The following is a 122303-nucleotide window of genomic DNA, read 5'->3' as shown; positions in this document are numbered from 1 at the left end:
GATCATACCTGTGTTTAGTCTAGAAAAAGGTAAATGTGTGCATTTTATTATAAAGTTGTGTATATTTACAGACCGTTGCAAAAACTAAGAAGCTTATAAACATCAGGTTTAAAACTAAAAGAGCTTTGAAACACAATGAAAGATGTTTGGAGTTTTATTTGAGTTATTCATTTAAACTTTTTGTCTAAGAGATGCTGATTTGAAACCGTTGTTACATACAGTTACGGTATTTCCTGTTTCTGCCGGAGAGAGGGGAGGCCGTCCCAAAGCTTGCGGCTGTATTTACTCCCTCCGTCTGACAGGAGGGAGCCTCGTTGAGCTGAGAGTGTGGCTACAGACGGAGTTCACTCCATCACGGAGGGGTAGGGTCGAGGGAGTGGTTTGGGATTGGGCCTAAAAGTATTTTATAGTCTTTGCGCTATTAGTGTAACTACTGAGTCCAAAATTATCAGTCTTCTTAAGAACTTAAAAGTATTTGTATTGCTCGTCACATATAGCAGCAAGACAGGCATTGTTGTTGACAGGAGAGTATCAAGAAGTAGGCTACACAGTAAAGGTATTTCATAGTATTTGGGATAGTTGTAACTACAACTGATTCCAACTTCATCAGTCTTATGAAAAACGTATGGCCAAAAATAATGTTATCGCTCATCAAAGATAGCAGAAGCTTGTAATTTTTACACTGGCCCTTTCTCACTACTCTTATTTTTCATTTCCTCGCTCCTCGGTCTCACCGGAAGTTGATTTGTCTGCGCCATCTTGAGTAGCGTCCCAATGGCCTTATTTTTGCCGGAGGAGCGATAATGGAGGAGCTATAATCGAGGAACCACCAGACCATCCTTCGATAAAATCCTCAGACACTCGCCCCGCCCCCTCACTGATTGGACTGGACTGATTGGATTGGACTGATTGGCCTCGCTCACTGATTGGTGCATGCCAGACCAAAAATCAAAAATGATGCGTGTGAAAGGGATTACACAAACGCATCACAACCTTTTTTGATTTTTGGTCTGGTAAGCATAACTTTTAGGGATCCCCCAGATAAACCCCTATGCGCAGTGGAGTCTCCCCCCTGTCTTGTCACATAGATTATACTATCTGTGTCGTAGTAGAAAACTCTGTGCTGTAATTTCTCCAATTCACTGTACAGTTTCAGCCAGTTTGTGATTTTGACGCTATTTCAGTGAAACAAGGCTGTTTTGAACATTTGGCAGATTTATGCTTAATTCTCTCAAAAAAGTTACCAAAAGATACACTTTTCTTTTTAAAAGCTGACCACTACCATGAAAGTACTCTGTTTTATTAGATTTCGTAAAGCATCTGACTCTTAATGGCAGTTTGTGTTTTTGAGGCTATTTCAGTAAAACAAGGCTGTTTTGAACATTTGACAGATTTATGTTTAATTCTCTCAGAAAGTTACTGAAATATACACTTTTGTGTTTAAAAGCTGACCACTACCATGAAGTACTTTGTTTTAGTAGATTTAATTAGGATTCTGACTCTTAATGGCAGTTTGTGATTTTGAGGCTATTTCAGTGAAACAAGGCTGTTTTGAACATTTGACAGATTTATGCTTAAATTCTCTGAGAAAGTTACTGAAAGATACACTTTTGTGTATAAAAAGCTGAAAAATAGATAATGAAGTACTTTGTTTTAGTATATTTCGTCAAGCATCTGACTCTTAATGGTCCTCTCTAAATTTGATTCAGGGTTTGTTTTAAATGATTTGTGCTTTGTGTGTACAGACACAGAAAACACTGAAAACACAAAAACCATACTAGTGTTTTCTGTGTGTCTGTGTTTCTGTGGGTGTATAATACGCATGTTTCAATACACATTTATCCTACATCTTCCCTGTTATCCTCCCCTTGTTATAATGAAGACAACAGTGCATGTGAAGGACTGTAATACACATGTATCAGACACGCTCCCCTTGCTATAATGAAGACAACAGTTTTTAAATGTAAAAAAACACTTTTTTTATTTTTTAAAAATGTCCTATTTACATTTTTTAAATAAATATTCATGTGTATGCTGTTTTCGACACAAAGATGCATTACATCTACAGAAAACACCGACTCAGGAAAGAGACTCGGTAGAGCAGGAGCTTACAATGAGCATACAATGAGAGCACATGATACACTTTTGATGTTTGTTTCATTTCTGCGGTAATGTTACAGAATGTTTCGGTAAATGAAGATTCCAGGACCACTTTAAATGTTTCGTTTACAATCGTTTCCCAATGACCCGGAATAGTACTGCCAGAACGAACGATATCCAGAATGTCTTCCAGTTTACAAACTTCAGCCATTCTTTTTACACAGGGGTCACTACTCGTTCTGTTTTCAATCGTTCTCATCACCACCCTTATTAAAAGGGTATTGACTACATTATGATCAATATATACAGAGCGTTTTGTATAGTAGTTTCCCATTTTTATTTTACTTTAAAGAAAAAAAAGTCAATGTATCGAACAAATCCCTGGCTTCAGTCAACTGCTGGTTATTAGTCTTCTTCTTCTCCATCCAACTCGGCATGGATCTTTTCAAGTCTCTCCTTGAGGCGTCTGCAATTTTTGAGATTGTGAAGAAAAGCCTCCGAAGCGCCTTGGATCCTCCAATCATCCGTGAAAATGTCTTTATCAATAAGAGTCTGGTCGATCTCAGTAATGAAGTCGGAGAGACAGAGTCTTTTCATTAACGTGTTGTAATTGTTTCTGAAGAAAAAATCGTGTTGCCTCTGGCCGTGGTGACTGACTCGGCACCCGTTGCAGATTTCTTCTCTGTACCGATGTATCACCCTCTCCACAATATCAACCAACACCGATTTCACTGTGTCCAGGGGCGGCGAGTGCTGTATCCATTTTTGGGTAGCTCTTTCCTGGAGCGTCAGCTTCAGCGTCAGACAGCCGAAGACTGACAAAGACATTGGAGTCCTGCGGGAGTAAGACTGACAAAGACATTGGAGTCCTGCGGGAGTCACGAGGGAGGCAAACTCTGATTGAGCTGGTGTCTTATTTATCTTTTCTTTAGTTTTCTAGCCCCTCATGCTATAATCATGTGTATTTTCTCCATTCCTGTTCATGTGTCTTCTCGCAATTATCACTGGCCCCGTGTATCTCCTAATCGATATAATCGGCCTGCTCTCGTCTATCCCACGTGCTCCACTGAGATCCAACATCTAGTTTCAGGTGGCCTGTGGAATTGCCAGTCAGCTGTTCCTAAGGCTGACTTCATCTCTGGCTACGCCTCCCTGCAGTCTCTGGATTTCCTTGCTCTCACTGAGACCTGGATTACTCCATCCAACACATCCACCCCAGCAGCTCTCTCCACTGCATATTCCTTCTCCCATACACCCAGACCCACTGGCAGAGGAGGTGGCACTGGTCTCCTGCTCTCTCCCAAATGGAGCTTTTCCCTCTTCAAGCTACCTAACTTCACTCCTTCCACCTTTGAATTCCATGCCGTCACAGTAACCCATCCTATACAGTTAACCATTGTTGTTCTCTACCGTCCACCAGGCGCCTTGGGGGACTTCTTGGAGGAATTAGATAATCTCCTATCACTCATCCCTGAAACTGGCCCTCCCGCTGTACTTCTCGGAGACTTCAACCTCCAGACGGGGAAGATAGACGAACTAACATCTCTGTTAACCGCCTTTGCTTTCTCACTGTCTCCGTCCCCACCGACTCATAAAGCTGGCAATGTCCTTGATCTCATATTCTCAAGGAACTGCGCTACTTCTAACCTCTCTGTAAACCCGCTCCACACATCCGATCACTTCTTCATTTCATTCTCTCTACCCCTTTCCAAACATAACAAACTAATCTCTTCCCATCCTGCACTTGTCCGCCGTAACCTTCGCTCCCTCTCTCCCTCTACCTTTGCCTCGTCGGTGCTCTCAGCCCTCCCTTCCTCTGATTCGTTCCATCTCCTGCCTCCAAACTCTGCTGCAGAAACTCTCCTCTCTACTCTCTCATCCACTCTGGACTCGCTCTGTCCTCTCACATCTCGGCAGGCTCGTCAGTCCCCTCCTGCTCCCTGGCTAAATGATGCACTGCGTGCTAATAGAACCGTCCTTAGGGCAGCAGAGCGGAAATGGTGGAAATCCAAACACCGTGACTGTTATGGAAATAATTATCATAGACGCCAATTTGTAGCATACAGGACAAACCTTGATGTCTGTTTACCTTCTTTAAGGACACAGGCTGCTTAGCCAATAATGTTATTGTTCCCATTCTGTGACCGGTCAATACTGGGTCACAGATGGTCTGTGTTGTGGGTACACTGGGACACTTCCTTCTCTGTATTTGTGGACTCCAAGGTGAAATCTTCGAGGTCATAAGTGTCCGACGCAAGTAACTCAGTGTTCCCACACTGTTTAGGCTATCTTCTCAAATATGTTGTTTACTCTCTGCGAAACCAGTTAGATGGGCTGGCAAGAGAGAGGCTCTCCAGAATTGACGTGGCAACTCTACCGTGAAGTCAGAACCTCTGACTCTTGGACTTGTGATGTGAATCCTCCGGCCGTTAACTCCAAATAAACCACCAGTGTTTGACATCAAAGCTACTGCTCCTACCGTGTCTCCTTCCTGAGTCGGTGACTCCCACTGCATAGCTACACAGAAGTTTCCTCTACAGTGACGACCTCCTAACCTATCAAGCCCTCCTCTCCTCTTTCTCTGCTTCGATCTCTCAGGCAAAAAGCACTTTCTTTCAAGATAAGATCCAATCTTCCTATTCCAATCCTAAAAAACTATTTTCCATCTTCTCCACCCTCTTGGACCCTCCAAAAGCTCCTCCCCCCTCCTCACTTCTGTCAAGCGACTTTGTTACCCATTTTGAAAAAAAGGTTGATGATATTCGCTCTTCTTTTTCTGACTCACCTTTACTCACCGCTGGGTCACCAGACCCTCCTTCCACCAACACACTTACCTCCTTTTCCCCTCTCTCCAAGTGAGGTTCTTACCCTCATTACCTCTGCCCGCCCTACCACCTGTCCTCTGGACCCTATCCCTTCAAACCTCCTTCAGACTATCGCTCCTGATATTCTACCGTTTCTCACCCATTTCATCAACACTTCTCTAACTTCTGGTCACTTTCCAAACAGTCTCAAGGAGGCAAGAGTAAACCCTCTCCTAAAGAAACCCACTCTCAACCCGTCTGATGTTATAAACTACAGGCCTGTCTCTCTCCTCCCGTTCCTGTCTAAATCACTTGAACGCGCTGTCTTTAAACAACTCTCCTGTTATCTCAATCAGAACAACCTTCTGGATCCGCACCAGTCTGGTTTCAAGGCAGGTCACTCCACAGAAACTGCTCTCATTGCTGTCACGGAGGAACTGCACACTGCCAAAACTGCATCCTTCTCCTCTGTCATCATCCTGTTGGACCTGTCTGCTGCATTTGACACGGTGAATCATCAGATCCTCCTTCGCACTCTCCAAAAACTTGGAGTTTCAGGCTTTGCACTTTCCCTCCTCACCTCATACCTGAAAGACCGTACCTACAGGGTGACTTGGAGAGGGTCTGAGTCCGACCCTTGTCAATTAACTACGGGGGTCCCTCAGGGCTCTGTTCTTGGTCCCCTCCTCTTCTCCCTGTACACAAACTCGCTCGGATCAGTCATTAGCCCGCATGGTTTTTCTTACCACTGCTACGCTGATGACACCCAATTAATTCTGTCCTTTCCCCGCTCAGAGACCCAGGTCGTTGCACGCATCTCTGCTTGTCTAGCTGACATCTCTCAGTGGATGTCTGCTCACCACCTCAAGCTCAACCTTGACAAGACTGAGCTGCTCTTCCTCCCGGGAAAATATTGTCCCACTCTTGACCTAACAATCAACATCGGCACCTCAGTTGTTTCCCCGACTCAGACTGCAAGGAATCTGGGTGTGACCCTAGATAACAACCTGTCCTTCACTGCAAACATCGCTGCTACAACCCGTTGCTGCAGATACACGCTTTACAACATCAGGAAGATACGTCCCCAGCTGACTCAGAAAGCGACTCAGGTTCTGGTCCAGGCTCTCGTCATCTCACGCCTAGACTACTGCAACTCCCTCCTGGCTGGTCTACCTGCATGTGCCATCCGACCTCTGCAGCTCATCCAGAATGCAGCGGCTCGTCTGGTCTTTAACCTTCCTTAATTTCTCCCACACCACTCCGCTCCTCCGCTCCCTTCACTGGCTTCCGGTAACTGCTAGAATCCACTTCAAGACACTGGTACTTGCTTACCATGCTGCGAATGGATCTGGCCCTTCCTACATCCAGGACATGGTTAAACCGTACACCCCAGCGCGTGCACTACGCTCTGCATCAGCCAAACGACTCGTTGCGCCCTCGCTGCGAGGGGGACCCAAGTTCCCATCGGCGAAAACACGTGGGTTTGCTGTCCTGGCTCCAAGATGGTGGAATGAGCTCCCCATTGACATCAGGACGGCAGATAGCTTGCACATCTTCCGGCGCAAACTGAAAACTCATCTCTTTCGACTCCACTTCGAGCGTTAGAACTATTAACGAAGCACTTGTATACTAATAAAGGACTGGCTTACCTAAAGCCAGTTGAGTAGCACTTGAAATGTTTGGCTCTATGAAACCTGATGTACTTATATGATTCTGTTTTCTTCAAGGTTGTGTCTTCCTGGTCGAATGTACTTATTGTAAGTCGCTTTGGATAAAAGCGTCAGCTAAATGCAATGTAATGTAATGTAATGTATGCTAGGGAAGGCTAAGCCTTCCCAAATATTTGTGTCACTGCATCCTGGTAAAATACAAATATAATGTATAATGTCTGTGTCTTTGACATTAGCACTGCTAGCCACCTGTGCCCTGTACCCTGTACTACGAAGCCAGTTCAACATACCCTGGATATGTTTGAGTAACAAACAAACTAACAACAAACTAACAAACGAGATCTCGCTAAGCGGTCCTACGACGCTGGTTATCAACTCGGTAAATCAAGCCATGGTTTCTCTCTCCAGCTGAGAACGAGTTCACGGGGGCGGGGTTAGCTACATTTGACCAATCACAAACAGGGACAAGTGTACTGACAGCGCAGCGTCATACTTAATTAATGAAAAGTAAACTAATATTAGACAAATATGAGCTTTAAACATCCATGACTTAAACATATAATCCAGGATACAAGCCACAAAGTTGCACCTGCAAGGTGAATACAGAACAACTGGTTAAAAAATAACTAGGCCTACCGAGTGTTTGAAAGCGTATAGTTTTATGATATCACTGCCCCATCTAAGACACGAGTGGATCTGACTTTAATTACATTTGACTCGAGTGTTTCGTCAACATAATGTGTTGCTTAAAATAATACTTCTGCATACAGTATGTGACACTAAGTGTTGCACGGCCAGATACGGCTGGAGAAGCTGACTCAGATAAGGAAATATATGATATATTATGATATTATATGATCGATGATGATCTGATTGATGATGTAATATGAATGATAAGTGCGACACGTCGGTGTCTTCTCTGCATACGGCAGTTTAAACTGTATTTCCTTTATCCTGTAATATGACTTGAGAGATTTAAACTCCGCACACTGAGTTGATCTCTTTTCTATAGGAGGCGGGCAGCGTCAGGTAAAACAAGTTATTTAGCCTTCCCAAACCTGAGCCTCACGCGCCGCCTATGACTGTGTCCATAAACAGAGACGTCTTGGCCCCAGGAGTAACATCAGCAGCAGTAGTACTGCAAGATTCGGGTGTCCAAAATGGTGGTCATGATGGTAGTCCAGGAGTCTGTTCCTGGCTGCAACTCGCGGGGGGAGTCTTGGTTTTTCTCAGATCCATGGCTAGTTTACAACGGTCGTCTTAGTGGGGTCCTTCGTTTTAGATGATTTGCTGAGTGGAGGGTGGGACTTATTGCGTTGAATGGGGGGAGTCATCTATGTAGAATTGAGAGTTTTAAAAAAAAGTTCTTTAAGCGTTGTAGCTTTTTCATCTATCATTTCCAACCAAGCAGCAATAGGTCAAATTTAAGAATAAGTAATAGTTTGTCGAGATTTTACGGAAAAAGTCAAAAAGTATAGTTTGTCAGAAATATGGAAAAGTCATTGTGTACAAATAGTATGTTGAAAATCAAAAGAAAGAAAACTCAATTCATTACAAATTAATGAATATTTTACCCAGTTCTAAAGTTTTGCACCCCTTAAAGAAACCCCCATTCCTTACCAAGTACTTCATATTATACCCTTTGTTAAGTGTTGCGTACATCAAGGTGTATCTTAAAGTATCTTCGTAGCAGAAAATAACTAAAATATGTAAGGTTATCAGAAAAGAAAAAACCTTGTTTAACTGAACAATAGTGCTGGGGGGAAACGATTATTTTGAAAACGATTAATCGGGCGATTATTTGATCGATTAGTCGACTAATCTAACGATTATTTTTCTGTTGTTCAATTCATAAAAAACGTAATGTAAAAAAAACGTAATGTAAAAAATAATTTTTTCACGATACTGTGTCTCAGGGGATCTTAATATTTAAGAACCTATTAATGTGTTATACCAGATTAACGGAAATAATCTCAGCTAACTGACGATACAAACCATGTTTACCAAAACAAAACACAAGTCTCATAAGAAGCATCTAAATGACCCCTGAGCGAAAAATGCTAACGGACATTGGCACAGAACTCAAGATAAAAGTACCCTTATTACTTATCGTAGCTGCACATACAATATATCCGATTAAAGCTGAGACTCCACAGATTATGTAGGTATATAGTATTATCACTGAGTGATCCGGACTCGCGACAGGGGAAGCAAATACAGTCATCACAACACGTACCTTCACAGAGCTTCTAGGGAGATCGTCTCACCACCGTAGCTGTCAATCTGATCAAAAGACGTGTTCAATGCTATGGTTCAATGGCATTCAAATGAGAAAAAACGCGGCTGAATCGGTTAATCCATAAATTTTTAACGTCTATGTATAAAAAAATGATTGAATTTATAATCCATAATTCCATTTGATGTAAAAATCAGAGAGCAAATGCTAGCTGCTAATGGTAGCCACCACAGCTAGCTGCTGCTTCTGCTAGGCTATGCAGCAGTCTCAGTGAGATATAAATATATAAATATCTTTGCGTTTTGGACTAACTTTAAAATATTCCCATGCTTTTGAAGACCTAGGGCGAGATGTTTTCGTTTGGGGGCTTCGTGCGCAATCCTGTGAGAAGGAGGTGGTAGCCGTTTCAGTCTCCATTGTGTTGGAAGCGCGATTGCGAACTGCTTGTTGCTTTGGGTGACCCACGTGTGTGTAGCGACGCGTCGACGCGGAAATATGTCGTCGACGATATTTTGAAGTCGACGCGTCGCTACAGCACTACTGAACAAGTGTTTTAAAAAAAACAAAACCCTGCCATTAAAAGAAACCAAATTCCTTACAAAGTACTTCATATTCTACCAGTTGTTAAGTGTTGCATACGCCAAAGTGTGTCTAAAAGTATCTTAGTAACACAAGAAAAGAGAAAAAAAGCATTGATGTTAACAAAAACTGGATTGTTCCACTGAAATAATAAATAAATAATTTCAAAAAGTGTGTTTAAAAGAAAATGTATTCAGATAAAGTATTTTGTTAGAATATTAAGTCCAAGATGGTTACATTTTACCCCCTAAACCATTTGTATTATATTTTTGTTTTCCTAATAAAGACAGTCACCTGAATTAATTTTGTCTCCAGACCTTTTTATTTTCTACATTTTGTAACAATCTTTAAACATTTGTAGAGAACAAACACTGTGGTTAAAATGAGTGTCTTTATGACGTCTCTCACACCGTTGGTATTTTTCACAAAATTCATTTTTAAACACATCATCTTGATACAGAGATAACACATTTTCATAAGACAACCCCGACGCTCTTTTACATAGGTAGAAAACACAATGCTTTTCTTTGAGGGGTCCTTAGTTTTAAATGATCTGGTGAGGAGGGTGTGACTTGTTATGTTGAATGGGAGGCGGAGTCCTCTGCAAAAGTGAGAGTCTTTTTCACCAGTATAATGTCCATCGATGTCTGACTCTGTTTAAAAAGTTCTTTAAGCTTTGTAGCTTTTCCATCAATCATTTTCAGCCAAGAAGTCAGAGGCACCCGCAAGGATGTCTGAAAAACCCTGCATGTAGAGTTGAAATACTCCAAAACAAAATCGTCAGAGGGGTCCTTCCCCAGCGTCACCAAACGGCTTGCGCGGTAATACCATCACCCTGATGGTCCGCTTTTAGTTTCCCAGACGGTGCTTGTCAGGACTCTTCTCACTTCTGGCGGCGGGGGAATATCTCCTTCTTCTTCCTCCACATTGAGGGGCAGCGGTGAAAACTCTTCTTTGATCTCGCATGCTGTCTGCGTTTCTTTGCTTTTCTTTGCAAATATCTTGTACACCGCTGGTTCCACTATGGTTTCTTGATGCACTACTTCTTCCGATACAGTGGTTGCGTGGAGATCTCTGGAAGACATTAGAGTTAACACAGCCCAATCTGTTGAGGTCAGTGTCGCTTTAACACTACGGGGTCCATACATTTCTCCATTCTTCAGATTGTAGAAATGCAGTTCATTCGCCATATAGTTGAATACATAACCCCAAACATCGCCATTTTTCAGAGTCGATTCTTCATGAAGTTCTTCGGCTGGAGGCGTCTGAACCCGGCACAGATACTGCATTCGTTTCTTGATTGGCGCTCCGGACGGATGGCGGTAAGTTGTCACAGGCGTCTCGCTGATTAAACTCATATCGAGGCGTCTCTTGGCCATTTTTCTTTTTTGAAAGGTGACTTGGTGAGTGGAAATGACTGGCTTTTTAATTAGTCTGCATGGATTTCTATTTTCATCTATTTCCACCCCCCACTATCTGCTGGCCTCATATCGTGTGACAGGAAGGGGTGGAGATAGGGGGAGAGGCCTGGGCTGTGAGGGGGCGGGGGCTAGACAGTCTCACGCATAACTTCAAAGAGACACCTAGATTAACATCAGAGGCTTATAACACGCCGGTGTGAAATCACACCTGCCTGTTATAACACCTCAACCCTGACATCAAAGGGCAAACATCAAAGGCTAATTAGATTATACAACAAAGGGCTCTGAGGGGACAGGGGCCAGACAGTCTCACGCATAACTTCAAAGAGACTGCCTTAATCAACACCTAGATTAACATCAGAGGCTTATATCACACCTACCTGTTATAACACCTCAACCCCTCACATCAAAGGATTAGACTACAAAGGGGTGTGAGGGGACAGGGGCCAGACAGCATAACTTCAAAGAGACTGCCTTAATCAACACATCAAAGGATTAGACAACAAAGGCACTACACAGGGGGGCTTTTCACACCTACCTGTTATAACACCTCACCCCTCACATCAAAGGATCTCGAACAAAGGGAGGCGGGACTTAGCTCATTAACATAATTGTACCCCCCTCACATCAAAGGATCTCGAACAATGGGAGGCGGGACTTAGCTCATTTGCATAATTGGGGGCCCCCCTAACACTGACCTCTGACCCCCCTGTGGCCCCCCTAACAATGAAACGTTTTTTTTTTTTTTTTAAATGTAGTCGGTTTGCCAAAAAACGCAGGATTTTGTTGCTGTAATGTGAGATTGTGCAGACACCCTTATGTAAAGTAGAGATGTAACTGTTCATTGCCTTTATTTTTATATAAATATGGTGTGAGTGCAAACATTGCACTATAACTTAAGCTGAAGCTAACAGTAATAACTATAAGATCTATCTGAAATAAATAAGTGTACTGAAACAAATACCAATAACTGTATTGCATTGTTTTCTTATGCGCAATTACTTCATACTGTCTAGTTCTCTTTTTCGTCCTGCATTTATTGTGCCCCCCTCAGAAAATAACTGGCCCCCCAGTGGCCCCCCCAGTCAAATTGGTCTAGAACCGCCACTGAATATGTTACTTTGTTACATTTGTTTGTTATCACGAAAAATGTGTTCCGTGAAAGTAAAGCAAGTTCATAATTAGATAGACATCGTGAGGTATTTATTTTTGGTACAGTTTATGTTGAAACCGTTAGAGAGAGTGGCACACCTGTTCCATTCTTCTTCGTTTTCCGTAGCCGTGGCTTGAAAGTATACTTGCTTCGTTTCTGAAGGAAGTGACTTGGAAGTACGCGACTACCAAGCCAGTATCCTCGCGATTGAGAATCGGGCCGAGGCGCGGCGAGGCGGCGCAATTTCTCTCCACGGGCTGCGGTAGCGAAATGCTTAATGGGAAACGACTCGCTGGTATCTCGAGCTGAGCGCTCATTGGTGGTTTTTACCACGTGCTGGTGATGAAACTCTCCAATTGGCTCGGCAAAAGTTTGTTGTTGTTTTGTGTCAGTATTACGTCGCCACTTCCATTCACATTTTTCATCATTGTTCCACAATGTTTATCATCATGAAATTAATATCTATATATTTTACACTATACTTGCACTGCTTACCGTTTTCATACTTTATATATCTTAGCATATTCATACACACTGTTCATATCTAGTGTACCCCTCACTGTTTATTCATAATTCAATTAATTCTATATTTTATTCTGTAGATTGTGTACATTACTTTTCACTTTACTGCTTTTTGCACTCCTGGTTAGAAGCTAAACTGCATTTCGTTGACTCAGTACCTGTAATATGTGCAATAACAATAAAGTTGAATCTAATCTTGAGCAGGAACAAATGTATTTACTTAGTACATATCTGACATTAACGATTAAACACATGTGTGCATTCTTTATAAATGCAAACCGAGTCAAGCCGACTCCGGAGATGGCGGTATGCACCTTAAAGTTGTTTGCAATCCGCCAAAAAACCGAGAGAAGAAGAAGAAGACTCCGACTCCGAGCTGTCCGACTTCAGGCGAGCTTTTTGAGACCTCCCCCGGCTGCGATCGGCTATTCTAGTCTACTTTTGAGGCGAGCCGCAGCTCTTCTCAACCAAGCCTACTACCAGTAACATTTGTACGCATTGACGGTATCCACAATCGCTACCATGCACACCGCCCTCCTTTTTGGCCAATCAGAAACCTGTTTTTGTTCGTGGAAGCTGGAATGGAGAGAAACAAATAGGAGGTCTCACTCTGCGACTTTGTCTGGGTACCACAAAGAACCCCTTATTTCCTCGTTCGTTAACTTATGATACTGTTATAAAAGACAAACCTAAATATCAAACAACATAACAATATAAAACCTTCCGTATCAAAGCAACATTTGGAATACACTTCTTTTTTTTTTAAATGGGCGGGATTTTGGCTAGATACCAGGATATAATCCGGTCTCCTCCACATACTTGAATAGACGATCATCTCTCTTGGTTGATTTCACTTGCCCTTCCTGTTCAGTAACAACAACAGTCATGGCGGCTGCTGCACGGTTCTTCATCCGAGGGGCAAACTCCAAACTTTCCATCACTGGCATTGGCAACGGGTCTCAGAGTTCCTTTGGAGGCACTCTGGTAAAATTGTCTCCCTGCTCCAACTCTCGCACAAAAACCCAACGAAGACATGCGCACTTTACCTTCCAGCCTGACCCCGAACGGACACAATATGGTGAGTGCGGGCTAGCCGGCTGCTAACGATCGTTAAAAGGATATCATTGGGGAATTTTCCACAGTTAAGCAGTTGAAAATAAGTTGTTATGCAGCTTATATGAACACCTCCTGTGTTTAAGATATAAAGGTGGCTTTGTATTCAGTTGTCATTAAGGAATAGAGAGTTTACCCTTCAGCCGGTACACTTTTAACTGTTTTAGTTTAAAGTTGAAAAGGTGTCATCCAGACTTATTTCAAAATGACTGTTGATAAAGTGTATTATTTTGGAGGTTTCAGGTCTCCAAATCGATCTCGTGTAAATTGCATACAAGACTAGATGGTATATGTTTCTACACTGGGATGCTTTCATACATCCAGGTGTTAAAGGGATATTTAATTTGAAGTAGTGCACAGAGAGACTAACTTCAACATGCATGTGAAAACAGCCATCTCTTCACCTGGCTACACAAGTGAAGAATGTATCGCGCCAAACAAGTAGATTAACAAGGATGGCATTTTAGGAGGCGTGTGGTGCAGTGGATTGTGCGTTGGTGTTCGGATCAGGGGGTCACAGGCAGAGATGGGGTCGTTACTAAAACAAAAGTAATATATTACTTTAAAAAAAAGTAATATATTACACTACTTCGTTACTCTCTACATAAAGTAACCATAGCCGCGGGAAGTCATTTTGCTCAGGGGGTGCTGCCAAAAGTGAGGAGGGAGCGGCTTTAAAAAAAAAAAAGGCGGTGCGGAGCCGGGCCCAGCTGTCAGCGATACGAGCCGCATACATTGTATGTTAAAGGCGAGACACGGCAGGCAAAAACATCGTTTTTCATGCACTGGTCAATTTTGAGATGTTGTACTATTTTGATTCCATAACATGTTTTCTTTCAGGCTTTTGGAAGTAAAACGTACAAAATACACATTTAAGTGTTCATTTTACTATAGTTGGTCTATTTGCGTCTGTATATTTCTCCTAAATTCACCAAAAGTTAGCATTCTAATGTAACATAAAGTACCGCGACCGCTGTTTGCACAATGTCATCGTTGGAAAAGCTCCGTCTCTCCTGCACAATCTCATCGGATCCAAATATGGTAATTTCCTTTGTATCAGCAACCAATCGTGAAAGTACAAAAGGGTCTTAAACCAAGAAACGAAATCTCATTGGCTGGTGTCAACTTCTGACAACGTGATTCGTTCAGATGCGTCACGTGATGTGCTAAAACACTTCCTGGTTAGCTTTCCGCTAGAAATGTAAATCTCAAAATGGCAAAGGAACGGCGAAAAAAACGTTCACAGAGAAGACAACAACAATTGTCACTTGCACGAAGCAAGGTTATACAAAACACAAATGACCCCGAACATGAAATACCTTCACGGAGTGCGTCGAGGCGCAAGCTGTCATCCAAAGAACAGGAGGGTTTAGCTAGCGCCTCACTGCAATCTTTAAAGGTCCTTTTCTCAAAATGAGTTTTTTCTCCTACTCTGAGTCCGAAATTTCTATAAAGTTGTCACTGCAGTGTGTGTCGCGTCAATTATGTCACTCTCCCACGACCTATGACCTAGATGACTCGGATTTTATTTATTTGGAAAATAAATTCAAGCCACCTGATATATACTATGACTATTATATGCTACTGTATACAGCTAATTTTATTTTAAGTAAAATCATAACTATTTTATGTAGTTTAATCATTTTTATTTAGGTGGTCACTCAGTTTTTCAAATGTACACCACTCGCCAACAGGGGGTGCTGCAGCACCCCCAGCACCCCTACTTCCCGCGGCTATGAAAGTAACTCGTTACTTTACTCGCAGGGCCGGCCCGCCCCTCCCTACAGGCAGATCACGCAGACTGCTAAAGTTTCAAATGTTCTCTTTAGTTCAGTTTCCATTGTCGCATAAGACTGATCCAGATAGCTCCTGAATGTTTTCCTATCTGACCATGGCTGTCCTCTGTCTCCTGCTATCTATATTTTGCGCAGTCTATCTCTGCTCACGCTGTTGCGTCGGCGTGTTGGCAATGGCCATGTGTTGCACTCGGGTTGCACTGGAACCTTTATATATACAGTCTATGACTGGAACACACCGCCAAGACTTCAGCCGAGCACGTACGAACTGTGCATGCGTGAGTGGCAATAACTCTCCTTACCAGCAGGCGGCGGTAGTGTGTATTCGTCATTCAAAACAGGCAACAACCGGAAAACAGAGCAGAAGAACAGACTACGTGATATAAGGATATAAACAAACAACAAATAGCTGTGCGTTAGCTTCACCTTAGCATGTGTTCTTTGCAGGTGTTTGTTGAGGTTTGATTATGACTGATTTGAGTAAGTAACGAAGTAACGCGTGGCGGGGCAATGTTAGTAACTGCAGTGTGATTGCTGAATTATAAAAGTAGCGCGTTACACTACCCCGTCACCGACAAAAGTAATATTATTACAGTTACTTTGTTACTTTGTAACGCGTTACTCCCAACTCTGGTCACAGGTTCAAACCCCACTGCAGTCAGCACGTCGTTGTGTCCCTGAGACACTTCACCCCAAATTGCTCCTGTGGGGATTGTCCACAGTATTGAGTATGTAAGTCGCTTTGGATAAAAGCGTCTAACAAGTGACATGTAATTTTATTACAGAAAGCACTTATGGTGTATCTAATACTAGTACAAGCATCTTGTAGATGTGATTGTGTCACACAAGAGGATACTGTCTTCTATACATTCTTATAGTCAGTCCCTTTTAGAGGTATGAACCTATTGTCTATCATACAGTTCATTTAACCAGGATATTGGCACTTGATTCCATTTTGACAAAAAAGCAACTCAACTCATTTTCCAAATCCAGTTTGTTCAGTTTCCTTATTGTAGTTTATTTCCTGCAATAACCGGTATAATCTCTTAAAAATGTGTACCAAAGTACTGTGTGTCAAATCCAAATCCAATGCCAATGAAGAATATGTGCAGTTGTCAAGTCCTTTAAAAGATAATGTTTTGTTAATATTGTACAACCTTTTTAGGTCCTACCCAGAAGATGAACTTGTTCCAGTCCGTTACAAGTGCCTTGGACAACACTCTCGCCACTGATCCTACAGCAGGTAGGATGCTTACACAGGAAATGAAAATGTATAGCTGTCATCAGATGATATTACATTTACAAGTGTACCTGTATTTCCTCTTTTATCATACATTTTTGAAAAAACGCACAGGCATTTAAATAATAGACCTTGAATAAAGACGTGCAACATGTTTGCCTACTTTAGGATCCACAAAACATTGCACTTTTTTAAACATTAGATGGTTTTGCAAAAGTAATCTGATCTGTGTCACAATTGGAAGAATACGTGTCCAGGAACGTTGATTAGAAATGTTCTTTGTTTGTGTTTTACTGCCTTTCAACAGATATTTACCAACTAAAAACAGATTGTCTTACCATATAATGGAATTTAAAGGTGGGGTAGGTAAGTTTGAGAAACCGGCTGGAGATACACTTTTTGTTATATTCCATGGAATGCTCTTAACATCCCGATAGCAATAAATATCTTAAGTGCTTTGACAAAAAATCTGTAAAAAAATGTCATCTCTGGAAGCTGTTGTACTGTAAAAAGCACGACCAATCATCTGAGCCGGCCCGGCTAAAATAACTGGATGGCCTACCTGCCTGTCAGCCTTCCATCTGTGCACAAACTTATCTCGTGCCCTCATTGGTCATGTGCGCGTTCGTGTGTGTTGGAGGAGGGGAAGTGGCAGATTTCTTCCGGCCGTGTATTTTCAAATTCTAGCGCACTCGAGCTGGTTTCTCCGAAATTACCTACCCCACCTTTTAATGTGGCCAGTTGTGGGGTCATGTTATTTTAAGAAAAGTACAAATCTTTAATAGCACCTTCATAGTTTCAGCAGGTAAATGTGTGCCAATCCAAATGAAATGCCTTGAGACTGCAGGGCCATGTGCACATAAACACACTGACAAGAAACAAGTTGAGAGAATTAAGTAAAAAATGCTCATACAAAATATAAAACCTAATATGTAGAAGCATTAGTAGTGTGGCACAAAAAATATCCATTGGATGCTTTTGCCTGTGCATTTCTGAAGGTTAAGAGTTAATTTAAAAGACTATAATACCTTTTTATAATGCCTAAAAAAAGTTGATAAACCCATTTCAATTATGAAAATGGTATTGTAATTTAAATCATATGTTGTACAACTGTAGAATTGGCGGAAAAAAGGTGTATATAACCTATTCAGGGATGCAAACTTGTCACCTTTCGACAAATTCGCCGTTTTGAATCCAAAATAGGTCGTTTGTGTGATTCATGTAGATCTGCAATAAAAATATTTTTGGGGTATGGGGGGCGTCTGGGACCCGGAGTAATCTGCAGCCGCGAGCTGTTATGTACCATCATGACACGCATGGTGTTCTTTTTTATATATATTATAATGAAGCGCGAGCTGTGTGCTCGAGTCTTCCTGCCTGTCGGCTCTGCTCATGGATGTATAATAAGGCTCTGCTGCTCCGCGATGAGGGTCTAGCTTCAGCAGCTACATTACCTACGGGGGTGTTCGTTAATATTAACTGTGTGGTCCGGAGTCACTGTGGTACAGACTGGACCGCTGGTGAACAGCTGTTAGAACGGGCCGTTCAGGTGTTCAGAGCAGAGCTCCCTGTCGGAGCGCAGAGCGTGATGTGCACTGAAAAGTTTTTCTGTCGCAATATTATCGTTGAGCAAACTTAACTAGCAAACTAGCATCACTATCTGCTAACGTTAGCTTTAGCCTTCGTTTTCTATTAGTTTTTTTCATAGGCTATAAACGGAGGTTGTATAAGTATATATCTTGTACTTGAGTAAAAGTAGAAGTACCCAGGTCTTGTACTTGAGTTAAAGTAGAAGTACCAGAATACTAGGAACAATCCTGCATTCAAAATGTTCCTCAAATAAAAGTACAAATGTATTATCATCAAAATATAGTAAAATTAGCGACAGTAAAAGTAGTCATTGTGCAGATTGGTCCATTTCAGAATAATATATATGATATGTTTTATAATGATTGATCATGAAAGTGTTCTCAAAGCTGGTAAAGGTGCAGCTAGTTTGAATGACTTTGTATACTGCAGGGTAGCTTGTGAATTTACTCCAGGTGGAACTAAAGTGATTTAACACCTGATTATATTTCACATCATTCATCTGTAAAGTAACTAAAGGTATTAAATACATGTAGTGGAGTAAAAGTACACCATGTACCTCTGAACTGTAGTGGATTAGAAGTACAAAGTAGCAAAAGAAACATTGAAATACTTAAATAAAGTACAAGTATCTCAAAATTGTACCCAAGTAGTACTTAAGTTTATGAACTTAGTTACTTTACACCACTGGCTATAAAGATAGAAAGAATAAGCCTTGCACAGAGGCATGAAAATACATTCTCAAAATGCTCAACAGTGCTGCCAAAATTATAAACTGACTGCTACACAATTAAAATAAATGCTTTTATATATATTTATATTAGATGTGACTCTTTGGCGTTTCTGTTCTTAGTAACACTGCTGCTTTAGTTGTTCTGACTGCTAAAATCATCTGTTATTCTTATATTATTATTCCTTTATTTTAAAGCCGATATTCCGTGGGGTCGGGGTGCTCGGATCCTTGTCACCTTTTTCATACCTGATGAGTTTGCATCCCTGCTATTATTTGTGGTAAAAAAAAAAATCTTGCAAACAAACCAAATTCCAAATAAGAAAACATTGGTTAATGTCAGAATCTCTATTTAAAGTTGCGGTATTTAGAAGAAATGTCCTCCAATGAAAGGGTGGTGAATGTTGCTTGATGTTAGTTTACCCTCTTAAAGGGTAAATGATACTTGTGTCATTTGATCACTGACTGTTGTTTGTTTGCCCACAGTCATCTTCGGGGAAGACGTTGCCTTTGGTGGAGTATTCCGATGCACAGTGGGTCTGAGAGATAAATATGGTGAGTTGTTTCAATCCCTTTCCATTCTCACCATTCATTACATTACATTACATGTCATTTAGCTGATGCTTTTATTCAAAACAACCTACAAATATGTTTATTTTAAGACATGCACAGTTAATTTATGGACCAGTATCTTGGCAACACTGCAATGTTTTGCGGTTTTACAGGGCCTGGGGATCAAACCACCGACCCTCTGCCAATCACCTTAATCGCCCATTCCCCCCTGAGCCACAGCCACCGTATTCAGAACCTTCTACTACTAATTTTGCTTAATAAAACCCACCTGTCATCCACCTGTTCTTCCGCCTGCTGCATGTTTTTGCCACTAGATGGCAGCAGAGCACCGTGCAGAATCCTCTCTGGAAGGTCACATGAGTGTTCAGTGTTCACCCAGAGTACCAGAAGGATCCGTTTGCACTCATTTGTCCTTCAGTAGAGTAGTCTTACAACCTTGAAGGTGATATAGCAGGTCGATTCTACGGCTGTGAGTTTGTTGGGAATATACTCTTTTCTTTCTGTTGCTCAAATGTTATTATTTCATTTACATACTACGTTAAGAGTACTTACGTTTGATAGTAAAGCTACATGAACACCAGGTGGACATTATGACACATCAAAGCAGGAACAGGACTGTTTTAAACTATCACATGATGTAGACAAGCCACATATTAATTTCATCATAAGTAGCACGTAATAAGTAACACCTGTAGACCTAAAGAGTGGTGCAGCAATGACATTTTTTTGGAGGCCGGACCGGAAGTTGGTATCACAAGGTCTCTCTTTACTAAAAGGAATGGGATTTCTCCATTTGATTTTTGGAATATTGGATATTTGCAAAATACAAGTTTATGATACTTAAAGGGGACCTATCATGCAAAATGCACTTTTTGATGTCTTTTATACATAAACATGTGTCCCCGGTGTGTCGGGGAACTCACGCAGTGTCAGAAAATAAAACCCTCTCTCTTTTCCTCCGTACCCAAATCTCTAAAAACGGGGGTACAACGTAGCTGATCCAGATTTGCGTCTGATATGACGTAATATCAGAAATGTAGGCTGGCTTTACACCCACGGCCCTATCAGAAAGTTGCTATCAGAAACAATGCCCAACTGTTTTGGACGTAATATGGTCGGTGCATGTTTACATTAGCATCGCTAACACTCAGAGCTAACCTGTACTGGAGAGCATGTGTGTGAAGAAGCAGGAAATAAAAAGGAACTCACCTTGTGGTATAACCGGCAAGAGAGAAAGCCTTTGAGCTCCAGACTGTTTCAGAAATAACCCTTGATAATCCATGATATGGCGTTTCATCACGGCAGTATTTGCCGGTAGAACCTCCCGCATGAGCTCAGCGCCCTCCTTTTCTTTCTTTTTTTTAAAGCTTTATACCCCAAATCAGCACTTTTGAAACAGGAAGTGAAATAGAGGGATATGAGGCATGGCTAGAATGGGTGATCTGTTTAGTACTTTGAGCAAAACATTTCATAGACATGTTTTTTATATATATTTATATAAATGAGACCTATACTATTGCCTAAAAATAGCATGATAGGTGCCCTTTAAATATGCTGTGTTTAGTAGGATGATCTCCACTTAACACCACTTTTATACTAGTTGTAGGTAAAAGCTTGAGACCCTTACCAGTGGGGTATTTACTTATTTTTTGTCGCAAAACAAAACGGGAACATCTCTTTAGCTTTTATCAACCACAGATTTTATTTAAACAATCATAACAAAAACTAATTGACTTTAAGACAAAGGAGCCTAAGAGTGCTAAAAAACTCATAACAGAGTTTGACTCATTCCTGCACCATTCTATTCAGTGGTCAAAACAGGCTCTTCTTACTGGGACACTTTAATGTAGAAGAGCCATTGTCCATGTCATAAATGACACCTGTACGCCCTATTGCCCTATTTGTCATGTATTTTCTTCTGAGAGATTATCCTGTTGAGGGTTTCTTTTATTGTGCCTCAGATGTGTATATGATTGGATTCTTCTAAGAGGGAGTCAGCTCTGAATCACATCCAGCTGATGCTGCTCCGTTCTCTATTGATGAATTATTTCCATCGGGTGGCAGTTATTGGCTCATTACAGATGGTAAGGAGCTGGCACATGCTCGTTGACAAGTAGCATTACATTGCAGTGTAGAGATGCCAAAGGTATGTTTACTGATAGGCCTTTTCCACAGCAGACATTTTGACTTATTATATTACGAAAAGTATATGTCTGGTCACTAAAAAGTCCTAAAAGATAGACATTTGTTATAATGTAAATGGAATTGAAATGTTTTGAATCAATCTTTAAAAAGGCTTGAAAATGCTAAGACTAAAATTGTGCATACAAAGAGTCTTACATTTTATTCTTAATGGCATTATAAAAGTATTAAAAATGCATACATGTAATTGCTTTAAGCTGTTCTTGCCCTGAACCTAAACAATCCTTTCTATTTAAGTTTTCCAGTGAGCCAGCATGCACAATACCAGGAACCTTAAGCTAAAAACTAGCCGCTATAAGGAATCCAGCCATCACTGAGAAAAGGCTCATTGGGATTTAGCTCCTACTGCCACTAGCTTGTGAAGTTTGAACCCACAGAGTGCTCTGCATCTGCATCTCATTACATCAGTAATTTATGTGTCTTCCTGGTATTAGCCACTGAAGATTTTCCATTCGGTATCTACCGGCAGTTCCTCTTTGATTCTGTAGTTGACTTTCGGACAATGAACATAAATCTGTATGTGGACAGTCAGTGGCGTTTTTATATGTACAAAAGTGGTGGGGCACAAAAACTTAGATGTCTATAAGCTTCTGCAGTGAGGTTCATGGCTGGTGAGGCACTGGCACTGACTCTTCAGGTTTACAAATATTATATTTTGACCTAAATCAAAATATAATATTATTTTCAAAAGCTTTTTTTGTCTGATGCTTCAATTAATTTTAAACAGACAGTTCAACAGAAGGATACCCAATTTTTTTTAATTTTATCATTTAAATATTGAATTGTTCTCTCTTAGTAAGATCCCATCTTCAATAACATTGCAGTCTTACCTTGACTTGAAGATGAAGTCCATTTGCCTATCCTTCTGGACAAAAATCTCTATTACTTTTTTGTAAAAGTCCTCCTTATGTTCTTGTAGTTTCAAAAGTCTATCATAAATCTAATCGATAGATTTATGATTCGAAAATCATAAAAGTAGGATAGACATGTGGATATTATCCGGCTGAACAAAACGTGCATTTATCTAACAGGTTTGTTTCCCACAGATCTTATTTTGAGCTATTTTCTAAAATCCTATGGAGAAATCTCATTGCTTTTTTGTCGAGGGAAGCCATGCGCAGCTTACTTCCGGGTTTTAGGACGCCTCACTGCAGCTCGCTCCTCTCCTCTTCACACACCACACTTTTCGCGGCACACGTACTTACAGCCAATCAGCTCTGAATGATGTGAGATGACGTATGGTGGGGATGGCAGCTCTATGCCCCTATGGTCATTATTTTTTGCCACACACATTAAATAGGACAATACTCTGAGCATGCGCAGTGTAGTTTTTACAGTCACCATTGACTTAGACAGAGAGAGGGAGAGGCAGGATCGGGTTTTGTCCCACATGGCTCTAAACAGCTCAATAGGCACACACTGTAGACACTAATTAGAAGAACACAGACTAAAACAGCAATGTACAGACGAATCAGATGATTAAACATGATCTTAAAATATATTTAATATATTTTTTAATTTACTTTTTGCATTTTTTTGTAATAATTATTTTTAATACTTTCTGCTGACACTAGGTGGGGCCTGCCCCTAATGACCAGTCACCACTGTGGACAGTAGTAAAATGGGCAGGTCCAGGATTGATGTTGAGTAGAAGAAACTTTCGTGGTTGTAACTAATTTCCCCTCGATGCATTGAGACATCTATAACATTTCAATACAAAATTGTTTTTTTAATTCATGAAATCTGGTAACAATAAAGCAATCTGGCTTTTTTTTCTCCCTCCTGAAAGCATTTGGCAGCCATATGTGTCCTCAGCTAAATCAGTTCCTTAGAAATAAAATATGATGTTTCTTGTTTATTATGGTACAGAAGTGGTATAATAATTACATGTCAATAGGTTCTTGTTTTGAGCCCTAACCCTTGAGGGATGTTTTTTCATTAGTGTTGAATCCTCCCCACAGTAGCCGGCTTTGCCTTTTTGTTTTCATTGACGTCAGAAGTGTCGACCTTTCGGAGAGGGATCATTATTTTCCATCTCATCCTTGTGTACAGTGGTGAGCGTAAAGCTGTTTTTATCCCTCTCACGACTGAAAGGGACGCCGCGCACCTCTGCCACCCACTGTCGTTATACAGAGGAGAGGTTAATGCAGGGCGGACACTATATGAATGGCTTTTTACGAGGCGGATGCATTCAGCTTTCGCATTGCTGGATACCACTGAGGGCTGTTTCCCTGAAAACAACGGCAACGCATTGACCCCATTGTCCCTCCCCCTTATGTGTGTAGCCGTTTTTCACTGAGAGCAGGCGTTGGTGCCAGACTATTAAAGTTAACAAAACATGCCGTCTAGTTAAAAATGTATTCTAGACTTCTGTGAAAGGCGCAGATGTCAACTAAACGATATATTTGACCATCACACATTGTGTTATGGTTGCATCTATTTGTAGGAGTTTTTAGTAGCGGTGTCAATCAAAACAATAACCGTGATGAATCACAAAAGTAAAATAATAGTATAAACTTGTTTTTCGGGGAAAGATTAAACAAATACACAAGTGGTTTTGTAATCAAGAAATGCATGACAAACTGCTAGGAGAAATAAGTGATTTATTTACTAAATGATAACATTTAAGCTTAGTTTTAAGACGTTATTGGCATTAATTTCACCTAATAAGTAGGAACCAGAATAAGAAAAAGTTACAAGGTAGCAGAGGTGGGACCAAGTCATTGTTTTGCAAGTCCGAGTCAAGTCTCAAGTCTTTGCGCTCAAGTCCAAGTCGAGTCTCAAGTCAGGTTGGGCAAGTTCAAGTCAAGTCCGAGTCCTAAACTTTGACAAAACGAGTCATAAACAAGTCATTATGTGTTTTTCACCAAATGTAATGACATCGATCAACAGAATAATACTTAATAATCAAATTGCTCTTTATTAGTCACATTAATCATTTAATAATCCATTTTCTCTCTGCTGGTAAAGTAACGTGTGTTTTTCTAATTTAAGAGGGATCAGTAAGGTAAGGCTACCGTGACGGTTTGATTCAGAAGGAGTTTAATGTATAAGATCCCTGATATTGAGGTAACCACAATGTTTATTTCCACTGTGTACAACATGTTGTAAGGGACCCACAATCTATCTTTATGCAAGGGATAATGTGCAGCGAGGCGGTCTCTATGGGGAAAAGAACACCTGCATCTAGATCCCTCTGCAGGTGGTACTTTAAGTATATTTTGATGCTAATACTTTTGTACTTTTACTTGTAACATTTTGAATGCAGGACTTTTTATTGTACAGGGTTCCTGCAGGTTTCGCCAACTCAAATAACACCTTTTTAAGACCACTTTGAATAGAATTTAAGACCTATTTCACGGCAATAAAGTATGAAGGAAAATGTATATAAAGTGTTGTTGCGGGAGCTGTTGCACTAGCTAACGCTGCATTAGCTGCTGCTGCACTAGCTAACGCTACATTAGCTAACGCTGCACTAGCTAACGCTGCACTAGCTAACGCTACATTAGCTAACGCTGCACTAGCTAACGCTACATTAGCTAACGCTGCACTAGCTAACGCTACATTAGCTAACGCTGCACTAGCTAACGCTACATTAGCTAACGCTACATTAGCTAACGCTGCACTAGCTAACGCTACATTAGCTAACGCTGCACTAGCTAACGCTACATTAGCCAAACAAACGCTAATTTCTTTTGCAAAAGGTGCAGCGGGCTTCAAACACGTTCCCTCCACTGGTTTCAACCAAGCACTAAATTAGATGTTTTCCAACCAAATACGGGTGAACTTACACTTCCCCATATTTATTTGTAAGTAGATTCGAAGATAGGCTACATGAGCTGAAGCTTGGTTGCTAGGTTACTAGCTGGGTGTTCTCCAATAAGGGGCCGGGGAAAACAAAGTTAGTGATTACTGGTTCCATGTTGATTTAATTCAATACAAATTGTTGGGGGGAACTGAAAGGCTATTACCGTACTGGTTACTTTGCAGCCCGGACATTTCCCCCATAACACATTTAGACGCTATCGCAACATAGAAGTACCTTTCAAATCCGATAATTTTTAAGACCTTCTGAATCATATTTAAGACCTTTTTAAGGACTTAAATTCAGATTATCAAATTTAAGACTTTTTAAGACTTGTTAAGACCCCGCGGGAACCCTGATTGTAACTTTTTTAATTGTCTGAACTTCTCCCACCTCTGTCAATAAATCCTGAGTGGTTACCAAAAAAAAACCCTGCTCTGAAGGTTATTTTCATTTTACAAATCCTGCACTCAGCTTTGCTTTCTCCAATATCATTGAAAAGCAGCCAGATGCTGCTTCTTTTTTCGGTTTTCGCTCATTTCTTGACTTTTTCCGACGCGCTTGCATTTAAATCCGGCTCCCCGTCGCTCTGTGCAGCTGGCCTGTACCACTACACATGCTGTGCCCCCCACCCTTCTTTCACATAATGGTATTATCCTAGTGTGTCCTCGCATATGATTGGCCGCATGGTGGCCCAGCTAAATAAAGACCCGCCCCTGCCTGCAAGGATTCTCAACAAAATTAGGAGTGGCTGAATATTCTGCTTTCCCCGACGGGATTCTGCTTTTCCAACGGCAGCTCGCGATCGGCGTGTTGGAGACCTCTGAATTAAAGTATCAAGTCACCTCAAGCCAGAAGGCTCAAGTCCAAGTCAAGTCCCGAGTCATTGGTGTTCAAGTCCAAGTCGAGTCGCAAGTGTTTTGTGATGTTGTCAAGTCGAGTCTCAAGTCATCAAATTTGTGACTCGAGTCTGACTCGAGTCCAAGTCATGTGACTCGAGTCCACACCTCTGCAAGGTAGCATCTGCTACAAGCTGAATGTAAACAGCTGGACTGTTAAGGCACCTTTCTCCCAAATTACAACCCATGGAGATCCATTTAGCGATTGCAGTGGTTAACTTGGCTATTGTGTCATTGTTAATCTCTTTTGCTTAATGTAGTGACAAGCAATTGCATGGCCGCCTTGTTCACACCAGGGACCAGCTGGTTGCGATGAAGCTAGCTATCACGACTTGGTCAGAACCACGGCTATCCCCACAAAGATCTGGAGACAGAGGGGAGGTGGGTCCAGTGGTACTGCAAACTTGTCGTGCCTAGGTGGAACGACAGCTTATGACTACAATATGTGCACAAATTAATTTTATTTAAAGTTCCATCTGGAAGCTTTTTAAAACAGTATTTTCTGTTCTACACACCGGGGAATAAATCGTTTGCCATGTAATTACAAAAGTAAAAATCCCCACTGGAATTACGAGAGTACATTTGGGGTCAAACTTGATAGTATGATTAAGTTTCCAGATTGATTGTTAATGTTAACAGCCTTAGTTTTTGTCATTAATCTATTTGCTGTTGTCTGCTTTAATGACTCAGAGGCGCACACACATACATGTTACGTACTGTCACTTTCACACAAAGCTGGCTGGATATTTGAGGTTTTCTTCAGTCTGAGTGGCAAGGCCCAACATTTAGTTTGCTTAATTGTTCATTGCTCGAAGTGTTCGTGGTTCTGCGGTTGTTAATTGAGCTGCGAGCACTCAGTAGGACACATAAGGGTAGAAGGAGTCTTCCCTGCAAGACAGAAAAAAGACTGCTTTGGCAAATACACAAAGATAGATGACTTCAAAAAATAACAATCTGTACTCAAAGTTAGTCCTCCTGTGGCTCTTTTTCAGATTATTGGGTGGAGAATGGAATTTTTATCTGACTTTTTTTTCCAGTTTTTACTCCATGGTGTAGAGCTGAGGAGTCATCAGCTTGTCACTTCATTTATTTTAGGCCCGCATGGCATGTTAAGAGAGCGTTCTGCAATCTCAAGTGTGCGCTGCGCGCCTTCCTCTCTTATCAAGACAACCTTTTATTCCTTAAGCCTGAGTGGGAAAGGTTACTATCAGCATTCTTTACCAGGACAACTGAGAAGACACACTTTACTTTCACCCCTTTTCTGTTGTCATACACATTGAACAGGATATAGAAGAGGATGTATAACAAAAGATTCAACAGGGATTTATATTGAAAGAACTATTATATTGAAAGAAAAATACAAAACATATGATGCTTTCCTTAGAGCAGCCAGACTCGATTGGAAGAAACTGTAATATTATTGGCTGGTCATCGCCAAAACACTTCCCTCAAATTAGATAGAAACACAATAGACTCATTGAAACATCTTTGTTAGAATTCCAAATGTTCCAACAGTTATCAACTCTGGTTTGAGAGTTTGAAAAAGAGATTTAGGGGGCCCTATTATGCTCTTTGGGATTTCCCCTTTCCTGTAGTGTGTTTTATATAGGTCTTAGTGCATGTCAATGTTCTGCAAAGGCTAAAATCGGGACGGAGTGTGTAACACTCTCGCTTGTATAGAGTGGCGAAGTCACGCCCATCTACTTCCGGTCCATGGGACCTTATTTCGGAAAAATAATGTATTGAAGTCAATGGAGAGAGAAAACGTATCTTTCGATCCCGTTTGAATTGTGCCACAAATTACACATAATGTATGATGTTTGTCAATCTTACAAAATAATTTCCATGTCAAAAAAGTCACAGTTTGTCGTAAAACTGTTGAAATATAAGACTATGAAAAATACGCAACTAGAAAGACTTGTGATGTCACAATTGTTTTCCTCCACTAAGAGATAAATAAGATCAGCGCCATATAGATAGAATCTATCTATATGGCGCTGGCTAAGATAAGATAACTTTAACAAGATGCCTGTGTGCTTAGTACCAGGTTGTTATCATACCAGCAATGGGTCTTGCTCGTTCTTTCCCTTCCCGTCTGATGAAAGGACTAGGAGTGGCTGGATCAAGTTAGCTACCTAGCTAGTAGCTAGCACGTTAGTTAGCATTACAGCGTTGTCATTTTTATTAGCCTTAATATGAAGTAACATTAAGTAACCCAAAATGTTAAACAGTAAGTCATATTTCGTGAACCCTTTGTCACCGGTGTGATAATCCTATAATACACAATTTAAGCCCGGGGGAGAAATGCTAACGCTAGCATCGTCGATCGCCGATCTTTTCTACTTCATGCTATCTGCACAAATGGTTGACATTAAAAAGATCAGGCAGTTCAGAAAGAATCAAAGGAAGGCAGGCAGGCAGCTTTGCATGACATTCTTCTGGACGTGTTTCATTGTGGTGATAGTGAGGGTAGTCAATCGTTTTGTTGACAAGACAGTAGTGACGGCCATCTTGGTGACGTGTGTTGTTCTGCTAGACCAGAGATGTAGTTCATTGAGTGTTTCACACAAACAAATGTGTTACCTCACAGTTTTACGACACATTTTTTTTTTTTTGACTTGCAAAATTATCTTTTAAATTGACAAACATCATATGTGTAATTCGTGGCACAATTCAAACGGGATTGAAAGATAATCTTTCTCTCTCCATTGACTTCAATACATACTTTTTTCGAAATAAGGTCCCATGGAGGTCCACCGGAAGGGGAGGGAATTCGCTCCAACACATATGTGATAGGCTAAGGGGTGGGACATTTTCGACACATCTCTAAGCGGTTGACCAATCACAACAGAGCCAGACTGGGCTCTAGTTTAAGACAGAGGGTGAAAAGAGTTGCTGCGGCACAGGCAGTACTTTTTTTATAAAAAAAACAACAAAAAACAATTGGTTGTAAAAAGAGTATTTGGCGCACTTCACAATTGTGGTAGGTAGTTGTATGCTGGGTTGTGGCTGCCACACATTTCAACTCTTCGTGAACTTGTCTCTCGAATATTTCAGTTGGCTTCCTCACTCTGTTGCCAGAGGCTGCCTTCCTCTACCAGCACTTCACCTTCTGACTATTTTCCTCCTCTTTGCTGCCGTCTCCCCAGGTAAGGACCGAGTCTTCAACACTCCCCTCTGTGAGCAGGGGATTGTGGGATTTGGTATTGGCGCTGCTGTTGCTGGTGCCACAGCCATCGCTGAGATCCAGTTCGCCGACTACATCTATCCTGCTTTTGACCAGGTAAGAAGGGCCGCAAACTAATGATTACTGTGAATTAATCTGCCGATTCATATCAATCGATCTATTGTCTAACAGTCCAAAATCATTCATGTCACTGTCATGTATGAGTAAAAATTCTCAAGAAACTGCCCTTGGAGCTCAACCCCCTTACATTTTTTCTAAATCCTTTCACAAAATCCTAAATTGAATAAAGTCATGGATCAAATTATTTTTTATTTTTTGTATAAAATCAACTTAAAACATTTAAAAAAATATATAAGTTTTGCTCTATTCCTGCTAGACTGCCCTCTTAAAACAAGTGTGTATATCATTTATTCCACAAAAGAGTATAATAGTAATAATATCAGTGTAGCCTAATCTTTAACAACAACTGTGAAGTAACACTTATTTGTGTGTGAAACTGCTCAATGAACTACATCTCTGGTCTCGCACAATACACGTCACCAACACCAGAATGAGGTGAAAAGTATTAAATGAGGTGGAAATCATTACACGTCTGGGCATGTTGAGAGCAATGTCAGCTAGCTAACATTAGCTTGTCCTTGCCAACACTAATGTTATCCACAGGCAGCATACACAGCGATCACGCAGTTCTTAACGAGAACTAGTTGCTAAAACAAAACACGGGAGTGTACCTTGTTAGCTAATGTTGGCTAGAGATTAAAGTTACACATTACACTCGTTTAAGACTCACCGAAACCTTGTACAGCCGGTCCCGCATGCTGGCACTTACGGAACCGACTAACTCCCTTTTTGTGTAATAGCAGCTCTCAACATGCCCAGACGTGTAATGATTTTCACCTCGTTTAATACTTTTCACCTCATTCTGGTGTTGGTGACGTGTATTGTGCGAGACCAGAGATGTAGTTCATTGATCGGTTTCACACACAAATAAGTGTTACTTCACAAACTGTGACTTTTTTTTTACTTGGAAATGATTTTTTAAGATTGACAAACATCATATGTGTAATTCATGGCACAATTCAAATGGGATCGAAAGATAATTTCTCTCTCGCCATTGACTTCAATACATATTTTTTCCGAAATAAGGTCCCATGGTGGATCACCGGAAAGGGAGGGTCTTCGGCTCTTTATAGACATTATGGCAGACCTATCAAGGCAAGACAAGTGCTTTTGCTTGTTTTGATGTTGATGTGTTCCAGTGGATCACATTCACTGGCACTTAGTAGTTGTTTGGTCAAAGGGACGAGTTAGAATGAGGGGAAAGTACGCTGGCGTCACTCCTGAAACCTGCCTTTTGCATCAAAACCCTTCTTCTCCAAGTCACACTCAGGAGAAACAGGAGGTACAGACATCATACAGTTACTGGTGGAATCAACACACTCCTTCCAGTGATGGCTGTTTTTATGAAAGCTCGGGGAAAACTTTTAATATAAAGGAGCTTCTTTTGAATATACTTCACAATCATTAAATATAAAGCTTTTCTTCTCCCTGAATGTTGCACTGACTCCATTTTATATACATATATATTATATATATTAAGAGTCGCACACTTCATAATAGCATATCTGTTGAACAGCTAAATGTAGTAGGCCTATTGACCATAGGCCTACTGCTGATATGAATTTGTTTTCTTGTTTTGTTCTGATATAGCAGCTACTATAAGGCTCAGAAATTAACTTGATTATTAATTGTTCTGAAATGTCCGGCGTTACCTGCCAAATTCTTAATGTTGTCATTTTTTTTGTTAGAGATTACAGAGGTTATACAACGTAGATAATGGAGATTATTTGCATGAATCATTTATAAAATGATTAGGAAATAAATGATTGTAATTTTATTTACTGACATGTAATAGCTCTCTTCCGGACTATTTCAACACAGTTATCCTCATTGTAGCATTATCAGGGAGGGAACGTCTGTCCTCTCCATTCGTCAAATGTGAATAGAAAATCACAAAAAGTAAATCTATTGGTTTCTTATGCAGTATGGCCAATCTTCTTAGAGTTTATTTTTACTGAATATTGGGCGCTCAATTACTTGTGGCATTCCTGCTAAGTGCCCGAACGATTCCTTTAAATATAAATGTTTAGATAGACACACTGTATCACATCTTTCCATAGGGTTTTATTTATTTTGTTACAAAAAGGTTTGGCAGCTCTTTCCTTAAAACAGAAGCTTCAGATTGCTTATATTAAGGGGGAATAGGAAGGGGATATTTCAAACTTGTTATGCTGCATAGTTATTATGCTTTTTTTATAAACGAATATTTGTTATAAAATGTTTTTAACTTTAATTGGCTGAATTTATTTGAAAATTGGGCTTATTAACACATGGTTACTACTGTGCTATATATTATTACATACATATTTATGAAGTTTTATGTGTTGGCCATCTTCCATTATACTTTTAGAATTTGCTGCGGGCAAAATATTTTGTTTACCACGGCCCTAAGCATATCCAGTTTATTTGCATACTAGTATTTTGGCCTCCTAACAAAGTGGTTTGAAAGTGTTTCCAACGTTACTGGATTCAAAGGAAAAAGAGGATGGAAATTATAGTTTGCTAGCCTGGCAGACACTAATGTTACTGATTTTATTTATTCTTCTGACTTGTCTTCTGTCTGGTCTGTTTAACATATTCCTCGTTGAAACAGGTGCTTGATAAACAGACCTCCAATTGTTTATAGTCTCATATTCTAAAATCTAAAGCTGTTTAACAGAAGAAGGACTTCCTAGTATTTCAGTTTTTGTTGATTTGGGCATATTTCCTGGACAGGCTACTTTGTACAGACAAAGTTAATAATAATTGTAATATTCCAGTTATAAACAACATGAATCAAAGATGTGTTGCTGTATTTTAGTGAGAAAAATGCATTCATCATCATAATTATTGTATATATATATATATAATTATTCTATATATATCATTTACACAACCGGAGGAGAATGCTGGCATTTCTCCTCCTACTTGAAAGACTACGGAGGGATAGGGTCTGCAAAATTAGTTTATTTTGGGGATGGGCCGGATGCTCTGACCGGTCCATTTCCTGCCCGGCGCCTCTGCAACTCCTCACGTCGAAAAATAGACTTGAATCCTATTTTGAGCGGAGCCCAGTGCCGACACGCTTCTGGGACGCTTCTGAGCCGTAACGCGGCGCGTCTGGTGGAATAGCACCCGTTGACTAGAGTGGCCGCGATCTTTGCGAACGGCGCGGCCGTAACGCGACGCAGACGGACCCGGTGGAATCTAGGGGTTAGATATGTTGATGGCTGCATCGTTACCAAACCTGTTTTAGTTTTGGGCTGTTTGGAGCATTTTCACTGAAGTTATGAGAAAACCGTGTTTCATGGCGAGCATTGTGTTGCCATGGCAACGGCACTTGAAGAAATCTCAAAACTGTCCCGTAGATGTCTTCACGGCTGGACTGTTGGCACACATGTGAAGTTTTAGCACTTTTTGTCAATTTTCATAGGAGTTGGAGTAATATCATGTTTTATTGCAAGGGATGCGTTGCAATGGCAACAACTTTTGAGGAAAACTCACTAATGGCACATAGACATGTTGAGGGCTGGACCATTAACCATTATCTGAAGTCTGGTGCTGTTTTTACCCTTTTCATAGGTGTTACGACAACATCGTGTTTTTTGGCGAGGGATGCCTATGGTGAGATCTCAGATTTGGCATAGAGCTGTTGAGGCATGGACCGGTGATATGCAAGCGAAGTTTGGTGGACGGTCGGACCGTGTCAATTGGAGTTACAGCGACATCGTGTTTTATGGCGAGGGATGCATTTCCATGGAAACGGCATAGGATGACAACTAGTGTTGTCACGATACCAACATTTTGGTTTCGATACCGATACCAAGTCAAGAATTGCGATTCCGATTCTTTTTCGATACTTTTCTTAAAAAAAGGGAAACAGTCTTAAATATAATTATTGTGCTTTATTTCACACCAGAACCATAACCATAACACAAACTTTTAAACAATGAGAACAATAAACAAAATAAATGACAATAATTCGTATTAAATAAAATTAAGCATCATCTCAAACCACTTTTTTGTTTAATAAAATATAATTTTTTAAAACATTTTATTAACATGTAATAGTACAGTAATATAAATAATTATTGACACAATGTATATTGCAGATGTTAGCCACATTGGTAAGTTAGCTAAAAAGATAGCCATATTAGACAGTTATCATTGCCATTAATTGCCTCGTCAAACTACGAAAACGTTCGTTTGTCACAAAATAAATTACACTTGTTTGTCTTAGATCTGAGGGCATGGGCTTGAGCATGATGTAATTATGTTATCTATCACATTCGCTAACCTGTCTGTCTTTAAATTCTTTAAACAGCTCTGGATTCCGGTCGGCGGGGTGCTTAGCCAAGTTTGATGTGTTGGCTCCCTTGGTTTGCAGGGATCTAAAATATTTCTCACAGACAGGCCTCGTGGTGTCCGTAGGCTTGCCCTCACCGTCAGAGATATAGCTCAAATACTTCCAAATTTAGCTTCTGGCGTCTTTTTTGTCAACAAGCCGAGGCGCAGCGGCAGTTGCACTCCCACTCGCAGCCATGCTTCTCGCTTTCTCACATGCTCTGGCAGCTAGCGCATGGCCGAGTGCACGAGAGAGGGGAGGGACTTAGAACGTGCTTGAGAGGGGCGGGACTGCAGGCACGGCTGCAGTGCAGGGAGTGGAAGCAGAGCGCTGAACACACACGGCTCTTATTAAAACGGCACTTTCTCACCGGAGTACTTTTCCCCGTCATTCTTAAAGTACCGATAGGCCTACTAATGAAACGGAGGAATCGTACCGTTTTTAACGGCAGGGTATCGCGGTACCTCTCAAGTATCGGTACACCGTGCAACACTAATGACAACCCATAATTGACATGGAGCTGTTGAGGGCCGGACCATTAACTATTATCTGCAGTCTGGTGCTGTTTTAGACCATTTGCATAGGTATCACGACAACATCGATTTTTATGGCGAGGGATGCGTTTCCATTGAAACGGCATATAATGACATCCCATAATTGGCGTAGAGCTTTTAAGGTCAGGACCATTGACCATTATCTGAAGTCTGCTGCTGTTTTATGGCGAGGGATGCGTTGCCATAGTAACACCACATTACTTAACATCAGATTTGAAGTAGAGCTGTGTTAACCATTATCTGAAGTCTGCTGCTCTGAGCATGTCAGTTGGAGTTATGACGTCATCGTGTTCCATGACACAGGTGTTTATATTTGAGCTAACGAGGTGTCCAGAAATCAAAGGTTTCCATGGTAATCAGAGAGGAGAGCATTTTCATTGTTCTGAATGAGAGATAAACCTGTTACATGTGAACGTTTTGTTGAAGAACCGTAACAGATATCGGTGAAATTTCACCGCGTGAAGCATCTCAAGAACTCGGAGCATCTGAAGTGTGCTTTTTGTGTACTTTCGGGTTCATAACGTGGCCTTTTTTGCAGATTAACTAAAGGTGTGCGGCTGCTGCTGTGAGGAAAGAGCAGCCTGAATTTATAATGGGCTTTAATGGAGAAATGTTGAACGTTTTTGTCACTTCATGTCCTCAAGAGGCATTTTGTTTAATTTTTTTTGCTTAATTGTTTTACATTTTTCAAGCTACGAGATATTTTCCTACGTTTCTCATGAAAAATTTGGGAATTATGGCAGGTTTAAAAACAAATATTAAGGCGAATTTCAATCTACCCTCCACTCTAGCTGTGACATCACACACTCTAAATCTGAAGAAGGCCTCTTTACCAAGGTCTGAACAATGTTTAATATCTCTAAAAGTATGAATCCGATTTAAAATTGTCTAACACGAATAATGTCAGAAAGATGTGTAACATTTTAAAGTTGGAATGAGGTTTCTGAGTGAAAGTATGAAGCAGTGAAGATTGTTCAAGTCTGAAGAGTTTCTCCATTGACTTCCATGTTAATAATGTGATTAATTATGGCCATCGATTCCCGATCGAGCTGAACGTTTTGATGTTGAACGATGTTTCTGCGATGTGGAATGTGGGAGAAGAAGAGGCCCAAAATAACCCGGCGGAATAATAAAGAAATTCGTGCGTAGAAGAACAGATAGTTGGAATGCTGTGTCAGCATTCCCACTAAATGTATATGTGGCATTGAAAGGCAGTGCATGACAGTTGGTGGTATTAAGTGTTCTCGTCTGCCACAAGATGAATGCTAGTCCCTTCTTTCTCAAGGCGATATAAAACAGAGTGACACAGAGTCTCTTTCTCTCTCTTCTGCACTTTCACTTGACTGCAGTCTAAACTGACCTGAGAGATACATAAAAGCTGAATTGACTGCCCACTTGGGTATCAGGGAGGAAAACTTAGTTCTACTTTTTAGGAGGAAGCCTCAATCCAACGTCCAATCATTTGGTTTTATTTATTCATATCCTTTTTAAAAAGCATTTTGCCCATGTCTTAAACACGTTGTCTTTAGCGTCTGAACTTAGCTTCTTCTACTTTTGCAAGTACCCCGGTGTCCCAAAGGTTCATACAGTTTCATCGTCAGGTGTCAACTAATAATGTGTTGTTGTGTTAAACCTCAATTATGTTGGTCTCTTTCTAGATAGTCAACGAAGCAGCCAAGTACCGCTACCGATCTGGAAACCTGTTCGACTGCGGCAGCCTTACCATCCGGGCCCCGTGGGGGTGTGTAGGCCACGGCTCGCTGTACCACTCCCAGAGCCCTGAGGCCTTCTTCGCCCACTGCCCCGGCATTAAGGTCAGCCATGTTGTTCATGACAGATTCTGACATGTATTTGTTTCCTTCTTTATATTTCTTTGTATAATCAATTTGACAATGACGTGTCTCTCCCCAGAAAACATTATGCTTTTTGGGGTTTTCCTTTCCTGTACTGTGTCATATAGGTTTTTCTGCATGTAAAAGCTAAAATCCCAAAGTTCCCTTTGGGATCCCTCCAGAGGGAGTTTCTCTCCCACACACTTCCCCACACTTGCGCTTCTATTGGCTAGCACTCAAACACATTGTATGCGAGTGGCGGTACATTTCTGACACATCTCTAAGCAATTGACCAATCACAACTCAACCTGCCAGCTAACCAATCAGAGCAGACTGAGCTCTGGTTTCAGACAGAGGGTGAAAAGAGGTGCTGCAACACAGGCAGTATGAGAAAAATAAAGACGTTTTTGAACAATAAAGCATGGAAACATGTCACAGTAGAGACACAAAATACAAATATGATAGCTGAAAATAAGCATAATGCTCAGTGCCCCCAACACACCTGCATTCTTCAGGCTTTTAAAAAAGGCAGGAGGGAGCCTGCTACTTTGAGTTTCTATATGTGAATATAGCCTGAAGGGGAAAATAATTATTTCACCCACAGAGATCCTAACTTCCCATAGAGTTATGGCACACGATACAGTATTCTCCCAACACTGATGGCATCACTGAGATGGCCTTCAGAGCATGTGCATAAAGCAAATAAGTTAAATGTCAGGACATGAGATCCCTTACTGATTTTTATTTATTGCTAAGCATACATATAATATCGAAGTCTCTAATACGCCACAAAGGGGGAATGACTGTATGGTTTACAGCTACTGTTCATCCTCTGTGCGTAACCATCACTGAGAGCAATACACCGGTTGTCTCCCAGCAAAGGTCAGGCTGATAACTGTTGATCTGTGTGCATACTATCATCACTGCTGGCTCCATCTTAGACTCAGTCCCCCCACTCTGTCTGACAGGCTGGATTCAGCTCGGCCCAGTGCCCTGACCCCAATTCTGTCCTAAATACCATTACTAGATTTAATATCCGACAAAGTCACAATGCCAAAAAGATAAAGGAGGATTTGAAGAGTTTATAATCCTTTCTCTGTCAGCATTAGTCCATACTGTATATTAAACAGTTCTGTATCAAGTCATAATGCTATGTGATCACACCAGATGTGTGCTCAACAGATCAACGGATGCCGAAATAACTACATCATGATGCTGATTGTCATGCTATGTCATGTCTCCCGGCAAGATGACAAGAAAACCATTTTTAAATGCTTGATTTCTGAGAATTGACCAATCGGGCTATTCTCAGGAATCTATTGTTGATTCCATAGATATCTGCATAATCATACTCTCTAAACTCACTGGCATTTAGGATGTTTATCATGGATGAGAGATGCAAACAGACGGATACAATATTTATTTACTCAATTTCTGATGTATTTGCAACGCCGGGTCTGATTGGCATTTATTTATCCCTTTGCATTGACATTGTATGTCATCATGTCACATGAACAGTTAGCTTTGCATATATTGCGAACACGCTATTACTCACAATTAAGATTAAGACTTTTATTTATTCCTAAGGGGAAATTCACTTCTCACTCTGGTGTTATTTTTCCATTACAAACAAAGTCCCAGATATGCACACATCTATACATGCACTAATAGAGAGGTGGTAGAGCGATTGGGCTTCGGTGTCTTGCTGAAGGACACCTCGGCAGTTCCCAGAAAGGCAATCTGGCATTTTCCAGCTACCAGCCCACACTCAGGTCAAGTCCCTAAAGACTGAGCTGCTGCCGCCCCTCTTCAAGTTGGCTGGATTCAAGTCGATCGCATTTGGCCCATTCAAACCGTTTATCTATCTTTGGAAGCATTCTACATTACACTCTATGAAATGACATGGGAACCTATGTTATGAGATTGTCTTAACATCACTGCACCGTCTAATAAAGCTTGTCATGTGCTCTTCAGGTTGTAATCCCTCGCAGCCCAGTGCAGGCCAAGGGGCTGCTCCTCTCCTGCATCGCGGACCAGAACCCCTGCATATTCTTTGAGCCCAAGATCCTGTACAGAGCAGCTGGTAAGCAGCACTGCATGAGAATATAAATCTGACGTCGACATGCTGCCGGGCACTTGTTAGATTCGTAGCACCTCTGTGGCTCTCGATCTGTTTGCCTGGCACCTGATTGATAGCAAATGCTCTCTCTTATAGAGGTGTGAGGCAAGATAAACAAACATCAGTGTGAAGCAGAGCGTCTAAATGGGCTGTGAAGTGTTGACAGTGCCCAGATGAGTCCTCTCTCCCATCCCATCCCTATGTGGAGGGAACATCAATGCGAACGCCAGCTTGGCTTTTGGCAGGCTGCCGTGCTAAAAGGTGTCCAGCAAAGTTGTAATGAACTCTTAGCAGATGTTGGCAGCTGCTGCAAAACAGTGCTTTCTTGGCTACGCTACGAAATATTGATATTCACGATTAAGACAGCCTTATATGCTTAGAGGTGCTTTGAGCTCATTATAGTGATGAAAGACAGAACCAGAACAGATTGGTACCACCAGCCTCAAAGCCAAACCTTTTTGACAAGGTTTGTTAGTTTGATAAGAGCCATATGAGATTGGGAAATATTACACTCGACTGCTGAGATTGCTTTAATTATGGCATCAGTTTAGCTATCATGGTCCAAAACATTTCTTAAGATGTTACAGTACAGTCTGATGTTAAAACCATTCCCTGGCACAAAAGGATTGACCCCAATCTTCATAACTCCCTCATATACCTCATTCACACCAACGGTGTTTCAGGGCCGGTTCGGAGCTGGAGCTTGAAAAGCACCGGGTTTTCCTCTTCACACAGCAGCGGAGCAGCCTCTTAGCTCCGGAATCCGGTTCGTTTCAAGCACCAAAAAATTGTCCGGCCAGAGCAAAAGCACCACATACGTCACGCTTACGTCGAGGCGGGGGCAGAGACAGATCAACTCCTGAACAACAACAAAAAGCCCGCGTTTTATCCAGTTTGTACACAACGATGGAGAAACTTAACAAGAGTTTCAGAGTTTCAGTGTTTCTGCCATTGACTGTATATATAAAGGTTTCTGCTCATGGTGAAGCAACGTGTCTGCGTGTTAAGGTAGAACCTGAGCATTCACGTTGATCACCTCTCATTATAACTCATTATAAATCTATAAAACTATAAATATTAAACTTTACTTCACATGTTCATTTGAGAACAGCTGTTACATACCTGGGTGAAGGTTACAGTTCATTTAAATGAAAGATACAACGTTACTCCACACTCATGGTTCAGTCCACCTTAAGAAATAAGACCGACCTCGGAAGCAGTTCACGCGCTCGTGAACTGTCAACTGGAGGACGGGGGAGCCTCGCTGCGGGGAAGCTGTGGACCTCTGTCGCCTGTCAGCGCAACTTACATGAAGCAGTTCAAACAGTTAAATAAATAAAGCTCTCTCTTCTTGTGCTATTTACTATATGTTTGTATATGTTGTATGACTGCGTTCGCTCATGCGAACATACGCTACAATCGTCAGGAACTACTGGATATTGGTTTCCAACACAAGCTTCTCGTTCTTAGGGAATTTCAACGCGATCACAACATCCCAGACGAGGTAGCGAGATCGCCGGGATCCCCGTGGATTGTTGTCGGGCCAGGCAGGCGGCGTAGACGGCGGAGAGAGAGAGGAAGCAAAAGCGGGGCTGCCGGTCCGGTCTCCTGTTGAGGCTAAGGAATCAGCCACACAAGCCTCCCCTGCCGAGTATGTACCTCACCAACGCCAGGTCCATAGTGCACAAAACGGACGATCTGGAATTACAACTCGCCGGAAACACCTACGTTCGTGACTGTTGTTTACTTGTGATCACGGAGACCTGGCTTCATCCACAAATCCCCGATGCTAGCATGCAGCCAGCAGGCCGCACACTACTCCGCTCGGACAGAAACAAGGACTCTGGTAAGAGCCGAGGAAGGGGTCTCTGTATGTACGTACATAACAACTGGTGTAATAACGGCATCCTCATTGACCATCACTGCTCTCCTGACCTGGAGTTCATGTCGGTTAAATGCCACCCGTTCTTTCTACCTAGAGAGCTAACTGTAGTGATTGTCACGGCTGTGTATATACCACCACAAGCTAACGTCAACACTGCACTCTCCCTCCTGCTAAACACCATCAACCACCAACAGCAAGCTCACCCCAATGGCGTTCACATTGTTACAGAAGATTTCAATAAGGCCAACCTAAAATCTGTCCTGTCTAAATTCTACCAGCATGTCAAGTGTCCGACCAGAGGGAAAAACACTCTTGATCATGTGTACTCCAACATCAAGCACGCATACAGAGCCATACCTCTCCCCCACCTAGGCCTGTCAGATCATATCTCCCCGCTGCTGACCCCTGCATACACCCCCCTTATGGCGTGTTTCCACTGCAGTGGGTAGCTCGCTTTAAGCGTGCTTAGCCATGTGGGGCCCGTTTTTGGTTGCGGTTCCACTTGGCCTAGTACCGGCTAGCGGGTCCTAATTCACAGTTTTTCTGGCCCCATAAAATCGTGGTTCTAGGGCCAGGAACAACCAGGCTGAGTATGCTAAACTAGAGAGAGAATCGCTGGCAAGAGGGCTACAACTACAACTAGATGAACATATTTGACCGTGATTTAATTGTAATACACGTTTCAAAATGATGCCGAAGTAACAACATACTGATACCGGTTAGTAAAAACCATGAATTAATGCTTTGACAAGTCTGCAAACAGACGGCAGGCGAAAAACCCTTTTAAAATGCGTGTTTTCTAAATGGAGCTTGGCTAAGCTAACCTTATATATGCTCCGACCGTCCACACTCACAACAACGGCCTATATAGACATAAATAAACCAGCGACTATATTCGCCATGACACAGGCAGTCTGTGGTTTGTACTTGTTTAACTTTTGTCTAGTTTCTGAACAGATATGAAGAGCTGTGAGCTCTGAGTGCTAAGAGCTAACGGCTGTGTTGTTTTTCTGGGGCTTTCATTGAAGATGACGTCACGGCTCCGCCTACACTGCGTTACTATAGTAACTACCCCAGTTCCTAAACTGTAATGGAAGCGCAGCATTAAAGTGAGCCGGGCCTAATAAGGCCTAACCAAACTAAGCGAGGCCTGCAGTGGAAACGCGCCATTAGATGGAGACCATTAGATGGAGAACAAGTCCACCTAGAAAGTATGTTACAACCTGGCCTTAGGATGCACTTGCTCAGCTTCAGGACTGCTTTGAACACACCCAGTGGGATGTATTTGAACACCAACACCAGGACCTGGCAGCCTACACAGAGACAGTACTGTCCTACATTATATACTGTATCGACAACGTCACTGGTAAAAAGCATCAGGGTTTTCCCAAACCAGAAACCCTGGATGACTGGCCGGGTCCGCATGCTGCTCAAGGCCCGTGACTCAGCCTTCAGGTCAGGGGACAGAGCTCTCTACAGTGTTGCTCGACTCGACCTGAGGAGAGGAATTACAAAAGCCAATACAGACTACAAAACAAGGATTGAGGACCACCTAACAAGCAACAACCCTAGGCAGGTGTGGCAGGGCATTAAGAACATTACCAACTACAGGGGGTGTGACACAGCAACTGGGGACTCAAGCGTGTCGCTAGCAGAGGAACTGAACTGCTTCTTTGCTCGCTTCGAGACACCACAGCAGCAATCAGCAACTCCACCCCAGCCCCCAACCGCCTCCAGCACCCCCCCACTTACTGTGGAGGAGCATGATGTGAGACGGGTGCTCAAAGCAGTGAACCCCAGGAAGGCTGCTGGTCCAGATGGAGTACCTGGGATGGAGTACCTGGGAAGGAGTACCTGGGAAGGAGTACCTGGGAAGGAGTACCTGGGAAGGAGTACCTGGGAAGGAGTACCTGGGAAGGAGTACCTGGGAAGGAGTACCTGGGAAGGAGCACCTGGGAAGGAGCACCTGGGAAGGAGCACCTGGGAAGGAGCACCTGGGAAGGAGCACCTGGGAAGGAGCTCAGAGCGTGAGCCAACCAGCTCTCACAGGTCTTCACCAGCATTTTTAATCTCTCCCTGAAACTCGCTGTTATCCCACCTTGCCTTAAAACTGTCACTATCATTCCTTTTCCTAAGAAAGCAACCACAGACAGCCTTAATGACTACCGCCCCATTGCACTCACACCTGTGATCATGAAGTGTTTTGAGAGGCTGGTGTTACATCACATAAAGGCCTGCCTTCCCCCCACCCTCGACCCACACCAGTTTGCCTACAGAGCAAATAGATCCACTGAAGACGCCATAGCCATAGCTCTCCACTCTGCACTGAGCCACCTGGAGCATCGTGGGAGCTATGTCAGATTGCTCTTTATTGACTACAGCTCAGCGTTCAATACAATCATCCCGGACATTCTAGTTTGCAAACTGTCAAACCTAGGCTTTCCCCCACCCACCTGTTCCTGGATCAAAGATTTCCTCACTAACCACCCCCAGCGTGTGAGACTTGGCCCCCATCACTCCTCCACCCGCACTCTCAGCACCGGCTCTCCTCAGGGCTGTGTGCTGAGCCCTCTCCTGTACTCGCTCTACACCCACGACTGCAGTCCAGCCCACCCAGAGAACATCATCGTCAAGTTTGCTGACGACACCACTGTGGTGGGGCTCATCTCAGGAGGAGACGAGTCGGCCTACAGGAGTGAGGTACTGAAGCTCTCAGCGTGGTGTTCAGTGAACAACCTGGCACTGAACCCCACAAAAACCAAATAAATCATCGTAGACTTCAGGAGGAATACTACCGACCTCGCTCCCCTCGACATTAACGGCGAGTGTGTGGAGAGGGTCCACACCTTCAAGTTCCTCGGCGTCCTCATCACCAACAAGTTTTCCTGGAAGGACAACACCACAGCTGTCATCAAGAAGGCCCAGCAGCGTCTGCACTTCCTGAGGGTGCTCAGGAAGAACAACTTGGCCACTAAGCTGCTGGTGACCTTCTACCGCTCTACCATCGAGAGCCTATTGACATACTGCATCACAGTTTGGTACGCCAGCTGCACTGAGGCCGACAGGATGAGGCCGACAGGATGAGGCTTCAGAGAGTCGTAAAAGCAGCACAGAGGATCATCGGCTGCCTCGGTAGAGCCAAAAACATTGTTAAGGACAGTTCACACCCCGGCTTTCACCTGTTCAACCTGCTGCCCTCCGGCAGGCGCAATGGTGTATCAAATCCAAAACAAACATCGGTGCCATCATTGCTCTTAACACCTGACATGTGAATCAATGTGACTCTGTACATATATATATATCATTACTATTATTATTATTATTATTATTATTATAAATACACACTATTATTATTTATTACATTACAGATTTTATTTTTATACTCCTGGAAATAATTACTGCACTTTACTCTTTATTCCTTTATCCCTTATTCCTAAGTATGTATGCTGCGTGTATTTGTTGTGATGTTTTGTTTTTGTTTTGATGGCATCCTTGAAAGGGAGAAGCATTTATCTCATTGTACATGTATAATGACATTAAACTATTCTAAAGGGCGGTGTCGGCCGTCAGCAAACGAGTCTGGTCGTCAATGGCCCGCTGGCGACCGGCTCGGTTCGCTGACGACCGGACGTAGGCTACTGTGATTCTCCAGAACACACAGTTGGCCAGTCCGCCCTGTGTAGCATATTATTTTCGATGACAGATGAGCAGATCGCCACTGGTTTTTCAACTAAAGACACATCCACGCAAAAACTGCGGCATGTACAGCTCCTTATGGGTACTGCAATGTGAGAAGTGCGCTACACCCCTGGTCGTTTCACCATGGAGGAAAGCAGCAGAAAGTCGACTGGAGTTAAAGAGAGCGGGGCCTATAAGTTATCCTTCTGCGCTGCGTTGCGTGCATGGCTTCCTTCTGCAGGGGGAGACGCGCTCTGCCGGCGGTCTCGTTCAGGATCCGAAAATACAATTTAAATATTTTGCACACTTATTCCTAGTGTGCCACTGGTTACGGTCCCGCATGCCAATGGTGGCACGCATGCCAGGGGATGCCGACCCCTGATGTATGCATATATTTCATGTTTGATTATTTTTAACTTAAAGGGATACTTACTGAAACAGGTGTGTGACCTATCAACGATGCAACAAAAGTATTTATTTCTAAAAATATTTAATGTTTTCATGTCAAACAATAAATTGAAGTCCAACAGGGGTGTGCTGTGGAATGTCAGCATTTCAAAGATCTGTGTGAATCTATAATATTCACTGGGAGTAAATAGTTATATAGTAATTGATAACTTCTTGCCTTTTTCAACTGTTATGAAACAGAAAAGTGTTGCCATAAAATATATCAGAAAGCATAAGGGCAGATACTGGTGTATTTGTGGTTTCTTTAATACCGATCAGCTATGGAGGCTTCAACCATCCATCAAAGCCTTGTTAGAGTCAGTTGCTGTGAAATGAATGAAATTGGATTGGTCTTACTATGATCATGTGCGTTGGAACATGTTTAGCACTGTGTCAGAGCAAGTCACTGAGTATGATAATAATAAGAGAAGAATGTCTCAGATGGATGTGGTTCAAAAGGACAGCCAAGTGCTGGTGGAGTTCTTGGCAGCATTTGTGTTTGCACATCAATCTTACTTTATTAGCCCCTTGGGAAGTGATTTACATCACTGTAAAGAGAGGTATTGCTGGCAGCATTTCCAAATGGACCCATACCAACATATAATAGATGCATCAATACAATTCAAGCCTGTGCCAAGACTCGTCTTAGACTATATTAATAATACCCAACTGACAATACTGCTTTAACAAAACACCAATCTTTGAAATATTCATTCGAAGTTGTCGGAGGATTACTGTTGTAGATCCTTAAAAGGCTTCAAAATAAATCTTAAAATAAGGCCTTAATTGATCAGGATGGGAGAACTAACAACGCACATATTTAGTAAGTTGTTTGCAAATGCACTGTTTGCTTGCTAGCAACGAAATGTTCCATAACTGTAAGAAATGTATGCTGTCTTTTTCTTACAATTTTGGTTATTGCAGGCTGCAATTGTAACGATAAAGACAGCCTTATATGCTTAGAGCTGATTTTTAAACTCATTATAGTGATAAAAGGCAGAACCACAACAGATTGGTACTGCCACCCAAAGCCAAATCTTTTTGACAAGTTTTGTTAGTTTGATTAGAGCCATATGAGAAATGTTACAGCCGACTGCTGAGATTGTTTTAATCATGGCATCAGTTTAAAGATTATTGTCCAAAACATTTATTAGGATGTGACAGTACAGTCTGATATTAAAATCACTTCTTGGCACAAGAGGATTGACTCTAATCATCACAATTCTTCATAGTTTCTTGAATATGTCGAACTTGTAACGGTTGCTAACGTGCCACATGCACTGTTTTCTAGAGCTTTGAATTAATTAATTTTCATAGGCATATTGAGACAGACATGTTGTGACATAGGCATTTTGTGGGGCTATCGTATCTCATCATAATCATATCTTACAATATTATCCTCACTGAAAAATAAGAGGGGCCACATTTTTTCATTTTAAATATCGATAAGAACGTTTTATTTTCATTCTTTTAAATGTACACTTTACATCGTTAATTCATGTTAACTCAACAACGCTATCACTTAAGTGTATAGTGTCAGTTTGTCTAAAACTTCTTTCAGAATGGCATTAAAAAATCCAAAATTTCACTTGCCTTAACTTTTTAGTAACCATGCAACCAAGTTCACACTGGGGGTTTTAGTTCTGGTAGTCTTTCAGGAGTTATTTAAATGTCCTATGGGGCAAAGCGAACCTGCTCTCGTGCTCTCTCCGCATGCCTCTAATGGCCTCTGTATGGATATGAAGTCATGTTTTTAATTGCAGCGGCCTCTCTTTTGCAACACAGGACAAAAACCACACATTTATCTCATCAAGGCCATGCTGTTTTTGCAGAGGCCAATAAACCTTAACCTAGTTTTCATAATTCAATTTGAACTTTTTTCTAAATGCTATTATTCCCCTCTCAGGGCCTATTTTCAGTCTCTCCCTGGAAGCCTAAATCAGGAGTTGCGTGTGATTCACTCAACCCTTTTATGTTGTTTTAATACAGCGAGTGAGTCGTAAGATGGGCAATTTTTCTTTCCTTTATGGCTTTTTCAAAGGCTTGAAAGGATTATGGAAGTCATTCAAGGTTTCCAGAAAGGTCTCAAACCCAGCGTTTCCCCGGAGTGTAATTACTCTGCGTAATTGTAAAGTTGACTTGCATGTGCTGCGATGTCGGAATGCTTTTAGCAGTTTCGGTTCGATGTCCGCTCACACTTTAAGGCCCTGTGTTTTTGCAGCCAGAGCCATCTCGGTCAACAAGATTCAAAGGTATTCCAGATTTAGTGATAACTTGTTGTTTCTGGGCAATGTACACATTGCTATTAAGCCACATGTTTTAAAGTGATGGTAGTTCATGATAATCCTTTTTTCATTATAATGATTTCCATGACCATTCACTAGTTTTCCAAAACACTATTATTCCAAACATATACTTCCATGCACTTGGACTCCAGTTCAAAGAGAGGTTCGCTGCAGGGCCTCCTTTTTGGTGCAGAGGCCCCCCTTTTTCTGATAGATATTCCACCCTAGCAATGTTTTGTTGTTCAGATTAATCTTAGTTATGGGCTTGTATATGGCAACAGATATCATGAGGTCATGCATGAAATTATGCTGATAAAAGGAACATTGGGTCTCTGGTGAGAGATGAGGTCCTGGAAAAAGCATAAAAGAGCATTTGAATCGGGCCAGATAAAACGTTTTGGAGTCGGAATTTTTTTGTCATTTCAACAGTTTGTCATCTAGTCTATCATTTAGGGTCTGCTCGATTCAAGGTTTGACATGAAAACCACATGGTGTACAGTGTTCGCAATGGACCAAAGTTTAGGTGTGTGTGAGCCTGCATTTGATGTGTTTGCAATGTTGGGATATTAATCTGTCATTGAATCAGCTTTACTGTCGAGGAGGGTTACATGGAATTTGCCTTTGATGTACAATGGTGCATACATAAACAGGAATTAATTTAAATAAAAGGAGCTAATATAAAACATGTTTTACCCTTGAATGGGCATTCATATATTATTATTTTGGAAAACTAATTGATAGCCATTTTCTACATTACACCTCTAAAACACCCAAATTACACCCATGTTATTACGGTTTTACGCCCATGTTACATCTGTATCACACCTACGTTACACCCTTATTATACCCATCTTACACTGTTATTATACCCATAGAAGAATGTTATTAGACCCATATTATACCCATGTAACACCAATATTATATCCAAACTAGAGAATGCAATTCCTGAAGAAATTGCTAGTGGGAATGCTTTTATGCTGAAAAGCTGACGCTAAACTGCTATGCTGAAATGTAATGTGTAAGAAGAAAGTGAATAATTTAGATTGAAATGATACATGAACACTGGGGGCTTGAATGTGTGATGAGAAAATAAAGTAAAAAGGCTTGGAAAAGCAGCAGAATATTTGAACTGCAAACTTTTGAACTAACTTGATGGCGAATGATCTGTCGCCATGCCAACGGCATTTGATGACATCCCATAATGAATATATTTTCTCTGAAAAATAAAATAGGTTCAGTATCAGAATTTGAGAGTCTTTAAGGAAGTAGCACTGATTACATGTGCAAAATATACAGAAGAATGATCAAGGTTTTAGTGTATGAAAATAGATGTGATGTGCTCACATGAATGAGGCCTTGTTGATGAGGCCAGTAGCTGACGGTGAATGTGTGTGTCTGTGTTTCCCCAGTGGAGCAGGTTCCCGTGGAGCCCTACACCATCCCACTCTCGCAGGCCGATATCGTACAGGAAGGAAGTGACGTCACCCTTGTTGCCTGGGGGACACAGGTAGGCGTTTCTCTGTGCATCATTGACAGACTCTGTGGGTGAGGAGTTTAAGTAATCAGCTATCTTTGCATCATTTTCCATGGCCTCTGGAAAAAAAGGAGTCCACTCTCATCCCCGCTAAATGACGTTTAAAGCCACTGAGGCTAGCGACGGATTAACTTTAAGTCCATCAAAAGCCCCCATCCCACTCCGTCCCAGTGGGGTCTCCCAGCCGGCAGTCTGCGGCTGTATCTGCACAAACATCTACACATCATCAAGGCCGTTCTCGGCTCTCCATGTGTTCACGCCGCACGCTTTCCATTGTTGCCTCTCTTTTCATCCGAGGGATTTTATTTCCTGCCGATCCGTATCAAGCTGCCTGGAACTCCCCGGGAGTCATCCTCCGACTTTCATTGCGCCCGGTCCACTTAAACCGGCTTATCCAGGTCACAATGTACCTGGAGCACGGGAGGGGGCTTTCGAGGGCATTGAAGGAAAAGTAACCCATTAGAGTATTATTGTTGGAGTGGATAGAGAAGAACGAGGATCCAGTGAAGTAGTGGAAAGCAAAAGGCCACCCTTGTCCCTTCCAACTCATTACTCGCCTCGTCCATCAGAGAGTTAAGAAAACATCTTTCACTGAGTGCAGGGGAAGGATGAGTCCTTAGCTTCTGATCACCCAAACAGGACCTTTTTTCCCCTGGACTATCAGTCCCTCCATCTATTATTTCTCCCTCAGGAACAGTGGTGTAGTGGGCGTTGGACGCGGGGGTATGCCGTACCCCCACTTATTTGGAGCATGATCTTTTTTTTAATAATCTAATAAATATAAAATCATTGCCAGTTATCAGTTGCAAGTGTGTATTTGTTGTAATAATGACAAAAACATAATACATTTCACAGTAATTATAATACAAAATAAAAACGATTTCCTTAAAGAATTATGATTCGTCATCACGCTCGTGACCCCGCGGCGAGCTGGGGGTGTGTCAGTGACACACCCACGGCGAGCCAGCTCGCCGATTTTGCGGCAGCTCTTTCCCTCAAGAACGCTAACGAAAAAGCTCTATAATGGCAGGCAAACATTTTTTACTTGACTTATTTTCTAAAAAGAATATAATTCACAAGAAGAAAGAGGCTAGCAGCACCGAAGCTACAAGTGAAGCTGCTACTAGCACTACATCATGAGAAGAGCCGCCTAAAGACCTGGATAATGCTAGCACTAACGTTAACGTTAGCTGCGCTAGCAACATTCCCCTGGCTAGCTCTGTAAGGGAAACTTTTGCAGCAATGGAGAGTCAGGACTCAGAGAGACACGAGGAGAGTTGGAGCTTTGATGTCAAACACTGGTGGTATCGGCCGGAGAATTTCACATAGGGATGTCCCGATCACCTTTTTTTGCTCCTGATCCGATTCCGATCATTTGATTTTGACAATCTGCCGATACCGATTTTTCCCAATCCGATCTTTATGCAATGCATTAAGAGAAAAAAAAAAGGTAACAGATAACGGCTGGTCATCCAACGCGATGAATTCAGCTATCTTGTTGCCAGATTTGAAAGAAATAAGCAACCAGGTCTATGAAAACAAGCCCAAAAGAAGCAACACATACATGATGTTGTGTAATTTTAAACCAAAACTAAGGCCTCAGGATGACGTTAAGACGTGAACATGGTAATTTTTGTTTTGTAACATTAAATCAAATTATTAAAAAAATCCCAATCCCCGATTTTTTTCTCCCGATTACAATCTTTTGAAAATCACGTGATCGGATCGGGACATCTCTAATTTCACATCACAAGTCACAGCAGCCAGAGGTTCTGACTGCACGGGTGGGTTGCCACATCAATTCTGACCAGCCTCTCTCTCGATAGACCTTTTAACTAGTTTACAGAGAGTTAATCAACATGGAGCACTGGAGATAGCCCCAACATCTGGAGACACTGAATCACCTGTCAACTCTTAGGCTCTGTGACCGAGAGTTGACCGGTCATAAAATTGAGAATATCCACATATAAGTGCAGCAGCACATTCTTTAAAGGAGATAACAGAGTCAGGGTTGGTTATTAACGTCAACAGGCAATAAGGTCAAATATCTAGGAGTAAAGACAGAAATATTCCCTCACAAGCTCAAGCTCACCTTTCCCAGAAGTATGGACGGAGGAGATGTGGCGGAGGAAACAAGCCGTGGATAGACTGCAAAGCTGGGAAACTGGGCTGGAAAGTTTGTTCATCCACTACGGATTTATCAGTCTTCAAAATGCTGTGTGTGTGGGTGTGTGTGTGTTAGTGATGTGTCGGTCGCGAATGAGCCGGCTCAAAGAGCCGGCTCTTTTAAGTGAACGACGGGAGCCGGCTCTTGCCGGCTCTTGCTCCTTTTTTTGCGGAGGGATCTAGATCGGCTTGAAGGCACATTATGCACTGTGCACATTATCCCGCTTATTACATGGCCACATTCTCAACAAAGTAACGACATGACTCCCAATATTAATTTAAATGCTTTTATGGATTTAGAAAATTATTTTATTGATTTAAAAAATAATTTTATGTATTGATTTAAATTGACATGCATCCGCTAAGAAAAGTAGTCCGTTGTTACTGTTTGAACTAACGTAGCAACAGCAGGAACTGCTTCGATAGTGTTTTTGAGGAGCTTTTTGATTACAGATTTGAAAACATCGTTGCTTGCTTTAAAAGTAGCACAATTCATGATGTCAAACCTTGGAAAGTATCTAGATATCCCTGCCCTAATGCCAAAGTAACTGGCAACTGAATATGTGTCGCCGTTTGATGTCTATGTCTGGGCCGCTGCGTAAAAAGGAGGGTTTCTGCCCCATTACTTCTCTTCTTACTTCGATAAGAATAAAACACGGAGGACTGAGATCTCTTTTTCTCCCCCTCTTCTGACAGCCCAGCAGCTGATCTCAAAGCACGCTCCCCTCTCCTACAGGGGGGCGTGGTCAGCTGCAGCTCACAGAATCAGCCCCCTGCAAAAACAGCGCTAGAAAGAGCAAATAGAGCGAAATGAGGCATGGCTAAAATGCAGGATCTTTTATATAGGTCGATACAGTAGCCCCTTTTTTTAAATAGTTTTTATAGGTGTTGCTATCTGTTTTGTGTAGCGTGGTTCCAGAAGCAAGTCAATGCATTCATTGGGTGGTATCGGAGTGTTACACGGGTCTGTAAATGCAATGAAAACAATTGGCCACAGCAAATCGTTTATATTAAACATGTAATTTTTACTTTTGAATACTTCAGTACAAAGGTTGTATTGAATAATTTAAGTGATATATGTGTACACATATAATTAGTCAAAACAGGGCTACATTTGATTTAATTAAAAGGTATAATATGTGGTAAACTGAAGAGCCGTTTGGGAGCCGAAAGAGCCGGCTCTTCTTGGTGAGCAGAGCCAAATGATCCGGATCAACAAGAAGAGCAGGAATTCAAATAAATAGTGTGTGTGTGTGTGTGTGTGTGTGTGTGTGTGTGTGTGTGTGTGTGTGTGTGTGTGTGTGTGTGTGTGTGTGTGTGTGTGTGTGTGTGTGTGTGTGTGTGTGTGTGTGTGTGTGTGTGTGTGTGTGTGTGTGTGTGTGTGGGTGTGTGTGGTGTGTGTGTGTGTGTGTGTGTGTGTGTGTGTGTGTGTGTGTGTGTGTGTGTGTGTGTGTGTGTGTGTGTGTGTGTGTGTGTGTGTGTGTGTGTGTGTGTGTGTGTGTGTGTGTGTGTGTGTGTGTGTGTGTGTGTGTGTGTGTGTGTGTGTGTGTGTGTGTGTGTGTGTGTGTGTGTGTGTGTGTGTGTGTGTGTGTGTGTGTGTGTGTGTGTGTGTGTGTGTGTGTGTTGCAATGTAGGCTAGGCCTAATCAGAATAATTTCAAGTCCAGATTCAATGTTGTTTGCATAAGTAGGCTATATTGTTCGTTTCGTTTATTTAATAAATATATTTCAGGACAACTTTGGGAATTTTGTTTGTTTGTTATGAGTTTTAAATAGATTGAGAGAGAGAGAGGTCTGCTTAGTTGCAATACTGTAGCTTATGCAATTTAGGCCTATAAATTGTTTATGTAACTTATGTGCCAGTGTGTCCATGGTTTTGAGTCTGTGTGTGTGTTGATCGCAGCGCCGTCTGCATTTTGCAGTACAGTAACTAAAGTAGGACTAAGCATTCTTGTAGTTTCTGTGGACCTGTCTGCCCGTTTTGTGAGTGCACGCGTGCGCGGCATTGTTTGGGATTACCTAATTAAAATAGCGGTCCTCCAGTAAAAAAATCCCCACTACACCACTGCTCAGGAAGGTCCTCTTTAATCGTGTGGGAACAATGTAACTGCTCCATTTCTCTGTAATAAATGCCCCGAGTTATTACGGTTTTTTGTGAGGGTGAAGCCAGGGCTCGCGTCTTCCACGTTTGGACGTGTTGACAACTCTTTTAGTTAGGATGATTTAGATTTGTCACAGCGGTTCTGATGTCGCCAGGGAAAAGAAAGTTTGGGGCTCTCTGCTGGAACTGCTACCCCCGCGACCCGACCACGGATAAGCGGGAGAAGATGGATGGATGGATGGACAGCGGTTCTAATTTAAAAGCAGCCCCTAATGTCTGCCAATACACAGACTCCAGCAATTACACAATGATGATTTTACGGGAATAACTTGCTAATGTGAAAATGTCCATGTTTTTTCTCAATCATCTTTGTTAATTTTTTTATTCAAGCCTGCTAAATTGAAAACATAATACACAACACATACAGGACAAAAGTTGATGTAGCAGACGTTCCCATATGGCAAGCCGTTTAAGTATTTAATGCACATCCTTTATATCAGACAGCAGTTTCCTCCACTAGTGGAATTAGCCGCTTTCACACCAAGTACTTTGCCGTACTTAGTGCCGGCACTTATGGCGCATTTCCACTACAGGGCCTCGCTCGGCTTCGCTCGGTATGGCTAGGCCTCGTTAGGCCTTGTTAGGCCCGGCTCACTTTAATGCTGCGTTTCCATTACAGTTTAGTAGCTGGGGCAGTAACTATAGTAACGCAGTGTAGGCGGAGCCGTGACGTCATCTTCAATGAGAACCACAGAAAAACAACATCAGCCGTTAGCTGTTAGCACTCAAGCTCACAGCTCCTCATATCTGTTCAGAAACTAGACAAAAGTTAAACAAGTACAAACCACAGACTGTCTGTGTCATGACGAATACAGTCGCTGGTTTATTTATGTCTGTATAGGCCATTGTTGTGAGTGTGGACGATCGGAGCATATACTGCGTTAGCTTAGCCGATCTCCATTTAGAAAACACGCATTTTAAAAGGTTTCAGAGTTTTACGGGGCGTGGTTTGCAATTCGCTCAGCCAATAGAAATTGGTACTTTTTTGGTACCACCTCTCTAGCAGGCACTAAAAATGGGGGTAAAAGTTCCCGGCACTACGTACTCTTTTTGGTGTGAACGCAACATAAGGGGTACTAACGGAACTAATTGGGAAAAGTACGGGGAAAAGTACTTTGGTGTGAACGCGCCTATTGGCTCTCTGTCAGCACTGGCTGGTCACACTAGTTTGGCATTCTGTCTTACTGGATGAACAAGAATTCTTCAAAAATGTTGCCTTGACTACTAAACATGTGAGCCGCAACTTGCTTCCTCTAGAAGTAGAATTTCCTAACGCCAACAAAGGTAACTAGTCTAGTGTTCAACAAATAAAACAGGACGAAGACAAAAAAAAGAGTTGTGATAAGTTTTTTTTTTTTTTTTTAACTAGAGAGCTAATAGGAAGCCTCAATTCACACTTAGTCCCCTCGTGATCATTAGCATTTAATTCACCTAGTTCAAACTTTTAACTGCTTATAGCTCACTAGATTTAAAGGCTTTTTTCCTTTTCTCTTCCCTTTTTTTAGATCCATGTGATGAGGGAGGTTGCCAACATGGCCCAAGAGAAACTGGGGGTGTCCTGCGAGGTCATCGATCTGCAGACCATCCTGCCCTGGGACGTTGAGACTGTTTGCAAGGTAAGGGAAACACACATTCAAACACAATCACAGCCACTTTAGCAAAAATGCTTCTGAGGAACCATTCATAGTGGTGTTTCTGTCTGGTGCCTTTTTAACCGATATTCTAAAAATATTTTGTATCAAAGTCTGTGTATAGCTCTATTTTTATGCTTGGTCGCTGAGTGTGTAGCCATGTTGTGCATTCCCAAGTGATCACTCTACAATAGACAACCATTTGGCATAAATAATGTTTCTGTAGATGTGTTTATTGTGGCGCAGAGGCATTATTTCTCTAGACTGTGTGGTTCTCTTTGGTGCCTGATAAACAGGATTCCTTCCGCAGCCAGTAAGACTTCTACAAAGAAGTCCACGGCTCTCACCAAAACAAAATATTTCATTTCGGAAGGATTTTAGATGCTTTCCAGTGGGTATTCCATCTTTGTTTATTTTGAAATAAGGGAAGGAGCACAATGCAAGACAGTTTGGGGAACAGTGGCGTCTTTCCTGGTCACCGTTGGCGACTAGGTCTGGTCAGACGAGTCAGTAGACTAAACCATGTTATGAAATGCTCTCACAACAAACTCTTACTGATATGTGATGGGTCCAGGCTCAAGGGCGTATGGCACTCTCAACTCTTTCCAGGACATGTCGGGGCCCTGCCTGCCAGTAGCTTTGCCGATATCTGTGTTGATAGGTAATAGATTAAGAGCGGTGAATCATAGAAACAGGAAGCGCTCAAACGTTTGTGTGAGTGTATCTAATTTAACAGTGATTCCATGTCAGCCACAGCTTGTTACAAAAAACATGACTGATAGTGTGTTTAACAAACTTAAACTAGCTTTATTAAATGTCAGGTCTTTGGCAGGAAAAACATTTGTAATCAATGATTTTATCACTGAGCACAATCTCGATTTTATGTTTTTAACAGAAACTTGGATTGAACAAAATAACAATGCAGCTGTTCTTATCGAATCAACCCCTCCCAACTTTAGTTTTATGAGTCAGGAAAGAATGCATAAGAAAGGGGGTGGACTTGCTATTCTATTCAATGATTCCCTTCAATGCAGGAAGACATCGTAAGGAAACTTTGATTCTTTTGAATATGTGGCCCTTCGGCTGAAATGCTCCTCTCGAGCTCTGTTCCTAAATATCTATAGACCACCCAAATACTGTGCAAGCTTTTTTGATGACTTTACTGAACTGCTGTCTATAGTGTGTATTGACTTTGACCGTCTAGTCATTGTTGGTGATTTTAACATCCATGTTGACAACCCCCAGGACAGAGGGGCTAAAGAACTATTTTGTGTTCTTGATAGCTATGGACTGACTCAGCATGTGACGGAGCCCACGCACAATAAGGGGCACACTCTGGACTTAATTATCTCAAAGGGTGTGAATATCTCTAAGGTTGTGGTGACTGATGTTGCACTCTCTGACCATTCTTGTGTTTTCTTTGAGAGCTCTATTTCTGTTCACAAAAATGTTCAAAAAGAGGTAACCACAAAGCGATATTTAACTGAAAACACTAGGGAAATGTTTACTCAGAATTTCTCTTCCACACTTGCCCCTGCCAACATCTCAGTAAATGAGCTAGTAGATCATTTTAATTCAAAAATTAAAAATGTTATAGATGCCATTGCTCCAACTAGGTTAAAGGAAGTGTCTGGCAAGAAAATATCTCCATGGAGAAAGGCCATGACCGTGAAAACAGAAAAAAGAGAATGTCGAAAAGCTGAACGCAGGTGGCGAAAAACAAATCTCCAGGTTCACTTTGAAATCTATAAAGAGAGACTTGGCCTTTATAATTTGGAATTGAAAAACGCACGACAATCTTTCTTCTCTGACATCATTACCAAAAACAAAAACAACGCACGTGCCTTGTTAGCTACCTTCGACAGACTAACTAACCCCCCAGTGTCAGTAGCCTCTGAATTTCTATCCACCAGGGCGTGCAATGATTTTGCCTCCTTTTTCACTGACAAAATTCAGAAAATCAGACAAGCAGTCAGTGCCTCTGCATCAGGAACAGCAAATGTGTTGTCCCTATCTCCACTTAACATCAATTCAGACATCATGACACAATTCCATCAGATTAATGATAAAAACCTAGAGGACATTATTCAACTTCTGAAATCCTCCTCTTGCTGCCTTGATATTATTCCAACAGGATTTTTCAAAGATGTTTTGCCTTGCATGGCCTCAGATCTACTTCATATATTAAACAAATCTCTTCACTCAGGTATTTTTCCACAGGCCCTGAAAACTGCAGTCATTAAACCGCTCTTAAAAAAGAATAATCTAGATGCTTCAGTAATGAACAATTACAGGCCCATATCAAACCTCCCATTTCTAGGTAAAATCATTGAAAAAGTTGTTTTTCAACAGTTGAGTAATTTCTTGCATTTAAATAACTGTTTTGATGTGTTCCAGTCAGGCTTTCGTCCAAACCACAGCACTGAGACTGCTCTTGTAAAGGTCTTTAATGACATCCACTTAAACACAGACAGTGGCAGAACTTCAGTGTTAGTATTATTAGATCTCAGTGCTGCGTTTGACACTGTTGACCACAGCATATTACTAGACCGACTGGAAAACTGGGTGGGACTTTCGGAAACAGTTCTGAATTGGTTTGAATCCTACTTAAAGGACAGAAACAACTTTGTTTCTATAGGTAAATACACATCTGAGTTGACAAATATGACATGTGGGGTTCCTCAAGGCTCCATCTTGGGGCCTATTCTCTTTAACATCTACATGCTACCACTGGCTCAGATAATGAAGAACAACAAAATAAGTTACCATAGCTATGCAGATGACACACAAATTTACGTAACAATTTCACCAGAAGACTATGCTCCAATTCAAACACTGAGTAAGTGCATTGAACAAATCAATGACTGGATGTGTCAGAACTTTCTCCAATTAAACAAAGATAAAACTGAGGTAATGGTTTTTGGAGCCAAGTCAGAACGTATAAAAGTTAGCACTGAGCTTCAGTGTGCAATGTTCAAAACAACAGATAAAGCCAGAAATCTAGGTGTAGTCATGGACTCTGACCTGAGTTTCAACAGTCACATTAAAACAGTTACTAAATCAGCCTACTATCACCTAAAGAATATATCTAGGATTAAAAGACTAATGTCACAGCAGGATTTGGAAAAACTTGTCCATGCTTTTATCTTCAGTAGACTCGACTACTGCAATGGTGTCTTCACAGGTCTCACTAAAAAATCTATTAGGAAGCTGCAGCTAATTCAGAACGCTGCTGCTCGAGTCCTCACTAACACTAAGAAAGTGGATCACATCACTCCAGTTCTGAAGCCTTTACACTGGCTTCCTGTGTGTCAAAGAATAGATTTCAAAATACTGCTGCTGGTTTATAAAGCACTGAATGGTTTAGGCCCAACATACATTTCTGACCTCCTGCTAAATTATGAACCATCCAGATCTCTCAGGTCTTCAGAGACTGGTCAGCTTTCTGTCCCCAGAGTCAGAACTAAACATGGTAAAGCAGCGTTCAGTTATTATGCTCCAAATATCTGGAACAAACTCCCAGAAACCTGCAGGTCCGCTGCAACTCTGACTACTTTTAAATCCAGGCTGAAGACTTTTCTTTTTGTCGCTGCTTTTAATTGAACTATTCACATCTTAAACTGCACTGTAACTTTTATCCATGTATTTTTTCTTTTAATGTTTATTTTATTAGCTTTTCTTTTTAATGACTGATTTTAAATGCCATTTTCTTAATCTCTTTCATTTTTTGTAAAGCACTTTGAATTGCCTTGTGTTGAAAAGTGCTATATAAATAAACTTGTCTTGCCTTGCCTTTGGATATGAAAACCAAAAAGTGTCTTGAGAAAAACTTGAAAGAACGCTTCATGCTGCTTTCTCAATGGAGCTTGAATATGTCACCCACTGCATCTTGTGTCAAGACGGTTGGCTTTAGGCAGCTTAATCACCAGATACATTTTTAACGTTGCACGTTTGTCGTATTTTCATGCTCCTTGGCGAAACAAACGACTTTTGTCCGTGAGCATCATGCTGTCAAGCTAACCTTATAACCAGCAGTAAAAGCGCATGTTGAAGTCGCGGTGGAAGGGTAGCTAAGAGGGGACTCTAAGTGAATGTGTTTTTTTTCTTCTTTTTGGCACTCTGCCATTAAAACCACTGCCATGAAATTGGATAGTGTTTATGTGCTGCTTAGTGGGCCTAATGCCAGACCTGCCACCTCGGGCTTTTCACCAACATCTCTTCTTGTCATGCCCAACAGCCAATTTCCCAATAACCCTGCTACACACCCACACACATATCCTGATATCTGGCAATTAAAGGGGCCCTGTTATGCTATTTTTCAGGTTAATATTTGTATTATGTGCCTCTACATGTCTCCATGCTTTAATGTTCAAAAAGCTCTTTATTTTTCTCATACTGTCTGTGCTGCAGCACCTCTTTTCACCCTCTGTCTGAAACCAGAGCCCAGTCTGTCTGATTGGTTAGCTGTGCGGCTCTGTGATGAATGGTCAACCGCTTAAAGATGCCCCTCCCCTTAGCCATATAACTAAAGCGCGAGTGAAGTGACTATGTTAGGGAAGTAAAAAGGAGTCCAATTTAGGCTTTTCCAGGCAGGGGGGATTGTGTGGGATTAAAACTCCCTCTGGAGAGTCCTTTACGTGCACAAAAACCTATAGAACACACTACAGGAAAGGGAAAACCCAAAGAGCATAATAGGGCCCCTTAAATCACTGTCGATGCATTACATAATACACTGATATCCCTAAAGCCCTTTTTATCATGGCGTGTTCTGCTGGCTGTGCACAGAAAGAGCATTTTCCATCAAGCTATTATTAAATCTCAGAGAAGGCACATGATGAATTCAGGACTAAATCATGATTTTATCTCTCCCACTAATGCATAAGAATACACATTAACGGCCTGTATTTTAATCTTTTAATTAATCTGGAGCAGCAAATATCCAGATGTGCACTAGGCAGAATGAAAACGAAGCTTGCATCCGTCAATGCTAATAAAAGCTGGTGGAATCCACTCGGGTTCGATGCCACAAAGTAGCTAAACAGTATCTTATCCTGTCAATGCCAGAGCTTTAAGGTCTGCTGACCAGCTGCTGCTGATAGTGCCCAAGACCAGGCTCAAAACCCGAGGGCACCGAGCCTTCGCAGCAGCTGGCCCTAGGCTCTGGAACACTCTGCCCCTCCATGTGAGGTCGGCCCAGACCATAGGGGTTTTTAAATCTACGCTTAAAACACACTTCTTCTCCCTGGCCTTTTAGTCAGAGCGGAGCACGACTCATGACTTTTCCCTGTGTTTTCTATATATCTGTTGTAATTTATTGTCTTTTATTATGAATGTAGTAATGTGTTTTTAAGTGATTGTAGTATTTATTACATGTGCAGCACTTTGGCCCGACCAAAAATCGCTTTTAAATGTGCTTTATAAATAAACTTTGATTTGATTTGAATGCATACAATGTGCTTAAGACATAATGCTCAGATAACCACTGGGGTCCAAAGGTAGGCATGTCTGACATTTTTCTTTTGCAGCTCTTGGCATACATTTCGTTTGTGTTGCTACAACCTCTTGTAGAATTAATCTAAGTTGGTCACAAATGTTTTGGACCAGGATATGTAGGGTTTGTTTGATTGCTTTTAGTTTTCCTGTTAAGCATATGATGGAAGGAGTTGGATCTGAAACGATCAGTCCATTAATTGCCTTGCCAATTAACAGAAATGTAATCATATGGCAAGACTACACACACGTACCAGAATACGTTGTGTGTCGAAAAATAAATACTATTTAGGCCAACAAAAAAAAAAGTGTACTTAGTTCATCAGCACTCTTTAGTTTGGTTTGCAATCCGCCCAGCCAATCAGACATGGGAACCTCTTCCTCCCATGAAAGTACCTGCTCTCTAGCAGGGACTGAAAAGGGGGTGAAAAGGTTCTGGGAAAAGTACTCCGGTGTGAAAGCGCCTAATTTCCAGAATAAATATTGAATTTGGACAGTATTATTTTTAGGATTTCGTAATGCGGCAACATGATTTAAACCAGGAAAAAGCTGAAAAATGGGAAAGAAAACAAATATGTGTCTGATAACTAATCTGTTCTCCTACTTGGCCCTTTAACAGTGTTGATAATGCATTTGTTGTGTGGATTATTTTTATTACAACATTTCCAAAAGGGTTCCCAGATCCCTAAATGTGATGGGTTGCAGATTTTGAATAATTATTGTGTTTTGGACTCTTGGTTGTAACAAGCAGTAATGAGCTAACACTTTGGGGTTTAGGACATTGTAAGTGGATTTTTTTTAGGATTTTCGGAAAATTAATAGTTATTGATTTAATGGAGATGACGGTAAGTAATTGGCAAAGAAAGTTATTTTTAAGTGCAGCCCTCAAATGTTTTCAATCAGCTTTGTTCATACAGTGTAGGTTTGATTTATGCTGTGTACTTTACGTTAACTGTTTGTAGGCAGAAGTCACGTTTGCCTGGGTTATAGTCCTTTGCAGTCATGCTTTGCTAAATGTATAAAAAGAAAACCAGGCGTTTTGAACTCAATAACCCTGCACAGTGGTGCCCTAACTACTGGGCGCTGCACGGATGGTTCTGTGGCCGCAGCTCTGCTGATGCTCAGCTTTGTCACACAGCAACACACCCATGTAGAACTAGTTCAAGTGGAATATCTAGAAACAGCAACATTTTAGGGATATGGGTAACGATTATCTTTATTACAGATGCATCTGTATCTTGTTTTTAAGGACGAATCAAAAAGGTGCAACTCTCCATACATTTTCTAAGTAAATATATTGGTTGACCTGTTTTCCATTGATTGCATTTCCTCCGTAACATCAACACACACTACATTTTACCTTTAGCAAAGCTCTCTAGGTTAATGTGCTAACGAAATATTTGTAGAGCTGACTATCTTTTTTTAAATGGTATTATTACTGTACTTAACTGGGACAGTGCACATTATAAAAGTGAACAGAGTTAATTATATGGCCAAGAAGCTATTTTTCATCTGTAGTCCCTGAACAGATGTTGTACATTATTGTCTAGGAGTCAAATAGAATATGAAATAAGCAATATCCAGAAAAAATACTTGGATTCAAGCAAATCATTAATACAAAATATTTGATTTATTTGACTGTCATGGCCCTGCAGCACTACTTTAAAAATCATTGAGAGAAATAAACTGTGGATAGAAAAATAAAGTGTCTGATGATTGATAAATCTGTTACTCATACCCACCCCTTGTGAATATATGGAAAGCATTTTCTTAATACATAAGCGATTAATTGATTACTTAAATTGTCCAAAATTAATTTACTGTTGATTGCCTAATGAAGTAAATCCTACAGAGGCTGCTTATGTCAAGACATCAGTCATACATTTAAAAAAAATTCTACTTATAGTAGAAAAGGCATGACATAGTGTAAAAACCTCAAAAGTAAATCAATGTTGTGCAGCTTTTGAAAGGCCTTTATCCTCTGAGAAATATTTTTTGGGACTAGTTCTATTCTTAGCTTTAGATAGGGAGTAGCCATAACATTGAGTCCACTCTTTAATTCAAAAGATGGTTCACCTGGTGTCAGCTTTTCCGGCACTGCACACATCTCTGCTAAGCTGGCCTTTTGCACCGCTTATTAACTGGCCGTCAGATGCGGTGAGTGTGCCGCCGGTAAGATATGCCGCATCTGGCCGCTGGCAGACAATTAAAATGTCCTGTTACTCACATTCAACCGGCATATCTTTCAGTCAAGGATGTGTGTGTGATGTGTGCCGAGCTAATTTATATGAAGCAGGCCTGTTTTGAGCATGGATGTTCAGAATGAATGAAAAATATTGTGTCTTTCTTCGTGAGAGATCATTAGGCTAAGACATGCCATCTTTCTGTTATCTGTGGGATCCATTCTGGCAGCCACCATCTATACTTGGATCTAAATATATACAACCCCGCTCATTGAAAAGGAAATCATGGGTAGAAACGCTGTTAACGTAGAGAAAAAGTGAGTGTATATTGTTTTGACCTGCTGTCTAGAGCGGTCCAGAAATATAATAGTTGTTCTTTATGACAAGAGCAAAATGGCAGGTTTACCTTTGCCAGACCAATGGCTCAGATGATATGCTGTGGAAAGTCTCATGGACTGTGCGTGTAGAAATGTAGTTGTGTAAAGATGCTCCCATACCCACACCCTGCATAAGAGCTTCTTAATTCCTCTGTGACCTTTATTGCTGTTCATATTGCCACTTGGCCAACATTTTTGTCCGTTTTTTCCACGTTTGTATGACTTGGCTTCGAATTTGCTTGTCATAATTATAAAGACATTTCTGCTCTCATTATTGTATTAGTCAATTGCTGCTGATTCAGCCTCAGGTTTTCCAGATTACAGATCCGGCCAGTTAAGCATCAAGAGTGGCTCGCCAAGGCCAGTATGTTAGTTATTGGTTCTTTAAATATGATTGGAGGCGGCACTTCCCAATGCGCCACACAGTTCGTTTTGCGGCAGCTACTTGACCTCTTGAAAAAGGCCTCTTATTTTCCCCTCATTGGTTCTCCACTTACTGTAACTCATGACTGTGCGGCCATCAAGCGCATATGTCCTTTTAAAACAGCCCTGGCCAGGCCAATCCCATTGGCTGATGCGGCCTATAATGAAGTTGTAATACTAGGGAAATTCCCACAGAAGGGCTCCATGTGCGCTTGTCATGAATTAAAGTGGACCTATCATGCTATATTTGAACAATATATTGTAGGGCCATATATATTGTACCTATATCAAGTTTTTTTTTTCAAAATACCAAACATTTCGCTCTATTTGCTCTTTCCAGCCCTGTTTTTGCAAGGGCTGATTCTGTGACGTAGCTTTAGTGCAAATGAGCTGCAGCTGACCACGCCCCCCTGCAGGAGAGGGGAGCGTGCTTTGAGATCAGCTGCTGGGTTTTCAGAAGAGGGGGAGAAAAAGAGATCTCCGTCCTCCGTGTTTTATTCTTGTATGATTTATATAGAGTCATTATTCATTTGTTTTAAAGCTCAATAAATAACAAAGAAGACCTTTGACCGGCACTTTTCTAATTTTGTCCGGAAGATTTAAACTTTAACGGACATGTTGACCGGCGAAAGAAAATCTAACTGAAACTCTGCCGCACGGTCCCCTCGTCCCTTGGAAGAGGCGGAGAGGTGGGTGTTTGTCATCTGCTGGTGGACTAACCGGAGATAATTACAGTGCTTGCCTCGACGGGGAGGGATTGCATTGAATCAGCAGCAGGAGGCGCAAACGCTTGCCTCGGGGAGGGAGAAAAAGAGCCACAGCGGAGAATAAACAGAAGGGCAACCATGGCAACCATGCGCGGGAAGTCTTCTCCGCTGCTTTTGTGGCAGACTACAGCGCCACTTACAGGCCTGGCATATGTACTACAGCGTCTCCAGCGCTTTCGAGCGACAATGGCCGGCCGTGGCCCAACCTCTCATTCCCCTGATAGGTGGAGAGTTGGCCATACAGGCGGAGCTCCTCGTTCCTGACGTCAGAGAATTTTCAAATTTGCATCAGTCTGTATCAGATCCGTTGCAGCCCCGTTTTTAGATATTTGGGTATGGAGGAAAAGAGAGGGTTGTGTTTTCTGACACATATTCATGTATAAAAGACGTACAAAAGTGCATTTTGCATGATAGGTCCCCTTTAAAGTATATCACGTCAAACTAGGAGGGCATTCGGAAAGCTCAATCAAATAATTTGTGTTTCCGCTATGTGCTTTGGATCCGATCCAAAATTAAATGTGTTCAACTGTGTCTGAGTCTTTGGCCCAGGCGTAACCCTTCAACAAAGTTTCATGAAAGCAGTAATTTTATTTTAGGTAAAATAGGTTTGTTTTCCACTTTTTTTATAGCTCAAAGCTCATATTTTTCAAAGAGTCAAGTTTTAAAAAATTATGTTATATGGCAGATGAGAAGAGATTGTTCTGTTGACTCCACTGCCTCAAAGCTGGCAGCTAAGTCATCTGGTTTTATTTATTTGTAAAGTAAGATGGCTACATTTTTTTTTGTGTTAATTTTGCCATCTGTAATGTAGAACCTGATATAATTCCACACACTATAGGAAAAATAAAGTAGGTGGTAGAGAGTTTGAAGAACTGCCCTTTGTTGTGTAGTCTGTTGCGCTTGCGTGTAACTACTGTACATGTTGAATTGAAAAGTTAAATCGTCATTTTGAATAGAAAGTGACAGCCCTAATCCATCCTGATCAATGTTTTACAACGAGTTATAACTACTGCTTTTGTGGATTATAGTTCACCATGTTACAATAGAGAACTGAAAGCATACTTATCTTTATTTATTTGATGTATTTATTCAAATACTCAGCATTAATACTAATACTTTTACAGAACGGTAACTGCACTATAAACAGTGGGCCAAAAGGCTCTCACTGTAAGGAGTGGTAATATCTTCTTGGAAAAAGCTGTTTTCATAGCCTCTGTTGTGTTTTATCTCTTAGTTACTCACTGAGCACATAGCTGTAATTTTTCTTTTTGCCTCCCCATCATTCCTCCATTTCTTCACTCTCCTAGTATTATTGGACCCATCCCTCAGATTTGTGTTCATTTCAACAACAGTGAGTAAGTCAGTCGAGGCATGTCCTCTTAGCAAGTCGGCGCTAGCCTGCAAGTTTGCAAGTCCCATCTGCTCCCATAAAACACCTTAAGTCATAATCCATCTAAAATCTGTCTTTTGAGTTTCTAGCGCTCATCCCCTGAAGGCCTGTAAGGTAAACGTTTGTATCCCTCCACCGCAGCACAGCAATCACCATTTGGTCTCCAAACACAGTGGTCTGAAGACATTATCTCTACATTTCACTTCAGACCCTATTGCACCTGTGTTCTGTGTTCATAAAAGTTAATTATAGTTTATATAGCCAAGGTCTTTAAAGCCAAACTGGAATTCAGCAGAAATTGCCAAGCCTAATATTCAAATCAATGGCTGCTTTTCTTGTGATTTGCAGCTATTGTTCAAACCTGTCAGAATTCTGAATCAGAAGTCCTTTATTCGTCACAGCAGGGAAATGTATAACGTTGCAGCAGTCACGAAAGGCAGAAAGTAACAAATTATATAGAGGCAAGCACACAGTAATAAAGAAAAATCAAATAAGTACACATCCATTGAACAGAAGTAAGTAACAGCGTTCCAAAAGTAAGTGAACAAACATAAAGTAGCAGCAGGTGATGTAAATAATAGTGTGTATGAATTAAAAAGTGTATACTGCACGTAGAGTATTACACTACTGTTGAAAGGCTGAGTGAGTAGTAGTGTAGTGGCAGCCAGTAACAATACATCAAAATAAATTGTAAAACTGTATATACTTCACAGGCGTGCACCTTGGTAGTTTCTAAGGTTGGGTAAAATCATGCCAAAGTGCTCAACATTAAACGTTGAATGTTAGAACATCTTGATTTGATGAAACAATTCCTGTGTATATGTATTCGGGAGCCATGCCGAATTGGATGCTCTTCTATCAGGACTTAAGCTGACACTCCTGCTCAGTGTCCTCTTTAAAAGAGTGTAAAACGTTCTCCCTCATTAACTGTGTGTCCCTTGGCCCCCGCCTCAGCTGAAGCCTCTGTGACTGCAGGGCCTCCTGGATCCCAGACCTCCCACTGATGCAACCGATTTGGCTGAACCTGCTCAACCTTCAAAAAACATATGTAGGCAGAGTCGCTTAAGGACTGTATTTTAGCATATACATACATTTCTGACCAAGTCCATAACTAAAGCAGAATCCAATGAATGGTTAAAAGAGGAAGTGGGGCTGTTATAGGGGAGGGGCGCTTACGGAGAAGAGTGCAGCAGCATCTGTTCTGATTCTTGGAAGTGATGCTGGTTGCAATGTATGTGTGTTCTGAGTGCTTTGTGTTGACTCACCATAGAGATAAGACCTCCTTATCAAGGCTCCGCTTACCCCATCACTTTCTCTTAATGGTTACAAGCCGTACTGTGTGTCCTGAGCCAAAGGCGGCTGGTAAACACGGAGTGTAAAGACGCAAGTGGGAGTCAGGCAGGACACGGTATCTTCTGATGTGTTTGTTTGTCATGCGCTGAGGTGGAAAAAGAAATGAGAGCAAATGGAGCCACGAGTGTTTTCTTCTCAATGTCAAGTTCAACAAGTTGTTATAGGCTTGACGGCTGTGGTTATGATTGTTTGCAAAACAATTACTTACAGTTCGGGCAAACACAGATAATTAATTATACATCATGGTATCTTAAAAGTTACATCCAAACAAAGAGGAATGAGAGAATATTGAATCGGCAACACACAAATAAATAAAAAATAAACTAGACTTAGTTTTGTTCAAGTCCAACCTTATATCGTTATAGCACCTTTTCACAATTGTAGCCCAAAATGATCAATTACAGGAGTCCATCTATTTACAAACACATCCGACTTCATCTGGAGTCTTGCTGTTATTTTTTCCATTGAGAACACCATCAGTAGCCTGTCTCGCCACTGACGTAGGGTGGGTGGCAGTGGTTTAAGCCAAGATATCGTTATCATCTTTCTTGCAACCAAGAGAAGGATATGCAGCAAATAACCCTTTGTCTTATCCATAGCCCCTTCTGGGATTACTCCTAAAATGTAATATTGTGCGTCTAGTGGTAAATTAATATTCAAGATGGCCAATATTTCTGTACGAATCCCTTCCCAGAATGACTTCAACTTCGGGCAGTCCCAAAAAATGTGAGTGTGATCTCCAATCTGTTTACAGTCCCTCCAACACAAATTTGTTAACACTCCGTTATATTTTGAAACAATAAGAGGAGTCCTAAAATATCTCATTTTTATTTTCCAATTGAATTCTTTCCATGAAGGGCTATTTGTTATTTTATTTCCCCTTTCACACCCATCTTCCCACGAGTCGTCATCAATAATAACATTCATCTCCATCTCCCATTTTTCCTTAATATCCAAAGTATTCCCTGACATGTGTCCTTGCAGACATTTGTATATTTGTGATACCATTTTTTGTGACACTCTTTTCTTTCATAATCCTTATTAGTAACAATTCTATGGAAGTGGGTGTTCGCTTAAGTGTGTGCCATTCTCTATGTGACATTAAATAATTTCTCAATTGCAAGTATCTAAAGAAATCATGAGAAGCCAAATTGATCTTGTAATTGTTTAAATGAACAAAAAATGTCACACTCAAACATTTAGTCTATTATAATAAGTCCTTTCCGCGCCCAATTCCTAAATCATGTATCCAGTTTACTGGGCCTAAAGTCCCCATTCTTTGCAATCTCCATCTCCCTTGAAATTGTTAGCGGTGCTTCCACTTTTTTTCTCACTATTGACCACACTTTTTGGGTGCACTTCATCCATTCATTCTCTACCCCAAGTTTCCTCCAGCTCTTTTGTCCCAGAAATGGCAGCATCTCAAGAGGCATTAATGGGCATGATTCCTTCTCTAATTCCAACCAAGTCGTCTCCCCATTTTGTGTAAGCCATTCAACCATACCACACAGTTGTGCTGCCCAGTAGTACAACTTCAAATTGGGAAGATTGAGGCCTCCTTCATTCTTTGAATATGTTAACAGCTTCAATTTAATCCTAGGCTTCTTCTTTTGCCATATAAATGTGGAAATCAACTTGTCTATCATTTTAAAGACAGCGACTGGAACATAGAGGGGGAGAGACTGAAACAGATATAATATCTGGGAAGTATATTCATTCTTACAGTGTAAATTCTACCAAATAATGAATGTGGGAGAATCTCCCATCTAGCCATATCTAATTTTATTTCTGTTATTAATCTACCATAATTTGCCTTGTATAACTGAAGTTTTTGGAGTGATAATGATTCCCAGATACCTGAAGCTTTGTGCTGACCATTTAAATGAAACCACCTTGTCTAATTGAGATGGCCAATCACCCACTAACATCATAGCCTCCGATTTGGATTCATTAACTTTATACCCTGACACTTCACCAAACTCATCCAGGCAACTCCATAGAGTTGGAATTGAGGTTAGAGGATCACTAATATATAATATCACATCGTCCGCGTACAACGATAGTTTGTGTGTTCCTCCCCCCTCTGATATTCCATGGATTCTAGGGTTCTCCCTTATCATTTCTGCCAGTGGCTCTATACTAATCGCAAATAGCAGTGGGGAGAGAGGCGATCCTTGTCTGGTCCCTCTGTATAATTTAAATTGTTCAGATGTGTAACCATTAACGCGGACCCTTGACACCGGATCGGAATTCAGAACTCTAACCCAATTAATCAAATCTGAATGAAATCCCATCTTCTCTAGTGTACATTCCAAATATAGCCAGTCTATCCTATCAAATGCTTTCTCAGCATCTAAGCTGAGAAGCATTGAAGACCACTTACTTTTCCGTGCCATTGACATTATATTTAGGGTTCGTCGAATGTTATTTCTTCTTCAATTTCCTCTTTTGTGATTGGTTCCACCGTCGTTTTTTACTCTTGTTCACTTAATTTAGGTAAATTCAATCCACCAAGGAAGGTTCTAATTTGTCCTGCTTTATCCTCTACCACTGGCGAGTCATAGAGTGCTTTATAATAAATAGAAAAGGCTTCCGCTACTTCTTTAGAGTGAGTCACCATTTTTTTCTTGGAGGGACTCATAATCTTCGGAACTATCCTGGTTGCTTGTGTTTTACGTAACTGAAATGCTAATAGCCGACTCGCTCTGTTTCCTGATTCATAATATCTCTGATTAGCAAATCGTAAAGCACCTTCGGCTTTATATGTCAATAATTCACTCAAATCTTGCCTGCACCAGTCAAGAGCTTTCAGGGTGGATTATTTTTGTGTCCGTATGTGTTCTCGCTCCAACTCTCGTATGCAAGTTTCTAAATCTAATTGTTTCTTTTCACGTTCTTTTTTCAATCTTGAGGCGAGGGCAATTATTTTTCCTCTAAGAACTGCTTTAGCTGCCTCCCATACTGTTGATACCGAAACTTCTCCATTATCATTATGTTCCAGATAATTATTAAATTATTCTCTTATACTTTGTACCACCTCTGGGTTATTTAATAATGAAACATTCAACCTCCAGTATCTATAATACTTCTCCTCTTCCAACTTGATTGACATTACCACTGGTCCATGATCTGAGATGGTAGTGGGTTCAATGTGGCAATCTGTGACTTTATGGGCATCCTGTTTGGAGACACAGAAGAAGTCAATTCGGGAGTAACTCTTGTGCAGTTTTGAAAAAAATGTAAAGTCCCTATCTCTAGGATGTTGTAAGCGCCATATATCTGTGAGCCCAAGTTCCTCTATCATGTTACATAATGCTTTAGCTTTTCGTGTTTATGGTCCTAGTACAGGTGGTTGTTTGTCTATTCTTTGGTTCACAACACAATTAAAATCCCCCGACTATGATTATTCCCTTTGCGTTTTCTGCTAGAAGTGTTGTTTCTTTAAAGAAGCCGGGATCTTCTTCATTTGGAGCATATAAATTCAAAATAGTTATATTTACATTCCCAATTGTCCCCACCACCAAAACATGGCGTCCCTTTTTGTCTTCATGTACTTTCTCTGGAACAAAACATAACGACTTATGACACAAAATAGCTACTCCTCTTTTTTTTTTTCTCCTCCACATGAGGCACTGAAAACTTGCCCCACCCATTCCCTTCTCAGCTTTTTGTGTTCCTCTGCACTCAAATGGGTCTCCTGCAGTAGTGCTACTGAGCAATTCAATCTCTTCAATTGACTGATAATTCTTCCTCTTTATGGGGTGGTTGATTCCTTTTACATTATAACTAATGAAATTCAATGTATTCATATTATGACCAGTAATTTAAATGAACTAATAAACCTGCATTGTGTCTTGTTCTTTCTTTCAAACCCCACTTCAGTGTTTTGCCAACTGTAAATTGAAATCCAGGTGCTTATCCTCCTTATACATATGTTTGCCGAACAACATTGAACATTGAACAATAATAACCAATAAATAATAGAACAGTATTACACTTTGCAATAAACAATGATGAACTTCCAAGTGCCTGGTAGAATGCCTCCAGTAGAAAACAAAAAAGGCATCCCACCCCCCATATGAATTGGGCAGAGAGCTCCAGCTCTCTGGGAAAAACGCACAAAGTGCGCATGCAACGGTCCACCAGGTTGCCCTGGTTTGTAGTCCTCGTCGCCTTGACTGCAATACTCTAGCCAGAGTTTGCGGTATTTGCTCCCCCCCCCTCCCCGTTCAGACCCTATTCATATACACATATTATCCTTTCCATCTTCACTTCTTTTATCAAATTATCCATGTCCGACAAATTATTATCATGAGTCAATCAACCCCACAGTCTGTTATATCCGCTGTATTCGCAAATTATCACTTTACTCACGACCCTTAAGTCATTTATTCCGTTGTCTCCGCGGATGATAGCTCTCACGTCTGTGGGGTTCAATTGCATCTGGTTCCTCCTCCGATTCTCCTGGGTCGACCACTTGTCCTGCGTCAACTCCCTCTCCAGTATGTCTCGTTCCTCAATTCTTGCGTTGACTCAAGCTCTTTCAGAGTCGATTGTGCCTCTACCAGTGTGGGGAACACCCTCACTCCCGTGGCCAGGAAAAGCTTCAGCTGTGCAGGGTATGGTGACTGAGCCTTGATATTCTTCTCCTTCAGTTGCTTAATCACCTCAAGTACTCTCTTCCTTTTTCCTTGCAAGTCCGGGGAGTAATCCTGATCAAAGTACACCCTCTGGCCCTCGAATTCAATGTCTCGTTGTTTCCATGCCTGTTGCAGTATTATTTGTTTGACACTGAAATCCAGGAATCGCACAATGATGGATCTCGGCGGTGCTGATGACTCTTTTGGCTTAGGAGCAAGGGCTCTGTGCGCTCTTTCGAGTTTAATTTCTGTATCTCCCGGTACCTTTAGCTTCGTGTGTAAGAGTGCGGTTATCTTGTTCCGTACATCCTGATATTATTGCGCAGAAGTCGGTTTTCCATGTCATCGCATTTTGCTGCTAAACTAGCCTCTCTCCTGAGTAAGTAGCCCACAGTCCTTTCTTGACGTATGCTTCTGTCTTCCGTGGCGCTCACTCTATTCTCTGCCGTTGTTATTCTTTCATCCAGTTGCACTATTTGCTGTTTTATCTCAGTCATGGACGATTCCAGTCTGTTAAGTGACAGCTTAGTGTCCTTAAAGGACTCACTGTTTTCTTGTCTGAGTTTTCTCAACTCCGCTAGCATCTCTGATTCACCACCTGTTGGTTCTATTTCGTCCCTACTGACCGCCAGAGGCGGTGCTTTAAGCACTGGATATGTCCATCGCGCGCATGCGCAGCTCGAGTACCAATAACAACAAAGTCACCTGTGACCCACGTGATACCGGCTATATCAGCCGGTGTCGTCAGAGGATCTGTTCCTTTCATCTTCCCGCTGCGCGAGGGTACCATGGCTACAGCGTTCAGGTTTGAACGTTTGATCTGAGGGATTTCTCTGCAAGCAGCTGGCCGCGTGCAGCTTCGTGACTGACAGTCGGAGCTACGGGTCATTAACGCGTCCTCCAGGAGCTGTGGCCGGCTGTGCGCTGTGCAGAGCCTCGACAGACAGGTTGGTGTCAGCTTGTTGCTGGTGATGGCTGTGTCCCCGCACCCTCTCCCAGCCAAGTTGTCCTGATTGCTGTCTTATTTTTTGTTTGGCTTAGACTTTCTGGTGACGACAGTGTTCCCGCTTCCTCTCCCATAAAGTTGCCCTTATGCTCTTTTGAAAATTCTGCTTGTGGCGTTGTGCCCGAGCTATCATTAGCATTTGAGTCCCAGCTTTGGCTGTGTCCCTCATTCAATTTAGTATGGAAAGCCCAGAGTGTCATATTTTAAACCCATTTTTCGTTTAGATGCAGAGAGTAAGGTAAGTACTTTCTATTTCTTAGAAGCTATTATCTGGTCTTAACATTTGTGTTCTGACTTGGTCGCTTGATTGTTAGCAGCAGCCGCTTGGCTAACACCTTGCTGTTAAGCTTAACTATTAACTCAGCCGGTGAGGGCAGTGCTCCCGCTCCCGGTAACATAGGGTTTGATTGCAGTAGCGCTAGATCGTTGTATTACTGCTCCTAGTACTAGACTCCTAGCACTAGGATGATATGCAGAGAACATCTTCACTGCGTGTGCTGTGTACTCCGCATGTGCGGTTACTACTGTAACCATGGCCTACGGTTCTATGCGGGCTGTTCTCTTTCTTAGAAGCTAATTATCTGGTCTTAACATTGTGTTCTGACTTGGTTGCTTGATTGTTAGCAGCAGCCGCTTGGCTAACACCTTGCATGTACTGTTAAGCTTCATTATTTAACTCAGCCGGTGAGGGCAGTGCTCTCGCTCCCGCTCCCGGTAAACGCATGGTATGGTTGCAGTAGCGCTATATCGTTGTATCCTAGCACTAGACTCCTAGCACTAGACTCCTAGCTCGAGGATGATATGCAGAGAACAATCTTCACTGTGTGCTGTGTGCTCTGCATGTGTGGCCATTAAGGAGGATTTCATCCTCCCAATATTATATTATCCAGTGGGCAGCCGTTTGGCTGACACTTTTAGGCACCGGCCACAGTTACTACTGTAACTAAGGTTCTAAGCCGTAAGTACTGGCCATAATTACTACTGTAACTACGGTTCCAAGCCGTGTAAGTACTGGCCATAGTCAATACCATAACTACGGCTCTATGCTCTGTAAGTACTGGCCATAGTTACTACTGTAACTACGGTTTTAAGCCGTAAGTACTAGCCATAGTTACTACTGTAACTACGGTTCCAAGCCGTCCATTCGTCTCTAACTCAGCCGGCAGTGTTCTCGCCCCCGCTCCTGGTAGACGCTGAACTGCCGTGTTTATTAATCCAGCCAGGTGAAGGCAGTGCTCTCGCTCCCGCTCCCTCTGCCGGTAACGTGGGTGTAATTACATCCCTCTTTCTGTTTGGCGAGTAGCAGCAACGCTCTACTCTTTCCATTAAGCAGGTAGCTGGTGAAGGCTGTGTTCCCGCACCCGCTCCCGGCTACGCTGCATCTGGCTACCTACAGAATGGCTCATTCATGTATGGCTTCTTTTGAGCCCGAGGACGGCCACGACCGCTGCCCCTCCTGCCTCGGCCGCCTCTGGCGGTCAGTGGGGACGAAATGTGAGCATCTGAGGGAGGTTCTCACGGTAAACGCCTGCATGAGCTGTAGCTGCATGCCTCGGGCGCTCAGAGTGGCTAGAATCACTGAGGTGGAACGTCTGGCAGCAGCCAACAGACACCTCTCCTTGTCACATCCTCCTCCAGATCAATTTGGCCGTTCCCGGCGACTTGAGGGAGCGATGGCTATGTGTGTTCCCCCCAATAGAAGGACTAGAAACAGGCTGTCCTCTAAAGTGGATCGGCTAGCTCCTGCCGATAGGGGCATGATGAAGTCGCCTCTTGGCCCTTCAGCCTGGGCCCGGTGTAGGGGCTAGCGGCCCCCCCCCCCCTTCGGTTGACGCCCCTCCTTCGGTTGGCGCACCTCCTTCGGCTGACGCACCTCCTTCGGTTGACGCACCTTTGTATAAGGACGCCTTGTCGCTGACTCGTCGCCAGGTTTCGCTGGCCCAGTCACCACTAACGGAGGCATGTAGGAGAGTCCTCCGTAGCATACCAGTCGAGGCAGGGGAGCTGTTTAGGTCAGCTGCCTGGAGGCACTGAAGCGTGCCGCCCAAGCTAGGCAGACCAGGCAGCAGCTCTCGGGTCTTCGCAGACCTGTGCCCACTCCCAGCAGGCCCAGGGGCCGCTCTAGCAGCCGCACTCAGCCGCCGGATTACAGGGGTGGTCTGCAGAGGTCTTAGCGGCGCGACCCAATGACTTTCGTGCCCCAGGTCGCCCGCCTTCCAGGCGGCCTCGTGCCCCAGAGCCTTACCGGCGCCCCCCAAGAGGCTCCAGGGGCCGGGGGGCTGGGCCCTGAAATCCCGGGGGCGGTCGTCGGCTGCTTTCCCAGCAGCAGCTCAGTTACTGGGCGGTCTGTACTTCCGTCCCTTGGGTGGTTTTCACCTTAACCCAGGGGTACGGACCGCAGCTCCGGCCCCTAGCCTTCGGCTGGGTCTAATTGACAGTCGTCAGCGATCCGGCAGGGGCCCTAGCTCTGGCCCAAGAGTTGTCCGTCCTTCTGTCCAAGCACGCAATCAAGCCAGTAAGACCCTCTGCTTAGCCCAGGGGGTTCTACTCGGCGTACTTTCTCGTGAGCAAGAAAGTCGGCGGATTTCGCCCGATCTTGGACCTCAGAGGAATCAACAGATTCTCGAAGGTGCTGCCATTCTATATGCTGACCACTGCATATGCACAGGTGGAGTGGTTCTCAACCGTGGACTTGAGGGATGCCTACTTCCACGAGGGCCGGGCAATAGGGCTGTGCATCTTCACTGGTCTCACGATTCGATTCGATTACGATTATCCTGTCAACGATTCGATTCAATTCGATATCCCGATGCATCCCGATTCATACCAATGCGTTGCATCCTCAATTTTCTATATTACTGCACATGGCTTATTTTTCATCAATGCATACATGCAGTAAATACATATGAACTCTCTTTTTATTATTTAGAAAGTGCTACAGAAATCAATAACATAAATGTCTTGACATTAATTTATAAACCAAAATAAATGAATTGTATAGGTCTAGCCTCCCTATATCTGTGTGTGAATTTGTTCCATCCTCAAAAACAAAAAAATAATGCTTCTGCAGTGTAGCTGCAGCTTCTAGCAACGGTCTGCTGTTAAAAAAAGGACACTGAATGTCCTGAATGTGGCATCACACACAGGACTTGAGTCTGAACACAGCAGACAACAGGAGTATTTACAACAGCATTATAAAAACAAAAATACTGCATTGATTGATTGAAAAGTTTATTAACAGCTTGTATATTGGGTACAGTACAGTACAGCTCAAAACATACAATTGTTAAGGGGATGCAGACCAGAGACATGTGGGTGCACACTTACATTCTCTGTCTTACTGTTACATAAATCCCATGAATGTATGAGATTAAGTTAGCTTCATCATCTCAATCAGTGATTAAGTGAATAATAACGTTTCTATCGGGTCACTATCAGCCTGTCACTCATTATTTGCAGGGAGGGGGCGGGGCTTGGAGGAACGGAGAGGAGACGTTGATCGCGGAAGCTTTTTTCCTCCTGCCTTCACAAACTTTACACACGTATATCGTCTGAAAATTGCTAGAGGACATTCATACTCTGCAATCCAAGACTTAATTAAATCCACCAAAAACCTGACATGATTGTAACGCGATTATTTTTGAAAAGCATAAATCCCTGTGTCTCTGAGCCGCAGCGACACGGAGTGATTCAGAGCGGGTCCTTCTGCTGTTGGTTCTGGACTGGTGTTCTTGTGTTGGTGGATAAAGCAGACTGCTCCGTGTTTGGTGTTGCTGTGCCGCTGTCACGTATGTTCCCTGATCTCTGCGTCACCGACCGATTTGATATTAAAGTGACAGAAAAAAAAAACGTTATAGTAAAGCCGAGGCCGGAAAATCAGGAAGCAACGTTACTACGCTATAACCGATTATCTTCCATCACTGCATCGAGACCGAATCGTCCACGTCCGCATCGCAATGCATTGTAGAAACGATTATTTTCAACACCCCTACCGGGCAAGATGGTGCCTTATATTCAGTTCCTCCGGCCCTTGGGCAGACTGGCAGCTGCCTCGGCCGCTGGGCCCTTAGGCCCGCTGTCGTTGCGCCCCATGCAGATGTGGCTGAACAGCCTTCACTTGGACGCCAAGTGGCACAGGGAAGTCAGGGTGTCGCAGCATTGCCTCCACTCTCTGTCACGCTGGAGGGGCAGGGCCTATCTCCTGGTGGGCGTGCCCATGGGCGCCATCCCATCCCGCCAGGAGACCATCACCATAGGTGCATGTCTCTCAGGGTGGGGTGCAGTGCGGCAGGGCAGGACCGTTCAGGGTCAGCGGTCTGCCCAGGAGAGTGCGCGCCAGGTCAACGTGCTAGAGCTTCGGGCTGTGCAGCTTGCACTCACGCACTTTCTACCCCAACTGGGGGGCAAGAATGTGCGTGTTCCTTGGGGACAGCATGTACGTTGTTGCTTAGACAACAGTCCCTTCTAGATAGTGGACGTTCTCACTCCACTCTGAATTTATGTGGCTGCGATTTCTGCCCGACATGTTCGGGTCGACGGCGCCATGGCGGGGTGCCACAGGTCGGTGTCACTCTTTATGAGAGGGGCTTTACGGCAGCGTCCCCTGCTGCCGGATGCCCTATCATCTCCTCCCTTCGAGCCCCTGGCCCAGGTGGGGCTTAGGTGGCTGCCCACGAAGGCAGCATTTCTGCTTGCCATAGCCTCAGGGAAGCGAGTCGGGGAGTTGCATGTCCTCTCCATAAACAATACATGCCCGAGGTGGGACTCTCAGGCGTTGCCCTTTGAGCAAATGTGGCATTCCGGCCCGGGGTCCTTCCACAAACCCACTTCAATCAGCCTGCCCAGCTGGCACGCTTTGACATTCAGGAGTACGGCACGTCGAAGTTGCTGTGCCCTGGGGGTGCCCAAAGGGCGTATATCAAGGCTACTGCCTGTATACGGCAGTAGGAGCAACTCTTGATTTTGCCCTGGCGGCACTAAAGGAGGTTATGCCCTCTAACCAGTGGCTGCCCCACTGGGTTGTCGATACCATCTCACAGGCTTACGGGGCCAGTGGCCGCCCCCTGCCACCAGGCTGAGATGCCACTCTACAAGGAGCATCTCAACATCTTGGGCTGCCCTGAGGGTGGTGCCCCTGGAGACCATCTACGCCGCGGCGTCGTGGGCGTCTTCTGGCACATTCTCCAGTTGTCATCAGGTCAATGTTGCCACTCCCCATTCTTTGGGCGTGGTCCTTTTGCCGAGCTCCGCTGTTTCCAGTGGTGAGCAAGGGCTTGGATTCTTCATGACATTGTTGGTATAAGTCATCCAGTGCTTAAAGCACCGCCTCTGGCGGTCAGTAGGGACGAAATAGAACGATAGTTACGGCTGTAACTACGGTTCTATGAGTCCCGAATGACCGCCAGAGTTCCCTGTCACTCAGAATTCTTGTGTGCTCGCGAGAAGATTCTGGGAACAGATCCTCTGACGACACTGGCTGATATAGCCGGTGTCACGTGGGTCACAGGTGACTTTGTTGTTATTGGTACTCGAGCTGCGCATGCGCGCGATGGACATATCCAGTGCTTAAAGCACCGGTCATCCGGGACTCATAGAACCGTAGTTACAGCCGTAACTATCGTTCCATGGATGGTTGGTTCGCTGCTCATGCTACGCATGCTGTCCGTTAGCATTAGCTGCTTTTGGCTAGCTTTAATTTCCTCCTGTTTTCCTGTTTTAGCGTTCTTCTTGGTTTCTATCTTGCCCTGGTTCATTGAGTTGGGGATTATATCATTCAGTCTAGTGTTCATTTTGTCGGATATCTCTTGGGTTTTGGCTATTTTAATCACGGGTCTGACGGAGCTGGGAAATCAAGCGTCTGCTCTTGGCATTACGTAACCGGAAGTCCGTTATGGTTTTTAATACCTCCTACCATAATTATATGGGGTGAATAATTTGTGATTTTCAACTTGAGCAGAGCAGTGCACCATGGACTGAAGGAAAATATTCCAAAAATGACTACTGCATGTTAATATGGAACATAATCATTTAAAAATGGAACTTTAAAAAAAATAAAATGTGATTGCCTGTATTTATGCAAAACTGACATGGCTTTGTCTGATGGAAACAATCTTTTGATAATGAATAAAAACGGACTTTCTTTGCTTTTAACATTTTAACCATATTTAAATATTTATGACCAATAAAGTAGCATGGCTGTTGCTTTCAGTGGGAATATGAAGCATTTTAATGACTCAAAATGACATTCTCAACCTCTGCTGAACATGGAACATTTAAGATAATATCAAAAAGTTCAAATGGAAGAATTATTTCAGTTAGCTTTTTAAGAAGATCAGTTTTCCTCGTAAAAAATTGATCTGGCAGAGGTTTTGCTGTTTACCCGATTTGAATCAGGATTCTTCCGTCACATCTGGCAACTCAATAGTAGACATCAAGAGAGACCCTGCCCTCTGTTACAGAGTCACTGATGATGATGTCAGCCTGTTTCACAACATTAAGCATTACATTTCTTGTCAAGTGAAAAGCTGTTCTGATTGTTAAGAAGCCAGAGAAAAATGACAAACTTCAAGTGCTCGCCACTTTCCCTATCCCACCACTTAAGAAGTCAGCTTTGAATTCCACCAACCATAGGGGCCTCATTATCCTTGTGTATCAGATTCAATCAAGTTTAATTCTAAAATGTTGCGGAACTCCTCCAATGAAGTCAGGTTGCTCAACAGCCACATGGAAATGTATTTTAAAGTTTGCTGGCAAATGCTTGTTGAGAACTAGCTTTCTTCATCTCGTTTTGCATGTTGCTTTTGAACATGGCACAGCAGGTTGTATTTATCACAGAGATGATGCTGAAACCCACTCATTAAATGTGTACTCAACCTGCAGAGATCCATCTTTCCTCTTCAGTTGAGATATGGCAGCGTCTGGTGAACTAAACTGAACCAGGCGACATCTCTTTCTTCAGCCTCTGCTTCCTATGACCTTTGCATTTCTATGAAGGCCTACCATAGAACTGGAAAGCCAATCTGATGAGCAAGATAGTCATTAATGATGATGATTTAGTACAGAAAACCATGGCAACTGACACATGGCCTCCAGATGATGTCCCTGGACATTTTTGTTTCTGCTGCGAAGACGTTCCTGTTTCCATACACCAGTGCTATCTAAATAAGAGCAAGGCTACATGAAAAATGATCTGTGAAACAATCTGGACAGCAGTAATGGCAGGGTAAAAGAGTGTCTCTGAAATTGTAACCATATGAGGGTTTTTTCTTGCTATAGTAATACCATACTATCACTACCGAGAACAACAAGGAGAATTTAAGTTCCAGCGATAAAAACTGAATTATGAATTGCATTTTATAAATCTATTTTTAAAAAGATATGAGGAACACATTTGAATGTTCCATAATATTAAAGGTTTTTCATCATGTTAGCTGTCTCTTTATTTTACATCTGAATAAATATGAAAAAGGCCAAGGACATTATAATTTATTATTTTTCCCTTTGCTTTTTATTTTTGTGGAAATAGCCACTCGCTGGCAGATTTTCCTTTTACATCCAATATCCGTCTCCTCTGTCCTTGTGATACTCATCCTAAAACGATACTAAAATAAGCCATCGTGGTCAGTTATATTAAAGCATCAATTAAAAATGATTACATCTACTTCTATCAGTTCAATACATTCAAATAATGAATTATATGTGTAGGTTTGAGGGAAGCCTTTCAAAGGCACACACATGTGGAAGGACAAAAGGATGTAAAAGTGGTGCCATAAAGTTAAGAACTAGCCATTGGCAAAATGGATTTCATGGCACCATTGGTCAGTGGCCATGATGTATCACCATCTAACAACTTAGTTAGCTGATGACACTTCAAATGTTTTTGAATTCAACAAACTAGCCATACGTTCAAAACAAGTGGGTATTTAGTCCGTGGTGGATGATCTGTAGACTTTGTGCTGTCAATCGGGAGCTTGTTCCACCATTTTTTGAGCCAGGATAACATAGAGGTGTTTTTTGTTTAGGAGTCTTGGATCCCACTCACAGTGAGGAAGTAGCGAGTCGATTTGCTGAGGAGAAGATGTTCACTGCTGGAGTGTATGGTTAAATCGTGTCCTGGATCATGTAAGAAGGGCCTGATCCCTTCGCAACAGTTTGCCAACATCTAGAAACAGATGGAAAATCTTATTGGTGTGAGGGCTGCAGGCAAACTATTTTTTCAAGATGAAGTGAAATTATGAAAAACCTTGATTTGTGTCTGAAGATTGTTCCCAGTAAAAATAAACCAGATAATGGGTGTTAAGAACAGCAGATGTAAAACTGTTGAATTACTAGCTCTACATTTAATGAGTTGTGTTTAATCTGTTGGTGAGGGAATTTGAGATGGATTACTTTTTTGGACCCTATATATATTTTAGATACCTTAACCTTGGTGATACCTTGCCTGATTTGACACTCGGTGGGCATAGAGTTTTTTTAATGTGTCTGTGGTCTGGGCCAGGGATGGGGCAGTTAGCCCACTATCAACTAGCACGCAGATGGAACGGGCTAATGCCTGTGTTTCCCTTTCAGCTACTCTGCCAGTATCTGCTCCCTGGCCCACCAAAACACTCCTAATATCTTTGGCCCGCTGTCACTCACACGCACGCTGGAAACAATCAAGTAGAATAAAATGGCACAGGAAGAGAGTAGCCAGAGGTTTGGACACCACTCCGTGCATTCTTCTTATTATAGCCCACGTCTGTCATTTCAATGTTAATATTGGGTGGAAAGAAAACATGTGGGGTAAAATAAAGAGCCGTATCAAGACTTGAGTCGGGAAGCGGGGGTGATGGCCGCCATACGTGACTTTTGGCCGATGTGCGTATCTGTCATAACTGTATCGTGTCGCAGCAGTGTTTCGCTGGTTATATCAGTGGAAAATGACTCGTGGTTGTTTTTCTGCGATGGGTCCAGCTCCTCTTTTCTCCCTCTCCTAATGTCGCTGGTGGAATGGCGTAATGCTAAACTGCAAAACGAATACAATCCTTGACCTGCTCTTCATGTTTCCAGCAATCGGGTAATTTATCGAGATTACATGTATACATCACAGAATGTCTGGTTGAAGAAACCCATTTGTGGTGTACCCCCAACCTTTTAAGAGTAATCTCCCCTTTGTGACTCATCCAATTTCCCCCAGCCCACAACTTGACTGTCTGCTACTGACTCCTTTTCCATTCTTCCTCCTGGCTTTAGTCAGTGCTTACATTCCACAGCTAGGCACTAGAGATTTCTCAAATTCTTCCAAGTGTCACTCATTGGAGAAATGTGGCCAAATCCACAATTAGACACATTGAAAAATCATGTAGTTCAATATCTCTGACAGACACTGAGAAATAGGAAACCTTGTTCATATTATCCATGGTAGTTCTAAAGGCACAGACTAGTTTGCGATTACCACAGATTAGCGCATTGTCAGTAACCCAAGGATGTCTCACATAGAGATAAGATTAATTACAGACTGTGTTGAAAATGGGCAGAATTGAGGCAGAGAAATCATATTTTTCTCTTATTTCTCCAATGCAGTGATTATTGGCTAATTACGACTTTGGTACCAAAAATATAATGTTACTGGTGGCAGTGACAATTTGTGTAACCAAACGAGTCCTTTAAAAGCGAAAGGCTCTTCAGATTGGACCAGTTGTTTCATTTTTTGCTGGCCAGGTCTTTAGTTTTCCACTGGAGAGGACGGTTTGGTTTAGGATCCTTGGCCAGAGGTGTGGGCAGATTGAGATCATCGAGGTCATAGTGGAAAAGACAGAATGTCTGAATTCACAAAGACAGAGACATCCAATAGATCGTATACGTACATTGTGTATTCTCCAAGTCTTTTAAAAGTCAGTTATAAATCACAAAGTCTATTATATAACCTCAGAAGGAAAAAGGAATAAAGATTTTCATCACTTAAACTGCGTTTTTTACCTTCTTTTTCTTTTCACATCAACTCTTAAGATTAATAGTACGCAAATGTATTATTGTGCTATGATGCTTTCTTCAACTTTGTTTTTCTTGCAGCATCTTGAAACTCAATATCAAATGTATATATTTTTAGAATTTGTTTTCATTTTATTTCCCTAACTCTCACCCTTTTTTCCATTTAGTGTTTCTGAGCTATCATTGGCTGTGTTCAGTTTTGAATCGTTTACTTATGTGGCTGTTCTCGACAGTTTCAAATCTTGCCAGCACTCTGGTATCTTTTTATACTGGAGAGAATGGGGGGGGGGTTAGAAAGCTCTTTTGGCTGTGAGTTGAAAAAGAAAAATGTGTCAGCACGAAGCACTTCGTGACTCTCAAGGTGCCGTCACATTCTAAAAAGAAAATGTGGTCTTTCGCCATCGAGTGGGTGTGCAACACCGGGGGTAGCGCAGCGCCTATTCTACGGACGATGTTAAATATTTAGATCTGTCAGTGTGTGTTCTGTGTTGAGATTTCTGCACTAGTCAGTTTGTAGGATTGTATCACACTTGTTGTGTTAACATCTGGGTGGGGTTGATGTTGGGTTTGAGAATAATATCATTCTGTTGCCAAAGCCAGGGCCATTTTCTTTATCCTAATCTCTTACTGGATCCAGCTGCAACGGCAAATAACCATTCAATACAATTGCAATTACAAAGAATATAAACTATTAAAAAAGCTATTATTGTGATTGTTGTGCAACTGTCTCAAACTCATGGGTTGGTCAAAATGTATACATTAAATAAACAGATTACCTTTGCACAGTATTGATGGGACACAACATATATGACTTTTCTACTTTTTATATGAAAATCATTTAAATGACAAAAGTACTTCATGATTGATTTTTTTACTATAAATAAAAGGATAGATCTCTTTTTAACATTCCCAAAAATAAAGTATGCACCAAACCACTTTAACACTTACAATAAGAAACTTTAATTTATAACTGACCGCCCTGGTCAAAAGTATGTTTATGTTATTGTGTCCTCCCCCCTTCTGGCCTTACCATAAAGGTTACTGTAGGCTACTGTCACTTACTGTCTGTGTTTAACATAGTATCTATCCTAAGTCTTGAGTTTTCCTTAAAGGACACCTATCATGCTATATTTGAACAATATATTGTAGGGCCATACCTATATAAAGTATATACATATAGTTTTTTTTTCAAAATACCAAACAGATCCTGCATTTTAGCCATGGCTCATTTCGCTCTATTTGCTCTTTCCAGCGCTGTTTTTGCAGGGGGCTGATTCTGTGAGCTGCAGCTGACCACGCCCCCCTGCAGGAGAGGGGAGCGTGCTCTGAGATCAGCTGCTAGGCTGCAGCGGGGAGAAGAGGGGGAGAAAAAGAGATCTCTGTCCACCGTGTTTTATTCTTATAGAAGTAAGAAGAGAAGTAATGGGGCAGAAACCCTCCTTTTTACGCAGCGGTCCAGACATAGACATCAAACGGCGACACATATTCAGTTGCCAGTTACTTTGCCATTAGGGCAGGGATATCTAGATACTTTCCAAGGTTTGACATAATGAGTTGTGCTACTTTTAAAGCAAGCAATGATGTTTTCAAATCTGTAATCAAAAAGCTCCTCAAAAACACTATCGAAGCAGTTCCTGCCGTTGCTACGTTAGTTCAAACCGTAACAATTGACTATATTTCTTAGCGGATGCATGTCAATTTAAATCAATACATACATACAACAATTTTTTTAAATCAATAAAATCATTTTCTAAATCCATAAAAGCATTTCAATTAATATTGGGAGTCATGTCGTTACTTTGTCGAATGTGGCCTTGTAATAAGCGGGATAATGTGCACATTGCATAATGTGCCTTCATGCCGATCTAGATCTCTCCGCTTCACGTCGGGCTCCTGATCAGCCTGTCGGTGTTCTTCTCCCCATAATGACCGCGTCGCTGCACATTATCCCTTACATATGATTATATAGAGTAATTATTCATTTGTTTTAAAGCAGGAGGCGCAAAAGCTTGCCTCGGGGAGGGAGAAAAAGAGCCACAGCGGAGAATAAACAGAAGGGCAACCATGGCAACCATGCAAGGGAAGTCTTCTTCGCTGCTTTTGTGGCAGACTACAGCGACACTTACAGGCCTGGCATATGTACTACAGTGTCTCCAGCGCTTTCGAGCAGCAATGGCCGGCCGTGGCCCAACCTCTCATTCCCGATAGGTGGAGAGTTGACCAATAGCCGTAGCGCCACTTTACTGACGTCAGTAAAGTGTTCAAATCTGGATCAGTCTGTATCAGATCCGTTGCAGTCCCCTTTTCTTAGAGATTTGGGTATGGAGGAAAAGAGAGAGGGGTGTGTTTTCTGACACACCGGGGACACATATTCATGTATAAAAGACGTACAAAAGTGCATTTTGCATGATAGGTCCCCTTTAAATACTATATATAGTTATCCCCCCTACAACAATGTTTTGGAATGTTGCAACACTTTGCTTTGGTATAAACCATTTTATAGAGTCATTGATTTGATTTTTACAACCTTAATGTCTATCAGGCCTACATGTGGCAGCCCTTTGGGATGTTTGCAAAGAGCTGTCGCCAAGTTAGGGTGTGTACAGAAGCAGTCGTGTGTCTGTGTGCACACAGTCAGTGCAGCAGTGTGGTTGCAGGGCATAAAGGTAGAGCGTGTGTGTCTGAGTAATTGAGATGAATTGGTTTTAATGGGACTTTATGGGATCTTTGGAGTTATTTCTGTCTGTGGTCTCCTCTGGCGTCCTGGCTCCTCTGGAGGATGGCTTGGCGCTCCGCCCAGCTCCGAGGCAGTCCTCCTTACCCTCTCGCTGGTTCTCACTTTCCCTCTCTGTCGTGAGAGATTGTATGGAACGGAGTGAGTGTTTGTGTTTCCTCCTGCCCTGCTTCAGCGCTGTGATTTTACAGGGCCCCCGGTTCGCCGAGCACTCACCCCTCTCCGCTAATCGCACAGTGCCACTTTAAAGGCAGCAGCAAGTAGTGGAGCCTCTTCCCGGCTCTCATTTGTCACAGAGATCACATGGTGCCACATGAGTTAATACCCTGCGGTGGCCGCATAATTACAGGCTTGGCGATATGAGAGCAAAGCCAGCGGATCCATCGGCAAGGAAAACTCTTCGGTGGCGGCACTGAGCTAAACCTCGTCTTCCTGTCGCACATTGATGGACAGCCTGAAGAAAGAGGAGGCAGAGTATATAGGGGAGGCGGGTTGTCAATTGCTCTGGTGTGTATGTGTGTGCATACCATATAACAACGCAGATTTATTTTTGTCATCACTTCTATTTTTAAACTGATAGAAAACCAACCAAAGGGTTGTTAAAAATACAGCTCCAACAAATAAGTGTTGGCAACTTCCTCTGGAAAGACTATTGCATGTGTTTTGCACATTTTGAAAGCACATTATGTGATTCGGCACCAGTCAAACCACAGCCCATTTTAGCTACAAATATTGACTGTTTTATTCACATCCCCTTTGTGTGTAGTGAAGAACACATTAGTGCTCTGTACAATATACTGTTGTTTTTTTACAGTCTCTTCTTTTGCAAAGCCCAAATACCATGATGACATCAGCACCAGGAAGCAACTTGTAAAAGTAACTTGCTATCACTAGCAGAAAATATAAATCAATCTATCCTGAATATTTAAAAAGCAGTGCGTCTGCACATGTGGTGTACTTGAACACACTCTATACTCATGAATGTGTGGTCTGTGCGCACATGCTTTTGCACAAACCAATCTGCTTATGTGTATTTGTTGAGTATATATGCCATGGGAGAGTGACAGCTCATTGGCCACCAGCCTCTGAGTGGTGAGGATGCATAATTTGGAGCGCTGGGACTTCATGGGAGCAGAGTAGGATAATGGATAGTTTGAGGGATGGATGGAATAAAGTAAAACTGGTGAAGAGAATAAGATGAACCACAGCAAGGATGAAAGAACAGGATGGGATTCTGATTGAGGAAGGCACAGGTTTAATTGAAGTACTGAGGACAGAGTAAAGGCAGGAGGACAAGCTCTATGTTCCTCATTAGGTTTGGTTGTGTATGGGAATGGCAGTAAACACAACATTTTCACTGCAGCCAGCGGAACGATTTTGGCATCTAATGACAGCCCTGCAACACAATGAGTAGTAAAGCTGCAGCCACCAGAGCTGTCGCCAAGCCCAACTACCACCATCTGCCAACAACCAGGAGCCCTCGTTCTGACTCGAAGCCCGGCGGAGGGCAGGGAGGAGGGCTTCTCCAGCCAGCAACTTACAGAACTGAACATACAGAACTGTATTTGACCTTTAAAATGTCACCAATTAGGATCGGATACAATCTAATGTCAGTGTGAACGCTTTCCATTTGCTTAGAAAGCAATGCCCCCCAAATTCACTTACTATAATACATCTCTAAGCTGACTTGCATTAAGATGGTTGTTTTTAGACGCTCTTTAGAGAAGAACAGCATGAAGCAAGTTTATCTACTCAGACTTCAAGTTGAAAGTATCTACCCTCCGTTGAAAATAAATTGGTGTCATTGAGGTGATGCCACAGTGATCTAGCTGGCACTTAAATCAAGAACGGCTCTGGGTGTGTATCCCTTGTTTCGACATGTAATTATTGTCTGAGAAAAGCTTTAGCAGTAAATGACAAGTTGACTAATTTATAGCCTGACTTCCTGGGAAATTGTTGGCTTTTCTCAGACGTTAGACATTCAAAATGTATGTTAACTAGGGTCACAAAAACTTTCGGCTAGTCGAGGTGAAAGCTTTCCATGGGAATTGACAGGATAGCATTGAAAAACGTAGGGGTTATCTGCTCACGCTGTCATATCCAGATAAAAACAAACATTTGTATTCATCTTATCTTTATAATCCATTACTGTGTCAAATATGTACAATTGAAAATGTGGAGTGAGTTAGCCATCGGGCATGTAAGCAAATGCTGAAAGGTACTGCTGCCTCTAACTTATCTACCTCAATGTGTGCTTCTGTAAATTGTAGTGATTTTTATTTTAAATACAATGTGCATGCCTTTTTATATATTAGTGTTCTATTTTCATCGTCTATACTTTTCTGTAGCCATGTACATTTCCCCTTTGTGGGACGAATAAAGGAATTCTGATACTTAAAAAATGCGGGATGTGTTATAACTTTGAGTTTAAAGTAAAAAACTCATTAAGAAAAGTATTACACTATTTAAAAGATTATTTAAAACTCCGCAATTAATATGTTCAGTCCCACCTAACAACTTGTTAATAGGTCTACTATTAAAGGATATTGCAATAGAAATTGTGCAAAAACAATTAACCAACACCGCTTTTATCATTTCCAGATTCCAGTGTGTTCTTGCCTATCAGTCATCACTCATTACCTAACAGTCAAAACTCCCTTTGACCTATGGTTAACTCACCTTCTCAGTTTTAGATCGTCTACACTTTTCCACTCTCACTATCTACTGTAATTTTGCTTCATTGTCTGTTATTTTTTCTTGTCAACCCAATTCTCACTGCGGTTTTGTTTTAGTGTGGGATCACTATCTGGTTCACACATCAGCAACTCGGTGATAAACTCATTGGCTGCAGTGTGAAACAATAACATAGAGATCGCCCTACCAGCAAATCTTCCTAGGGTTGTACTGGAAGATTTATGACATATTTAACTTTACACTCTCACAGTATATAATTTCTCCTCTTGGATGCATCTAACTGATCATCTTCTTACAGTGTCCAGTGTGCTTCCTGTGGCTCCACCACTGTCCTAAAAATAATGTCTTTGCCCCCGTTCTGAGTCCCAATTTTACTGACATGAAAGGTAGCTGTCAAGGGCAAATAACATGACTGGTTGACTTTTGAGAAAAGGGTCAAACCGTACAATAAGAGTGGATATTTGTGTCCTAAAAAAAACATCCAGCAGTCGGAAGCAACTGGGTTGACAGCTGCTGCCACAATTACTATGTAGGAGTTGGTCTCCTGTCAGAGATGCAATAACTACTGAAAGTATTTTTCTTTAACTCATAAAACTGTGTGAAATTAAACCTCAGGCGGTGAGGCGAGGTGAATGAGTTGGACAGTTGAGGTGAAAGGCCGACCATGAATATGTTGCAATCTTACAACAGAAGTATTACATTTGCCCTTGTATGTAGACTGTGAACACATTGAAGTGGGGAGACCAATATTTTCACAAAAAAGGACATTTGTAAAAACCTATATCAAGTTTGCCAAGAGAATGCATTGTAAGGACTTTGGTGGCCCCGTTATTTTTGCTCATGGGCCACATTGACGTTGCCATTGTGGTTTTAAAGGGGTCCTATTATCAGTGGCGGCTGGTGGAAATTATTTTAGGTGGGGCTATTGTAATGGTGAATAAACCACACGGGGAACATTTTGAGAAATTACCCCTTAAATTATGACTTCTGGTGATGTTAGAGATATGAGAAGACTGATCAATACCTCCATAATCTTCAGTGTGGTTAGATATGAATCTTCCAAAACTTCCAAATACCTTGTCCTGGACATAGTTTCTACAGTAAACTGTGCAACAGTACAGTAGGCCCACACAAACTAAAGAACACCGGTTCTTTGGGAACACTCAAATGATTTAATTCCCATTTAAAATCAGGAGACTAAATACGAACATTATATGCAGACACAGACGTGGTTCAGAAACACAGAAATATTAGATAACAGACCATTAAGGCAAACAAATCTATGTGTGTGTGTGTGTGTGTGTGTGTGTGTGTGTGTGTGTGTGTGTGTAAGTGTAAAAACACAAACATTCAGCGAACATTCAGCCACGTGACTCGCAAACTCTCGCGAGAGTTTTACACAAGACGGATCCTTTCTAGCCATAACCGGGCGCTGACATTAGCGCCCGGTGATCATCAGATTTGACGACGCTGATTGGCTGAAATTATGTTTCGGAGGCATAGTTTACAGATAGCAACAGTCAGCTGCTAGTGGCTGTTACTGCACTGGTTGAGGGCTCCTCTCTTAGCGCCCAGACGAGAGAGGGTAATGATACACGGGCAAGGCCAGGCAGGAAACATGTGACTTATCAGTAACTTTAGACATCGTAACACAATTTTAAACGAGATGTTATTGTAGATCATACATTTTACTGATACCAATTATATAATATTTACCTTGTTCATTAAAAATAAAAAATATTTTTTTAAATATATATCTTTTTTTAATTTTTAATGTGGGAAGAGGTGGGGCGGCGCCCCTATGGGCCGGCCGCCATTGCCTATTATGCTTTTGGGGTTTACCCTTTCCTGTAGTGTGTTTTTGTATAGGATTTGTGTGTATGTAAATGGTCTGCAAAGGCTAAAAAGTTCCCTCCATAGAGAGTTTCTGTCCCCAGAGGGAGTCTCTGGTTTCAGACAGAGGGTGAAAAGAGATGCTGCAGCACAGGCAGTATGAGAAAATAAAGAGCTTTTTGAACATTAAAGCATGTAAACATGTCACAATCGAAAAATCTAAATATGAACCTGAAAATGATTATCATTGGGCCCCTTTAAAGTGAAGATTTTAGAAAACCATTGGAGAGATTACCATTAGATATGGGCAAGTATATTTATGTTGTCTAGAAAATAAAACCTAATATGTTCATTTAGGCCCCGTAATTTCTTGTCACTTATGTCCAATACTTTCATTTGTGACGTAAATTAGGAAAAAATATTACATTTCCATTAGCCCCTATTCTCGACTAATGATATTTTACTCAGCCCCTTATCAGCCCTTCTTCTAAACACTTAATTAAGAGCAAAGATGTAGTAAAGAATACATCTAATAAACATCAGCATGTTAGCATTAACAATGTGCGCACACAGCATGTTGACCTAAGCATGCAATGTGTTGGCTACAGTTTACTACATCACTGAGAAAGAATTGAGAGGAATTGTGTTTTTTGTTACTGTTGATGTAAACTCCACATGCCTTACATTTGTTTTACATATTGAGATAAGCTCACATGCACCACCAGTTGGCCTACTGAATTAGTGCCACTTTGCAGGTTACTGTCACTTGTGTTTTTATGCAGCATGGTTTTGGGTCAGGTCTATCAACTGGGCAACACGTTTTCCCAAGGCCCCTGAGCCTGAAATGCTATCCCACGATATTGTAAAAACAGTGGCAGGTTTCTTTTGTGTCCAAAGCATCTGAAGAATGCACTCCTAATGCAGCTAGTAATATCATGGGCCTCCCCTTGGTTAGAAGAGCAACAGGGATATCAGGCTGATGCTTGTGTCAGTGTAAATGAGAAATGATGTCAACAGTATCTGTGCGTAGAGTGTGTGCGAGATGGGGACCGGGTTCAGCATCAGGGCTGATTGGGTAAAGGATTGGGCACTACCACACCTGTACGAGTCATCAGTGTGCAACTAGTTTTTGACAAGAAAGCTACTGGAGACTTCTAGAATTGTGTGAGTAACACTGTGTTTGTAGACTTCTCTGTTTCAGTGTGTGTACTCTGTATCAATGCTCTGTAGTTGATCTGACTGGAATTGTGTTTTAAAAAAACTCAAAACCGCTACAGCATCTGTCAGACAGAAACTTGGGAAAAGTCATTTGACTGAAACCTTAAAAGTGATCTAACTGACTACTAGGGTTAACTTTGATTTAAACATTTGTAGAATACTAAGAGCTTTATTGAGTAGGTGTAACTGTATTAAGGGTTAAACTCAGAACTTTATAACTTAGGGTTTAATGTAATTGACTTAAAAGACAATAACACATCAGGACGAAGCCAGTCTAGATTTCCTTTTGAGGGCCACCAGCTGCAGAGAGTTAACTAATTAAAAGGACATTGCCCCACAGCTGTGAGAACTCAGCAATCAGGTGTCCATTTTAGGTAGCACTTTCCTGGAGCGTCAGCTTCAGCGTCAGACAGGCTAAGACTGACAAAGACATTAGAGTCCTGTGGGAGTAAGACTGACAAAGACATTAGAGTCCTGTGGGAGTAAGACTGACAAAGACATTAGAGTCCTGTGGGAGTAAGACTGACAAAGACATTAGAGTCCTGTGGGAGTCACGAGGGAGGCAAAGAGGAGGCAAATCCTACTTTGATTGAGCTAAGTATCGCTGGTGTTTTTTCTTTTGTTTCATTTTATTTGGTTGTTTAGCCCCTCATGCTATAATCATGTGTATTTTCTCCATTCCTGTTCATGTGTCTTCTCGCAATTATCACTGGCCCCGTGTATCTCGTAATCGATATAACCGGCCTGCTCTCGTCTATCCCACATGCTCCACTGAGATCCAACATCTAATTTCAGGTGGCCTGTGGAACTGCCAGTCAGCTGTTCCTAAGGCTGACTTCATCTCTGGCTACGCCTCCCTGCAGTCTCTGGATTTCCTTGCTCTCACTGAGACCTGGATTACTCCATCCAACACATCCACCCCAGCAGCTCTCTCCACAGCATATTCCTTCTCCCATACACCCAGACCAACTGGCAGAGGAGGTGGCACTGGTCTCCTGCTCTCTCCCAAATGGAGCTTTTCCCTCTTCAAGCTACCTAACTTCACTCCTTCCACCTTTGAATTCCATGCCGTCACAGTAACCCATCCTATACAGCTAACCATTGTTGTTCTCTACCGTCCACCAGGCGCCTTGGGGGAATTCTTGGAGGAATTAGATAATCTCCTCTCACTCATCCCTGAAACTGGTCCTCCCGCTGTACTTCTCGGAGACTTCAACCTCCAGACGGGGAAGATAGACGAACTAACATCTCTGTTAACCGCCTTTGCTTTCTCACTGTCTCCGTCCCCACCGACTCATAAAGCTGGCAATGTCCTTGATCTCATATTCTCAAGGAACTGCGCTACTTCTAACCTCTCTGTAAACCCGCTCCACACATCCGATCACTTCTTCATTTCATTCTCTCTATCCCTTTCCAAACATAACAAACTAATCTCTTCTCATCCTGCACTTGTCCGCCGTAACCTTCGCTCCCTCTCCCCCTCTACCTTTGCCTCGTCGGTGCTCTCAGCCCTCCCTTCCTCTGACTCGTTCCAACTCCTGCCTCCAAACTCTGCTGCAGAAACTCTCCTCTCTACTCTCTCATCCACTCTGGACTCGCTCTGTCCTCTCACATCTCGGCAGGCTCGTCAGTCCCCTCCTGCTCCCTGGCTAAATGATGCACTGCGTGCTAATAGAACCGTCCTTAGGGCAGCAGAGCGGAAATGGTGGAAATCCAAACACCGTGACGACCTCCTAACCTATCAAGCTCTCCTCTCCTCTTTCTCTGCTTCGATCTCTCAGGCAAAAAGCACTTTCTTTCAAGATAAGATCCAATCTTCCTATTCCAATCCTAAAAAACTATTTTCCATCTTCTCCACCCTCTTGGACCCTCCAAAAGCTCCTCCCCCCTCCTCACTTCTGTCAAGCGACTTTGTTACCCATTTTGAAAAAAAGGTTGATGATATTCGCTCTTCTTTTTCTGACTCACCTTTACTCACCGCTGGGTCACCAGACCCTCCTTCCACCAACACACTTACCTCCTTTTCCCCTCTCTCTCCAAGTGAGGTTCTTACCCTCATTACCTCTGCCCGCCCTACCACCTGTCCTCTGGACCCTATCCCTTCAAACCTCCTTCAGACTATCGCTCCTGATATTCTACCGTTTCTCACCCATTTCATCAACACTTCTCTAACTTCTGGTCACTTTCCAAACAGTCTCAAGGAGGCAAGAGTAAACCCTCTCCTAAAGAAACCCACTCTCAACCCGTCTGATGTTATAAACTACAGGCCTGTCTCTCTCCTCCCGTTCCTGTCTAAATCACTTGAACGCGCTGTCTTTAAACAACTCTCCTGTTATCTCAATCAGAACAACCTTCTGGATCCGCACCAGTCTGGTTTCAAGGCAGGTCACTCCACAGAAAACTGCTCTCATTGCTGTCACGGAGGAACTGCACACTGCCAAAACTGCATCCCTCTCCTCTGTCATCATCCTGTTGGACCTGTCTGCTGCATTCAACACGGTGAATCATCAGATCCTCCTTCGCACTCTCCAAAAACTTGGAGTTTCAGGCTCTGCACTTTCCCTCCTCACCTCATACCTGAAAGACCGTACCTACAGGGTGACTTGGAGAGGGTCTGAGTCCGACCCTTGTCAATTAACTACCGGGGTCCCTCAGGGCTCTGTTCTTGGTCCCCTCCTCTTCTCCCTGTACACAAACTCGCTCGGATCAGTCATTAGCCCGCATGGTTTTTCTTACCACTGCTACGCTGATGACACCCAATTAATTCTGTCCTTTCCCCGCTCAGAGACCCAGGTCGTCGCACGCATCTCTGCTTGTCTAGCTGACATCTCTCAGTGGATGTCTGCTCATCACCTCAAACTCAACCTTGACAAGACTGAGCTGCTCTTCCTTCCGGGAAAAGATTGTCCCACTCTTGACCTAACAATCAACATCGGCACCTCAGTTGTTTCCCCGACTCAGACTGCAAGGAATCTGGGTGTGACCCTAGATAACAACCTGTCCTTCACTGCAAACATCGCTGCTACAACCCGTTGCTGCAGATACACGCTTTACAACATCAGGAAGATACGTCCCCAGCTGACACAGAAAGCGACTCAGGTTCTGGTCCAGGCTCTCGTCGTCTCACGCCTAGACTACTGCAACTCCCTCCTGGCTGGTCTACCTGTATGTGCCATCCGACCTCTGCAGCTCATCCAGAATGCAGCGGCTCGTCTGGTCTTCAACCTTCCTAAATTTTCCCACACTACTCCGCTCCTACGCTCGCTTCACTGGCTTCCGGTAACTGCTAGAATCCACTTCAAGACACTGGTACTTGCTTACCATGCTGCGAATGGATCTGGCCCTTCGTACATCCAGGACATGGTTAAACCGTACACCCCAGCGCGTGCACTACGCTCTGCATCAGCCAAACGACTCGCTGCGCCCTCGCTGCGAGGGGGACCCAAGTTCCCATCAGCAAAAACACGTGGGTTTGCTATCCTGGCTCCAAAATGGTGGAATGAGCTCCCCATTGACATCAGGACGGCAGATAGCTTGCACATCTTCCGGCGCAAACTGAAAACTCATCTCTTTCGACTCCACTTAGAGCGATAGAACTATTAACGAAGCACTTATATACTAATAAAGGACTGGCTTTTCTAAAGCCAGTTGAGTAGCACTTGAAATGTTTTTGCTCTATGAAACCTGATGTACTTATATGATTCTGTTTTCTTCAAGTTGTATTTTGTTGGACGAACGCACTTATTGTAAGTCGCTTTGGATAAAAGCGTCAGCTAAATGCAATGTAATGTAATGTAATCGCGCTAAGGCTGGTGTCACACTGCCCCGAAATTTACACCAGATGGACACACGAATATGGAATTGTGAATTTCGAATTTCGCACGAAGATGGCCCCGAACTTGGTCAACAGCCAAGCAACAGCTGAAGCAAGTACGATGCCTACAGAAGGCCACACGATGGCACCCGAACCATACACGAAGGCAACATGAAGATGTGAATTTTTATAGTAGTTTATACCCGCAGGACACACAAAGGCCACACGATGGCTACACGACATCGTATTGAGAGTACGATGCGTTCGAACTAGGTCACAAATGGCAAGAAATGACAAAGTGAAATAAGACAATCTTTACCTGTAAGAGGAGGTGCTGGGCCTGTGAGAGTTGCTCATCATGTTCTCTGAGGTGCATCAAAAGAAGCAATGCTGCTGCCTTCTCTTTCCTGGTTGTCTCATCATCAAAGTATGCCATTCTGCAGGAACTGAATTGTGATTAATTGTGATTGAAGCTTTGGGAGTTACACACGCCTCTGCTCTGGTTGCTCAGGACTGACTGTCCACGTTACCATGACACATGGGAAACGCTTGAGCTACTCAAATTCGGCTGTCTTCGCCGACACCGTGGTCCCATCTCGATGTCATTGTACTATAATACGATGGCTACACGACGGCATTGCGAGGGCTTCACGTAGTCATGTTGCCTTCCTAAGACAATCGGGCAGCTTCTTGTTTCCTTCGTATTGTCTTTGTGAGGCAAAAAATGCCAGATGGCACCGGTGATCACACTAAGTAAAGACGAAGATGACACGATTTGACAAGATGCCCTCACGATGGCCTTACGAAGGGCAACATGGACACACAAATTCAACACGAAAATGAACCTTCGCAAGGTCTTTCGGCAATTTGTTGGCATGCCAAAGATTTTTCCACCGCTCACGAAGTTGCTGCCATACGATGGCTTAAGGTGCCCTCACGAATGGCCCGATGTTGTTACGATCAGAGCCGAATTTGAACATTTCCTTTATCGTGTATCCATCTGGTGTCAATTTCGGGACAGTGTGACGCAGGCTTAAGCAAAGCTCACAGCAACATGTCATATTAAGACATCACCCTACTCTCAGATCCTCGCTTGATTCCTTCTCAATGTGCCGGCTGACAAGTGTTATTATTGTCTTCCAGTGTTATTAACTTCCACATTCCTGAAAGTAGTGTCATATAATCAGTGATTTTTACGCTCTGAACTCATTCGCCCCTTTTTAAACTGACATGAGCATTAAATGTAGCTCTGAGAATCCTCTTTATACAATGTCCCCCACCAGAAAGAGGCATATCAAGTATTGGTGCCCCAGAGTGTCACACTGCTGACTTATTCAGCCCCAGATACCAGTGTGTGACAGATAGCCACAGTTATTTAGTGCTTCACTGCCAAACTCAGGACCTCAGCAATGTAAACATTTGCCTGTTTAGCATCAGCACGAAGCCCCAGAATGCCCCTGTGTTTGATACTATGCGGTCTGGTTTAAGGGAAAAAATTTCAGGACCTATTTACAGTGCCATATTGATGTGCGGTGCACATTTTCAATGGCTTATTTAGCCACGGTGGCTATTTGGCATGGTTTGTGGCTTAGAGGAAAGAGAGGTGTGTGATATTTACCCCGCTGTGTTCAAATGAAGACTGTATTATTCAGAGGTGATATTTCAATGTAAAATCAACAATTATTCCTGAATGCAGACCAGGATAACAGTCACACTTTTTTAAATCCTATTGAAGGTTTTCAAAGACATGTCCTTTGACATTGGTAATGATTCTTAAGGTTTAGAGATATTTCCCAAATGTTTTTGAAAAATACAACAACTGGACAGAGGAGAGGAATGGTTTGCTGAAGTTGCATAGAACAGGCATAGCTTTGGTCTGGACCAGTGGCAAGTTATTGAGATTAAAGTACAGTTTTGGTTTTATGCTGTGGTAGATAACGGGTGGAGCAGAGGCATCCTTCTGCAGTAATGTCAGGTTGCTGAAAAGCCAAATGTAAATGCCTGGGAGACTGAGACCTCTAATGTCCATGATTGTCCCGTTGGCCCTGTATACCAGCCTAAATCAGCCCAGCAGCTCATACTCTTGTGTCGCATCCATTGTATACTTAAGCAATAGCTCACGACAGGCCGTGGTATATGCTCATTATATCACAGCTATGGGGCGTGGTTCGGCCCGACGCGAAACTGCTTTTATAAAACGGTTACCAAGTGTGGCAATATGAAATAAAAATACACTCTAATTTAAATAGTTTTTATTAGTAAATAATGATGTTCAAAATAAAATAGTCCCTCCGTTGCCTTCTGCACGAAACATAGTGTGAGGTGGTTGCTATGCAACAACACTAACAGCTAGCGAACATATTAGACAGAGAGCGTTGATCCATAATTTGGCTATTTATTTACATTAATGTGTATGTTGCCGTTTATTGTGCACCCACTGAAAAACTATCCAGCATCAGTAGAATGGCTTACGTGGTTACTTGTATAGGTTGAGGTTGTTCTAGGCTGTTGCTTGGCGTGGCGAGAATATTGCTCCACTTTCTCCGGTCCCCGAGATTCGGCTTCCAGTAGCTCTGGAGAGAGCTTTCACACCTGTGGCCACTAACGGTCATAATTTATCTGCTTGCAAGACCCGCATCAGAAAGCTTTTGAATGGGGGTACTTTTCCAGTTGGTCTACCTGCTCTTCACGTAGCTCTGCATGTCGTCATTTAGGTACTTTTTTTTCTGGAGATAGGCACTCCTCAATCCAGTCCTCCATTGTAAGACCCCCCCGGAGGTCGAAGTTAACCTTAAATGTTTCCATCTTAAGCTTTGTACGTTTGTTTCGTAACGGAAGAAATGTAAATATATTTATAAAACGGACAAGTCAAATCAAGCAAGGCGTGGTTCGGCCCGACGCGAAGCGGAGGGTCGACAACCCCCTTAGCTGTGATATAATGAGCATATATCACGGCCTGAAGTGAGCTATTGCTTAATTATAAAACGGACAAGTCAAATCAAGCAATCTGATTGGTTCATAGCTGTGATATACTGAGCGTATACCACGGGTAGAATTGTAGTTACTTCAAGCAGTTTGCTTTTCGAACTGGAACAAGAAAGCAGCGGAGAAGTAACGGGGCAGAAACCCTCCTTTTTACGCAGCGGTCCAGACATAGACATCAAACGGCAACACATATTCAGTGTGCAGTTCTTTTGGCATTAGGGCAGGGATATCTAGATACTTTCCAAGGTTTGACATAATGAATTGTGCTACTTTTAAAGCAAACAACGATGTTTTCAAATCTGTAAGCAAAAAGGTCCACAAAAATGCTATCGACCAATCAGATTGCTTGATTTGACTTGTCAGTTTATAAATATATTTAAATTTCTTCCGTTACGAAACAAACTTACAAAGCATAACATGGAAACATTTAAGATTAACTTCGACCTCCGGGGTGGTCTTACTATGGAGGAGTGGCTTGAGGAGGAGTGTCTATCTCCAGAAAAAAAGCCCCCTGCTAAACGACGACATGCAGAGATATGTGATAAGCAGGTAGACCAACTAGAAAAAAAAACGAAACGAACAGAACACTGTGAAGCAAACAAAATGGGCAGTTAAGTGCTTTGAAGACTGGTGTCAGTATAATTATGTGGTCATAGACTTTCAGACGTCGACAAAACCGCAGCTCAATAACATCTTGAGAGATTTTTATGCAACTGTCAGAAACGGTAAAGGCGAACTATACAGACTGAGCAGCTATATTGGTCTACGTGCTGGACTCAACCGGCACATAAATGACCCACCACTCAGTCTGTCCTGGTCCCTCCTCAAAGACACCGAGTTCACAACTTGCAACAATGTGTTCATCGGCGTTATGAAAATGTTGAGAAAGAAGGGACTCGACACTTAAGTCCATCACTCTTCCATAACAGAAGATGACTTCAAAGCTATCAAGCAAGTACTTGATCCAAAAACTCCGGAGGGGCTAGTAAACAAGGTGTGGTTTGACGTTCAACTGCACTTTGGACGCAGGGGAAATGAGGGTAATCAGCAGCTCAAACCCTCGTCTTTCACCACGAAAACAGACGAAAACGGGCTTAAGTATGCCACGCTGACCTTCAATGAGCACACAAAAAACCACAACGACCCGCAGGCGAGAAATAAAGAGAGCACAAGGGGATTTATGTGTGAACTGCATGGTGATCCTCTCTGCCCCGTTTCTTCATTAGAAAAATACATCTCCCTCCTACCCCCGGACGCACCTGCCTTTTATCTACACCCAAGAAGACAAGTGAACTGCGATGTCGACAATGTTTGGTAAATGATGTGTAGTGCATATTATTTGCTTAATAAAACGGACAAGTCAAATCAAGCAATCTAATTGGCCGATAGCTTTTTTGCTGCCCTTTTTGATTACAGATTTGAAAACATTGTTGCTTGCTTTAAAAGTAGCACAATTAATTATGTCAAACCTTGGAAAGTATCTAGATAACCCTGCCCTAATGCCAAAGGAACTGCACACCAAATATGTTTTGCCGTTTGATGTCTATGTCTGGACCGCTGCGTAAAAAGGAGGGTTTCTGCCCCGTTACTTCTCCGCTGTTTTCTTGTCCCAGTTTGAAAAGCAAACTGCTTGAAGTAACTACAATTCTACCCGTGGTATACGCTCAGTATATCACGGCTAAGAACCAATCAGATTGCTTGATTTGACTTGTCCGTTTTATAAATGCACACATAGCAACACAGCCAGGCCCACATGCAGATACATACCACAGCACACAGTCAGAACCACTGTTACATTTTAACAGCCATGTAGCAGAGACCAACTGATAAAAGGTACCTGTGTGAGTATTCCAAAACAAAGTTATGAGTTTTTAGAATCGTAATACTTCTTCATTGAGAAGGGGAATTGTGTTGCTTTATTTAGAATAACATTAATACAATATTTATATAAACATAAGAAATCAAAAAAAGTGAAATGGTGGAAAAAAAGATAACATAAAATAGTTATTTCGACAAGAGGTTACAGGGTTTCCCACACATAGACTATACTTGGGCGAGCCGCCCAGGTATATTAACGGCCGCCCAAGTATATTTTGCGACCCATTTAGTTTTTTTTTTATTCGTCCGCGACTACGACGCCATCTGCGATCGATTAACTTGTGGACAATGATCCCTCGCTCTACGCCTCCTGTACCCAGTCCTGGACTGGCCATCGGGAGGACCGGGGGGTTTCCCGATGGCCTGGCCTGTTATGTGGTCTGCCTCACACAGGGTGACTGGCTGTCTACATGATGTGGCCTGCCGACATGGCCACTGTCATACAGATCATAAATCAAAGCCCTTGATTGGTCTCTGTGTGTCATTCAAGCTCGGGATAACCTCAGCTCAGGTGAGGTAAAGGACTTTCTGAGTGTTTAGATAGTTAACTTAGTCTAAGTTCTTAGTGGGTCTCAAACGGTTTGGTCACCATTTATGTAAACACATATTTCCATTTGAGAGGGTAGTGATTAGTAAAATATGCATGAATAAATAAATAAAAAGTTAACTAGGTGAAAAAAGGTAAGATACACTTTTAAAACTTGTTGAGAGCTAAAACTAGTCATTGCTGCTGCCTCAAAGAGGAGAAGGGAGGAGAGGATGGAGACAGGAGAGAATGATTCAGGAGCACTGACACACTCAAAACTATAAATGAACCAAAAAATAAATAAACAAGTTTCAGTGTTTTTTCATATTGGATATGGTATGTTATTGGTTATGGCTATGATTTGATGATCATTGAAATGTATACAGTTCTGTTTCATACTGTATGGGTGTTTCCATAGATCTAGTCACTTTATTTCCCCCTCAAAATGCACCAGATTGATGCATTTAACTCCAAAATAAAAATCTTAGCGGGGGAGCATGCCCCCGGACCCCCCTAGAGGATTTGAGGTCCACCCCCACTTAAAATCACATTGATAGGTTCCTAAATACATTTACCATGTTTATTTGTGGGTAGTAGACTTAAACTATAGGGCTATCACTATGGGCCCTGCCTGTACCTGTTCGCTCTGCCATCGCGTGAAGCGTCTGCTAACAAGCGACCAACAGAAAGGTTGGTCGCCCCCCCCCCGCTACCACCACCCCCCCCCCCAAGTATATTTCAGATCTGTGGGAAACACTGGGTTAAAGTAAAAATTATATAAACATAAGGAAAATGTGCACATTGTACAATTTATATGAACAGTATATATTTAAAAATGTTTGTGCAACATATGCAGTGGTGTATCAGTATTAACTAGAGAATGCAATTCCTGAAGAAATTGCTAGTGGGAATGCTTTATGCTGAAAAGCTGACGCTAAACAGCTATGCTGAAATGTAATGTGTAAGAAGAAAGTGAATAATTTAGATTAAATGAAATATGTAAGAAGAAAGTGAATAATTTAGATTGAAATGAAATGTGTAAGAAGAAAGTAAAGAATTTAGATTGAAATGATACATGAACACTGGGGGCTTGAATGTGTGATGAGAGAAGAAAAGAAAGTAAAAAGGCTTGGAAAAGCAGCAGAATATTTGAACCGCAAACTTCTGAACTAAGTTGATGGCGAATGATCTGTCGCCATGGCAACGGCATTTGATGACACCCCATAATACGCTTAGATGCGTTGATGGCTGCATCGTTACCAAACCTGTGAAGTCTTGGGCTGTTTGGAGTATTTTCACTTAAGTTATGAGAAAACCGTGTTTCCAGGCGAGCATTTTTTTTTCCATGGTAACGGCATTTGAAGAAATCTCAAAACTGTCCCGTAGATGTCTTCAAGGCTGGATTGTTAGCACACTTGAGCACTTTTTGAACATTTTCATAGGAGTTATAGCGACATCATGTTTTATGGCGAGGGATGCGTTTCCATGGAAACGGCATACGAGATCTCAAATTTGGCGTAGAGCTCTTGAGGCATGGACCGGTGATATACAAGTGAAGATTGGGAGACGATTAGACCGTGTCCATTGGACTTACAGCGACATCCTGTTTCATGGCGAGTGGTCTGTCGCCATGGCAACGGCATTTGATGACACATCATAATACGCTTAGATGCGTTGATGGCTACATCGTTACCAGACCTGGGAAGTTTTGGGCTGTTTGGAGTATTTTCACTGAAGTTATGAGAAAACCGTGTTTCATGTAGATGTCTTCACGGCTGGACTGTTGGCACACATGTGAAGTTTGAGCACTCTTTGAATATTTGCATAGGAGTTATAGTGACATCATATTTTATGGCGAGGGATGCGTTTCCATGGAAACGGCATATGGTGAGATCTCAGATTTGGCGTAGAGCTGTTGAGGCATGGACCGGTGATATACAAGTAAAGATTGGGGGACGATTGGGCCGTGTCGATTGGACTTACAGCCTCATCGTGTTTCATGGCGTGCGTGCGTGCGTGCCGCGAACAAGCCGGTTCTTTTAAGTGAACGACGGGAGCCGGCTCGCACCCGCGAACGAGCCATCTTTTCTTTATTTTTTGTTAAGTAATACAAGACAGAATGATGATCTCCGCGCTACAGCTGCATGCATGCAGTGACATGTAATATCCAAGGATTAGAGACTGTTGGATGCTGCTGTTTTGAGCATTGCAATATATTTATTTTCACGATGTTATTTATTTATGATTATCCTTAGGCTCAGCAAATATTTGATGTCAGCTGCTGCTGTCTTTTTTTCTATAGTTCATAGTTATTAATCAACAGAGCCCTGCTGTTTTGTCAGGGCCTTTTCTTTAAATATAATTTTAAAATGTCGATACAGTAGCCCCTTTTTTTTAAATGTCTATGCTTAAGTTTTTATAGGTGTTGCCATCTGCTTTGTGTAGCGTGGTTCTACAAGAAAGTCAGTGCATTCATTGGGTGGTATCAGAGAGTTACACGGGTCTGTAAATGCAATGAAAACATTTGGCCACAGCAAATCATTTATATTAAACATGTAATTTTTACTTTTGAATACTTCAGTCCAAAGGATGTATTGAATAATTTAAGTGATATATGTGTACACATATACATCATTAATTAGTCAAAACAGGGCTACATTTGATTGAATTAAAAAGGTATAATATGTGGTAAACTGAAGAGCCGTTTGGGAGCCAAAAGAGCCGGCTCTTCTTGGTGAGCCGAGCCAAATGATCCGGCTCACCAAGAAGAGCCGGAATTCCCATCACTAATGCATGTAGCAGCTGCGTGTGTGTAGCAGGCGGGGGAGAGAGATCGAAAATACAAAAAATAATCATAGAAGCATTTTGCCGTCCTTTTGCATATTATAAACGGAGTTGGCGACACTAAAACTGCAATATAATGTTTGTGTAGCAATAATACATGACATATATTACAGATAAAAAGACCGCTAACATCAGAGCTTAACGGTACCATCGTCTTTAATAATTCAGCCCCGGGGCCCGTTTAATACCGGGGCTCGGTACCCTCCCTACATACAGGAATTACTTTCTTTTGAATGATTTTCTATTTTGCTCACTTTTGAGATAAAATGGTAAATATGAACTGAAATGTGCCTAAATCTCTCGGTTTTATTTTTACAGATACATTTTAAACCATGAAAGTAGGGAACATTTTGTAATAATCTGTGTCTGTCTTTTGTTTTTCAGTCGGTGGTGAAAACTGGACGCCTGCTCATCAGTCATGAAGCACCAATAACCGGAGGCTTTGCTGCTGAAATCAGCTCTTCAGTACAGGTTAGTGTGTGCCGTCTTTGTATCAGAACACACTGTTTCATGACACTTTATTGGGGTCTGTAGCTCCCAGGGCAGGGGTGGCCAACCCGCGGCTCTCGAGCCGCATGCGGCTCTTTGCCTAGTTTCATGCGGCTCTTCAGTTCATATCGAATTGTATATGTGTGAGTTTGGGGGAGAGACACTGACTCCTGACTAGTGTTGCACGGTGTACCGATACTTGAAAGGTATACCGCGATACCCTGTCGTTAAAAACGTTACGATTCCTCCGTTTCATTAGTATCGGTACTTTAAGAATGACGGGGGAAAGTACTCCGGTGAGAAAGCGCTGTTTTAATAAGAGCCGTGTGTGTTCAGCGCTCTGCTTCCACTCCCTGCACTGCAGCCGTGCCTGCAGTCCCGCCCCTCTCAAGCACGCTCTAAGTCCCTCCCCTCTCTCGTGCACGCGCTAGCTGCCAGAGCATGTGAGAAAGCGAGAAGCATGGCTGCAAGTGGGAGTGCAGCTGCCGCTGCGCCTCGGCTTGTTGACAAAAAAGACGCCAGAAGCGAAATTTGGAAGTATTTGAGCGATATCTCTGACAGTGAGGGCAAGCCTACGGACACCACGAGGCCTGTCTGTAAGAAATGTATTAATTGTATTTAATAGGAAATCTTGTCATTTATTTAATTTATTGTTCTCATTGTTTAAAAGTTTGTGTTATGGTTATGGTTCTGGTGTGAAATAAAGCACAATAATTACATTTAAGACTGTTTTTTAAGAAAAGTATCGAAAAATAATCGGAATCGCAATTCTTGACTTGGTATCGAAACCAAAATGTTGGTATCGTGACAACACTAGCTACTCCTGACAGTTAAACCTGATATTTAGTAGGTCTGTTAAGTATTAACGTAATTTGGCCGGTCAAAGTTGTTTGGGCTCGGATAAAATCGCTCCGTTACTTTCGTCCCGGCTCTCCCTACGTGTGTATGTGTGGTGTCAGGTGTCAGTATGAGAGGATGACAGCAAGTCTAATTTTGATGTGGCCCAAGAGCCAATCACAATAATACCTGCGATGCAGTGAACCAATCACCTTTGAGGGGGGGAAACCTATCGTTGATTAAACACTATCCAGTGTTTCCCCTACCATTGTCTTGGAGGGGCGCTGCGCCCCGCCAACGGAGCCCCGCCCCCCCCTGAAATTCAAGGTGTTTAAAAAATATATATAATTTTTTTTTTTAAATATATATATCGCACCAAATTGCAAATAATCTATAACTACTGTCACTTTTCACATTGAACATGTGCTCTTTTATTAAATAAACTAAACGCTTTCATTTTAAGTTGTGAATTTAGTGTTTTTGACCCTAAGAAACACTGATGCATTAATCAATAACAATAATCCACAGCTCCTCTCTCTGCTCCAGAGGATTTAAAAAATATATATCCCAATGCCACAAAATTGCATCAGTGACGTGGTTGAAATCTTGTCTCCAGAAAACAAAAAAACGGAAACAAGCGGTATCAGTGCCTGTGTGTTTGATGTGGCTCTTTGCAGTAACATAGAAAAAATGTGGCTCTTAACCTCTGACTGGTTGGCCACCCCTGTCCCAGGGGCTTGAGGTGATCTTCAAAGCTATTGGTCTTAATAGGGAGCAATTAAAGTCCCACTTTGTAATAAAGCTATATGGCCTTTCACAAATTGCCCGAAAGCAACGGTGTAAAACTTTGAGGTGTGCCAAACCAGCATGAGACTTAAGGGAAGACATCAAGACAAATATGCAGTGTGAGGTGAAAGTGAAATGTACATGCTGGTGTTAGCATATAGAGGCGCTTTAAAACCTTCTGTACTTCAAATTGATTGATTTAGTTGTTTAGAAATGACAGAAACGGCATTCTCTGTATTACAGGACACCATAGTTCCCTCCGGAGGGATTTCTCTCCCCCCCGCCTTAAATGCCTACATTTGACAACTTTGTTTTCTTCTGTATTGTAGTGACATTAATATGTAATGCTTGCACTTCTATTGGCTAGTGCTCCAGCACATTGTACGTGATGGGCAAAGGGCCACTTCTCTAAGCGGTTGACCATTCGCAACAGAGCTGGCCAGCTAATCACCTAGCAGGTTGGGCTCTGGTTTTAGGTGAAAAGAGCTACTGCCACACAAACAGTAAGAGAAAAATAAAGCACTTTATGAAGATTAAAGTTCAGGTATTTAAGCATTTAAGAAATACATTTGTTGTTTTCTTTAAATTGTGAGAACATTGCAAACAGGAATAACTGGTAGCAACTTTTAGCAAGTATGGTTGGGCTGATAAAAGATAGAAACGCACCAAAAACAGTAAAAACCTCAGAGGCAAAGAAGATGTCTTTAAATATCTTCTGTCGGTCCATAACAAAAACATTTGCTGAAATAGCAGGATATCATCATATTTGAAAGGCAGAAAACGGCAATTTTATTTTACATGAAAAATGAATTCAACAATTCATTATTATTAAAATTGTTGTCTATTATTTGTCTTTCAAATCACTTGTTGATTAGTTGTGGAGTCTCTTAACAAAATGGAGGGAAAAATGATTCTAAATATAAGTAAACACTATTAGTAATTAGATTCTACAGAGTAGCACCTCCATTAGTTCTCTACAGTGTTTTGTAAGCTTGTACTACTCATCTGAGAGTGTTGATACAGTGGGTCTAACTATCCATATAAGGTGCCTGAAATATTGTGTGTTGCTGCCAATACAAAAGGCCTTGACACTGTAACAAAGACGTGCCAGAGACAGCCGATGACCAATTCTGAGCTAAGTGCGATGCATGACTAAATTAAAAGCCTTCCCCTTCTCATCATCCTAATTATATCTATCTGTGTGTGGTGAGATAATTCTCTTCAGTATGTGGGGTGTTTTCTCCATGTGAGCAGTGAATACAACTCCCCTCTGAATACCTGCCACTTTACAATTCATGGGACTAAGTGTATGCACAACACTGCATTTGTTACCTGGAGCCTTTTACTTGTTAATGTGTATGAATTCAGTTGGAGCAGGACAAGACAATCGATCCTCTCCTCGTTTACTGCCAGTCAGACGTTGCTCTCTCCTCTGTCAGAGAGGGCTTGAATGGCCGATGACTCATCGTCCTCATTTCCATGTTTCCACGTTTTCACATTGTGTACGGGTGATGTAAGTTGTTGGTGTATTCACTGATTGCCTTCTATCTGCAGTATTCACATAGCCTCAGATACACTGCTGTACTGTTTTTAAAGGATGCATCTTCACCTCAGTCACGCTGTTAAACACTACATTATATAATGTATATTACTTCTTCAAAGACAAAGAGATATGCTTATTTTGGCTTCCTAACAAATAAAATGTATGATAACCCTCAGTACCCTTTAATACCCAAAAAGTAATTCCTTTCTAAGTGAAGCGTTTAGTGTTTTTTGCGTTGAGCCAGTTTCAAGCACTTGGGACTAAAGCAGGTCTTTTCTGCTTTAGTTTGTGGATATCAAGATGTGCCTTGCTCCATAACTGGAAGGATGAAAGTGCCTGATAATCTCAGAGCTTCTTTCTCAATTGAATTTTGTTGGAAAAATATCACTCGTCACCGGCTTGATCTTCAATATCAGGATACATGTATTTATTATCCTTGCAAGAATGGAAGTAGTCATCACATACAGAGCTTATGGGACAACTAGTTCCAGAACAGTGTCCTTCAGATGCTTTACATACAAGAGAGGGTGTATCACAGTCACAAGATACATGTATACCGGTTCAAAGCAGTATTCTATGCTTAGTTCAGATTAGCTAAGACCCACGTCAGAAATGATCATGCTTGTCATATGTTTATCTCCATAGACTGAATCATCATGTTAATCAGATAGCTATCATATGCCTAAAACAGTCCTGATGCTCTTCTAGGTAATCATACATCCTGTCATGTACACAGCTATGTAGGGCCTTTTGTTATCATGTGCTACTCTGATATTGGAAGAGTACATTCAGTATTTTTCCAAACAATTTGACAGTTCAACCCAAAACAAATCTTTAACATATCACACAGAAGACGGTTATGAGCCACAACATTCTTCAAAGGACCACGTTTAATAAAGCAAGGATACTCAAGGAAATACGAATCTGGGTAGTTCAACCGCTTTCAAGATAGCGGTTGAACTGGAATGATGCGTTGTCTGCATTTACGGATGCTTCCTTTGTGTTGGAATGTATTTGTCATAATAGCCTGCAAATTTAAAAAAGCTCAACTTCTATATCATTTTTTTAGAGCATGTTTGTGGCCGACAAGCAAGATCGTTCAATAATTTATTTTTTATTCAGTTATGTTCGTTACCATTAAGTGCCCTATGATAGGTAAACAGAGACATACAAACTAAGCAAAAAAGAATTTTGAGGCATTTTAATTGGAAGTAAGCCTCTTGATTCGGAGAAAAATAACCTACAGGTCTGCTTCCACTGATGGGCTCTCGTCTTTTTAATGGAACCTTGAGAAAGTCAACATCAGTTTATAATTTAAAGAACATGCAACACTACAGATAATGTACTAGTATTTGATATTGGTCAAGCAGCCAAAAATCAAGCTGTAAGCCAAGCAGTGTTTCATTTTTGTTTTGTTTACTTGGCTTACAATTAGTCTGTGTTGACAGGTTGAGTCTGACTGCTGAGCCCCTGAAAAATGTAGAAATTAAGTTATTAAAGTAGTAGCCTTGGAGACTAATGGAATGGTGGTGTTAAAGGTCCTGGTTGACATGACATTGTCTTGTTTACCAGTGTGGTCTGGTAACCTTCAAGGGACAAAAAGATAAACTGGTTATCAGTAAAGCCTGTATAGTCTAGGGAGCACTTTAGTCTATTATTTGTGAAAAAAGGAAAGGCTTCAGCTACCACCTATCCAGCTGAAGCCTTGAAAGGTCTTCGAAGATCCATTTATGAACGTTCCCCTTTTGTGTAAAGAACAAAGGGGCTTAATAAGGGCTTGTGAAGTTTCCTTTATCAAGCTTTGGCTTTAAGCCCTGGTGATGTAATGATGTGATATTGGCTGGCCCTGTCCTGACTGTTTGGCTGATGACTGGACAGGTTATGGTTGAATTAGATGTCGCTTGAGACAATGCTTGCCTGGACCTCAAGGATATACAGATAGGAATGGTGATTCACTGCCCCTCCCTGAATCTCCAAACCACAACATAATTGACTAGTTCAGATTCCAAAAAGGAATGCAGATTCTTTGATATTGAAGAAAACATAATGTTTTCTATTTATTGTCAAATAAACAATTAAAATGTGTAAATGTGACCAGTTTGAATAACAAGAACTCTTGTCTGCGTAGAACAGTTAACAAAGTGCAATTGACATACCAAGTAAAGAAAAGCTTTTACTGGATGCAACATTTATCCTATCATAAGTTTATTCTCCACATGGCCATATTTGACACTGCATTTAATATCGCACGGCCACTCAGGGGGGTCTCAGAGTTCTCTGTAGGGCCCTTGGATTGCATGATATTAAAACCAATGCTTCCCTATAGCATGTAATTTAAACTGGCAGAGTCCAACATCCACCCCAGCATGCCCCACTGAGATGTGGTACAGTTCTGGGTCATGCTTGAAACAGCTCTGACTCCTCTGTAGCCTAGTTGGAGTCCCCTAAATATGCTTACATGTGTTGTGCCACAAATGCCTTCTCAGACGTCTAGTTGCCTGTCAGGCTTGTCTGAATGAGAAGCAGTCCCGCTGCGTCAATCTTTAAAAGTTATGGCAGTCCATTCCTAAATATTTCTCCATCCGAAGATACACTAAACTGTCTTCAAAGGGCTGTGTTTATACATTACATGTTACTTTTTAGACGCTTTTATCCAAAGCGACTTACATACTCAATACTGTGGGCAATCCCCACAGGAGCAATTTGGGGTGAAGTGTCTTGTCCAGGGACACAACGACATGCTGACTGCAGTGGGGTTTGAACCTGTGCTCCCTTGATCCGAACACCACGCTCTATCCACTGCGCCACACACCTCCTATATACAAGGAGGTTTTTATTAAAAGACTTGAGTATTGGATACAGGAACCACCATGTTGGGTAAGGAGAATGTATAACAGTGGTCTTCTTCTGGTCAATCCCGTCAGTTGCCCAATAGCCAAAAGCTTGATCCACTCAATAGTCTTTTCCTACCTTCATACAACTGCAAGGTGTTTAGCAAACATCTGAAGTAAAATAACCGCTGCAAGCAAATTCGATTTTCTCTGTTGAGTTCAATGTTTCTCTTACAAAGTCTTCTGTCATAGAGGGGTGCAGTAATGAGTCCTAAAACACAGGAAAGAATTGGCATTATACCACTTCTATTTATTAAATAGTGAAAAGAAACCTCACAAATAATTGTATTTTTGGGACATTGCGTGAGTTTGTTGGATCTCTCCTTACTGGCTGTGTTACTTTAGTTATGTAGCCAATATGCTGGTTGTCAAGTGAGAGAAGTGTCCAGCGTACCACACAATTAGTTGACCGTTATGATTGCACCACTCATAGTGTACTGCATTTAGCCATAGTTGGCATTAGCACTTGTGTTATCAAAATAGCATGTAATTGTATAGATTTAAATTAATACAGTAGTTTTAAGGGCAGACCCTGCTTGTAGGCGTACACTCCTCATAGTTGGACTCAACTTTATGTTGTCATTGTCAGACTTTGCTATACTAATATCAAAGATCAGCCATCTAAGCTGCACTTGGTAAGACTCAGCTGTACCGACTTGCATAGACATATTGAGCTTTTAGTACCGTGTCGGTGTAGTGTTTATGAAAAAACAAGATGTATTGGCTGACTATTCCAGTTGGCTCTACAAGAATGGCTCTATGGTGTTGTTTGATCTTCACCTAATTTGAGAGCTTTTGAAACATGTTGAAGAATTAAAACTACTGGGAACAAGTAATATCAACACTGAGCAAACGCAGCTAAATTCCTCACAATCCTCACAATGGAGGGATACATAAAACACACATGTTCAGGGGTGCACATAACTGGTATGCAGGTACGCATGCGCTGCAAAAATCCGATTTGAGTAATGTCACTTGTGTCACTACGCGCCTTTGCGTACCTCAAAACATCTAAACAAAACACTTATTTCGTCTACACGTGTTTCTTGTCAACTGTCAATGGAGTAAACTACGAGACATGTACAAAAAAAACAAAGACATTAAGCAGCTACGTTGCCGTTTCGCTCCCTGCAAAAACTCTTCGGACTTTCTGTGACTGACTGAACTGGAGCTGGCCGAGCCGCGCAGGACATAACCGACGGACCTGTGAAGCTTACAGGAGGCAGAGGCTTAGATCACCGGACAACAGAGTTGGTCGCCGTGTGCACAGACAGGGTTAACGTCGGTATGAACAACAGAATTGTGCCAAAACTCCGCCAACTGGCTGCAGTGGGAGACTCCCCTGAGCACATTCTGTGCCCCGCGCGCACACTGGAGAACTGCGCAAAATCAGCTGATCACAACGTTCACGCTCTGTGGTCAAGCTGCTGCAGTTTGATTTACACCAAAGTGAAGTAAAACACACAGTTGCAAACTTCCTCAGGGTGTTATGGAAGAGTTTGAAATCAGACAGAGGTGGAAGAAGTACTCAGATCTTGTACTTGAGTAACAGAACCAGAGTGTTACTCTGTTACAATAAAAGTCCTGCATTCAAAATGTTACTCAAGTCAAATTTAGAAAAGTATTATCCTCAAAATATAGTAGTCATTGTGCAGATTGGTCCTTTTCAGAATAATATATATGATATGTTTTGTAATGATTGATCATTAAAGTGTTCTCAAAGCTGGTGAAGGTGCAGCTAATTTTACAAATTAGATCAAAGTAAAGTACAAATATCTCAAAATTGTACTTAAGTACAGTACTTGAAGAAGTGTACTTAGTAACTTCCCACATCTGAAATCAGATATGACTTCAAGTCATGTGATCATTTCTTAGTATTTGATCCTCTAACTTGGCCTCAGGAAATGCAAGGACTTCACAGTTTTGGCAACAGGTTTTGGAGAAAGCAAATCAGAGGCTTAAAAAGAGACAGGGAGGTGCATCTTCATCATCTATCATGCAAGAAGTGTAAATAGAGGACAGTGAAGGAGACACTGAGGAGGACCACGCTTCGTGTGGGGTGAGTACCAAACGCTGTCTCCTGGTACTCATCTGAGTAACTCACTAAAAAAGTTATGTTGCAAAAAAAAAAAAGATCACCTTTATTTTGGAGAAATTGAATAATGGTTAAGTTCCACTAAAAGCCTCTTAAATCTTTCCGTGAAAAATGTACTTCGGCCAAGCAGCGTCTATCTTCACTGCAGCTGATATTGGCACTTCCCCATCCATCTGACTGCAACCCCTCATCTGCTGGTGTTTTTGACTAAATCTGGGAGAATCAATATCACTTTATATCGAATGCAAAACGCAAGTGATTTGGCACTGCCAGGATGACATATTTATATTCTGACATTTAAGTATATTACACATAATGATGCACTTCCCAAAAGATAAATACCGATTTGAGTGAAATCTGAGTTGTGTGGCCATTCTCTGTCCAGCTGTGGTGGCAGGCAGGCAGACTACTGTACTTTTCTTCCACTTCCAGTCAATGTATTTAAAGGAGATTACAGATGTGATCCAGACAAAAGGGCAAACTCCCTGGTACTGTCTGACTGGTTGTCTGTAGTTGGGCAGAGAATAGATCTTGAAGTTATAATCTAAATTAATATGGATTGTATTGTCACTTTCATCCATAGACAAAGATAACAGAAACACAATAAATATGCTTGTGTATGTGTTGGCTAGCTGCCAGGCATGGCATGCATCACGTCTGAATAATGTTTTAAACAAGATTGAACTTAATGATCTCATGTTCTGCCTGGGGGCTGTATTAGCAGCAAACGCAAAAGCACGTCTGAAGCATAACGTAGCATCACTCTTCAATGAAACTACACAATCGAGAACCACTGTCTTTATTTTCTCTACTCGCATATACTTTTAATTTGAAACTGGGCTTCATAGACCCCAAGGCCATGGACATTTATCAGCACATGAAAGCAATGTTCTAAAGGAGAAAATACTTTGACATGCAAAGATAAGTCTTTCAGGTCACCAGTAGTACAGCCGCTGTTTTTAGTGCATGCCGGAGAGAATCAATCTCAGGCTGTTCAGAAGTCCACAAGGAAGGCTGAGACAGAGCAGTGAAGAAAAAATAAGGGTTTCTTCAAATGGTATTCAAGCTTCAAGAACAAGTGCAGCTCCCCCTTGTTTTTAGATTGAATTCTTACTGGCACTTAACCTCTGACTTCTGGCCTCTGTTTACAGGATGTTGTGCCAATAATTATTGTTAAGAAAACTTTACTGATTTGAACTCAATAATGGCTGGTTTACTTCCTATATCACCACCGTCCTAAGTACTCAAGTAGTCCAGACAAATACCAGTTAAATTCCACTGGTTTTAGATACCAGTACCACAGTATAGCAACAAAACAATAAATCCCATGTACTTGAACAAACCCTCCTTTATTAAAAACATTTGAGCATAAGAAAACATGGAACGTGTCCTAGGTTGAAAGTGTTCTGTTTTTCATTTTTTACTATTCATGGGGGGGGCTGCAGCTGTTATTGTTGAGCTCTTTAACAAGGTGTTGTTCTGTACTGATGGATGATCTCACTTAGGCATTTAACGGAACACTTGTAGGCAGATATGCTGCCCTCATGTCTCAACAAATATTATATGGCTTCCCTTCAGAATAGACTTTAAAATAACTAAGGGGATCCCCTGTCACTTAATTTGTCCAATACACATTTGGTGTATGAGAAAATGATGACTGTAATTTTTGTATTGCCACTTAGCAAATGCTCACCCACAAAGTCATGTGTTTGAAAGCAGCGCTGTGCCTGGATACAGCTTCACAGATCTGTTAGCGTGGCTGTAAACTCTTCCTGTTACATTAATTGGTTCCTGCATCCACACTTGATGATATTGGACTTGTATTCCTACTTGGCAATTCTTTTGAATTCATTAATACAGAACAAGTTGTACCTTGTAAACTCCACAGGCACCTGGCAGCAAACATATGCTGGGTCCCCCCTCGCTTTTTCTCTTTTTCTGTGCTTTCAAAGTATCAAAGCTCCTCATCAACACTGACATCCTCATGGACTCTGCCAGATATTGTTATGGAATTAAGAAAACATAGTTTCAAAAATGCAAGCCCTGCCAAATGCCAAACTCTTTTATGGCTGGGTTCTTACTGCAGGATAACGTGGATGGCTGAGTTTGTGATGCTGGCAGTGTTGCAAGAAACAGGTCAAAATCTGTTTTCTGTCAGACAGGCTACAGTATGCAACTTCCTCACAGTCAACGCGTATGCCTTTGTTGTGGTAGCTTGAGTTGTTTGCGGGTCTATTACATCTAAAAGAGGGTACTCCAGGTCTTTTTCTGCAAATCTTTGCACACGTTCAAGTGTGTTCATTTAACTCATCGGGGGGTTTGTCCCATTTGTACTGTTTTGTCAAACTTCATTGTGCTTTGTCTCCATGGGGAGAGGTCAAAAGGCACTATGGAGACACGAGTCATTGCTTGTTTTGAACCTTGGCCAAATTTACTGAGCACCTGCCCGAACAATTTCAACTTTGAGCATATTAATCAGACAGGGCAAGTTCTTTGATCCGTTCTGGATCAAGCATTTGATACTGTTTTTTATGTTTTAAATCCAATATCACATATCCTTTTACCGTGTTGCAAACTGATGATGTGAACATACTCGTGTCTGCAGCAGCCTACATGAATGCCTTCTTTCTCTCAGACTGTGTCAAACATCAAATCTGTTGTAGTCTGAACATGTTAGCTTGACTTCTCTGCCTGCATGAATTATCTTTAAACATTCAACTAATGCTGAGAGTATTTGTCCTCATCTGTGGTTTTTTTCCTACCCCTTGCAGGAAGAGTGCTTCCTAAACCTGGAGGCTCCCATCAGCAGGGTCTGCGGTTATGACACCCCCTTCCCTCACATCTTTGAACCTTTCTACATCCCAGACAAGTGGAAGTGCTTTGACGCAATTAAGAAGATGATCAATTACTAAACCCCGTCAGGTAGGAAAGATCCAACAGCTTCCTTTGAAGGAAAATAGATAGTCATTTAAAACACTTAGTGTATATAAATGCCTCTCAACCATTGCCCTATAATCTACATCATATATTCCAGTGATGTAGTTATGAAGACATGAAAACTAACTATGATCTGCCATCAGTAATAAACAAACATTATTCAACAGAAAATTCAAGTAGGTTTTTCCTACACGCTCTTTTAATTACCTATCTGATTTAATCCTCCACTAGACATACAGTTTGTTCTTATTTAGACTCGTCCTCCAGGCCCCTATTCAGACATGTCATGTACATTTAAAAGCAAGCACTACTCACCAAGTGTATTTATCCTACTCGCTTTTAATTGTATCTCTGGAAAGTTGCACATTTAAATTTGACCATAAGGCTACACAACAAGTTTGCATACAGCTAAATATACATTGGTGCTTCAAAACACCTTGGATGATTGGAACATGAACCTCCTGTTTTATAGCCACCTGTAGGTAAACATATAATAATGATTAAGGTTAGGGCTTAAGTTCACCATTAAAAGATTAATAAATTGATACAAAATGTAATGCAAAAAAAGAAAATTGTATTACATAAAAGAAAAGCGTTGCCAAATCCAATGGTGCATTAACTTGCTCTTCCGATGGTCCAGTTTCCTGTGTTAAGTGGATTTTGACTGACTCAAAAAAGAAGTTGTGTGTTTGTATTGCTCAGAGCGTTTGAACAACATTTGAATACCCGTTTCCTGTCTGGAACCAAATGATCACATTATTCCAATGACACATGAATGCCCCAAGCTCATGAAGTTCATAATATTAAATCATAATTTGTGTATCTGCCCTATGATGGGGACGTTTTTTTCTCGTGGCCCCATGCTACACCTTACTTCCAACATCCTGAGAACATAATCTCCTTGGCGTATATATACCCATAACATAAAGGTTCAAGATATTATTTTTCAACAGAGATATTTAAACCAACTCTGTGTGGCAGTCAGTCAGGCTATTAAAATGTTGCCTAAATATTGCTTTAATGTGAGGGGAGTCTTCTATGATAGCGAAGTCAACAGTCAGGGAAAATGCGTTTAAGATAAAGCAAAGACTATCACTAAAATAAAAGTATAAAAAGATAGGAATATTCTGTGGTGTTGCTTTATGTTTATATTAATAAAAGGGTCAGGTATTTCCAAACTTGCATATAAAGAATACAAAAAATCTGTCTAAGTTTAACCATTCATTAAGACCCTGTCCGTATTCTTCCAATGGCAGAGCCATTCCTCTAAGAGCCAATAAAGCTTGCCAATGCAGGTCCACATTTTAGTTGGGAGTTACCTGGTGATAGGAAAGAACTGCCTCCTAATAAGCGCCATTGGGGACTTTCTGGCACCCAATGTGAAGATTGAATGTTTTGCGGATTCTGAAGCATCTGCTTTGGGTGTATTCGCACCTGTACTTAGAGTCACCGACTTATAATCAGACCACCCAGAACTGATTTTAGTGCCAAGTGTTAACAGGGCCTTCATGTCATTGATATGCCCAATTTACTTGTGTAAAGCTCCCACTGTTCTGTATGTTATTATCTTTCATTGGTTACAGAAGTGTTGAATCATCCTTTGAGATGGGACAGTCAGTCTGCCAGACTCTTTCGTAATCCATTTTTAAGCGTCAGTGTCATCCTTGAGTTATAGCCATTGGAACGATGGCCTTAAATAACAACAAAGAAGGAGCATTAATAAAAACGTTTAATTGAATCAGCACGCCACTTCTCATCTTCGCTTTTACTTTTATTATCCACCGTGGACCGCAGAGTTATTACCTTGAACTTATTGAACCTCTCACCTCTTCCACAGCCAACTTCTGGTATCCCTAAACCCCAGGCTCTCTCCTTTCTCTCTTCGTTCATCATATCAGTGGAGATCAGCCGGGAAAAGACACTTTGTTGACCATCCAATCAGGAAGCAGCATCCAGATGGGCTCCATGTCCCCTCTGCATCCTGAAGACTGTTACATCAACTCTGCATTGGGGAACCTTGTTCTGTTGGAAGAAAAATAATCAATGAATCCTCTCGTTTTGGTGAAACTCTGCTTTGTGGTCGATATAATTAGATTTCCTCCTAAATAAATGGACGGATACTGTGGGGAAAACTGTATTTGATTGCATTTGTGGCTGTCTGCCTCTCTGTGTTGTTACCTTTTGATTTAACGTGTCCATTTTGCTCTACTCTTTATTAAGTTTGACATTAACTAACCTTATTGTACTAATATAGTGGATCTGTGGTTTTTAACGAAAATAAAGTAATCCGAATTTTGTGAAAACATTTGGTTTGGCTATTTGCATTGCTTTCAATTTGTTGGGAATGGGATTGTACATTGTCCTTGGCAGCAAAAAGTAAAACATTTCTGGGGTTTCCATTGGTCCTAGAGTTAGAGAAAAATATATACAACTTAGTCGTAGGGAAACCTTTACCTAAACCATAATGAAATCTGCCCATGTCACATTGGAATTCTGCCCATGCCTCAATGAGGAGATGCTGGCGCGAAATGAAAATGTGCTCAACACTACCAGCTTATGTGTGTAGGGAAAACTCAAATGGCTACAAAGTTAATAAATCATTTTTATGAGGTATGGAAATTTGACATCTTGTTGAACACATTTGATGCCTTAGATTTAGAACTCACATTTGTCGGTTATAGTAGCACTTTGATTTAAAGGTCCCATGTTTTGGCCATTTCTACTGATCATAATTCCATTGTTGAGGTCTACTATTGTGTACGGTATCTGCTGGCATGGTCTATATCCAGCATCCAGGGAAACACAGCGGGAAATCCACCTCACACTGTCCGCTCTGGGGGCCTCGCGGGGTGGACTCGTGACTGGGGCAGCATAGGCACGTATTTTCTGTGTTAGTTTTACTTGTTACAGGGTGTTCTTTGAGGGTTTGTGACTTTGCAGACCGTTTACATGCAGAACAAGCGACATAACACACAAGGGGACGGGTAATAACCAGAACATCATATGATGGGACCTTTAAACTTTCACATTTTTAAAAGACAGAAAAGACATAGCGTTTGAACTTTTGTCCTTTTTATAAAGTTTCCAGACTTTTCCATTTTATCTGTATTTCCATGAGAAAAATGTTTCTTCCTTGTTAAACTTCTTGAGACTCATGGAACCAATAGTGACCACTGCTGGAACATAAAAACATGTTTGAGAAATCACGAGTGATGGAAAAACTTTTACCTGAACAACAATAAAAACCACAGATCAAAAGTTTGAGTTGTATCCATGCCTCCATTTGAATGACGCCAGCAAGAAATTATAAACTGTTCGTGCTTGTGTTTCATGGCATCTCTAGAAGCTGCATCACGTTATAACAGCATTATATGGAGTGACTATACTGAAAGAGTTATTATACTCATCAAAGGAAGGCTACAATTGTAAATCTGACCTCAAAGCAGGAAACAGGATCCAAATAAATCTCTTACTTTCTCTGGCTGACGAGCCTGTACATCAGACAATTCCTTGTGTAAAAATGAAAGTTTTGGTTTCAGGGTGACCCAAACTGCCAGTCGCTTTATTCTTTTTGAATAATGATTCTTTACAGCAAATGGAAGTTTAATTGCCATCTGGCTTATCACCAAACATGACAGAGCGCGTCTTGGGACCGTGAGAATTATAAAGCAAAACTCAAATGTAATCTGACATCACATTTTCAGGCATGGTAAAGGTCACCTATTATGCAAAATTCACTTTTTCATGTATTTTATAGATAAACATGTGTCCCCTCTGTGTAAAGAGATTCTGAAAATGTCAAGAAAAAAGATTTGCTCACTTTTTGTCCCAATCCATTTATATAAAAACCTGTCTGAAAATGAGCTGATCAGATGTTGGCCACTTTATGATGTCATAGCGATTGGTTTGGCTTGTGTAACCATTAGCCAATCACCAACAGACAGAGAATCAGCACTTTTGAAACAGGGCTGAAACAGAGGGGATTATGGGATGCTACAATGCATGATCTGTTTGGTATTTTGAGCCAAACACTTCAGAGACATGTTTTGTATCTGAGACCTATAACATATTGATGAAAAACAGCATAACGTACCTTAAGAGGCATGTACAAATCAGAAATGTAAGTGAGGATCAATTATTCCATGTATGTCCACAACAAAGCTAAACTGTTATATAAGTAATTCTGAAAAGCTCAAAACAATAAGCTGAAATAACTGTCCAATATATAATTGTAAAGGATAACATTAGCAAACTGGTGTTTTACGGGTAGGATTAGTGTTACACATCCAGCAGATACAAAGCAACATTGGCTTTGTATGTGTTTCTCTCCACTTTTATAAAATGAGCCCACCTTTTATAGTTTTGTTTTTGTTCCGCCCAATAAATGAGTGTATCAGAACTGTCTAAATGTTCCACCACCTTCACCAGGTAGTCATTAACTTCGCCAATCTGCCATTTGGTGCCTAATCGGTAGTAAGCAGTGGGTTTTAATTGAAGCTTTTTCGGCAGAAATGGCTGCCTGCTGCTGCTGCACACTGTGTTGATGAAAGTGAACCAAAAATAGTCAAGTTGCAAGCCATAAAACCAAAACAAAGAGCTTCATAGGAAATCTCTGTAGAGCCACTACAAAAGAACCCTTTCTCATTACTTTTAGTCATTTGATCCATTGTTAACATACAAATAATTATATTAAATACATGTTTAATTGGGCTGAATTGGCATCAAAATGCATCCAGAATAGTTTTTCTTAAATATTAGACTGTTTATAAGAAAGTCCTCCCATACTGGAGAAGCTGTTACTTTACTTTTCAGATACTATGGCGTGACAGCACTCTCCTTTGGAACTACTAATTGACTAAATAAATTCAGCTGTACAATGCAAATGTAACTTCTTAAAAAAAAGGCCATCATTTTGAATACTTATAGGAAACTACTTTTTAAATTAAATAACCTAAAAGCACGTATGTATTCTTTATTGTGGTATTGCACATACAAGTCCTAATGTAATTGTATACCTGTACATGTTTGCAGCCTCGTGGTCATTTATCCCTCAGGCAGTTGTACGCTTGTGGGGAATAGAATAATTATCTGGCTTATGAAACGTTTACAGTGGAGCCAGGACCAGATGGCCCCGTGCCTCAAGGTCTTTGCTTTTAATTTGCGTCTCAAGTGCTGAAATAAACCCATCGATGGAGTTTAGGAGTAAGGTGAGAAGGACTTCAAAGTGTGGCTAATGAATTAACAGGTCCATGTTTTCCCCGTGGCACAGACTTGGCTTTATTACAGTACAGTGCAAACATATTGACAGAATGGCTTATGTAGATTCAAATCTGGACACCAGAGAGAGAGAGAGAGAGGTTTTGTCCTACGTAACACAGCCATCTGGAAAATGTTCTGATAAAATCATCATCATTTTGTGCTTTTGGCTATTTGTTGTGTTATTTGGAAATATTTTAAGACCATAGAGATCAAGATGTGTGCAGCAGTGCGCACGACTCGCTCTTCTTTTCATTTCAACTGCTTTCAATATGTCACACTGTAAACCATTTATCAAAGTGAGGGGAACGGCTTTGTGCACTGTGGAAGTAAACTGCATCACTGATGTTTTAATGATTATCCAAGTAATATACACAGATTCAAAATAAAACCAGGTGGCAGTATGTATGTTGAATTATGGCTTGTGAGAATAAATACATCTGGAAGGGTTGTTATAGAATGATGTATTTCACAGTAATAATGACCAGGGGCCTTGCGTAGGATTCACATGGGAAGGTTGCTTACGTAGGACAAAGCAAATAAATATGCACAGACATTTTCCGATTCATAAAACACTGCGTACCGGCGTAGGACTTGCGCCCTCAGTCCTACGCCGGTTTCCCTTTATAAATCACAATCAACTTGAAATGCGGTGCAGCTTTTGCGGGCTTCACGTAACGCCCATATTTGCCTATAAATAGTCAAAGAAACGCCCCGTATTAATATTCATTTTGACTGACTGCATGAAGAAGATCGCAGGAAATGACGACAGAACAGCTAAAAAAGACATCTCACACCGTGTCAGATGTTGGTTCTTTTGGGGAGGTCGAGATAAATCACATTGTTTGGTGGATGCAGTTTGAACCAGAGTAGCAGCATGGAGGATCGGATCGTCACCAAAATAAATAAATAAGTGGTCCGAAAAAAGTTAATGACAAAATACCTATGCAAAATACACATAACCTTCCTCAGGCAGTGTGTCAGTGTGTTTGTGCTGGGGACAGGAGACCCCCCCCCCCCCCATGATGAGAAACTAACTGTAAGAAATCGGGGGATCCCTGCGGAGTGGAGTCAATTAATGTTTATTTTTTTATTTGGTGGTTTGTGTTCCAGTTGTCGATCAGCTGTGCGCAGCGTCTCCACTGCAGCCTGTGCGTCTGTGCCCCCCCCCCCCCCGCAGCAACTCTATATCCATCAGTTAAAGAAAATAAAACTAATGTGTTGAGTTATGTCAGCTGCCAAATCTGCCAAATATATGATGTTCTTAGTTTCCATACCTCCTGTGTTTTATGAGCGACTTATCAAGTCTTAGCAAACGGCATAACACATGGTTAAACATGATAGTATATAAAAGGGGGTTGGACTCTATTCTTCTCCGGAGTTGCTCAAGGTGTGAGGCGCCGGGCGAGTGTGGGGATACTCACAAGCCCCCGGTTGGGTGCTTCTTTGTTGGAGTTTACCCCAGTGGACGAGAGGGTCGCCTCCCTACGCCTGCGGGTTATGGGGGGGGAAAACTCTGACTGTTGTGTGTGCTTATGCACCCAACAGCAGTTCAGAGTATACGGCCTTCTTGGAGACCCTGGAAAGAGTCCTGTATGGGGCTCCTGAAGGGGACTCTTTAAACTTGCTGGGAGACTTCAACGCACATGTGGGCAATGATGGAGACACTTGGAGGGGCGTGATTGGGAGGAACCGGAGTGGTGGTTTGTTACTGGACTTATGTGCTAGTCATGGATTGGCCATAACAAACACCATGTTCGAACATAAGGATGCTCATAAGTGTACGTGGTACCAGAGCACTCTAGGCAGAAGGTCCATGATCGATTTCGTTAACGGACCTGAGGCCGTATGTTTTGGACACTCGGGTAAAGAGAAACTATGTCAACTGATCACAAACGTGTAGTTCGGGGGGAACTGGGAACGTCTGGAGGAGGCCCAAGTTCAGGAGGCCTTCAACTCACACCTCAGGCGGAGCTTTTCGGGTTTCCCTGTGGAGTCTGGGGACATTGAACCAGAGTGGGCGGTGTTCAAAGCCTCTATTGCCGAAGCCGCGGCGGGGAGCTGTGGTCTCAAGGTCCTAGGTGCCTCAAGGGGCGGTAACCCTCGAACCTCCTGGTGGACACCGGTGATCAGGGAAGCCGTCCGACTGAAGAAGGAGGCCTTCAGGGATTTGTTATCCCGGCGGACTCCCGAGGCAGTTGCAAGGTACCGACAGGCCCGAAGGCAAAAGCAGCGGGTGTGGGAGAAGTTCGGAGAAGACATGGAAAAGGACTTTCGGGAGGCACCAAAGTTGTTCTGGGAAACTGTCCAACACCTCAGGAGGGGGAAGCAGGGAACCATCCAAGCTGTGTACAGTAAGGATGGGACGCTGTTGACCTCAACTGATGGAGTGTTAGGGCGTTGGAAGGAACACTTTGAGGAACTCCTGAACCCGACAACTCCACCCTCTATGGTAGAGGCAGAGAGTATGACGGGGGATCAACACCAATCTCCCGGGGGGAGGTCACTGAGGTCGTCAAACAATCCACGGCTGGGATGAGGATCAGCACCTCCAAATCTGAGGCCATGGTTCTCAGCAGGAAACCAATGGACTGTCCACTCCAAGTAGGGAATGAGACCTTACTCCAAGTGAAGGAGTTCAAGTATCTCGGGGTCTTGTTCTCGAGTGAGGGAACAATGGAGCGTGAGATGGGCCGGAGAATCGGAGCAGCGGGAGCGGTACTGCAGTCGCTTTACCACACCGTTGTGACGAAAAGGGAGCTGAGCCAGAAGGCAAAGCTCTCTGTCTACCGGGCCATTTTTGTTCCTACCCTCACCTATGGTCATGAAGGATGGGTCATGACCGAAAGAACGAGATCGCGGATACAAGCGGCCGAGATGGGTTTTCTCCGCAGGGTGGCTGGCGTCTCCCTTAGGGATAAGGTGAAAAGTTCAGTCATCCGGGAGGGACTCGAAGTTGAACCGCTCCTCCTTCGCGTAGAAAGGAGCCAGTT

General features: G+C 42.0%; 1 protein-coding gene across 1 annotated transcript; it reads left to right on the top strand.

The window, feature by feature from the left end:
* Nucleotides 1–13275: 13275 nt before the first annotated feature.
* On the top strand, nt 13276–116359 carry bckdhb (branched chain keto acid dehydrogenase E1 subunit beta). The gene is made up of 11 exons (XM_034229455.1): nt 13276–13563; nt 16560–16637; nt 19438–19506; nt 29580–29713; nt 36274–36429; nt 38422–38530; nt 48271–48368; nt 54227–54337; nt 102861–102947; nt 113889–114039; nt 115892–116359. Exons 1-10 carry the CDS (start codon nt 13371–13373, stop codon nt 114027–114029), a joined length of 1176 nt encoding a protein of 391 aa, XP_034085346.1. The 5' UTR covers nt 13276–13370; the 3' UTR covers nt 114030–114039; nt 115892–116359.
* The last annotated feature ends 5944 nt before the right edge of the window (nt 116360–122303 follow it).

The sequence above is a fragment of the Gymnodraco acuticeps genome, unplaced genomic scaffold (genome assembly GCF_902827175.1).
Source record: "Gymnodraco acuticeps unplaced genomic scaffold, fGymAcu1.1, whole genome shotgun sequence".
Lineage (NCBI taxonomy): Eukaryota > Metazoa > Chordata > Actinopteri > Perciformes > Bathydraconidae > Gymnodraco > Gymnodraco acuticeps.
This window is presented reverse-complemented; position numbering and strand designations above follow the sequence as displayed.

Bases quoted from the DNA above. Each gene is read 5' to 3' on its own strand.
- bckdhb (XM_034229455.1), top strand. From the start codon at position 13,371: ATGGCGGCTGCTGCACGGTTCTTCATCCGAGGGGCAAACTCCAAACTT. The intron at 29,714-36,273 runs GTAAGAAGGGCC...GTCTCTTTCTAG, and splicing joins TCTATCCTGCTTTTGACCAG to ATAGTCAACGAAGCAGCCAA. The intron at 48,369-54,226 runs GTAGGCGTTTCT...CCCTTTTTTTAG, and splicing joins TTGTTGCCTGGGGGACACAG to ATCCATGTGATGAGGGAGGT.